General features: G+C 35.0%; 1 pseudogene; it reads left to right on the plus strand.

Annotated features, from left to right (window-relative positions):
* The first annotated feature begins 88,057 nt into the window (after positions 1 to 88,057).
* On the plus strand, positions 88,058 to 91,007 carry LOC117012342 (uncharacterized; annotated as a pseudogene).
* Positions 91,008 to 144,179: the final 53,172 nt, after the last annotated feature.

Genomic DNA, 144,179 nt, shown 5'->3' on the forward strand with positions numbered 1-144,179 from the left:
CTTTCGCTTTCCCTTGCACCTTCCTTTTTGACTGTCAACTGTGGGCAAAATGCTTCAGCCCATTTCAGTGGATTTCCCTCATGAGCATTACCTTCCTCTCTTGACTGCCTGTCCAATAGACTTTGTGCTTGCTTAGCCAGTCTCCATAATGGCATGTGATTTCCTGTAACAAATAAATATATATGTATATATAATATCCTGTTATTTCTGGTTCTCTGATTGAAACCTGATTGATACAGACATTGGATAACAGTAGATAGCTCATACAGATGTTGGTTTCTGCAGTGGGGTGCTGCTGTAACATGTACCTAAAAATGTGAGAATAGCTTTGAATAATACAATATGCTGAGGCTGGAAGATTTTTTAAGAGCCTCATACAAAAAGTCTAAATTACCTTATCCAACCCTAAAAAAAAAACAAAAAAGCCAAAATAAGAGTCAACAAGCATTTATTTAAGATCAAAGAATAGCTATCTAGGAAGCAGCAATTGAGGCGGAAACCCAAACAGTGTTCTGATTAAGAGCTGAAGGTCAGTTTTTTTATGAAAAAGGGAAGATAAATAATTACATGAATAGAAGGAAGAAATTTCTGTTGGTACTAATAAACCAAGGAAGTAATTTCTATAGGTGAAAATAAAGTGAGTTATTCTTTACCTATATGCGATGCTGCTAATCTTAAAGAATGTCTTCAATTTTTAGTCCTGTAGTCAGGATGTCTACTTTCCTGTTAGCTTTGCAAACAGTTGTTTAAAATACCATGTTGCTTTGGCCCAGTCCAAAGGTTATTTTATCCAGTTCAAACATTCCAAAGGTTAGAGGAGTAAGACATTAAAGGAAATTCTTCTGAAATGGCTGTACTGAAGCCATTTTAAAATGGCTCCACTTCTGCCAACTTTTCACTCCCTAGACAGACAGAAATCTAGACTTGTTGGATGCTGCTAGTGAGGGCTCAGAAAGAAAGGAGGGACATGTCATTGGGAAGTAGAAGAAAGGGAATTATTGTTCTATAGTAGCAGAGAGCATAGCAGAATTGTGACTTGCAGTTATATGGGAAGAACTTTTAAGTGATAAGCTTAAATAGTTAATTGAGATTTTCAAACAAATTGTTGAAGGTACAGCATGGTTCTTCTTATTGCTTGTAATAAAATGTAAGAGAAAAGAGATAAATTGAGGGAAGAACTGTTATCCCAAAAGGAGACAGGACTTGATGATTTTGAAAATGCTTAGCCTATAGAGATGGCAAAAGACACTAAATTAACAGATTGACTGTTAGGAAAGTGTGCTCCAGAGAAAAGGCTGAAGGTGACTCTACAACCATTTTCTGAAACCTCAGAAAGATCAAACATCAGAATATTTAGTCACACAAAAAGCTCTTTGAAGCGATAAAAGGTGTGCCTCACAGATCCTTCCAACTAAAATCAGAAGACCAGTTGGAAGTTTAAGGGTATTGTCCCTCATCCGTATCAGCAGGAGCCAGAATTAGAGAAGGGCTTATCTTGAAAAGATTTGTGGGTTTGTCTTTTGTCTGATGGAATGAATTCCTATGAAATACATGGAATACTCACATATTTCCTAAGAAATTTATTTTTTAGCAGAAACACTGCCAGCTTGAATTGAAAGAAACAGAATTGAAAACAGTGTCTCTTGGACCCCCAAAGTTCTACTGGCAGGAAGCAGGCTGAGCTGAAAACAAATGCTACATTATATAAAAAAGAAGGATGATTCAGAAGGCAGAAATGAAATAAAAACCCAGAGGGCAGAGCCAAGAGTCACAAACGATTATCCTTACTCTTTGAACCTGATAAAGAAACTTTGGCTGGAGTCTGCCTGTCTGGATTACATAACTGCCATGGAGAAGTGACAGTTTTCACCTTCTATTTCTTTCTCATTTGAATTGGGATGTCTATAGTTGTTATCCTATGCTTTCCCCACCATTGTATGTTGGGTGTATTAGTCTGGATTTTCTAGAAAAAAAGAACCAGTATATATGCCATATATATATATATATATATATATATATGCATATATGTAAAATCATATATACTTTATAGTAAATCAATATCTATCTACATAAATACAAATATAGATATATGCTCTATCTATATGTATAATATATCAATACATAGGGTATATATCCATATATGGTGTATATCTATATATAGTCTAGTATAAACTATACTTTAGATATACGATATATTATATATAGATATACTATAGATATACAAAAGATATAGATAGACTATATATTATATCTATACTAAAAGGAATTGACTTATGTGATTACAAAGGTGAGAAGTTCATGAACTGCAGTCAGCAAGCTGGAGACAATGCAAATTGATGGCATAGTTCTAATCAAAGTCTGAAGGCCTGAGAAACAAGAGAGTCAATGGTGTAAATTGCAATCCATGTTTGAAAGCAGAAGACTTACTTCCCAGCTTAAAAACAATCAGGCAGAGAAAAAGAATTATTTTTTATTCAGCTTTTTATTCTATTCAGACCTTAGTGATATGGAATAAGCCCCCGCCCCCCACCCCACACTGAGCAGAGCAATCTGGTTTACCTAGTTCTACCAGTTCAAATATTAATCTCATCCAGAAAAATCCTCACAGACACACATCCAGAACTAATATTTAACCAACTTTCTGGACACCTAATGGCCCATCAACGTGACACATAAAATTTACCATCACAGGTATATTAGGGGCAGATAATGTGTCTCTTTACTTTCACATGTCCATGAGATGGAGAGGAATTTTGCCTCAGCAGCAAAGTGGATTAAATCAATGAGTCTTAGCTGCTCCTGGTCTAGATTCAGATGATAAAATTTTGAGCTTTCACTTAAGGCTGCAATGGTATGAGACTTTTGGAGATCTTGGAATGGGAATATATTTTACATGTGAGAGAAACATAGATCATTGGGGACAAGAGGGTGGACTTTGGCGAGACATTCTAAGGTAACCCCCAACGATACACACCTTATATAATCCCCTTCCAACGAGTGTTGCAACACTTCTGACTTGCTTCTAGCCAATAAAATATGGCACAGTTGATCGGGCAGTCACTGACAGAATTATATTTTATAAGAGTCTTTGTTAGCTGAGTGGAAAGTGTGATTCTCTTTCTTGCTTTGAAGTATGGGAGTAGTTTGATACATAGCAACAGATTACTGATAGTTAGATAGACATAGATATAAAGATATAAATATAGATACTTTTTAAAAAGTCGTCTGCATTTATTCAGATATTTAATCTTTCTGTTTCTCTTCATTCCTTCCTGAAGATCTGGAATTCCATCTGTTTCCATATGGTATCTTCAGCCTGAAAAATTTGTTTTAACACATCTTATAGGGCAGATCTGCTGGAGACAAATTGTTTTATATTTTATCTGTCTCAAAAATGTCTTTAACTTCTCTTTTATTTTATAAAAATGAACTATTTAAGTATAATTTTATGCAATAAAATGCTTATATTTAATTTATAGTTCAACGATTTTGACATATGTATACAACCATGTAATGTATCACCATAAGCAAGGCATAATACTTTCCCATCACCCCAAAAGTGTACCATATATCCCTTCCCAGTAAATCTCTGCTCCCCATTCCAGGAAAAAGGCAACACTGATCAAGGTTGGTGAAAAGGTTATTGTGATTTTTGCAATTATTTTTAACGTTTTAAACCGCAATTACTTTTGCACCAGCCTAATACTTTCTATCACTGGATTAGAATCATCTTTCCTAGAGGTTTATATAAAAGCAATCTTACAGTGCATTCACTTTTTTGCTTGGTACATAATGATCCTGAGGGCTGTATATGTTGCTGTGTATATCAGAAATTTGTTCATTTTTATTGCTGGGTAGTGTTCCTTTTCGTGGATATACCACAATCTGTTTGTTTATTCTCTTGTTGATGGATATTTGGGTAGTTTCCAGTTTTCCCCTATTATAACTACAACTACTATTAACATTTATGGACAAGTCTATTTGTGGACTTATATTTTATACATCTGGGGTAAGTACCTAAGAATGGAGTTGCTGAGTAACAGGTAGGTGTATACTTAAACTAAAAGATAAGTAGATCATTCTCCAAAATAGTTGTACTATTTTCTATTCCAATCAACATTCTTATGAGAGACCCAGTTGTACCATATCCTTGCTAACACATGGTATTGTCTAGTATTTTTTTAATTTTAGCTTTTCTAGTGGGTGCATAGTGTCATGTCATTTTAGTTTTAATTTACATTTCCCTGGTGACTGATAATGTTGAACACTATAGTAGGCAGAATAATGGTATTCCAAAGATGCCCACATCCTAATCCCTGGAATCTACGAATATGTTATCTTACATGGCAAAAGGGACTGTACAGGTGTGATTAAGGTTTAAGGACTTTGAGATAAGATTATCTTGAATTATCTGAGTGGGTCCAATCTAAGCACATGAGTCCTTAAAAACGGAGAATGTTTTCCAGCTGGGGTCGTGATCAGTGGGAGATGTAACTATGGCAGGTTGGTCAAAGAGATGTAAGGCTGTTGATGTCAGGCTTTGAAGATGCAGGAAGGGGGCCATACATCAAGGAATGTGAGAGTCTTTAGAAGCTAAAAAAGGGGAAAAAGGAGTCTTTCCTGGAGCCTGTACAAAGGAATGCAGCCATGCATATACATATTAATTTTAGCCCATGCCAGATTTCTAACCTACAGTAATAAATTTATGCTTTACACAACTGAATGGTCATTTAGTATAGTAATAATAGGAAATTAATGCCAGTATATGTATTGTGCTTATGTGCCATTCATATATCTTCTATGGTCAAGTGTGTCTTTAAATATTTTATCCAAATATTGGATTGTATGAATTTTTATAATTGAGTTTTACAAATTGTTTATAATTACTGGACACAAGTCATTTGTCAAACATCACATTTATTTCTTATTGCTACATAAGTTACCACAAACTTGTCAACTTAAATCAACTCAAACTTATTATCTCACAATGTCCAGGGGCCAGGAATTTGTGAATGGCTTAACTGGGTCCACTTTTCAGGCTATAATCAAAGTGTTAGTTGGGGCTGTGATTTCTCCATGAGGCTCACTGTTATCTTCCATTTTCATCGGTTGTTGGAAGAATCTATTTCATTGGTTGTTGAAAGAATCTATTTCCTTCCAATCTATATGACTGAAGTCCCTGTTTTCTTGCTAGTTGTTTTCCAGGGATCACTCTCTGAGCCTTAAGACCATCCTTAGTTCCTTGCCATGTGGCTGCCATAGGCAGTTTAAAACACATGCGTTTGCTTTCTTACAGGTAGCATGAGCACATCTGTTGCAGCTTTTTGTTTGTTTTAAAAATTCACCCATTTTGTTAGGCCAGACCCACCCAGGATAAACTCCCTCTTGTTTAAGTCAAAGTCAGCTGGTTAGTAGCCTAACTATGGGAATGATACCCCATTATATCCACTTGTCTTTCCCACAGGTAAGGGAAGGCAATAATACAAGGTGTGTACACCAGAGTGTGAGGAGACACTGTCTTAGACTTTTGCCTATCACATGTAGGTACTGCAAAGATTTTCTCCCAAATTGTGGCTTCTCTTTCCATTTTAAAATGGTGTCTTTCAAAGAGCAAAGTTCCCTAATTTTTGTAGAGTCTATTTTTTTGTACATTTACAGTTTTACTTTTGTGTCTAATTTATAAAATCTTTACCTATGCAAGGTCAAAAATATTTTCTTATGTTTCTTGTAAGAATATTAGAATTTTAGCATTTTGCTTAGATATCTTAATTATTTCAGGTTGATTTTCTTTGTATGGTGTGAGTTAAAGGTTGAGGTAAAATTTTTAAAATATAGTGAACTAGTTGTTTAAGCACCATTTATTGAAAAGACCATCATTTCCACATTGAATTACCTTTATTCCTCTGTAAAAAATCATTTGATCTCATATGAATGCTAAGAAAAAGAAGCTAATCTGAAAAGGTTGCATCTTATATGATTCTAACTATATGAAATTCTGGAAAAGGCAAAGCTCAGGAGATAAATAAAAAATTCACTGGTTACCAGGGGCTTAGGAAGAGGGAGGGAAGGAGAAAAGAATAGATCTAGGTCAAAAACAAGGGAATTTTAGGGCATTGAAACCATTACTATTAATATAATGTTGAGTACATGTGTATTAACAATTTGTGTTTGATGATTTGACATCTGGGGCCTTACTGACACTGGAAAAAGATAGCCATCCCAGGGTTAGTCAATCCTCAGAAATAGAACATGATTCCCATGTGAGTACACCTTGCATATGCAAACCAATCATTCTAGAGCTCAAACCCCAACCCCATCTATCAGGCTCTCAAAAGTTGGGCCACTATCTATCTGCCTTTATCACCTCAGGGCCAGGTATCAGACAATTAGAGGCAACCTCTATGCCCCAGAGCTGGCTGAAATTACCCCAATTAGCCAATCCTAAACCCACTTACTTTTCTGTTTCTTCCCAGGGAAACTAATAAACGCTCTTACCTGTATTTGCTTCCACTCCTCTGCCTCCCGACTGACCCAGCCCCCTTTGTAGCCCTTGTGGGATGTTGTATCCCGTCAGTCTGGGAACAATGGGCAACAAACAATCTGGTCAGTGACAACTGTCTCATCTACTGGGCTCATCATACCTGAATAATAACAAAAACTGCATTAATAATAACGTTTTAAAACAAGATGTCATTGCACATTTGCCAAAACTTACATGTACACTTATAACATAGAGTAAACTCTAATGAAAAAATTTTAGTTGATAATATCTTGTCAACATTGGCTCATCAATTGTAACAAATGTACTACACTAACACAACATGTCAGTAACAGGAGAAACTGTATGTTGGGGAGGGGCTGAAAGAGCAAACGGGAATTCTGTACTTTCTGTTCAGTTTTTCTATAAACCTAAAATTGCTCTGAAAATAAAGTCTGTTAATGTTAAAAGATGAGTTTATTTCAAGATTCTTGCATTTGTTCCATTGAAATATGCCTATTTTAAAGCTAGTACCACACTGTATTGATTACTCTAGATTTATAGTCTTGCAGTTGGTTATTCTAAATCTTCCAAATTCATTTTTTTTCAAAATTGCTTTGGTTCTTCTTGCACCTTTAAATTCTCATATGAATTTTAGATTCATCTTGATAATTTAAAAAATGTTTTTGGGACTTTGGTTGGGATTATATCACAAATATAGTTCAACATGGAGAGAATTGATGTCATTAAAAATATTGCATCTTCCAAACCATAAATATGGTATACCTCTATATATATATAGATCCTGTTAAGACAGGGGATTGTAATGGTGGCACTAAATCTTCTATTTTGAGATTTGGATCTCTGGTATAATTTGATTTAACAAGTGTAATTTAGCTTGGGACTTTTTGAAAGCTTTCTTTTCTTTCTTTGCCTCTTAATGATTCTGCTTCTTATACATTTACTATGCATACCAGTTTGAATGTTTCTATTTACTTCAGCCCAGTGCTGGCCCTGTGACTTGGGAGAGTTTTTTGCATCTGTATAAGATTCACTTCTAGCTCCAATTTAAATCTACATAGCATATGCAAAGTTTGCCATAACCTACTTAACTGCACCTTCCCCCACCCCAGTGAACAAAGTGGAACTCAATAGAAAATTCCACTACAGGCCAAAGAAATTCGCATCCTGGTTAGAAAATATGACACTTGAGACCAAACAAAGGACACTGTAGGTTGCAGTAGTTTCCAGCAGACTCTGCCCAGTCGACCCTCCTCTTACTTTAATAAACCTTCCTTCTGTATTTCTACCTGACTCTTGAATGCCTTCACGACCCGCTAGAGAGCAACTAGAATAGGTCCTTCCATTTCCTGGATTTATTTAGATTTCTTTGTTTCTTCAGCAATCTGATGAGTCAAAAAAAAAAAAAAATAACACTTTTATTTTGTAACTTATCGGGATTTTTTTCATTGGGACCTATAGTGATTTAACTTTCTAAAAGTGACAGAAGTGAAAGAGCCCACTGAGTTTTAAATTTCAACAAATAAAAATGGGTGTATGTGTGTCTATATACACATTTCTAAAAATTTTATTTGAGTTTTTTCAAGTGTCAGATTATTTTAGATAGTCTTGCATTGTTTGTTCATTTTTTAGAGTCCATATCTTATTTTAACATTTAATAAATAATTTATAGCCTATTTATAATTCCAATTCACTTCTTAGATGTGTAAATAACTTGTGTTCTATATTTTCTGCTCTCACTTATGCCAATTTGATTTCTTCATTATTTAGTGATCTCTAGTAGTGAATTCATAGCTCTTTGATATTATTCTGTGGTCATATAAAAGCCTGTATAGGGCATGCATTGATTTGCAACTCTGATTAAGGTCAGGAGACACTAATGACCTGAAACCACTTTAAACTCCTTCTAATATCCTTGACAAAATACAGTGAACTCAGGTTGATCTCCCTCTTTGACACTTTCTCATGTCTTAATCTCTAGATTGTAGTGCTGATTTTGGTAGTTGCTTTTAGATAAATTGCTCTTTTATTTTCAATGGCTACTCAGGACTTCTTGTTCTGTTAATATTTCAAGCTTATTGTTTTGTTGGTGGTGGTTATGAGGAGCAGGGTTTGGAGATTCCCTTTTTTCTTTTATTAAACTAGAAATGCATTAACTGTATATTTTATAAAAATTTCTGTAAATTTATAGTGGAAGATCTTTTTGTATATCTGTTCTGTTTTACTCCTCAATAATATTCTTTTTACCAGTGCTCCAGAAGGCCTCAAAAACCTCATGCCAATAGGACCACAGGCATATATTGGAGATACTGAGTTTCAATTCCAATAAAGCAAGTCGCATGATATTATTTATTTCCCACTGCATATAAGAGTTATGTTTACACTACTGTAGTACATTAAGTGTGCAAAAGCATTAAGTCTAAAAATGCACATACCTTAATTAAAAATACTTTGTTGTTAAAAAATGTTAATCATCATTTGAGCTTTCAACAAATCATAATCTTTTTGCTGGGGGAGGGTCTTGCCTCAATGTTGACGGCTGATGACTGTTCAGGTGGGTGGTTGCTGTAGGTTGGAGTGGCTGTGGCAATTTCTTAAAATAAGACAACAATGAAATTTGCCACATTGATTCGCTCTTCCTTTCACAAATGATTTCTGTGTAGCATATGATGGTGTTTGATAGCATTTTACCACAGCAGAAATTCTTTATGAGCTAAATTGATAATGGAAATGTTCCTAGAGGAGAGGGCATTAGATTGAGGCTTTTAAAATGACTTGATATCTAAGAGATGTCTAAATGATTGACGAGAGATGAAAAGAAGACTGTGAACAAAAGCACAGATATAAAAAGTTAACTATTGTAACAGTAATGGTGTGTAACAAAGCACCTCAAAACCCAGTGGCTTAAAACAGCAATCACTTGTGCATTTGTGGGCCAACTAGAAGTTGGCTGTTCTCAGTTCTGCTTTGTTGGCCTTGGCCGTAAGCTGTGTCTTCCTTAGTCCAGCAGGAAAACTAAAGTAGCATGGTCAAAGTATAACCATAAGAGAAAGCCCAACTTTGCAAACACATTTCAAGCCTCTCTTCATGTGACATCTGCTTATGTCATGTCTTTTAACATCTCCTGGACAAAGCAAGTTATAAATAAGGCCAAGGTCAACTGGTAGGCAAGTACAAACTGAATGGAGTGCTGGGAACTGCGAAATTACAAGTGAAAGATTGTGGATTCAAGGTCGGTGGAGATAAGAGACAATTATTCAACCTACTACAGGTAAGAATGCACAAGGGATTTGGAGGTCTGTGATTTTCAGGCCACTTTAAATGATGCAAAAGATTCTTATAAGAAAGTAGTGGGGAAACCATTTGAATGATATGTTGGGGTCACACAGTGGAAATCAATGGATGACAGGCTAAGGAATTTGTATCTTATAAGCAATGGAGAACCAGTAAAGATTAATGAGCATTGTAAGGATTTTATAAAAGTGATACTTTATGAAGATTGCCCTAAAAGTGTTATTCAGATGTGATTAGATTGGAAGGAGACTATGGCATGGGAAATCAGATAGGGATCAGAAACCCTAAGAAAGTTGGAAAGGATATATTTGTATCTGAGAAAGTAGATTTCAGGGCAATGCATATTAAAATAAAGAGAAATATTTCACAGTGATAAAAAGGTCAATTCATCAATAAGACATCCTAAATGTATGTTTAACAAATAACGGAGTTTCAAAATACATGAAACAAAATATAATGGAAATAAAGGGAGAAATAGACAAATCTATAATTATGTTTGATGATTCCCACATTTCTCTCCCAGGAAGTGATAGAACAAATAGACAGAAAATCATAGGATATAGAAAACTTGACACCATCAATCATTTTAAACTAATATCCATTGATAGAATAATAAACCAACAAAAGAAAATAACACATTCTTTTCAAGTGCACACGAAATATTCACTAAAGTAGACTATATAATGTATATAATGTGCTATAAGCAAGTCTTGTTTTAAGAGGTTGAAATCATGCAGACTATATTTTCTCACCTAAATGAAACTAAATTAGGTATAACAAAAGGGTAAGTGGAAAATATGAATATTTTGAAGTTAAGCAACATAGTTTCAAAGAAACCATGTAACAAATATAAAATTACAAGAGAAGATAGAAAAATTTTGAGATAAATGCTATTAAAAACAATACATATCAAAATGTGTAGGATACAGCTGGAGGAATAGTTAGAGGGAAATGTATAGCTCTACATGCTTGCATTAGAAACAATATTTAAAAAAGTAAATTATCTGTAGACTTGTCCTGTGAAGATGCAGTAAAATGCACTATATTCACTCTCCCAACTGAAAGAACAATAAGAACAAAATTAGTCAAAAATACATGATTAGTGCCTCTTCCCATCTGTCAGATTAGAAAACCTCAGCATTTATAGGGAATTGGCTAGGGTCTTGTCTCAATAGTGGCAAATAACTAGCTCAAGACTAAGTACTGTTCTGGTCCTGCCTACCCGGATACTAATGGGAAATAAGTGCAGGAAAAGTACTGACTATCACTGATCACTAAGGGCAAGTAAATTAAAACCACAATAGTATTTAGAATACTTAAACTGCAAAACCAATGACAACATTAAATGTTGGCAAATACATAAAATAACTGGGACTGTCATACATTGATAGTGGGAGCGTAAATCACTAGTTACTTTGGAAAGTTAGCTGTCAGTTTTTCCTAATGTTGGACATATCCCTACTTTATGAACCAGCAATTCGTCTTCTAGATAGTTATACAAGAAAAATGAAAAATAATATGTGCACAAAAAGACTTGTAAAAGAATGTTTAAAGCAGCTTTATTCATAACGGCTCCAAACAAGAAATGATACAAACATTAATCAACAGAGGAATGGATTAAAAAATTGTGGTGTATCCATATAATGAAATTATATGAGAGAGAATAAACTACTGTTACATACAAAACACAGATTACCTCAGAAACATCAGGCTGAGTGAAAAAAGTTGGAAAAGAAAAGTACATTATATGTGATTTTATTTATGTAAACTTTTAGAACAGGAAAAATTTATCTCGGTCAATAAAAAATAAAAACAGTAATCTCCTAGAAGTGGTACTGGGGTTGAATGGGAAGGCGCAAAAAGGATCTTTCTTGGGTGATGGGAATATTCAATAACTTGATATGTATGATTATGCAATTATAAAAACTCATTATACTTGTTAGATCTCTCCTTTTCTCAGATTTGTAAATTATACACCAATTTTTAAAAATACTAAAAAAAAACGGTTTTAAAAAAATCTCTCTTAGAAAGGTAATATATTTTTTGTAATGACAGTGGGTCACAGAAATAAAGTCAGGAGCAAATATAACAAACTTGGAGAATCCAAGAGTGTCAAATTCCCAACCATCACCATCATCAAATTCATATACTACAATAGAAGGATAGCTTCATGAGGACAGAATTTATTTATTTATTTATTTATTTATTTATTTATTTATTTATTTATTTATTTTTAATTTATTGGGGTGACAATTGTTAGTAAAATTACATAGATTTCAGGTGTACAATTCTGTATTGTATCATCTATAAATTCCATCGTGTGTTCACCACCCAGAGTCAGTTCTCCTTCCATCACCATACATTTGATCCCCCTTACCCTCATCTCCCCTCCCCCACCCCCCTTACCCTCTGGTAACCACTAAACTATTGTCTGTGTCTATGAGTTCTTGTGTCTCATTTGTTTGTCTTGTTCTTTTGTTGTTTTTGGTTTATATACCACATATCAGTGAAATCATATGGTTCTCTGCTTTTTCAGTCTGAGTTATTTCACTTAGCATCATACTCTCAAGATCCATCCATGTTGTCACAAATGGTCCTATATCATCTTTTCTTACCGCCAAATAATATTCCATTGTGTATATATACCACAACTTCTTTATCCATTCATCTATAGAAGGATATTTTGGTTGTTTCCATGTCTTGGCCACCGTAAACAAAGTTGCAATGAACATTGGAGCACACGTGTCTTTATGTGTAGATGTTTTCAGATTTTTTGGGTAGATACCCAGGAGAGGGATTGCTGGGTCATATGGTAATTCTATTTGTAATTTTTTGAGGAACCTCCACACTGCCTTCCATAGCGGTTGCCCCAGTCTGCATTCCCACCAACAGTGTATGAGGGTTCCTTTTTCTCCACAGCCTCTCCAACACTTGTTACTATTTGTCTTGTTGATGATAACCATTCTGACTGGGGTGAGGTGATATCTCATTGTGGTTTTTATTTGCATTTCTCTGATGATTAGTGATGTTGAGCATTTTTTCATATGTCTTTTTGCGAGGACAGAATTTTTATCAGTTTTGTTCTTTTATCTAATCTTGGTACAGGGCTTGACGTATAGTCATTGCTCAGTACATATCTGCTGACTGAATGAATGTCATCAAAGTTGAGGCAGATAAAATATGATGAAAGGTCACTGGATTTTCAAGAGTGGTCTTCAATGAATTTTGAAACAATTTAAATAGAATAATGGGCTTGAAGTAAATGTATTATCTATTTAAAAAACTCTTAGATATTGAATCTACATTAAGAGAAAAGATGCAAATATAAATTTCAAATAACATTGAAGGAAATGTGCCATATTTTCCTAAGATGTTTAATTGGTAAAACAAATTAAACTCAAGTGTTGAATAAGAGGAGAATGATTTTTGTCTCCCATATGAAGTTCCAGAATGAATGAAGAAAATTATATGCTCATACTTATAATTACTGTAGTAGATTGTGAATGTAGTTTGGACTGCAATTATGACAGCAATAAACATATGGTCACTAAATTGGCCCCACTTAAGAGACCTTGTAGAAATCCTTTTGTTTAATGCTAAGCTAATTTTGAAATAAGGATGCGTAGTAACAAATTTAGGGACATTAGTAAGATAGGTGCTCTGTATCTTCCTTCTATCTGAACGAAGAGGCAGATGTGAGTTATTTTGATGTCCATTTTATAAGTATGGAGAGAACATTACTTTAACAAAACTATGTAATTGATAAGACTTTACAATTCCAACTGGCTACTTATATGTAAAGAAAGAAAAAAGATGAAAACATAAGTAACAAGTGAAGCAGTTAAACTACTCGGTGATTGCAGATAAAAAAAAAGGCTCATCAGGAAAGATGGTTAAAATCAGGGTTTTGAGTCAACTACAGATTTCAATTATCTATGATATCACTGGAATACAGTGAGTTATTATTAAATGTTTCTTTAGGTAAAGATTAAATGAATCAATCTGTACTCTATCACAGTGAGAAAAACTAAAAATTGGCTGTTGTGAAACAGAAAGAAATGTTCTCGTCACCATTGTTTTGCCATCAACATTTCTGACCCAACAAAGAAGTGGTGGCTTTAGGAAATTATCAATGGTTTAAAATTTGCCGTATCCAGAAAACTGATCACAACTATTAGACAGCTATCATTTGTCAAAGTCTGAGTTACGCTGAGAATGGTGAAAGGGATGGTGTTAGGAATTGAGCAAATTGTTTCTCCAGACTTAATTCAGTTCTGTGGGCCTGAATTGACAAATCATGACAAAAAGTGAATATTTACATATTATCGAAAATAAAGGGAAAATAGGAATATTATTACTATGCATCAAGCACACTAAAATTTATTTACATTTTAAAGTGATATTACAATAGTATTAAGATATAAATATATTGATTTCCCACAGGAATAAGATATAGATATAGTCTTAGTCTTCCAATATTTTTTAGTCCCCCCAAAATCTCTCTATCTGGAAAAGGAATTTTTATTGTTTTAAAAAACAATTTGTTCATTATCATTTGCATTTTATGAGCACTAGGCATAATTAGTAAGATAGATACTCTGCATGCAAAAAGCGCTTGACATATCTTTGTTGTATGCTGGGATAGTGTTTATTCATACACAACTGAAAATCTAGTATAAAGGTTATTTTAGATGAAATGGGATGAAACTTCAAATAACTGATTTAGTTTCCTTCAGAAATTGCTGGAAAATTCCGGTTTCATCTCACCATTTACTGTTGTAAAGCAGCGACAAGAAAAACAGTATGTTCCTGGAGAGAAATATGTCATCAGTGATAAACAACCCCAAACTCAGTCAAGCAAGTAATGCATTGCAGGTCAAAAACTACACCCCTGACAATACTGCACACGCAGGTAATACACCACATGTCATATTTGAAGGAGGGAAATTCTTTTTCTACTACTACATCCTCAACAAAGTGTAGTACTTGCTGACATAGAGATATGAAGGATTTGCATAGGTACAAGAATGCATTTACAAGTAATATGAAATGTAGCACAACAAAGAAGAAATGCAATTAGCAACCTAAACTCATCAGGAATATTAGCCAAACAATAAATCATGGTGGAATTTAATTATAAACGAGAGTTAATGTTCACTATAACTGAAGATAAGGTCCTATGAGCAGGAAGACTCCAAATTCAATGTCTATAAAATTTCACTTGATATTGGTTGAAAGGACAGGGAGAGGAGATTCCTCATTCTTGATTTAAGCTCATTCTATTTCCCCTCTATTTACTCAACGATAGATGAATTAATGATGAATGTAATAACATAGTCCTGCTCCCACCCAACTCAACTAATACAACTGCAAAAGCTATGGGGAAGATATTACCTTTAGTGTTCAACTAAGTATTTAAACAAATAGAGCTATAGTACTTGAATAAAAAATCTAGACATAGAAGCTATCTATAGCTATCCTCTTTCCAAGCAAAACTTCATGGCATTTCACTGAGTAGTTTGGTGGACAAGATGACTTTATTATTTTTCTATGCAAACTCCAGGAAATACCCATATGGAATAATTTCACAGGTTTGGGGCACACTAGATGTTTCTGCCTAGCCTGTTTTGGCAGAATCCCCTGGTAAATCATCAATCATATTGACACATTTTTAGAAGCCATACGATCGGTGTGTTTTATCATCCAAAATCTATTTAAAAATGGGAAAGATGGCTTGTGCACAATTTATGCATTTTTCCTCCAGAAAATTCCTAGAACCACCTGCAGGATTGAGAGTAGCTTAGAATTAAGTATTAAATTATGTTTGCCTATTTTGCTTTAAAAAGCAAAATGTAGAAGGAACAGGAGATCAGAATTTTTATAATAACTAATCCATATTCAGTTTTTACTCTACCGTAGACACTGTTTTAAATGTGCCACATAACTAATTTCATCCAAAACACAGGCTATGAAATAAATACTATGACAATCCTTAAGTTATAAATGAGGAATCTTAAACATAAAGAGGTTAAATATCTTGTTCAAGGTCAAAAGCCTAGCTAATGATGGAGCCATGACTAGAAGCCAGGAAGCCTGGTTCCAGAGTGTGTATTCTTAACCCTTTATGCTATAGTTGTAGAAGGTAAACTACTGAGAAATGACAGAAAACAGTAACAGAGAAAAATCAGGGATAACCAATTCACCACTCTAAGAGCAGTTAACTACACAATGCAAAAGACTCTGAGGGTTTCACTCTGTTACCTCACACACTTAATAAGAGGTAACAACACAGTCATTGTTGAGCACCCACTACACTACAGACTCTTTCACAATGCAATTTATTTCATTTAATTCTCACAACCCCACAAAGAGGGTTAACACCTTACTAGTAAATGAAAGAAATGAATTTGAATCTAGGACTGTCTTCTTTAAAAGACAGTATTACTTCTAATAGGTAATGCTGGCCAGTGAAATATTCCCCTGCCCCACTGACCATATATGGCCATAGTTTTCCAAAAGAAAATGAAATTGTTCTGCTCCGTTAATCAAGACAAGATGTGCATAAATGCACTTTCTATATTGTTCTTCCTAAAACACTTAAAACTTAATTTAACTTAATTTAATTCAACAATAATTTGCTGATGCTTCATATAATGAAGGTACCAGATTAGATTTTTCAGGGGAAACAAAACTGAGTAAGCCATGAGACAGCCTGTCTTCATGGAGTTTATTTTATCATGTACTGAAAGAGTTAAGATGGCTGTGCAAAAAAGAATGTTGCATAAGTGAAGAGCACAAATATTTTCAAAGAAATACAAAATGTTATGAGGATTTAAGAAGACAGAATGAAGTGATTTCTACATCTTTATCCTCTGATAATCACTTCCAAATTAAAAAAAAAAAAAAAGAGGGAGAAATGAAAGAATAAGCTCCATATTTGATGAAATCAGGAGATTGCTGTAACGTGAAACCCCAGTACATGAAGATGGCAAATAGATGATAGAATTGTTCTTGACTCAGTAGTACTAATAAAATCCACACACTTGTCTTCTGGATGGAAAACGGATCTAAAGGTGGGAAGAGAAAGGGGACATGATATGGGTTAGGAGCCTCCATTTGCACTTTTGCCTTTGTCCTCCAAATCCTAAGGGTAAACTTGAGCTTAAGTAAATGGAATATTATTTTATTTAGGACATGTTAAAAGGTGTAAAACGACACCAGACATACTAGAGTTATTGGTGAATTATATAAATGTCTAATCATTACGTTGTATGTTAATAAATTATATAAATGTCTAATCACTATGTTGTACACCTGAAACTAATATAATATTATATGTCAACTGTAATTGAAAAATAAAAGAATTATCTTAAAACAAGGTGTAGAATGATTTAAAAATAGGTATGAAGAAAACTAATCAAATGAAATACCATAATATACTATTTCAGTCAGCAATAAATAGTTACTTAATCATAAAAATATAAACATGACTTTTATATTGAACTTAACACGCTTTATAACTTTCTTCTGTTCCTGGGGATTAAGAAAAAGAAAAAAACAAAAAACAAATTGAGGATTAGCCAAAATGTAGTCTAAAATTGGGTAGGTTAAAGGAGTACATTTTAGCTATTGTGAACAATTTCATTCTTACCACTTTTTTACAATTTATATGCAACATATAAACTGAACGTAATTGATTTTTATTAACATACTCTTGTTATATTCCTTAACTTAATGTATTTTGAAGATTTCTCATATCGTTAAACATGATTCTTAGGTATTAAAGTATAAATTACATTAAAAATACACATATCTCACCATTTGTGACAACATGGATGGATCTTGAGAGAATAATGCTAAGCGAAGTAAGTCAGACAGAAAAAGCAGAGAACCATATGATTTCACTGATATGTGGTATATAAACCAAAAACAACAAACGAACAAGACAAACAAATGAGAAACAAAAACTCATAGACACAGACAATAGTTTAGTGGTTACCAGAGGGTAAGGGGGGTGGGGGGTGGGAGATGAGGATCAAATATATGGTGATGGAAGGAGAACTGACTCTGGGTGGTGAACACACAATGGGATTTATAGATGATGTAATACAGAATTGTACACTTGAAATCAATGTAATTTTACTAACATTTATCACCCCAATAAAATTTTAAAAAAATACACATATCTTAGATGTTATGAGTTTTGACAGTTGTCACACCTATGTAACTACCAAACACAAGAAGTTATAGAACAGCTTCATGGCCTCAGAAAGTTCCCTTTCCACTTCACCCAACAGAGCGATCATTTTCTAATTTTTTACGACCATAAGCTATGCCTGTTCTTGTATTTCATATCAATGGAATTATGAAATGTGTACTCTTGAGTCTGGCATCTTTTACTTAGCCTCAGGTTGTCAACAGTCACCCATATTGTTGTGTGTATCTGTAATTTTTTCCCGTTTTATTACTGGGAAGTATTCATCTGTATAAATATATACTATTTGTTCATCCACATATTTTCTTTTTCTTTTTTGGACATATATACACAATTGCTTTTCACACATTATTTTATTACCCTTCAAGAGCAGAGTCAGCATTATTTTGTATCCCAGCACCTAACCCCTCATGTCTGCTTTCTTATTAACCACTATTATGCTTTCTTTTCCTTTTCCTGGAGTATAAAACTGTGATCAATTAGGAAGTCTTCAATTTGTTGCTAAAACTATTAAAATAAAATCTGTGCTATGAATTCAGTTATATCAACAAATAACATATAGGGGTATCTGGATGACTCAGCTGGTTAGAGTGCGTGCTCTTAACTACAAGGTTGTCAGTTGGATTCCCACATGGGATGGTGGGCTGCGCTCCCTGCAACTAGATTGAAAGCGGTGATTGGACTTATTGCTGAGCACCCTCTACAACTAGAATGAAGGACAACAACTTAACTTGGAGCTGATGGGTCCTGGAAAAAAACACACTGTTACCCAATTAAAACAAAACAAAAACAACAACAATAAAACCCAAAATAACATATAGGCTCTGCTAGGAATATCTATAAACCTAAACATTCATTATAATCTCTTGTATTAAAATGAATTTTGCTTTGTTTGAAAACTAAATATGAAAATAAGTTCATGTATTTTTTTATACTTTTAAGATTTATTTTAAAGATTTTATTTAAGATTTACTTTAAAATTACCATATGGAAAAATTGATCTTTTTTCCCTTTGATGTACATTTCTATGAATTGTAATACATGTATAGATGTACATAATTGCCAACACACTCAGAACACAAAACACTTCTATTATTTCAAAAAGCTGCGTCATGCTATCCCTTTGTAGTCTCACTCTCCCTTCAAGCCCTGGAAAGCCGTAATTTGTTCTTCACCTCTCTAATTTCATCATTTCAAGTATGAGTCAATTATTTGTTATATGAGTGGAATCATGCAGTTTATAACCTTTGAAAACTGGCTTCTCTTACTTAGCATAATGCCTTTGAGATTCATCCTAGTTGTTCTGTGTATCAATGGTTTATTCCTTTGTATTAATGAGTAGTAGTCCATTGTATGAATATAACAAAGTTTATTCATTCACTGGTTGAAGGATATTTGGGGTGTTTCTAGCTTTTGGCGATTATGAATAAAGTTGCCATAAAATGTGCTAGAAACTTGGGACTGTTCTTTATCACCTCTGAATCTTAGTTTCCTCATATATAATATAGAGATAGTCACTTTACAAGGCTGTTAAGAGAATCAAATTATAATGTCTATAAAGCATACTATGAATTTTAAAAAACTAACTAATTACTAATATAAGAAACATTCTATGACAGTGCAAAATTGCACTGAAAATTAGGTGTCCCCATCTTCTACTTTTGCAGCTATTTTTTTTAATTCATTGGGGTGACATTGGGTAGTAAAATTATATATGTTTCAAGTGTACAATTTTATAATATATTACTTATATATTGCATTGTGTGTTCACAACCCAAAGTCAATTCTCCTTCCATCACCATATGTTTGACCCCCTTTATCCTTTCTACCTTCTATCCTTTCTAAACTGTTGCCTGTGTTGATGAGTTTTTATTTGTCTTGTTCATTTGTTTCTTTCAGTTTTATGAATGAAATAACATGGTTCCCTACTTTTTCTGTCTGACTTATTTCACTTAGCATGAGAATCTTAATATGTATCCATGTATACTATGGAATTTTACTCAGCCATAAGAAAAGATGAAATACTGCCATTTGCAACAACATGGATGGATCTTGAGATTATCATGCAGCTAGTTGTTTAAAATGACAATTGTAAAACATTACATTTATCTCTACCTTATATCATTATATTAATTTCTGCCTATTATTAGAGGAATTCCAGTTTTCTCATCCTGCAACATTAACTACCCATTCATGAGAGATGCTGTCTAAAAATTTGATAAAAATGCATTTTATACTTTCAAAAATATGTTACACAAGACACAACAGTAATAAGGACTGTGGAAATGAATGGATAAATTTGATAGAAATTGCAAAGGAGAATTAAAAGGACTTGGCAAGGTTTTGCATATAAGGGGTGACAGTCAAAAAGGAATGAGATGAGGCTTTGAATTTGAGTCCAATCAACTGGAAAAATAATTGCATCATTATAGATATAGGGAGATCAAAAATGGGGGGTATTCAAATTTAGAAAAAATTCTCAGTGATAAAGTAAATGTGAAATCTTTTAAAATATATAAATTAGAAAAATAACATTTCAATACCTTAGAAACAAGAAAAGGACAAAAGGACATGTTAGTACTTAATCACATAAAGAAGGAAATATCCTGGAGAATGACATCAGCATCCTGGTAGCAGTAAGATGTTCCTTCTTTTCATCTCCCCTTTTACAACTAAAATGTGTCATCCATCCATGAACAAAAAGTGCTTCTATGGGACTTGTGGTATCCAGAGCCATACTCCAAGAGACCCAGGAGGATTGTTGCCCACCTGTACATCAGGTAATAGGCAGAAAGACCGTGCTACATACTATGGAACCAGCAGTAGCCTGTAAATCAGTTTTAACCCCTCTTGGTAACACTATGGGAGCAACTGGAGAACACTGACGGGCAGACACCCACAGACAAGGAAGCCTTTGTTAAAGTTCAGGTTTAACAGAGGAGAAGTTCCAGCATTCTGTTGAAGCCAAAAAAGAAAAATACAAATTTGGACTTACTGCAGTCACTAAGAGGAATTTGCCAGTATCATTCCTTTTCTCAAGGCAGCACAGCTGAGAGCTGTAAGAGGCCAGGGATCTTTCCCATGGAAATGGAGAGTGGTGAGTGAGTTCCCCACTTCCCCAGCTGTGAGAGATGCTGCTAAAGACACCCATCTTCCAGAGTATTAAATCAAGACCTCTATGACTGTGGGCAGGAAGGAGATTGGAAAAGAGGCAGATAAGAATATCTGAGGGCATTAAAGGGATGGGGTTTCTGCTGACTGCCTCTGGACTCCAAAGGCCAGCCCACTCATGAGCCACTAGGAAAATCTCATGTGAGGATTATTTCATCTGGCCTGCAGGCACCCCCAGTCCTCCCAAGGGCCAAACTCACATCTCCCTCCACTCTGTGGCTGGCTCCTTGTGCATGCTGCTGGGGGTGGTGGCTAGAGTGAGCTTGAGTAATAGGGAATGTATGCAGAAAACAATCCACGGTCTGTGGGTAAGGGAGAAACCACAATCTTGAACTGTAGCTTCACCCTCAGAAAAATACAAGAGAGAGTTTCAGCAGCCAGCGTGGTGCATTGTAAGATTGAGAGAAAACATACAAGCTTAACAGTTCTGCCACAAGAGGGAGCAAAAAGCATGGAGCAAGAACATCCATACAAGGTGGGGGGGGGGGCGGTGGGAGGAGGGGAGCAGATATAAGCAGGACCAACAAAAAGTATCTCCTACCTGAAGGCAGCTATTAAATATTGAAGGAAGCAAATGCTACTTCAAATGCAAAAACAACAATGCAAAACTACAAAGACCATGAGGAATCAAGGAACCAGGATATCACCAAAAGATCACAGTCATCCTCCATTTACTGAATCCAATGATATGATTAGTGATTTAGCCAATAAAGAATTCAAAATAGCTGTTTTAAAGAAGCTCAATCAACCATAAGAAAACATAGAAAGACAATTTAACAAAATCAGGAAAATAAGACACACACACACACACACACACACACACACACGGACAAAAAAAAATGTAACAAAGAGATAGAATTCATTAAAAAGAACCAAACAGAAATTCTAGAGCTGAAGAAATTAATGAGAGAAATGAAAATACAATAGAGAACATCAACATCAAATAGACCAAATAGAAGATAGAATCAGTGAGTTCCAGGATAGAGGCTTTGAAATAACCCAGTTAGAGGAGAACCAAGTAAAAAGAATGAAAAAGAACAAAGAAAGCATACATGATCTATGGGATATCATCAGAAGAACGAATATCAGAGTGATTACACTTATGGAAGATGAAGAGAGGAAGAAGGAGGCAGAAAATTTAGTTAAATAATATCTGAAAATTTCCTAAACCCGGGGCTATCCAAGACTTGTATATCCAAGTCCATGAAGCTAAGAAATCACACTATTATTTCAATTCAAAATAATGTTCTCAAAAATACATATAATGAAACTGTAAAAAATCCAAAACAAAGGGAAAATTGTAAAATCAGAGAGAGAAAAAGATTATAACCAACAAAGGAACTTCAATAAGGCTATCAGTGGATGTCTCAGCAGATACCTTAGAGGCCAGGAGAGAGTGGAATAATATATTCAAAGTGCTGAAAGAAAAAAGAAGAAAAAGCCAGTCAAGAATACTCTATCAGACAGAGTTATCCTTCAGAAGTGAAGGAGAACCAAAGACTTTCCCAGATAACAAAAGTTGAGGGAATTCAACACAAATAGATCTGCCAAACGAAAAATGCTGAAAGGAGTTCTTTAAGTTGAAATGAAAAAAATACTACTTAGTAACATGAAAACGTGAAAATATACAATAAAGTTAAGGTAATACACAGTCAGATTTAGAAATTTCTAATTCTGTAATATGATGTATCAACCATTCAACTATGCTATAAAGGTTAAAAAAAGTATTAAAATAACAATAACTAATATAATTTGTTAATGAATACATGATATATAAAGAAGTAAATTGTCATATCAAAAAATAAAAGGGGGCAGTAAAAGGGTAATGTTTTTGTATGTAACTAAAGTTCAGTTGCTATCAGCATAATATGGAGCACTTTATGTATATTTTATGTAGGCCTTGTGATAACCACAAAGAAAAAACCTTAGTAGATTTATGAAAGATAAAGAACAGGGAATCAAAGGAGACAACCACAGAAAGTTACTAATGCAATAAGGTAGCCAGAAGAGAGGAAAAAGAAAAAATGGAAATAAAAAAATAGCCAGAAAGCAATTAATAAGATGGCATTAGTAAGTCCTTACATAGCAATAGTTACTCTAAATGTAAATGGATTGAATTTCCCTATCAAAAAGCAATGAGTGGCTAAACGGATTAAAAAAAAAACAACAACAAAAGAAAACCACAAACAAAACAAGACCAAACTATACACTGCTTATAGAAAATTAACTTTAGCTTTAAAGCCCCACATAGGCTCAAAGAAAAGGGATGAAAAACATGTTCCATGCAAGTAGAAACCAAAAGAAAGTGAGGGGAGCTATACTTCTATCAGATAAAATAGATTTTAATCCAAACATGGTAACAAGAGACAAAGAAGGACATGATGTAATGATAAAGCTGTCAACTCATCGAGAAGATATAATCATAAATATATATGCACCCAATATTGGAACACCTAAATATATTAAGCATATACCAACAGATCTGAAGGGAGACATAACTAACAATACAATAATAGTGGGAAACTTTAACATCCACTTTCAGCAATAGATAAATCATACAGACAGAAAATTGACAAGAAAATGTTAGATTTTAACCATAATTTAGACCAAATGGACCTAATATTTATATATGTATATATACATACATATATATACATATATACATATATGTGTATATATATATATATATATATATATATATATATATATATATATATATATATATATATATATATATATAGAGAGAGAGAGAGAGAGAGAGAGAGAGAGAGAATACTCCATCCAATAACAGCAGAATACACATTCTTCTCAAGTACACTATTGGTGGGAATTTAATTGTTGTAATTCCTAAGGAAAACAGTAGAGTTTCCTCAAAAAATTAAAAATACAAATGTCATGATTTAGCAAAATCCCATTTCTAGATATATATCCAAAGGAAATGAAAACAAGATAACAAAAAGTTACCTGCACTCCCATGTTCATAGCAGCATTATTCACAATAGCCAAGATATGGAAACAATCAAAGTCTCCGTCAATAAACCAATGAAGATGTAGTATACGAGGTCTAACAAGTAAGTTCGCGAACTCATCCTAGAAAAAGTGCTACATGCCTCATTGCGGAATATCAATATGGTCACCTTTGAAGTATTCCCCTTGGGAAGCTATGCACCGATGCCAGCACCTAGTCCACCCTTCAAAGCAATTTTGGAACTTTTTCTGGAATGGCCATCAGAGCTGTCGTCATATTATCCTTGGTGTCCTGAATGTCATCAAAATGTCTTCCTTTCGATATTTCCTTTTTCTTTGGGTAAAGAAAGAAGTCATGGGGGACGAGATCAGGTGAGTAGGGAGGGTGTTCCAGTACTTTTATTTGTTTACTGGCTAAAAACTCCCTCACAGACAGTGCCGTGTGAGCTGATGCAGTGTTGTGATGCAAGAGCCATGAATTGTTGGTGAAAAGTTCAGGTCATCTAACTTTTTCATACAGCCTTTTCAGCACTTCCAAATAGTAAACTTGGTTAACTGTCCAGTTGGTACAAATTCATAACGAATAATCCCTCTGACATCAAAAAATGTTAGCAACATTATTGTAACAAGTTCGTGAACTTAATTGTCAGATCTTCGTATGCATAGAATGGAATATTATTCAGGTATCAGAAATGGTATCCTGTCATTTGTGACAACATGGATGAACCTTGAGGAGGGCATTATGCTTAGATAAGTCAGACAGAGAAAAATAAATACTGTATGACCTCACTTATATGTGGAATCTAAAATAGCCAAATTCATAGAAACAGAGAGTAGAATGGTGGTTACCAGGGACTGGAGGTAGGGGAATTGGAGAGATGTGGGTTAAAGGGTACAAACTTGGGGTTAGAAGATGAATAAGTTCTGGAAATCTAATGCACAGCTTTGTGATTATAGTTACCAATATGGTATTAAGTTGCCAAAGAAACTAGGTCTCAAATGTTCTCACCACAAAACAGAAATGATCATTATGTGACATGATGGAGGTATTAGCCAATGTTATGATGATAATCATATTGCACCATGTAAATGTATCAAATCAAGTTGTACATCTTAATCTTATACATTATATATCAATTATATCTTAATTTTGAAACAGTAAATGTACTGATGGTCACATTTTCCTGATTCAGCAAATTAAAAAAAAAAACATAAAAAATATACGATATCCAATTAAATTAGAGATTCAGATAAAAATGAATTTTTTTTTTTTAGTTTGGGACCTACTTTTACTGTATGAGATATATTTATAGCAAATTTATTTATTGTTTATAAAACTCAAGTTGGCATCTTGTATTTAATCTGGAAACCCCTGGGTGTTAAGAAATTTGTTGAGCCCTGAGTGTCTCCAAAAGATCAAGCAATATCAGTGACAAGTCTAAGAAAAAGTAACGACCAGAAGAGAAACAGCAGAAAAAAAGATAAAGAATAAGCAATGCATTTGGAAAAATAAAAAAAAAAGGAAACATAGAGTCTGTGATAAAATGATATATATGGTGGAGAGGGATACAGCATCATGAACCTGGAAGAGGCCCTTATGGGATGGCATTCATTGAACAAATCTTGTTAATCAGCCAGAGGGTGGCTAGTACTTGGCAAGTTCTCAGGCAGACTTCATTAGGCTGATACATTAAGTCACAGAGGATTATTTACAATTTAGCGAATGCACATATCAAATTAACTGAATGAATATCTACTGTATTTGCCTCAGTTCACCTTTGGAATAAATGTCCTGGAGGGTGAATGTGGAAGATGAAGAAACTGAGTAGCTGAGGCATGCCCAAGCTCATGTAGTGTTTTAGAAAATAAACTAGAACTAAAGCCTAGGTTTCCGGATTGCCACTTTCATTTTTTTAGCCTAGACTTTGACATCTCAGTAGTTTATGCAGTAAAAAACAAAACAAAACAAAGAACATAAGAAAATAATTTGATACCTCCATCATGCAGACAAGGTACCCTCAGAGTTTAATTTTTAATGAGAGGATGTACATAGTCTGAGAAAAACAACTGAGCCAAGATAATGATAAATTGTTCAGTTCTGCTAAAGTATGAATCAGGTTTCAGTTCAATTTTTTACCCCCAGAACTGAGCACATCACTGTGCACATATTAGGTGCTCAGTACATACCCACTGAAAAAGAGAAGAAAGATTCATTCATTTATAGTAGATATTAAAGTTCCTATCAACTTTGTGAGAAATTTTACAATACTGACAACTAACTCAATAAAGACTACATAAAATCTCTGAAAGACAAATTAAAATTATATATATATATATATATATATATATATATATATATATATATCATAATAAATATAAATCAATGTGAAAGTATGTATAATATATCAGATATGAAAGATTCTTGTCCTTAGAACACGAGGCAGAACTTTGCCAATTAAATAGGACTCCTGAGGCTATGTTGAGTAAATGTGTCATTTTGAAAAGAAACATGTTTAAAACATTTTTTAAAAGTTTCAAATCCAAAATAAGGTGTACAATATTTTGTGTCATCAGCATATACATTCTTTTTCAACCATCATTCTTTGTTTCATCCATGAGATACGTACATAGGTTTTTATCTAGAATTAGGGGGATAAAGAATGCTTTGGTGAGAAAGGATGACAGGTGCATTTACAATAATGAACAGCTACTTGAAAATTTAAGTGTGTCCTTATTATGTCTGAAGACGAAGAAAAACCTGGAGGCATTCTGAAACCTCATTTGTCATACTCAGGAGGTAATTCTATTAATGACTTTAAGTCCAAGCTTTATGCATTGTGTTTAAGTGTGTTTTAAGGATAATTTGGTGAAACAATTTCCTAAGGACAACAGAAAAAAATGACTGAAATTGTGCAACTAAAATTGACATTCAAGACGTCATCAAAATGGCGGCGTGAGGTGAGCCTCTGTAAATCTCCCCTGGAATTTACACCTAATCGAACAACTATAACTCCACAAAGGACACCCTGCACAGCAGACAGGCAAGATGAAGAGGCCCACTACTGAATTCACCTAAAGGTGGGCGAATCACGCGAGCACGGGAGGGGGGAAGGGAGAAGCGCAGAGACGGAGCCGCGGGGGCACAGGACGCAGACCTAGCTCAGTGCTCCGAGCTCGCTGCATCCCGGAACTACCACAGCTGCGGGAGAGGGAAGAACTCGGACTTCTAGGGCTCTGCTTATGGCCCACAGGGCTGAGGGGGCAGCATATAACACGGCTGAACCCAACGCTCACGACAGAGACCTCGGATAAAAGACTGAGGGAAGAAGGCTGAAAACGGTGGATTAAGCCCTCAATGCCGAGCAGAGAACGGAAGCCTTAGACACTGAGACTAGCCGCCCCCTCCCCACCCTCCCAGAGCTCGCCCCTCCCCCACCTGCCTGGTGCTAGAAGCGGAACAGTAGCAGTGTCAGATCAAATGGACAGAATATTTGCTGTTCTGAGAACTGTTTACCACAAACACAGATTCACAGTCCAACTAGTTCCAGCAAAGGGGAGGAGGCCGTGGAGGCAGGACCAGCTGTGGTGGTGGTCGCCTCCATTGCTCTGGGCCACCTCTCACGACTCACCCTGCCCCTGGCCCCACCTATCTGGGCGGATCCCTGCAGGAGTAAACAGAACTGCTGAAACATACAGGCTCTGAATCTGGTGCAGGAAGAGCTTTGAAACTTCAAAAGCCCTCTGCATACCGACATGGACACTGCGTCCTGTAACCCAGGTGAACTATTAACAGAGGAGAAGCCCGTCTCCCAAGGAATGCCCCCATTGTATGAGAAGCTAGAATAGTGCAGAGAAAACATAGCACAACCTTCTCAGAGAGAAAAAAACGGCTGCAGTCGGAGAGAAAATAAAACATTCTACCAACAAGTAGTGGAAAACAAAAGAAACTCCTCTTCCTATCGACTTGTTGCAGAAGCCACTCCTGTAGATGTCTAGGAAGAGAAATACTAAATCAGCAATTGCCATGAATAACCAAGGCAACAAGACAGCTCAGAAAGAAAGTGAAAAGTCTCCAGAAAAGGAACTTAAAGATATGGAACTATGTGATTTAAATGACAGAGAATTCAAGATTGCAGTTCTGAAAAAATCAATAAGATGTAAGAAAACACAGAAAGGCAGTTGAGTGAACTCAGAAACACAATCAAAGAACAACATGAGCATTTTACGAAAGAGATTGAAATTTTAAGAAGGAACCAAATAGAATTTCTGGAGATTAAGAACTCAATAGAAGAAATTAAGAATGAAATAGCCAGCTTAGGTAGTAGAGTTGACCAGATAGAGGAAAGAATCAGTGACATCGAAGATAGAAAACTGGAAATGACACGGATGGAAGAAGAAAGACACTTGAGACTTACAAGAAATGAAAGAACTCTACAAGAACTTTCTGACTCCATCAGAAAGAGCAATATAAGAATAATGGGCATACCAGAAGGAGAAGAAAGAGAGAAGGGAACAGAGAATATATTCAAACAAATTGTCAAAGAGAACTTCCCAAACTTGGGGACAGAACTGGATCCTTGAATCCAAGAAGCAAATAGAACACCTAATTACCTCAATCCCAACAGGCCTTCTCCAAGGCAATTTGGATAATGTGGCCATGTTAACTATGTTGATTCTTCCAATCCATGAGCACGGAATAATGTCTTTCCATTTCTTTGTGTCTTCTTCAATTTCTTTCAAAAATGTCTTATAGTTTTCAGCATATAGGTCTTTCACATCCTTGGTTAAGTTTATTCCTAGGTATTTTATTCTTTTTGCTGCAGTTGCAAAAGGAATTGTTTTTCATATTTCTTTTTCTGAGATTTCATTGTTAGTATATAGGAATGCAATGGACTTTTGTACGTTGATTTTATAGCCGGAAACTTTACTGTATTCGTTGAATGTTTCTAATAGCTTTTTGGTGGAGTCTTTAGGGTTTTCTATATATAGCATCATGTCATCTGCAAAGTGACAATTTAACTTCTTCATTCACAATTTGGATGCCTTTTATTTCTTTCTCTTGACTGATTGCTCTGGCAAGGACTTCCAACACTATGTTGAAAAGCAGAGGGGATAGGGGACAGCCCTGTCGTGTTCCTGAATGGAGAGCAAAGGGCTTCAGTTTTTCACCATTAATTATGAGATTAGCTGAGGGCTTTTCATATATGGCCTTTATTATGCTAAGGTATTTTTCTTCTATACCTATTTTATTAAGCGTTTTAATCATAAATGGATGTTGTATCTTGTCAAATGCTTTTTCTGCATCAACTGATATAATCATATGATTTTTGTCCTTTATTTTTTTTACGTGATGTATCACATTGATGGATTTGTGGATGTTGAAACATCCTTGTGTCCCCGGGATGAACCCCTCTTTGTCTTGATGGATAATCTTTTTAATGCATTGCTGTATTCGATTTGCTAGAATTTTATTTAGGATTTTTGCATCTGTATTCATCAGAGATATTGGTCTGCAGTTTTCTTTTTTGTGTGTTGTCCTTACCAGGTTTTGGTATCAGGGTAATGCTGGCCTCATAAAATGAGTTAGGGAGTACTGTCTCTTCTTCAATTTTTTGGAAGAGTTTGAGCAGGATTGGTATTAGATCCTCTTTGAAGGTTTGGTAGAATTCACTAGTGAAGCCATCTGGTCCAGTACTTTTGCTTTTTGGAAGGTTTTAGATGACTGATTCATTTTCATTACTGGTGATCAGTCTGTTTAGATTTTCCAGTTGTTCATGGTTCAGCCTAAGAAGGCTATATGTTTCTAAGAACTTGTCCATTTCTTCTAGGTTGTTGAATTTGGTGGCATATAGTCCTTCATAGTTTTCTTGGATGATCCTTTGTATTTCTGTGGTGTCCGTGATGACTTCCCCTTTTTCATTTCTGATTTTGTTAATTAGTGTCTTCTCTCTTTTTATCTTAGTGAGTCTAGCCAAGGGTTTGTCAATTTTGTCAATCTTTTCAAAGAACCAGCTGTTTGTCACATTAATTTTTTCTATTGTCTTTTTGTTCTCTATTTCATTTAGTTCTGCTCTGATATTTAATATTTCCTTTCTTCTGCTGACCTTGGGTTTCATTTGTTCTTCTTTTTCTAGTTCTTTAAGGTGTAACATGAGGTTATTTATTTGGGATTTTCCTTGTTTCTTGAGATAGGCCTGTAATGATATAAATTTCCCTCTTAAAACTGTTTTCACTGTATCCCAAAAATTTTGGTAGGATGTATTTTCTTTGCCATTTGTTTCTATGTATCTTTTGATCTCTCCTCTAATTTCTTCTTTGACCTAGTCTTTCTTTAAAAGAATGTTGTTTCATCTCCATGTGTTTGAGTTTTCCCTGCTTTCTTTTTGCAGTTGATATCCAATTTCAAAGCCTTGTGAACAGAGAATATGCTTGGTATGATTTCAATCTTCTTAAATTTGCTGAGGCTGATTTTATGTCCCAATATATGGTCTATCATTGGGACTATTCCATGTACACTAGAAAAAAATGTATAGTCTGATGTTTTGGGATGAAGTGCTCTATATATGTCAATTATGTCCATTTCATCTAATGTGTCCTTTAAGGCTGTTATTTCGTTATTTATTTTCTGTTTGGATGATCTATCCATAGCTGTCAATGATGTATTTAAGTCCCCTAGTATAATTGTGTTTTAGTCAATTTCTCCCTTTAGTTCTGTTTGTAGTTGCTTGGTATATTTCGGTGCTCCCTGATTGGGGGCACAAATGTTGATGACTGTTATATCTTCTTGTTGTATAGTCCCCTTAACCATTATGAAATGTGCTTCTTTGTCTCTTGTTACCTTTTTCACACTGAAGTCTGTTTCATCTGATACCAGTATGACTACTCCTGATTTTCTCTGGATACCATTTGCTTAGAGTGTCAATTTCCACCCTTTCACTTTGAGTCTATGCTTGTAGCTGAGATGTGTAGCTGAGACGAGTAGCTCAGCTTGTAGCTGAGATGTGTCTCTTGGAGAAAGCATACGGTTGGGTTTAGTTTTTTGATCCAATCTGCTACTCTGTGGCTTTTTATTGGTGAGTTCAGTCCATTTACATTTAAGGTGATTATTGATATGTGAGGATTTCCTCTCATTCTATCTTTAGTTTTCTGGTAAGGCTGTGTCTCCATTGTTTCTTTGCCTTTTTGTTGTTGTCTATTATTTCTGTATGGTGGTATTCTATGATGTTTTTCTCTGTTTCTTTGTTTATTACAGTATATATTTCAGTTCTGGATTTTTTTTTTGAGTGGTTACCTTTAAGTTTATGTAAAAGAAAGTTTGATATTTACAGTATTCCATTTTCTTCAGCACACTTACTTTCTCCATTCCCATATTCTGGTTCAGGCCTTACTCTCCCCCTTTTTATGTTTTGGTTGTCACAAATTGTCCCTCTTGATGGTGGTCGAATAGCCTCCTTTAGTATTTCTTGTAGTGCAGGTCGTGTATTAGAAAATTCCCTCAGCTTCTATATGTCTAGAAAAGTCTTTATTCCTCCTTCATATCGAAAGGATATCTTTGCTGGATATATTATTCTTGGCTCACAATTTCTTTCTTTTAATAGTTTGAATATTTGGTTCCACTCCTTCCTGGTTTGTAGAGTTTCCGCTGAAAAATCTGATGGTAATCTAATGGGCTTTCCTTTATATGTGACCGTCTTCTTTTCCCTGGCTGCCTTGAGGATTCTTTCTTTGTTGTTGATTTTAGACAGCTTCCATACAACGAGCCTTGGAGAAGGCCTGTTGGGATTGAGGTAATTAGGTGTTCTATTTGCTTCTTGGATTCGAGGATCTAGTTTTGTCCACAAGTTTGGGAAGTTCTCTTTGACAATTTGTTTGAATATATTCTCTGTTCCCTTCTCTCTTTCTTCTCCTTCTGGTATGCCCATTATTCTTATATTGCTCTTTCTGATGGAGTCAGAAAGTTCTTGTAGAGTTCTTTCATTTCTTGTAAGTCTCAAGTGTCTTTCTTCTTCCATCCGTCATTTCCATATTTCTATCTTCGATGTCACTGATTCTTTCCTCTATCTGGTCAACTCTACTACCTAAGCTGGCTATTTCATTCTTAATTTCTTCTATTGAGTTCTTAATCTCCAGAAATTCTATTTGGTTCCTTCTTAAAATTTCAATCTCTTTCGTAAAATGCTCATGTTGTTCTTTGATTGTGTTTCTGAGTTCACTCAACTGCCTTTCTGTGTTTTCTTACATCTTATTGATTTTTTCAGAACTGCAATCTTGAATTCTCTGTCATTTAAATCACATAGTTCCATATCTTTAAGTTCCTTTTCTGGAGACTTTTCACTTTCTTTCTGAGCTGTCTTGTTGCCTTGGTTATTCATGGCAATTGCTGATTTATTATTTCTCTTCCTAGACATCTACAGGAGTGGCATCTGCAACAGGTTGATAGGAAGGGGTCTTTCTTTTGTTTTCCAGTACTTGTTGGTAGAATGTTTTATTTCCTCTCCGACTGCAGCCATTTTTTTCTCTCTGAGAAGGTTGTGCTATGTTTTCTCAGCACTATTCCAGCTTCTCATACAATGGGGGCATTTCCTGGGAGACGGGCTTCTCCTCTGTTAATAGTTCCCCTGGGTCACAGAGCACAGTGTCCGTGTTGGGTATGCAGAGGGCTTTTGAAGTTCCAAAACTCTTCCTGCACCAGATTCAGAGCCTGTATGTTTCAGCAGTTCTGTTGACTCCTGCAGGGATCCACCCAGATAGGTGGGCCAGGGTCGTGGTGAGTTGTGAGAGGTGGCCCAGAACAATGGCGCCGACCACCAACACAGCTGGTCCTGCTTCCATAGCTCCCTCCTCTTTGCCAGAACTAGTTGGGCTGTGAATCTGTGTCTGTAGTCTACAGTTCTCAGAACAGCAAATATTCTGTTCTTTTGATCTGACACTGCTAGTATTGTGCTTCTTGCACCGGGCAGGTGGGGGCGGGGTGAGCTCAGGGAGGGTAGGGAGGGGCAGTTAGTCTCAGTGTCTAAGGCTTCCGTTCTCTGCTCGGCATTGAGGGCTTAAACCACCGTTTTCAGCCTTCCTCCCTCAGTCATTTCTCCGAGGTCTCTGCTGTGAGCGTTGGTTTCAGCCATCTTATACGCTGTCCCCTCAGCTCTGTGGGCCATAAACGGAGCCCTAGCAGTCCTAGTTCTTCCCTCTCCCGCAGCTGTGGTAGTTCTGGGATGCAGCGAGCTTGGAGCACTGAGCTAGGTCTGCATCCTGCGCCCTTGTGGCTCCGTCTCCACACTTCTCCTTTCACTCCTCCCCTGCTCACGTGATTCACCCATCTTTAGGTGAATTCAGTAGTGGGCCTATTCGTCTTGCCTGTCTGCTGTGCAGGGAGTCCTTTGTGGAGTTATAGTTGTTTTCTTAGTTGTAAATTCCAGGGGAGATTTACAGAGGCTCACCTCACGCTGCCATTTTGATGATGTCTCTCCATCAAAAGCATTTTTTAAAGAAATAGAACAAAAACTCATCAGATTTGTTTGGAATCACAAAAGACCCCGAATAGCCAAAGCAATCTTAAGAAAAAGGAAAAATACTGGAGGTATCACACTCCCTGACTTTAGCTTGTACTACACGTTTACAGTCAAAACAGCATGGTATTGGCAGAAAAACAGACAAATAGACCAATGGAATAGAATTGAGAACCCAGAAATAAAACCACATAAATATGGACAGATGATTTTTGACAAAGAAGCAAAAAACATACAATGGAGAAGACAGCCTCTTCAATAAATGGTGCTGGAAGAATTGGATAGCCACGTGCAAAAGAATGAAACTGGACTGCTATCTGTCACCCTGTACCAAAATTAATTCAAAATGGAGCAAAGACTTATGTGTAAGACCTGACACAATAAACTGCATAGAAGAAAACATAGGTACTAAACTTATGGACCTTGGGTTCAAAAGCATTTTATGAATTTGACTCCAAAGGCAAGGGAAGTAAAAGTTAAAATAAACGAATGGGACTATATGAAACTTAAAAGCTTCTGCACAGCAAAAGAAACCATCGGCAAAATAATGAGGCAACCAACTGAATGAGAGAAGATTTTTGCAAACAATGCCTCCGATAAGGGGCTAATATCCAAAATATACAAGGAACTCATGAAACTCAACAACAAAAAAACAAACAACCTAATTGAAAAATGGGCAGAGGACCTGAAGAGACATTTCTCCAAAGAGGACATACAAATGGCAAATAGACATATGAAAAAATGCTCAACATCACTAATCATCAGAGAAATGCAAATAAAAACCACAATGAGATATCACCTCACCCCAGGTAGAATGGCTATCATCAAGAAGACAAAAAGTAACAAGCGTTGGAGAGGCTGTGGAGAAAAAGGAACCCTCATACACTGTTGGTGGGAATGCAGACTGGTGCAGCCTCTATGGAAGGCAATGTGGAGGTTCCTCAAAAAATTACAAATAGAATTACCATATGACCCAGCAATCCCTCTCCTGGGTATCTACCCAAAAACCTGAAAACATCTACACATAAAGACACGTGTGCTCCAATGTTCATTACAGCTTTGTTTACGGTGGCCAAGACATGGAAACAACCAAAATGTCCTTCGATAGATGAATGGATAAAGAAGTTGTGGTATATATACACAATGGAATACCATTCGGTGGTAAGAAAAGGTGATATAGGAACATTTGTGACAACATGGATGGATCTTGAGAGTATAATGCTAAGCAAAATAAGTCAGACAGAAAAAGCAGAGAACTATATGATTTCACTGATGAGTGGTATATAAACTAAAAACAACAAAGAACAAGACAAACAAATGAGAAAAAAAACTCATAGACACAGACAATAATTTAGTGGTTACCAGAGGGTAAGGGGGTGGGAGGTGGGTGATGAGGGTAAGGGGTATCAAATGTATGGTGATGGAAGGAGAACTGACTCTGGGTGGTGAACACACAATGGAATTTATAGATGATGTAATGCAGAATTGTACACCTGAAATCTGTATAATTTTACTAACAACTCCAATTTATTGTCACCCCAATAAATTAAAAAATAAATTGACATTCCGTTAACATCAACTCTCATCCACAGTGAATCTGGCAATATCTTTTTCCGGTGGACATTTGTTTTGTGAGAGTGGGCTGATAAATGGCTATCTCAAAAAAGCAGTCTTGCTTGGTGAGCACTGTAGTCTAGCTATAAGGGGGAAGAAGGGCTAAAAGTACCAACTGGAAGATGTCTTGCTCACTATTTTTGTAATATATTAGGTTGGTGCACAGGTAATTGCGGTTTAGAAGGTTAGAAATAATTGCAAAAACCTAATAATTTGCACCAACCTAATAACATTTGGTTTACTTCAGCCTCTTACCCAAAAATATTTAATTACACAGGAAACGTGAGAAAACTTAGATCATTTCTTATAGGTCTGTAGCTATGGCAGAAACCTAGAAGAATCTGAAGCAAGAATGATGTAGATGTTGCTTCTACAAATGCTATAACAATCCCATTTATATGAAAAACAATTATGGATGCAAAGATCAAATACTGAGTATTTACATCACAGATATATTATGTACATGGCATGGAAGATATAGTTACATCGAATTACTAAAATCTCGCCCACATTGCACATAGGAGAAGGAAATACACGTCTTTGGGAATTCTCTTTGTTATGGATATAGGACAGCTAGTCAACAAATGACCATCAAGAAACTCCACAGTTAGCAAGGAATTAACTAATAGAGTGATGTTTCAGTACTAGGCAATGCTACTTGTTAGAAACAGCTGTTCAGTATGACATTTCTCATGTAGAAATTAGGACTATACTACACTACTGACAAAGGATTCCACCAATTAGGGCTTCTTCACTGTCACGCAAGAAACATGAGGAACACATTTAGAAGGTAGTGTTCAAATGTGTGTATCTGAAGATTGCCGGTTTTCAAATCTCAGCTTTACTATTTAATAGCTACATAAGTTTGGGCCTCTCTTCTCAATTTCTTCATCTACAAATGGGCATAATGTTAGAATCTATTTCATAGATCCATAGTGAGATCTAAGTGAGATAATGTATGTCAGGGTCAATTCTTGTTAGCCATTATTATTATTATTATTATTATTATTATTATTATTATTATTATTAAGCACCTTTATGCCATACACCATGCTAAGCATTTTACGTTTCTTATCTTTCTTAACACTGATAAGCATCTTGCCAAGACAGTATTCATCATTTTGTTAAATAAGTCCTGTGCTTGCAAGACATAACATTGACTTTGGATAACACTTCTCATCTAAACACACACAACAAATATTGCACAGTTCTCAGAACTGAAAATAATACTGAATAGAACAGCTGAATAACTAGATACCAAATTGGTAGAAACCAGGATGATTCTAGTGATCCACATAGCAGGAATACTATGCTGCTTCTGCTGGCGTGAATCAAGCCTAGCCATTTTTTTTTCCATTCTTTTATCACTGATAAAGAGTCCAGTGGTTAAGCTTGGGTTTTTCACCACAATTTGCCTAAGGAAGGGATGGGCAGTCCCATAAAGACTAATGACAATGATAGTCCTAAGAAAGGAAGCCACGGTGATGTTACTTGAAGAAAAAGATGATGGATAGCCACAGACAAAAAGTTTCTATACATTTTATTCTAGAATTCAATAGATTTATTTGTGTTTTCACCTTTAAGGAGTGGGAAAAGGTGTCAAAGAAAGGAACATGACCCAATAGATGGTGTGGAAGTTCAGGCTACTCAGTAGTGCTGGTGATGTGTGAGAAACCATTGTAAGAGATTTCTCTAGTCAATTTATTTTCTGAAATTCCTGATTAATTTCTTTAACATTTCTTCTGGAGGATTAAGCAGTATCATCGCTAGCAGAGATTTTATACATTCATCTTTATGTTGCCTCCATAGAGATATGTTGCTCTGGGCTCCTCACACTATTTTAGAGCCTGTGCAAATAGAAATCTTGATAGGACCCATTTTTTATAGAGATTATAGATGAGGTTTCTTACCCTTTAAAACATTAATTCCCCTACTGCTCTCAAATGGAATTTAACTGCTCCGGTAACTAATCATGAACCTAACATTAAAAGCTATCAAATTAATGTCAGTTTCCTTAAATACCTTCCTAAATCACTAATGATAGTGATATCAATAGTAAAGAAATTGTCCAAATATGCAAACATCTAATACTATGTTTCTAAGCCTTATTGGAGGTATACATTGGTAAATATTAAAAATATTATGTATAAAATGACATGGGAAAGTGGGATGTAAAATTCCTTTGGGGAAATTATTTTGGTGCTTATTTTTTTCTCAAGCAAGTAAAAATCACCTTATTAAACATTCGTTTACAGTTTTAATCAATTTGCTTTAAATACTACTCTTTGACAGGAGAAGAAAACTAGGCAACTGAGCTGTAAAACAGTCACAAAATAACCAGAACTTCAGTATGAACTGGTTTCAAACATATTTTCCTTTTACTTGTTTTCCCTTTTGGTAAGATAATTGAAGCCAGTTTCCTTCCTAAGCCATGCTCTTTGGATGTTGAAATACTCTGAAGTATCAATTTTGATTGTTGGATTTGCTTATTATTTGGCATTTCATTCCAGCCTTTTAAAATGTGTTGGGACACTTATTTTAAGTTTATGTTACATCTAGTGTAATATGAAGTCTTACTACAAAATTTAGTTCCCTCAAACTCAAGGACTACTAGTATAAGTGTATGTTTTGCACCTGCTTGGAGAGAAATTGAAGGTATCCTTATTCAGCTCTGAGGAAGGGAGAGGTTCTTCTACAGTACAGTTTTATCTATTTCAATTGTACTTACTCTAAATAATCATAAAGGATTGAATGATTTCACAGTTACATAATACAGTATCTCTTTAAGCCAGACACAGATGTTTCAAATTAAAGTGGTCCATTTATAGAAGCACAAAACCAAAGAAAAATTTTAAATGATAGGATAACAGACGGCCTACTTATCAATGAGCCTGCTTCAGAAGCCCTAGGTGCTCTCCCATTATAAAAGACAAAACCTTTTAAAATGTATACACATCATAACATGTCTAAAAATGAGGGTTTCAAAACTGCTAGCGCTTATGACCACTTGCTTCCAGAAATAAAGCTTTCATTGCGCAAAAGACTTCTTTGAGCACTACCTTTTAGCTCTGCACATAATTAAGATTTAAAACATTAAAATGGCAAAAATCATGAAGTAGTATCATTACCAGTATACTAAAATTGCCCAAGAATAAAAGATACATTTACGCTTGTATTAACTGAGGTCAGGCAACCTCCATAGGCAATAATATTTATCAAACTAGCCCGGCCAGAAATTTCCACCATTATTCAAATTTTTGTGTTAAAGCATTATTAATCCTCCTCCATTAGACTGCATATATTACCTCAGTCAGCCATTAAATGTTAACTTCAGATTGGATAAATTTAAGGAAATGAGACACAGCTCAGTTAGTTTTTTCTTTTAATTGAGGTGACATTACCAAAAATAAAACTGACCATTTAAAAGTGAATAATTTAGTGTCATTTATTACATTTACAATGCTGTACAATCACCACCTCTCTCTTAAGTTGGTGCAAAAGTAATTGCGGTTTTTGCAATTATTTTTAACCCTGTTAAACCACAATTACTTTTGCACCAATGTAATAGTTCCAAACATTTTCATCAACCCAGAATAAAATCCAAATGCATTAAGAAGTTATTCCTAATTCTCCCTTCCTCTAGCCCCTGGAAACCACCAACTTGCTTTTTATCTCTATGGATTAACTTATGTAGGATGTTTCATATAAATGGAATTGTACTGTAGGTGTCTGACTTATTTCACGTAGCATAAATGTTTTCAATGTGTGTATCAGTATTTCATACCTTTATAAGGCTGAATATTTTCCATTTTATGTGTTTATCACAATTTCTTTTTCCATTCAACTATTTATCAATATCTGGGTTGCTTCAAACTTTTGTCTATTGTGAATAATGATACTATGATCATCTGTATGCAAGTATTTTTTTAGACCTGTTTTTAATTCTTTTGAGTAAATATCTAGGAGTAGAATGGCTAGGTCATATGGTAATTCTGTTTAATTTTTTTGAGGAACCTCCAAACTTTCCACAGATATTGAACAATTTACATTCCAATCAGCAATGTATGAGGGTTGAAATCTCTTCACATCATCGACAGCATTAGTTACTTTTGGCATTTAAAAAATGATAATAGTCAACCTACTGAGATTGAAGTGTTATCTCATTGTGGTTTTGATTTGAATTTACCTAAGACTAATAACATTGGGCATCTTTTCATGTGCATGTTGGCCATTTGAATATTGTTAGCGAAATATCTATTTAATTCCTTGGATAGAAAGATAACCATATCTTTGGGTTGTTTGGGTTTTTTATTGTTGAATTATAAGAGTTTGAATTGGGTTGTTTGACTTTTGTAATTGAGTCATTGGAGTTCTTTACATATTCTAGAAACTAAACCATTATCACATATGAGATTTGCAAATAGTTTCTGTCTTTTCATAAGCTATCTTTCACTTTCCTGATAATGTTCATTAATACACACAAGGTTTTTAATTTTGATTAAGTCCAAATTATTTATTTTTTTCTTTTGTCGCTTGTGTTTTTAGTATTAGTTTGGTGCAAAAGTAATTGTGGTTTAAAGGTTAAAAATAATTGCAAAAACCGCAAATACTTTTGCACCAACCTAATATCATATCTAAGAATCTATTTCCAAAGCCAAGGTCGTGAAGAGCATGAAAACTTCTAATTTTCTTCTAAAGGTTTAGAGTTTTAGCTTATATTTAGGTCTTTGATCAATTTTGAGTGAATTTTTGTATATGATGAGAGATACCATGCCAATTTCATTCTTTTGCATGTAAATATCAAGTTGAGCACAATTTGTTGAAGAGACTATTCTCTCTCCTTTGAACGGTCTTGGCATCCTTGATGAAAATTAATTTACCAAAGATATATGTGATCATTTCTGGCCTCTCAATTTTATTCTATTGGTATCTGTGTCTATCCGTTTGCCAGTATCACACTGTTTTAATTACTGTAGCTTTGTAGTAATTTTTGAAATCAGGAAGTGTGGGTCCTCCAACCTTGTTCTTCTTTTTCACGATACTTTTTGGTATTCAAGATCTTTTCTAATTCCATATGAATTTGAGGATTGGCTTTTCTATTGCTGCAAAAAGGCTGTTAGAGTTTTGATAAGGATTGCATTGAATATGTAGCTCACGTTGGGTAGCATCACCATCTAAACAACATTAAGTCTTCTAATCCATGAACCCACAATATATTTTTCTTTTTATTCATGTCATTTTAATGTCTTAAAGCAATGTTTTGTAGCTTTCAATGTACAAGTCTTTTCTTTGCTTGAATTTATTCCCAGTTTTTAATATTTTTGATAGCATTGTAAATGGAATTATTTTCTAAATTTTCTTTTAGGATTGTTTATTGCTTGCTGGTATATAAAAACACAACTGATTTTTATATGTTTATCGTTTACCTAGCATCTTTGCTGAATTCATTATTAGCTCTAGTAATTTTTTGTGGATCTTATGGGATTTTCAATATAGGATCATATTATCTGTGAATCTTTTACTTTTTGATAGGAGGCTTAAGAAACAGAGCAGAGAAAAACTATCCACAAAATAGGAGTGCAGAAGATGTTAGTCTTGTGTAGGAAGCCACAGGAAGAATAGAAAAATGGAAGCAAAGCAGCAATAAAATATTCAATGCCCTAGAAGTGCACAGAAAGCAAGGAGTCATGAAAACAAACCAAAGAAATTAGAAGAGTTAGATTTTCATACTTCACACTTTATTCAGTAACCAAATTAATTCACAGCAGAAAGGAAACACCACATTTAATCAAACTTATTATTAGAAGGATGATGCTTAGAGACATGTTCTTTTTTTTTCAGTTTCATGTATACAAAATAATGTAATAGTTAGACATTTACACCCCCTCACAAAATAAGAACCCCCTTTCCCCAATCTACTACCCCTCTGACATCACATATAGCTATTACAATTCCATTGACTCTATTCCGCATGCTGTACTCCACATCCCGTGACTACATACTGTGTTTCCCCGAAAATGAAACCTAACCGGAAAATAAGCCCTAGCATGATTTTTCAGGATGACATCCCCTGAACATAAGCCCTAATGTGTCTTTCGGAGCAAAAATTAATATAAGACCCGGTCTTATTTGGGGGGAAACATGATATATGTATGTGTATATGTATATATATATATATATATACACACTTATATATATATATATATATATATATATTTATAAATATATATATATATTTATAAATATATATATATATATTTATATATATATAAAATTATAGTTGATATTCGATATTATTCAGCTTCAGCTTCAGGTGTACAGCACAGAGGTCAGGCATCTACACAGTCCATAGAGTGGTCTCCCTAATAGGACAAGTGCCTATCTGATACCTTACAAAACTTTTACAACATTTTTGATTATATTCCCCAAACTGTCTTTCATATCCCTGTGACAATACTGTGGCTACTAATTTGTACTTTCTAATCCCTTTACCTTCTCCCCCATTCCCACCCCCCCCCTCACCTAGCAACAATCGACTTTTTCTCTGTATCTCTGAGACTCTTTCTGTTTAGTTTGTTCATTTATTCCGTTCTTTAGACTCCACATATAAGTGAGATTATATGTGTTTGTCTTTCTCAGTCTGACTTATTTCACTTATAATGATATTCTCTAGGTCCATCCATATTGTTACAAATGGTAGGATTTCATTCTTCTTTATGGTCGAGAAATACTCCATTGTATAAATGTACCACAGTTTCTTAATCCAGTCATCTACCGATGGGCATTTCGGTTGTTTCCATGTCTTGGCTATTGCGAATAGCATGGCAATAAAAATACGGATGCATATTTTTTTTGAAGTAGTGTTTGATTTCTTTGGATAAATACACAGGAGTAGAATTGCTGAGTCATAAGGTAGTTCTATTTTTAATTTTTTGAGGAGCTTCCATGCTGTTTTCCAGGATGACCGCACCAATCTGCAATCCCACGAACAGTGCATGAGGATTCCCTTTTCTCCACATCCTCCCCAGCACTTGTTTGTTGATTTATTTATGATAGCCATTCTGACCGGAGTGAGGTGACATCTCATTGTGGTTTTTATTTGCATTTTTCTAATGATTAGTGATGTTGAACATTTTTTCATATGTCTGTTAGCCATCTGTATGTCCTCTTTAGAGAAATGACTCTTCATGTCCTCTGTCCATTTTTTAATTGGGTTGTTTGATTTTTTGGTGTTGAGTTTTTTGGTTTTTTTTAATATATACAGAAATTTTGGATATTAACCCCTTGTCAGATGTATCATTAGCAAATGTCTTCTCCCATTCAGCAGGATGTCTTTTTGTTTTGTTGATGGTTTCCTTTTCTGTGAAAAAACTTTTTAGTTTGATGTAATCCCATGTTTATTTTTTTCTCTTACTCCCCTTGGCTGAGGGGATATATCAGTAAAAATATTACTAAGAGTAACGTCTGCAAATTTACTACCTATATTTTTTTCTAGGAGTATTATGGTTTTGGATTTTACATTTAAGTCTTTAATCCATTATGAATTTATTCTCATATATGGTGTAAGGAGGAGGTCCAGCTTCATTTTTATGCACGTGTCTGTCCAGTTTTCCCAGAACCATTTATTGAATAGACTGTTAGAGACATGTTCTTATTGTAACAAAGACTTCAACTTCCAGGGGTTGACAGGTTAAATCCTTAAATTTTGTGTGCATATGTGTTTTTATAGCCTTTGATGCACAGATTAATGTTTTATTTTAGTTAATACTTCAATTTTTCCAAGCTGTCTCATGGAAAGCAATATGGATTTTGAAGGTAGCTACTAAAATAGTTACATTTTGAAGAATTGTGTAGTAGGGAGTATTTTTAAATCTTCCTACCTAGTTCAACACAATTGAGTATAAACTGTTTCCATTTTGATTTATAAGGACAGAAATCAAAGGCCAGAATGCCCAATTTCACAGGTTGTTTTATTTTTTAGTCACGTCTGAATAATGATGAGCAGACAATGATCCAAACACAGGTCATTCTAATTCACCACTCAATTTCTACCTCACCATAAAACAATGACTGTAGATGAAACAGATTGCTATTTTGATCATTTGATTCTTACCTACTAGATTGATTAAATTGGTTTTCCTTTTTAACACTATTCTTTAATGTACTTATTTGGGACATCAAGTGACTGACTGAACTAGAAATCCAGTTTCTTTCTGGACACGTTTTTCTCAGTCTTCAGCCACATTTAATTTATCAGCAAGTTCTGCAGTTTCCACTTCCAAAATACATCCCACACGGCCATTTTTCTCCTTTCCCACTGCCATCAGTCTAGGAAAGACCACTCTCGTCTCTTGGTGGAATTTTGAAATATCCTTGTATTTGGTGTCACTACATCTAATCCCCCTTGACACTCAACTCCATTTCCCACACAGCAGTTGGAGTAATCTTTTAAAAATGTAAATCAGATAATTTTCCTGTCCTGTTTAATTCTCCAATGCCCTCCCCCTTCACATTTAAAATTTAACATCCAAACTCCTTACCATGACCTATAAAGCTCTGCATGAACTGAACATTCACTCACTTTCTCATACCTTCTCCTACTACTTTCTCCATCACCCAATATGCTCTAGCCTGACTGGTCCTCTTTCTTCTTCTCAATAATTGATCCCAAACTTGTTCCCTTTCCGGAGACTTTCCCCTTCCTATTATTTCTGCTTGAAATTCTTTCCCACCAGTTCAGTACCTTGTTCAATACACCCATTAATGGCTCAACTCTAATGAAACTTCCTAAAGCAGACCTTTCTTGACAACCTAATCTAAATTGGTCCCCTAATCCATCTGCCCCCCACCACCACTTGTTAACTTTTCATAGTATCCTATTCTTTTCCACAGAAGTCTTGTCACAGTATGTATCTGTTTGTTTGTTTGTTTGTTTCTCCCCTACAAGATAGTATGTTCCATGAAGGCAAAACCCTGTGTTTATCGAACACCACTCTATAATGCAAATAGATGTATTAAAAATTATCCACTGTATAATTTTTATCTTGTTAATGAAGTTGAAAGTGTCATCTTAACTTTATCTCCTCCCACTTATCTTATTACTTCCTTCCCTACATTTTATTATTTCTCTTAAATATTTAATATCATCTACTAAAATATTTCTTTCCTCTTTGTCATGTACAGGCTCAGGTTACCTTTAACAAACCAAAATTAAAAACTTACCTACTATGTCAAAACACACCTTTATTTCTCAGACTCTGCCTTTCCTGCTGTTCTCAGCTAGATACCTCTGGTCTGCAAGCTTGATCCTTAGCCAATTCCCATTGAAATAGTCATCATATCAATGGTCTTAGCTCTCCTTCTGGTGATATTAGCAGTAATAGCTATGTATCATTGTATTGCTTCCCCCTCTACAACTCTTGTTGCCAAATGACCTATAACCTGTCTTACTGATGGATAATCCTCAGATTTATGGATTGCCCTGAATTCACAGTTATAATGTCCATCCACAAGTTAGACATTCAATAGGGCTGGGTTTCTGTCTTGGCTTATATCTGTTAATTCTTACAGATTATTATTATTATTACTATTATTATTTTGGTCAAATTCTTATTCTAGTACTGGAGTCCTGCCGTATCTTCTGTTCACTGATTAGTCTCCCTGCTGTTTTGACTTACTTGTACCGTATCTTTGCTAAAATTGGGGATTTATTTATTTGCTCAGTCTAGGGTCTAGGAATGAAGATTTAATCCTTTTCTTTTCATGGAAAAAATGTCCTGCGTAAAGGCTGGCAATTCCTTAAATGCCCTACAGTCGAGATATTTCTGTCTGAATGATCTTCTCAGGATCAATTGTTTCAAAAATTGTTACTGAGACTTCAGTGGGTGGCACAACTTCACCACCAGACCATTAATCTTGTTCTCATGAAGCATCCTTAAACCAACTCCTGCCTATCTCTGGCTTCTTGTGTGCCCAAACTTTAAAATAGTATGCAATCATCCCCCTCTATTTTGGAAACATCAATCCACTCTTTAATTCTTTGTAATAAAATTCTTTTCTCTACCTCAATACTAAAACTATTTTCTAGAATGACCTCCAAGCAATAAAATCAATTTCTTAGCTCTCACTAAATTGATTTCCCTGTAGTAGTTGATTAACCAACCTCTTTTTATCGAAATATTCTTAAACTTTATTTGTGACCTTCTCACCTTTTCAATTGAGCTTTTTGTTGCTTTTCTAATAACTCTTCCCCACCCCCCGCTCCTTAAATATAAGATGCTCTTTTGATTTCATTTTGCTTTGTTTCTTAGAGAATTAATTTACCTCAATATCTCAATTATCATTTCTCTGTGAAGTTTATGTACTCAATTCAAACCTCTCTGGAACATTCTTCTCAAGTTTCTCTTTGATAGCTGGCTATTTATGTTTGATGTTCCACCAAGACCTCACTCTCAACGTGTCACAAAGCTGAACCCATAATCTAATGACCAAAACATCATTTCTGCTAATGGTTACTACTCTTTTTCTCAGTTTTTAGTCTTGAAACATCAGAATTATTTTTACATCTTTCTACATCACTCCCTACATCCAATTACTCAGTCAGTTTCTCCATTACATTGTTTTTCACATAACACTATATCTAAAGTATATTCCAGAAACTTAGTTCAATCTTTCACAACACATGCATGAACTATACAAATATCTCCCTAATTGTTTCCTCCAATTTCATTGATATTTGCTCTAAGGAAGTCATTTCCAAATTGATGTGAATTAACCCAAAAGTACTCAGAATGGTCCATTAGAATTCAGGAGAGAAAATTAGAGATTTTTAAAAATATTTATTTAATGTCTTAAAAATTAGAGAAAAATCATGTTTACCAATACGTAAGGTATATATTGACACTGGCTTCCAACTCTATTCGTATGCATATGTTTATTTGACAATGCTGTGAGGCATGTTATCTTGACAAAAGAGTGGGAGTACCACAGTGTGGAGCGTTGTCCCTTCACTCTGAATTTGTCTTCAGTTTTTATTAGATATTGTGGTTTACTTGTTCTAGCTCAGTGGATTTAAATATTACATTATCTATTTTTAATGAAATGAATAATCAAACAATGGCCAAGGGGCCTGAAAATATTTCTGGGATGATATTGAAGTGGAAAATTATATTAATATTGCAAATACAGATGAGTAATATGAAAATACAGCACTGAAACTACTAGAAGAAGCACTGCTTCAGCCTTTTTACAAGGTGAAAATGAGAATAATTGGATCCGATATAGGAAGTCATCCAAATTTTGCTAATGTTAACAAAAATATATAAAATATATATTTATACCCTGTACTGTTAAAGGTTGAACCTTTCCCTAAATGTGTATGTGCTCTGAGGTATTGACTAGTGATAGTGTAAAATATCACGGTTACAAATACATTGTAAAGTATGTATTTTATATATATTTTGGGGGTGCCAAAAAATGTATACACATTTTAAGAGATGTTATCTATGCTCAAGCAGTAGTTTGCTGTAATCAGAAGTGTCTGTGGGTGGCTGGTTAGCTCAGTTGGTTAGAGCGCGGTGCTGGTAGCACCAAGGTTGCTGGTTTGATCCCCACATGGGCTACTGTGAGCTGCACCTTCCTTAAAAAAGAAAAAAAAAGAAAAAATCAAAAGCAATCGGCACTGAGGATCTGAAGCCGCCCTTGATGTAGAGCCTACTTAAAAAAAAAAACAAAAAGCAAAAAAGAAGTGTCTAGATGCTTATGGTAATCACTTTGAGCACCTCATGTAATTGCAGAAGTCAAACGTGACTTGTATTCATCTTTTGTTATTGGTATATATTAAGTATTATAATTCTAATACAGTTTTTCTTAAAATGTGTATACTTTCTTTGGCACCCTCTGTGTGTGTGTGTGTGTGTGTGTGTGTGTGTAGCTTAAATCTCATCCTTCCTAAATTTGTATTTTTGAATATAATTTATAATGTGCATATATTGTACAACAGAAAAAAAAATATATATATATATATATACTTTATAACCAAATAACTATCTGTATATCAAAAAGTACATAATCAAATAGTTTTTGTTGATAATAATGCGTGATAAAAAATTAGAGATTACTGTTCTAGTATATCTTTCGCATCACAAGTTAATTATTTCTCATGAAGAACTATGTAAGTCTTGCCACTTCCATGTTAAAAGTGTCCAAAATTTTCCCATTGTTTGTTGAATAAACTATAACACTTTAGCAAGGCTTCTAATGTCTGGTAACAGCTAATATTTTCAACTTTTTTTTTTTACTGTTTTCCATCATTACACATTTTGATATATATCAGAAGTCACCAACTTTAGGCCAAATCTGCCACCATAGACCTTGATAATTTGAGGCTCACAATATCAAATTGCACAGTATTATTTTTAAATTATTTATCTCATTGCAAAAGTAATATTCTTATAACCATCTGGAATTTCAGCTTGTCTTAAATAGCAAAAGATGTGCTAACACTGGGGTTTTTACTCTTGAATGGCAACGGGAGTCTGGACTGAGTAGCAAATGTTCCCTTTGTTCGAAACTTGTATGCTCCAGGTCATAAAATTCGCAACCTCTCTTTTTTGTCTCTGTTACTCTAATGCCAAGTGTCAATTGATATTTCTCACCATGTTTTTGCTGTAGTAAGACAAACACACATGAAGATTTTAATGTGTTTCAAGAGAAATGGAAGTGAGCACATGTGTATGTGGAAGAGAAGTATTTCCTGAGTCCTCTAAGTATTTGTAGCTCTTGACACCTACTTCAGACAAACTGAGACAACTCAGCATTACGTGAAATAGGTTTAGATTTCTCATTCTTGTATTTTTAATTATGGTGTTTCTTTTGCCTAGAGAACTTTCTTCTCTATCCTTAATAATTAAGACATCTATGCAACACTTCTGTATTTTCATTATAGATAATTAGATACTCCAAATGACTCTTCAGCTCTATAAAGCTTAGCAGGATATTATTTGTGAGACTTTTGAAGGTCTCACAAAAGGTAGAGAAGGGTCCCAAGTATTTCTCACCCTTAAAAAAAAAAAAAAGAAAAAAAAAAAAGAAGACCTTCAGCTGGGAAAGGAACAATAAAAAACTGTGATCCAACCAGAGCCAGAATCAAAGAAGCAGGTGGAAGGGTCAAAGATGCCTGAGGCAGAGTTGCTATCTGAAAACTGATCCTTAGGCTGCCAGGTAAAAGGTAAACTTGGACTTAAGTTCTGAGCTGATACCCTATTAGGAAGTCTAATTGATTCCAGTTCAGTGGTCTAGATAACTGCAAGAAATAGAAAAATAAGCAAATCATTTCTGCAAGAATGATTCCCCATCTACATTTAGGACTCCACAACATTAACAGGTAGTAAAGCCCTTATAATCAAAGATTGTAACATGTAAGAGAAAACTAATAGATTTAGCACGTGAAGGACTTCAGGTATTGGATTATTCATATACAGAATGTAGAACAGATATGCATATTATAGTTAAAAAATAAAGGACACAATCACAAAAGTCACCAGAATGTTAGAAATTGACATACAACTTCAAATCACAAAAGGAATTTCTAAATATGAAAAACAATATAATTACTCAAATTGAAAACTTATCTGACAGGAGAAAGAGCAGAATAGACAACTATAGACAGAATTAATAAAATGGAAGGTGCATCAGTAGAAATTACTCAAATAAGAGCTCAAAAAAATAAGGATATGGCAAATTAAAAAATAATAGTAATAAGGGGCAGTCGGATGGCTCAGTTGGTTAGAGAGCAAGCTCTGAACAACAGGGTTGCCGGTTCAATTCCCACATGGGCCAGTGAGCTGCGCCCTCCACAACTAGATTGAAGACAATGAGCTGCCGCTGAACTTCCAGAGGGGCGGCCTGACGGCTCAGTTGGTTAGAGCATGAGCTCTCAATAACAAGATTGCCAGTTCAATTCCACCTGGGATGGTGGGATGCACCCCCTGCAGTTAAAGAGTGAAAACGGCAACTGGACTTGGAGCTGAGCTGCGCCCTCCACAGGTAGATTGAAGGACAATTACTTGGAACTGATGGGCCCTGGAGAAACACACTGTTCCCCAATAAAATTTATATATATATATATTTAATTGTAAATAAGATGTTAAAAATAAAGAGACAAATTAAAATGTCTTGCATATGTCTAATGAAAATTACAAAAGTAGAGAATAGAGATAATTGAAGGAGAGACAATACTTAAAGAGATAATAGCTGTAAACTTTTCTAAAACTGATAAAAACAAGAAATATATAGGTGCAAAAATCATGGCATACTCAAGCATCCAAAAAGGACAGATCATTATAAAAGAACAACAATTATAATTACAACATCTTAAAATATTGAAGCTAGAATAGAATGGAACCATACATTTAAAGTTCTGAGAGAAAATAATACAACCTAGATTACCATGCCATGTTAGATTTTCAGTATAAATAAAATTTTCCTTCCTATAACCATGTCCTTGTATAGTCCTCTCACTTTAGGGTTGGTCCTGTGAATTGTTTTGGCCAAGAGGACACTCAAATCTGAGGCTTAAAAAGCACTTGGGCATTGGGGATTGGCAATTGCTTCTGGAAACTCAACTTCTATCCTATGAAGAAGACTGAGATAACTTGCAGGAAGATGAAAGCATGTGGAGCAGAGATAACTCATCCCAAGTGAAGTCCTCCCAGACCAATTGTGGTAGATAAAATCATTCCACCCCATGACATCTACATCCTAGTGTCTGGAATGTGTGAATATGTTACCTTACAAGGCAAAAATGGACTTTCCATATAAATGTAATTAAGTTAAGGGCTTTGAGATGGAGATGTTGTCCTGGATAATCTATATGAACCTAAAGTCATCACAGGGATCCTTAATAGAATCAAAGAAAGACATGTAACAATAAAAACAGAGAGGGAGTGGAGAAAAAAGGAGGAGGAAGAAGAGGTTACACTGCTACTGCTCCATTGTTGGCTTGAAGACAGAGGAAAGGGACACAAGACAAGGAAGGCAGGTGGCCTCTGGATTTACAAAAGGAAATAGGTTCTTCCCCAGAGTCTCCAGAAGTAATGCACCACAACCAACACATTGACTTTAGCCCAGTAAAATTCATTTTTGGAGTTCTGAGCTCCAGACCTATGAGATAATAAATTTGAGCTATTTTAAATTACCAAGATTTTATTAATTTGGTATGGCAACAGTTGGAAACTAATGCATAAGTGTTTCTCAACCAGTGATAATTTTGCCTCCCAAGGGACATTTGTCAATATTTGGAGACATTCTTGTTAGTCACAACTTTGGAACTTCTATCATCATCTAATAGATAGAGATTGTGGAAACTGCTAAACATCCTAAAATGTACAGGAAAGCTCCACAAAACAGAACTATCCAATTCAAAAATGTCAAACTGTAGAAGTTGTTTTATCCTATTTTAGACCAACAAGCCAATGCTAATCAATAAGCCGAATGTAACCACATGAATGAGCACTGACAGGGTTAGCAGAAGAATCATCCAGTTGAGCACAACCAAAGTCATGACTCATAGAATTACCATCAGATAATGTTTTATATAACAAATGATGTTAATGATGTTTTATATAACATCATTATATAACAAATGATGTTTTATATAACAAATGATGTTAATGATGTTATAAAACAGATAATGTTTTATAAAACAAATGATGTTTTATATGGCAATAGGTAACCGACACACACACACACACACACACACACACACACACACACACAGCAAATCATTAAATGAAAAAGTAAGGGTGGAATAAAGACACTTTCAGATGAAGAGAAATGTGACATTACCAGTAAGAGATGTACTAAATTAACTTCTAAGCATGAAAAATGATGTCAGAAAAATAGTCTGAGATGCATAATATGAACAAATAAATAAAATGATAAACAAATATGCAAATCCAACATTTCCTTTGTAAATTACTGCAAATAATTTATAGTGTATGGTATTAGAAAACAACACAAATGAAGCAATAGACAAAAGTGACATGTAAATAAAGATGAAAGTATTTGAGGTTAAGGTATCTAAATTCTTTGTACTATTCAGAAAGTGAAGTAAGATAAATGTACCTTTTTGTATCTATTTTGTTTTGCAGTGCTAAAAGGAAAATTTATGGTTCTAAATGCTTACACTAAAAAGGAAGAAAGGTCTCAAATCAACAACCTACCTTTATATTTTAAAAAACTAGAAAAGGGGCAGCTGGATGGCTCAGTTGGTTAGAGCACGAGCTCTGAGCAACACGGTTGCTGGTTCGATTCTCACATGGGCCAGTGAGCTGCGCTCTCCACAACTAGATCGAGGACAACGAGCTGCCGCTGAGATGACGGAGGGGTGGCCGGACGGCTCAGTTAATTAGAGTACAAGCTCTCAACAACAAGGTTGTCGGTTCAATTCCTGCATGAGATGGTGGGCTGCACACCTTGCAACTAAAGATTGAAAATGGGACTGGACTTGGAGCTGAGCTGCACCCTCCACAACTAGATTTAAGGACAATGACTTGGAGCTGATGGGCCTTGGAGAAACACACAGTTCCCCAATATTCCCCAATAAAAAAATTTAAAAAAAAAGTAAACTAGAAAAGAACAGACTTAACTCAAAGCCAACAGAGGAAAAAATACAAGAACGGTAAGGGCAGGTATACACAAAATAGACAACAGAAACACAATAGAGAAGCAAAGAGTTGGTTCATTTAAAAGATCAAAAACTTTGGAAAAAAATCTTTAGCAAGATTGAATAAAAAAGAGAGACAAGATTCATATAATTAAAATAAAAATGAACGTGAGGGAAATTATTATCATACCTACAGAAATAAAATTAAAAAAATTATAAGAGAGTACTCTGAACAACTGTATGCCAAACACTGAATAATCTACATAAAATGGACGAATTATTAGAAAAACAAAATGTGAAGACTGAATCATTTATTTTATTTGAAGGAATAGAAAATCTGAACAACCTCTATCTAGTCAGGATATTGAATCAGTAATCAAAAACTTCCTAACAAAGAAAATCCCAGGACCACTTGGTTTTACTGGTGAATTCTAACACACATTTATAAAGTTAACACCAATCCTCCTTAAACTCTTCCAAAAAATGAAGAAAAGGGAACACTTCCAAATTCATTCTATTAGTTCAGCATTATCCTGATGTCAAGCAAAAGACACTGCAAGAAAATGAAAATACAGACCAATATCCCTGATGAATATTGGTAGAAAATTTCTCAAAAAAATACTAGTAAACAGAATTCAAGAGCATGCTAAAAGGGTTATCTACCAGGATCAAGTGAGATTTTATCTAAGAATGCAAAGATGGTTCAATATAAGTAAATCAATCAAAGCAATGCATTACATTAACAGACTAAAGGGAATAAACCACACAATCCTCTCATTTGATGCAGAAAAGACATTTGACAAATTCAAAACACATGGGTGATAATAAAACAATCAACAAACAAGGAATAGAAAGGAAATTACCTAAACATAATAAGGCCATATATAAAAAGTCCACCATTAACATATTCAAAGGCGTAAGACTGAAAACTTTCCTCTAAGATCAAGAACAAGACAAAAATTGTTGCTTTGCCACTACTCTTAAACATGCTCCAGGTAGTATTTGTGAAAACGATTAGTAAAGGAAAAAAATAAAAAATAAAAGGCACCCAAATTAGAAAGGAAGAAGTAAAATTATCTATTTGCAGATGATATGATCTTATATGTAGGAAATCCTAAAGATTCCACACAAAAACTATTACAAGTAATAAATTTGACAAAGTTGAACAATACAAAATCAACACACAAAAATCATTTGCATTTCACGAACTAATAATGAACAATAAGAAAGGGAAATTAAGAAAGCAATTCCATTTATTGTAGCATTAAAAACATCAGAAATCATGTATTGGCATAAAATCAGATATTTAGATCAATGGAATAGAAGAGGAAGCCCAGAAATAAAATCTCACATATAAGGTCAAATTGTGCAATGCTAAGAGGGAAATGTATGGTTGTAAATGTTCATATGAAATTTTCAGAAAGAATGCCAAGACTATTCAATGGGAGAAAGCATAGTGTTTTCTACAAATAGATACCCCATGCAAAAGAATGAAGTTAAACTGGTACCTTACACCATATCGAAAAATTAAAACAAATAAATTGAAGATGTAAAGATAAGAGCTAAATCTATAAAATTCTTAGAAGACAACTGTATTACTTTGCTAGGGCTACCATAACAAAATATGACAGAATGAGTGGCCTAAGAACAGAAATATATTTTCTCACAGTTTTGGAGGCCAGAAGTCCAAAATCAAGGTGTTGGCAGATTTGGTTTCTCCTGAGGTCTCTCTTCTATGTTTAAAGATACCTACTTTTTCACTGCGTCCTCCATATGGTCATCCCTCTGTCTGGTTTGTCCTTTCCTCTATGTGAGCACATCCCTCATGTTTCTCTCTGTATGTCCTAATTCTTTCTTATAAGAACACCAATTGGATTGGATTAGGGCTAACCCTTAATGTCTCATTTTAACTTAATTACCTTTTTAAGGCCCTCTCTCCAAATACAGACACATTCTAAGGTACTGGAGCTTAGGGTTTCAACATACGAATTTCAGGGGTAAAACATTCAGTCCATTACAAAATCATAGGGGAAAAGATTCATAACATTGAATTGGGCTATGATTTCATGGATAAGACACCAAAAGCATATGCAACAAAAGAAAAAATAGTTAAATAAGACTACATAAAAATTAAAAAATTTTATGGATCAAAAGTCAAAATGAACAGAGTGAAAAGGCAACCAACAGAATAAGAGATATTTCTAAATAATATGATGTCTGACAATTAAGTTGATGAACTCATTCTAGAAAAAGTGCTACATACCTCATTGCTGAATATCACTACAGTCACCTTCGAAGTACTCCCCTTGGGAAGCTATGCACCGAGCCAGCGCCTAGTCCACCCTTCAAAGCAATGTCGTAACTCTTTTTCTGGAATGGCCATCAGAGCTGTCATCATGTTACCCTTGATACCCTGAATGTCATCAAAATGCCTTCCTTTCAGTATTCCCTTTATCTTCACGTAAAGAAAGATGTCATTGGGGGCCAGATCAGATGAGTAGGGAGGGTGTTCCAATACAGTTATTTGTTTACTAGCTAAAAACTCCCTCACAGACAGTGCCATGTGAGCTGGTGCATTGTTGTGATGCAAGAGCCATGAATTGTTGGTGGAAAGTTCAGGTCGTCTAACTTTTTCAAGCAGCCTTTTCAGCACTTCCAAATAGTAAACCTGGTTAACTGTTTGTCCATTTGGTACAAATACATAACGAAGAATCTCTCTGATACCAAAAAGCTTAGCAACATCGTTTTTACTCTTGATTTGGACTGACAGAACTTTATTGGTCATGGAGAACTGGCTGACTTCCAGTGAGCACTTTGATGCTTTGTTTCAGGGTTGTATTGGTACACCCGTGTTTTATCAGCAGTGAAAATATGGCCAAAAACATTGTCTTGCCTCTCCAAAAGGTCTTGGCAAACTTTGACTATCCTTTGCTTTTGTTCATCCGTGAGCTCCTTCAGGACCATTTTTGCAACACACCTTTCTCATGCAAAAATTTTCAGTTAAAATTTTCCTAACTGTTTCTCTATTGATGTTTACTTGGTCTGCTATGCTTCTCACAGTCAGCTGATGATTTTGACGAACAATTCAATGAATTTTTGCAATGTTTTCATCAATTCTGCTTGTTACTGACTGCCCTGACATCTCTTCATCAGTGACTGATCCTCTCCCCTCAGAAAAACATTTAATCCATTTGTACACTGCTGTTTTCTTCGTGGCATTATCCCCATAAATTTGACATAACATGTTCCTGATTTCACTTCCACTCTTGCCAAATTTAACAAGAAATTTAATGTTTGTTTGTTGCTCTAATTCAAGCTCAGGCATTCTCGTGATGACACAGAAAAACACTCAACAACAGTAATGAATGCCACTCAGCAAGACACTGCCATACATCGTCATGAATACAGCTGTGAGACACTGATATACCAAGGTTATGAAACCACACCAAATTATTTGTACAGTGCTGCCAATGAAAGCACATGGTGTGAACTTCACAAACATAATTGTCAGACCTCATACCACTTAAAACTATAAGATGTATTGAAAGAAATATCTTCCCACAAAGAAATGGGAAGACATTCCATATTTATGGATTGGAAGAATCAATAAATTTAAAATAGTCATATTACATAAAGCAATATACTGATTTTATGCACTTCCCATCAAAATACCAATGGCATTTTTCAAATGAATAGAAAAATACCATCAAATTTTTATGGAACCACAAAAGACCCTGAATAGACAAAGCGATCCTGAGGAAAAAAAACAAAGCTGGAAGTATCACACTCTCTTACTTCAAATTACACTACAAAGCTTCAATAATCAAAAAGTATGTTATTGGCAGAAAATACACACACACACACGCACACACACCAATGGAACAGAATTTAGAGTCCCAAAATAAAACCATCTGTGTATGGGCAAGTAATTTTTGACAAAGGAGCCAAAAATATACAACGGAGAAAAAGAAAACTTCTTCAATAATTGGTGCTTGGAAAATTTTAAAGCCACATGCAAAATGAAACTAAACTGCTCTTTCACACCATACACAACAATTAACTCAAAATTGATCAAAGACCTAAAAATAAGACTAGAAAGAATAAAATACATAGAAGAAAACATAGTTTCTAAACTTATGAATTTGATCCTAAAGGCAAGGGAAGTAAAAACAAAATAAATGAATGGGACTACATCAAACTAAAAAGCTTCTGCACTGCAAAAGAAACCATCAACAAAACAAAATGTCAAACAAGGGAATGGAAGAAGATATTTGCAAACAAATACCTCTGATAAGAGAATAATATACAAAATATATAAAGAACATATACAACTTAAAAAAAAAATTACAAAAAGGGCAGAGGATCTGAACAGACACTTCTCCCAAGAAGACAAACAAATGGCCAAAAGATATATGAATGGATTCTCAACTTCACTAGCGATTAGGGAAATGCAAATCAAAACCGCAATGAGATAACACCTCAGACCTGTTAGATAAGCTATTATCAATAAGAAATAACAAATGTTGGAGAGGTTGTGGAGATAAAGGAACCCTCATACACTGCTAGTGGGAATGTGAATTTGTACAGCCACTATGGAAAACAGTACGGCATTTCCTCAAAAAAATTAAGAGTAGAGTTACCATGTCATCCAGCAATCCCCCTTCTGGATATCTACCCCCAAAAATCTGAAAACATTTATCCATGAAGATATACATATTCCTATGTTCATTGCAGAATATTTTATGATATTCAAGACATGGAAACAATCTAAGTGTCCTTCAATTAATGATTGGATAAAGATGTGGTACATAAATACAATGGAATACTACTCAGCCATAAGAAAAGATGACATACTGTCATTTGCAATAACATGGATGGATCTTGAGAGTATCATGCTAAGTGAAATAAGTCAGATGGAAAAGGAGAAGAACAGTATGATTTCACTAATATGTAGGATATAAAACAGAAAGCACCATACAAGTGAACAAAACAAACAATAAAGTCATAGACACAGACAACAGAATGGTGGTTTCCAGAGGGGAAGAGTTGTGGGGTGAGAATGAAGAGGGTAGAGGGGATCAAATTTGTGGTGACAAAGTGAGACTAGACTTTGGGTTGTGAGCACACAATGCAACATGCTGATAATTTATTATAGAATTGTACACTTGAAATTTATATAATCTTATTAATGAATGTTACCCCAATAAATTTAATAAAAAAGAAAATATATTAATTACTTAAAAATAAAAGACCTATTGGATTTCACGTAAGGAACCTCAATAAACTGCAGAAGACATTTACCCTTAAAGGTGCCTGATGGTAAATCCTTCCTCTGCTCTTGTTCTCTTGATCCTCAAATGTGCACTAAGGTTTCTAAGGAAACCATTATTCCTCCTAAGTTGGAAACAACATACCAGCATTGAGCCTTTCTATTGACAAGGGATTGGCAATGACATGAAATACTGCAAATGAGTCTTCCCGGTGACTGAGGAACAACAATGCTTTTAATAGCTGACAAGTTTTGCTTTTCAATAGTTGTTCAGTGATGCTTTCAAAGAAAGATACTGATCAAAAGGGAGGAAATGTGAAAAATGATATATAAGCAGAGCCATTTAAAATTAAGTTGGAACTACCATTCCAGACAAACTGCCATTTGGACAGAGGCAGACCTTTGGACTAGGCTAAAACCAACGTTGTTTTACAAACAATTATTTCTAAATCCAGCAGGAAAGTGGATATCCTGATCATAGGACTGATGATTATGGACTCTCTATCTGAACATAGAATCATTACCAATCATGTATAGCCAATAGTAGCTCAGCTTGTCAGCACCCATAGGATTTATTTGTTTCTTTCCATGTCATTTTTACTTTCCTTTTATCATAAAAACCCTTTGTCTTCACCCTGTGATTGGAACACTATTTGGGTGTGTGCCTTAATCTGTATTTCTCAAATTTCAATTCTTTGATCTCAAGTAAAGGCTTGTTGCCCCTCATTTTGGCTTTTTAATTTTAAGATAACATTGCCAAAATTTGGAAGCTACCAGGATGCCCTTCAGCAGGTAAATGGATAAATAAATTGTACTACATCTAGGCAATGGAGTATTATTCAGTTCTAGAAGGAAATGATCTATCAAGCCGTTACAAGATATGGAGAGGAGCGGCCGGTTAACTCAGTTCTTTAGAGCGTGGTGCTCTTAGCAACAAGGTTGCCAGTTCTATCCCTGTGTGGGCCACTGTGAGCTGCACCCTCCACAACTAGATTGAAACAACTACTTGATTGGAGTTGATGGGTCCTGGAAAAATACACTTAAAAAAAAAAGATATGGAGGAAAATTAAATGCATATTACTAAGTGAAAGAAACTAAAAAGCTGCATGGTTCCAACATTCTGGAAAAGTCAAAACTATAGGACAATCAAAAGATCAGTGGTTTCCAGGGATAGTAGAAAGGGAACAATTAATAGGCAGAGCAGAGAAATATTTTGAGGCAGTGACAATATTTTGTTTGATACTATAATGGTGGATACTTATTATTATACATTTCTTCAAAGTCATGGAATGTACAACAGCAAGAGTGAATCCTCTAAGTGAAATAAGTCAGAGAAAGACAAATACCATATGATCTCACTTATATGTGGAATCTAAAGAAAAGAATAAATGAATGAATGAATCAGAAACAGTCTCAGAGACACAGAAGAAAAACTGAGGGTTGCTAGATGGGGGAGCAGAAGATAAGGGGGAAGGGGAGGGTATTAGAAAGCACAATCGGTAACCAAAAGATTCCATGGGGATATGAAAGTCAATTTGGGGAATGTAATCAATAATGTTGTAAAGACCACTTCAGGGATGATGTAGATGCCTGATCACTGCACTGTACACCTGAAGCTGAAGCTGAAGAATAATGAATGCCAACTACAATTTTATATATATAGAATATATAGATTCTATATATATTTTTATATATATTCTCTATATAGTATATATATATATTCTATAAAACATATATATATATATATAGTTGCAAGAAGTGGAGCACAGCATTAGGAATAGAGACAATGGAAATGTAATGGCTGTGTGTGATGTCAGACGGGTAGTAGATGCGGGGAGGGGGATTATCACTGTGAAGGATATAAATGATAAATGTCTAACTATTACATTGTTTTGTACACCTGAAACTAATAAAAAAACAAGTAAATAAAAATTAAAAAAAAAAAGAGTGAATCCTAATGAAACTATGGACTTTGGGTGATAATGACATGTCAATGTAGTTCTGTTAATTGTGACTCTGGTGTAATATATTGATAGTAGAGGAGACTACATGTGTGAGGGGCAGGAAGGATATGGGAACTCTACATACTTTCTTAGTATTTCTATAGACTTAAAACTAATCTAAAAATAATAAAGTGTATTAAAGTGAAACAAACAATAAAGTAACTATGTGCCGTTTAGAAATGTGTTGTTTAATCTCCAAATATTTGAGAGTTTTCCAGCTCTGTTTATGTTATGGATTTTTAATTTCATCTCTTGTGGTATGAGAATACACTTTGTATGATTTTTGTTTTTTTAAACTTACTAGGTGTGAATTTAGGCCAATAATGTTTTCTATCTTGGTGAATGTTTTATATGAGCTTGAGAAGAATATATATTCTGTTATTGTTGGATAATGTGTTCTATGTGTCAACTTTATCAAGTTGATTGATAGTAGTATTCAAGTCACTATATTCTTACTGATTTTCTGTCTGCTTGATATATCAATTACAAAAAGGAGGTGCTGAAGTCTACAACTATAGTAGTGGATTTGTCTATGTCTCCTCTCAGTTGTATCAGATTTTGACTTACATCTTTTGACACTGTGTTTTAGCTGCATGTACATTTCAGATTGTCATGCCTTTTTGTATATTTGACCCACTTATTATTATATAATATTTCTCTTCATCCCTGATCATTTTTATTGTTCTTAAGTCTGCTTTGTTTGAAATTACCATAACTATTCCAGCTTTCTTTTGCTTAGAATTACCATGGTATGTCTTTTCACAATACTTTCCTTTTAACCTATCTGATTCTTTAAATTTAATAAATCTTTTTGGTATACAACATAGAGTTGTGTACTGTTTTCTTTTTATTTTGCACTTTTTTCTGTATTTTAATAGGTACATTTAGACCATTCACATTTAGAGTGATTATTGAATTAATATTTAGCATGTTTATAACTAGTTTCAATTCATTTTATTTGTTTTTGTTTCTTTTTTCCCCTCTTTTTATGCCTTCCCTGGTTTTAATTGACAATTTTACATAATTCTATTCTAACTCATATCTTAGTATTTCTATTATGCTTCATTAAAAAAATAGTGGTTGCCCTAGAGTTTCCAATATACATTTTAAAATAATATAAGTCCATCTTGAAGTAATACTAAATCACTTCATGTGTAGTGCATATACCTTATAACAGAGTATTCCCAATTCCTCTCTCATGTCCATTATAATATTGTTATCACTTATTTAACCTATGCATACGCTGTAATCATAAAATGATTTGTTAATATTATTTTAAGCAGTTATCATTCAAATCTGTTAAGAATAAAAAATAAAATTTTATTTTATATTCATTTTTTTTCCTTCCTTAATACACTTCCCTTCTTTGGGTTGATATAAATTTATGACCTATATTATTTTCCTTCTGCCTGAAGAACTTATTTTTAACATTTCTTGAACATTTTTTTGGATATGGAGTCCCTCAGTTTCTGTTTTTCTTGATAAATCTATTTCTCCTTCACTTTTGGAAAATTTCATTGAATATGGAAATTGGAAATTTTTTCCAACATTTTAAATACTTCACTCCTCTCCATTCTTGCTTTCATAGTTTCTGGTGAGAAATTCACTGAAATTATTATCCTTGTTCTTCTATATGTATGGTGTCCCTCCATTCTCCAGTTTTTTCAAGATTTTATCTTCTCCAATTCTCTGCACTTTGAATATGATATGCCTAGGTATAGATTTTTAAATATTTAATCTGCATGATGTCCTCTGAGATTTCTGAATCTTTGGGTTAGTGTCTATCATTACTTTTGAAAAGCTCCAAGCCATTATTATTTAAAATAATTCTTCTGTTCTTTTCTCTCTTCTTTCTTCTGATATATCAATTACATGTAAGTTACAACATTCAAAATTGCCTTCGCAGTTCTTTTTTTTTTTTTTTTCATTATTTTTGCTCTTTGTGTTTTAGTTTAAGTTTCCATTGAGATACTCGTGCAAGTATATTCACACTCATGATTCTTTCCTTGGCTGTGTCCAGTCTACTGATGAGCACAACAAAAGCATTTTTTGTTTCTGTAGCAGTGATTTTCATTTCTAGCGTTGATTTTCGATTCTTTCTTAGGGTTTCCATCTTTCTGCTTATATTACTCAGCTGCTCTTACATGTTACCTACTTTTCCCAATAGAGTCCTTACCCTATTTATCAGTTATTTTTAAATCCCTTGCCTGATAATCCTCAAATCTGGGTTATATCTGAGTCTTTTTCTGATGTTGCTTTCTCCTTTCAGTCCAAGGATTTTCTTTCCTTTTAGTAGGCTTTGTAAGTTTTTGTTGAAAGCCATATGTGATGTATGGTGTAATAGGATCTGAGTTAAATAGGTCTTTAGTGTGAGAATTAATATTTATATGGCTAGGACTTGGGCTATGTTTGATGATAACAGTAGCTGTATTTGTTAGTACTTGTTTTTGTTTCCTCTTTTAACTTTGGCCGTCACTAAGCACTCCTCCTCAGAGAGTATCTGTATCTTGCAACTCTTAGAGCTTTAATCCTCTGCTGTTTTACTGAAGCCCTGTGGCTGTGGGTGTTAATGTGTGGGAAAAGGGAAGCATTCTATAATCTTACGATTAAATCTCAATCTTTTAGTGGGTCTCTGGTTTTTACTGCTCCCCTGGTTTTGACCTTCACAAGTGTGTCTTAGTTCGCCCCCAACTCCCACGGGGAGACAGGAAGATTAGAAGGGCTCTAGTGGAAGAAATCGTCCTGCTGGGATAATGCTCCTAGACAGCATTTTCCCTGGACAGTAGGCCTTTGTTATTGAGAACTGTGGGTGTATTTCAAAATAATTACCCTTCCCTCCCATTTTCTGAGCCATAAAGGATCTTCTTTTCATCTTCACCATGAAAATATGTTGGTGTTTCTGGAGGTAAAATTCATGAAAGAGTGAGGCCCCCCTAAGAGTGTGGCCTCCAGGAATTTCTCAGTCTCATGCTAGTCCACCGTCATCCTCAAATGATTCTTAGAATGGCCATTTCAGTGTTCCTTCGAGTTTATAGCTCTAGTGGCTTTTGCTCCAGGTAAGCACATCTCAGCTATGACTTTCTGTATTCCCTCTTCTCTCTAGATGTTGCGGGAGCAGTTTGCCCACAACCTCAATTCTCTGATGTGCCTAATAAGCATTGTTGATTTTCATTTGTATCAAAATTTTCTTTTTGTAAGCATGGGTGTGACAATGTCTAAACATGTTGGTGCTGAAACTGGAATTCCTCGTTGAGGCTTTAATTTTTTTTAATTATACTAAAATATACATAAGTGTATCATATTAACTGTGATTTTTAAGAGTACAGTTCACTGGCATCAGATGAGTTTATATTGTTGTGTAATTAATTATTACCACCGTCAATCTCCAGAATTTTTTTTTTTAATCTTGCACAACTAAAACTCTATAACCATTAATCAACAATTCCTCATTCCTTCCTAACTCCAAACCCTGGCAACCACCATTCTACTTTTTGTCTATGTAAATTTGACTACTTAAATACTTCATATAAATGGAATCATACAATAATTATCCTTTTGTTACTGGCTTATTTTACTTATCATAATGTCTTCAAGGCTTGTATGTCGTAATATGTCAGAATTTCCTTCTTTTTAATGCTGAATAACATTCCAGTGTATGTATATGTGACATTTTGTTTATTCATTTGTTTGCTTCCATGTTTTGGCCATTGTGAATAATTCTGCTATGACCATGGGTGTATAAATATTTCTTCAAGACCTTGCTTTCAATTTTGGGGGTTATATCCTAACTGGCATTGCTGGATTATATTCTATTTTATTTTATTTTATTGAGGAACTGCCATACTGTTTTGCATAGCAGCCATACCACTTTACATTTTCACTAACAATGCCAAGTTCTCCACATCTTCATCAACACATTATTTTCTATTATTTTGATAACAACCATCTTAATAAGTGTGATGTGCTGTCTTGTTGTGGTTTTGATTTGCATTTTCCTAATGATTAATAATGTTGAACATCTTTACATGTGCTCATTAGGCATTTGTATGTCTTCTTTGGAGAAATGTCTATTCAAATATTTTGCACTCATTTGAATATGGCTGTTTGTTTAATTTTATGAGTTCTTTTTATATATATTCAGATATTAATCCTTTACCAGGTATGTGATTTGCATATATTTCCTTTCACTCTATGGGTTGCATTTTTATCATTTGTTTTTGGTTGGGGAGCTCACTGCATAAATTGTAGAAATGTCTAACCACTATGCTGTATACCTGAAACTTATATAAAATAATATTGAATGTCAACTGTAACTGAAAAAAAAAACAATTAAAAGAAAAAGGTGTTCGGTAAGTGTCCACTCAAAAGTCCAACTGCTCACTTTATAGAAAAAGAAACTGAAGGTCAGATAGGACGAGTAAGTTGCCCAGTGTTCCTGACTTGATGCTTCTTACAAGTCAGGATCATTCCTGAGGACCCTGGCCAGAAAAGGCAGTCACATGATGGGAGCTGTCAATCAAGAACAATACTGAAATTAAAGGGAAAACACTGTTCTATCTGTCACACAGGGGCAACAGAGGAGCAGCTGTAGTATCCCAAGCCCTCATCCAACTCTGGTCTAGGATCCCTTGCAAGAGTTATACTAATTCCTCCCTATCCCAACTGTGAGCCCCTCGAGGGCAGGGATGTTCTCTCTTCTTTCTTTGCATCTTCAGTGCCTACTTATATGCTGTGCACACAGAAGGTGCTTAATTCACCTTTGCTGACCTCGCTGATGATGATGGGTGAGAAACTTGACAAGGAATGAGGTCCCAGCAAGAAGGCGTGAACTGAAGACAAATTTGCCTGCACATTTGCCTGGGGACAGCTTCCTCAGTCTTCATTCTCCCATTTAACTCTTTCAGTATGTATTACAAAGTATTAAACTGCTTCAGCAAATCTTGGACTTTTCCAAACTTTTTTTTCAATTAAAGTTTATTGGGGTGACAATGGTTAGTAAAGTTACATAGATTTCAGGTGTACAATTCTGTAATACATTATCTATATCTCATATTGTGTGTTCACCACCCAGGCTCAGTTCTCTTTCCATCACCCTACTGCATTTTTATTCTGTTGATAGTGTCCTTTGATGAACAAAAGTTTTTCATTTTGATGATTCCAATTTATCTTTTTTTTCTTTTGTTGCCAGTGCCTTTGGTATTAGATGCAAGATATCATCACCACTTCTAATATCATGAAGTTTTTCTCCTATGCTTTCTTCTAAGAGTTTTCTAATTTTAGCTCTAACATTTGGATGGATTATTTCTCTATCTGCAAAAAAAAAAAAAAAATCATTGGCATTTTGAAAGCGACTGCACTGAATCTGTAGATCACTTTGGGCAGAGGGACATCTTAAATATTGTCTTCTAATCCATGAGCACAGGCTCTCTTCCCTTTTATTAGTGTCTTCTTTAAAATTTTCAGGAATATTTTGTAGTTTTCATTGTGTCTTTTATCTCCTTGATTATGTTTATTCCTGAGTATTTCATTCTATTTGATAATGTTATAAAAGGAATTGTTTTCTTAATATCCATTTCTTGTTTATTGTTAGTGTATAGATAAGCAGCTGATTTTTACATGTTGATTTTGGATCCTGATACTTTGCTAAATTTGTTTAATATAACTTTCTGTGGAATCTTTAGAGTTTTCTACAAATGAGATCATATCATCTGTGAACAGAGATAATTTTACCTTTTCCTTTCCAATTTGGAGGCCTTTTATTTTATTGTTTTTCTTGCCTAACTACTCTGGCTAGAAATTCCAGTACTATGTTGAATGAATATCGTGAAAGTAGACATCCTTTTCTTGTTCCTAATCTTAGAGGTAAAGCTTTCAGTCTTTAACCATTGAATATGATGGTAATTGTAGGTTTCTCATATATGTTTTCTATTGTGTTGAGGTCATATCTTTCTGTTTGTAGCTGTTGAGTGTTTTATCATGAAAGGGTATTGCATTTTGTCAGATGCTTTTTCTGCATCAATTATGATCATGTTGTTTTCTTTCTTCATTCTGTTATGTTGTGTAATCTGTTGATCAGTTTTTGTATATTGAAGCATTCCTTGCATAACCAGAATAAATCTCACTAAGTCATGGTGTATACTCCTTTTAGTGTGCTGCTGAATTTTGTTTGCTAGTATTTTGATGGAATTTTTGAATTAATATTTATGAGAGATATTGGGCAAAAGTTTTCTTGTAGTGTCCTTGGTTTGGGTATTAGGACAATGCTGACCTCATAGAATGTGTTAGGAAGACTTCTCTCATCTTCAGTTTTTGGAATAATTTGGGAATGATTGGTGTTAATTCTTCATTAAATATTTAGTATGATTCCTCAGTGAAGCTATCAAGTTGAAGGTTTATCATTGTAAGGAGTTTTTTGATTAATGATTCAATCTCCTTACTAGTTGAGTCTCTTCAGATACTCTTGTTTCTTTGTGATTCAGTCTTGGCATGTTTTCTGTCTCTAGTTTCTCCACTTCATGTAAGTTATCCAATTAGTTGCCATACAATTACTTATAGTACTCTTATAATTCTTTATAACTCTGTAGGTACATTAGTAATGTAACCATTTCCTTTCTGATTTTAGTAATTTGAGTCTTCTCTCTCTTTTTCTTTTTCAATATTGCTAAAGTTTTATCTATTTTATTAACCTTTTTCATAAATCAACTTTTGGTTTTGTTGAATTTTTCTATTGCTTTTCTATTGTCTATTTTATTTATCTCAACTCTAATCTGTATTATTTCCTATCTTCTTTTAGGTTTGGGTTTATTTTGTTCTTTTTCTAGTTTAATAAATTGTAAAGTTAGGCTTTGTTGAGATCTTCTTTTCAAATGTAATCTGACACCTATTAATTTCCCCTTAGGACTGCTTTCTCGCATTTTACAAGTTTTCGTATGTTACTTTTTTCCTTTGTATTTATATGTTTGTATTCTCTAATTTTCCATGTTTTTGTCTTTGACTTAGTAGTTGTTTAAAGGAGTGTTGTTTAATTTCAACAACTTTTTAATTTTTTTAACTTCCTTTTGTTATTGATTTCTAACTTTATCCTGTTTTGATCAAAGAGGACACTTTGTAGGATATCTGTTTTTAAAAATCTATTGAGACTTATTTTATACCCAACATATGGTTTATTCTGCAGAATGTCCCACGTACACTTGAGAAGAATAGGTGTGCTGTTGTTGTGTAGCTTGGTAGTATAAGTCTCTTAGATCTAGTTGGTTTATTGTGTTGTTCAAGTCCTCTTCCTTAAGTATCTTCTGTCTGGTTGTTCCATTCATTATTTAGAGTGGGGTATCAATGCTTCTGTTATTGTAGAACTGTCTAGTATTTCTCTCAGCATTCTATTAATGTTTACTTCATATATTTTGATGGTTTTTTATGATATACCTAAATGTTTTTAATTGTTATATCTTCTTGTTTTATTGAAGCATTTATCAATGTATAATGTCCTTCTTTTTCTCCTCTAACACTTTCGACTTTATTGAGGTACTATTGACAAATAAAATTTTAAGATATTTAAAGTGTACCACATAATGATTTGATACATATATAAATTGTGTAAGGATTTCACCCAGAGTCAACTAACATATCCATCATCCTACATATTTACCATTTTTTGTGAGAAAATTAAGTTCTACTCTCTTAGCAAATTTCAATTATATAATACGGTGTTACCAACTACAGTCATCATGTTATACATTAGAGACTCAGACCTTACTCATCCTATAATTGAAATTGTATACCCCTTTACCAACCTCTCCCTACTTACCCAAATCCCCAGCCCCTGGCAACTACTTTTCTACTCTATGTTTCAATAAATTCAGCTTCTTTTTTTTTTTTTCCCCCAGATTCCACATATAAGTGATACCATGCAATATTTGTCTTTTTCTGTCTGGCTTATTTTGCTTAGCATAATGCCGTCCAAGTTCATTCACATGGTCTCAAAAGGCAAGATTTTCTTTCTTTGTAAAATTCCAGTTACATTCCCACCCATAGTTCACAAGAGTTTCTTTTTCTCCATATCCTGGTCAACACTTATTTCTTGTCTTTTTGATGATAGGCATTCTAACAGATGTAGTTTTGATTCATAGCTCCCTGATGATTTATGATCTTGAGCACTTTTTGTGTACCCATTGGCCATTTGTATGACTTCTTTGGAAAATGTCTACTCAGGTTCCTTGCCCATTTTTCAATTGGGTTATTTCATTTATTTATTTTTGCTATTGAATTGTATGAGTTCCTTATGTATTTTAATATTAACCCATTATATGGTTTGCAAATATTTTCTCCTGTTCCATAGGTTACCTTTTCATTTTGTTGATGGTTTCCATTGCTGATAAATTTTTTTAGTGTGGTGAAGTCACCCTGGTTTTTTGTTTTGTTGTTTTTGATTTTGGTATCAAAGAAAAAAAAAATTCATTACCAAAATTGATGTCAAGGAATCCTAAAATGATTTAAGTTTTTACATTTATAGCTTTATTACATTTTGAGTTAATTTTTGTGTATGGTGCAAGATAAGGGACCAGTTTCATGCTTTTGCACGTGGCAATCAAAAACTTGCATGTGGCAAGTTTTCCCAACACCATATACTGAAGAAACTATTCTTTCCCTATTGTATATTCTTGGTTCTTTTGTCAAAGATGAGTTTATTTCTGGGTTCTCTATTGCATTTCATTGATCTATATTTCTCTTTTTATGCCATTACAATACAGTCTTTATTACTATATATCTTTGTAGTATAGTCGTAAATCAGAAAATGTGATGCCTCCAGCTTTGTTCTTTCTCAAGAGTGTTTTGGCTATTTGTGGTCTTTTGTGGTTCCATACAAATTTTAGGATTGTTTTTCTATTTCTGTGAAAAATGAATTTGAAATTTTGATAGGGATTGTATCGATCTATAGATCACTTTTGGTAGTATGGACATTTTAACAATATTAATTCTTTTAATTCACAAACACATGGTATTTTATCATTTATTTGCACCTTCTTCCATTATTTTCCCAGTGTCTTATAGTTTTCATTATTGTAGGTCTTTCACATCTTTGGTTAAATTTACTCTTAGGTATTTTATTCTTTTTGATGCTATTGTAAATAGAATTGTTTTCTTATTTCTCCTCTGATAGTTCTTTGTTAATATACAGAAGTGCAACAGATTTCTATATATTGATTTTGTTTCCTGCAACTGTACTAAATTTGTTCATTAGTTTTAACATTTTGATGGATTACTTAGGGTTTTTTATATATAAAATTATATCATCTGAAAACAGAGACAATTTACTTCTTTCTTTCCAATTTGATGCCCCCCTCCCTTTTTTTTTCTCTTATCTGATTGCTCTAGCTGGAACATCTAATACTCTACTGAATAAAAGTGGTGAGAGTCGGCATCTTTGTACAGTTCCTGATTTTAGAAAAAAAGCTATGGGCTTCTCATATATGGCCTTTATTATGTTGAGGTACATTTCCTCTATATCAAGATTGCTAAGAGTTTTTATTATGAAAGTTAAATTTTGTCAAAGGCTTTTCTGCATCTATTGAAATGATCAAATCATTTTTATTCTTTATTTTGCCAATGTGGTGTGTCACATGGATTGATTATTTGCAGATGTTGAACCATCCTTGCATCCCTGGAATAAATGCCACTTAATCATGGTGTATAAAACTTTTTGTGTATTGTGTAGTTTGGTTTGCCAATATTTTGTTGAGGAATTTTGTGTCTATGCTCATCAACAATACTGGCCTCTAATTTTCTTTCCTTTGGTGTCCTTGTTTGGCTTTGGTATCAGTAGTGCTGAACTCATAACTTGAATTTGGAAGTTTATCCTTCTGTTCTATTTTTGGAAGAGTTTGATAAGGATTGGTATTAACATTTAAATGTTTGTTAGAATTCACCAGTGAAACCAGCAGGACATGGACTTTTCTTTGTTGGAAGGTTTTTGATTACTGATTTAATTTCCTTATTAGTAATTGGGCTGTTCAGATTTTCTATTTCTTCATGATACAGGCATTGTGGGTTTTATGTTTCTAGGCATGTATCCATTTCTTCTACATTGTACAATTTCTTGACATATAATTGTTCATAGTAGTCTTTTATGATCGTTTGCATTGTGTGGTATCAGCTGTAATGCTTCCTCTTTCATTTATAATTTTATTTATTTGAGTCCTCTCTCTTCATAGAAAGCTAGCTAACAGTTTTTCTATTTTGTTTATCTTTTCAAAAACTAGCTCTTAGTTTCATTGATTTTTTCATCTCTAATTTATTTTTACTCCGATCTTTGTTACATCTTTCTTTCTGCTAACTTTGGACATAGTTTTTTCTTCTTTTTCTAATTCCTTGATGTGTAAAATTAGGTTGTTTATTTGAACTCTTTCTTTATTCCTAACGTTAAGCATTTATCACTGCGAACTTCCCTCTTATAACTGCTCTTGCTGCATTCCATAAGTTTTGTTATATTGTCTTTCATTTTCTCTCAGGATAAGTTTTTATTTCTCTTTTGATTTTTTCTTTGATACATTTGTTGTTCAGGAACATGTTGTTTAATATTCCCATGTGTGAATTTTCCAGTTCTTCTTCGATCTGGATATCTCTTTCTTACTCCAGAATAAGAAAGTTTTTAGCCATTCCTTCTTTGATTAAACTTTCTGCCCCTTTTTCTTTCTATTCTCATTCTGGGACCCTTAAAATGCATATACTAATATTTGTTCCTTCGATGAGCCCTATAAGTCCCTTAAGCTCGCGTCACTCTTTTATTCTCATTTGCTTATGGCTTCATTCTTTTTTCTCATTTGTTCTTCTGTTTGAATGAAGTCCACTGCCCTGACTTTGATTTCATTGATCCTTTACTCCACTTGATGTAGTCTGCTCTTTAATCCCTCCATTTAAATTTTCAGTTCATTTGCTATATTCTGCAGTTCTGTGATTTCGGTGTGATAGTTTTTAATATTTTCTATCTCATTGCTGAAATTTATGCATTGTTCTCCTGATCTTTTTGGGCATCTTTATGACCATTATTTTGAACTTTCTATCAGATCAATCACTTATCTCTGTTTTATTAAGATCTGTTTCTGGAGTTTTATCTTGTTCTTTTATTGGCAACATATTCCTTTCTTTCTCCATGTTTCCCCCCTCTCTGTGTTGGTTTTGTCACATTAGATAAAACGGTGACCTCCCCCAGTTTTGATGGAGTGATCTTGTGTAGGAGACAAGCCATGGCAATTAGCCCACCCAAACTCCTGGTTATCTCTCAATCTTTTTCATCGTTCAAGCCACATTCTTTTCCTTAGTGCCACCCAATAGTTGAGGGTAGGCCAGGATCCATTAGTGTCCCAAAGGGGAGGATTACATTCAGCATTTAGATGTATGCTGATTGGAAACTACATCCTCAGGCAGCAGCTGGGAAATATGTAGTTAAGACCCTTCCAGAAAGAAAGTAGGAGATGGGCATTTTTGTCTGCTCCTTCTGTGCTACGCCTATTAAGAAATGCCACTTCTTCTTCTTCTTCTTCTTCTTTTCTCTTCTAGGAGGGCGCTTCGGATTCTGCGTCTCTTCGGTGTACGCTTTTCTTGGGGTCTGTGCATGCTTATGTCTTCTTCGTTGATGCTCGGTCTTGAGGCTTGGGCTTGATCTGCTTCTGTCTGGTTTCTTTCTTCTTCTTCTTCTTCTTCTTCTTCTTCTTCTTCTTCTTCTTCTTCTTCTTCTTCTTCTTCTTCTTCTTCTTCTTCTTCTTCTTCTTCTTCTTCCTCTTCCTCTTCCTCTTCCTCTTCCTCTCCTCCTCCTCCTCCTCCTCCTCCTCCTCCTCCTCCTCCCTCTCTTCCTCCTCCTCCTCCTACTCCTCTTCCTCCTTTTTTGCTACCATGGGACTCATGAATTCAAGCCCCACTGGCTATCAAAGCCAGGTGATTTGGGGGCCAGTCTTTCAGGCAGCAGCCACAAAAACTGGACACCAGACATGTGTAGAAGTATCTTCCAGGGAGATACTGGAAACTTGGAGAGGGCTAGAGGGAAAAGGCAAAGGAAGTATCCACAGTGGCCCCTGTCTCTTGGGAAAATCATATCTACCTCTTAGGTGCATGCTAAATATTTAAAGTATGGAAATGGACTCTTTTCAGGGGAAAACTGGGAGATGGGCATTTTGACTGCTATCTTTGTCCTGTACCCTAAGAGAATAGTCCCAGCAAGTGCTTGCACTTTTTAAGATTGGCTTCTTTGTTTGCTACTGTTTTGTGGGACTCATGAATGGAAGCTACATTGGAGCCAGACAATCTGGGGACCTCTTCCTTTGGCAGAAGCCACACAATCTGGGGCACAGATGTATGTATAAGCTTCTTTCAGGGAGATACTGGCTATTTGGAGTGGGCCAGAGGGAGAAGGTGAAGAAGGTGTCTGCCAATGTCCCCAGTGCTGGGGAGCATCAAAGCCAGCCTCGAGGTGTGTACTAAATTAGAAGCCTGACCCCTCTGCAGCAGCTTTCGAGTATGCAGATGGAACCCTTTCAGGGAAAGACTGGGAGGTGGTTGTTTTAGCCTTCTCCCTCTGTGCTGAGCCTTGGCAGTGATAGCTAGTTAAGAACCCCTTCTTTGTTTACTACAGTCCTGTGGGACTAATGAATACAAGCCCTGTTGGCTATCAGAGCCAGGCAATCCAGGGACCTCTCCCTCAGGCAGCTGTGCAAAAGTGGGGTGCAGACCTGTATACAAGCTCCTTTCAGGGAGATACTGGTGACTTGGAGTAGGTTACAGGGAGATGGCAGGCCTGGTGTCTGCCAGTTCCCAGGGTATCTGGTAGGAGAGAGGGGTTACAGCAAGTCCCAAGATGTGTGCAGAATTAGAAGCCTGATTCTCAGGCAACAGTTTTCAGAGTATGCGGATGGACTCCTTTCATTGAAAGAGGAGTGAGTTTCTACCTGTTCCCTCTGCACTGAGCCCTGGGGAGACAGACATTGTGAGCCACTCATTAACAATGCTCCTTTGTTTGCTATAGTCTTGTGAATCTCCTGAACACAATCTTAATTGGCTTTCAGAGCTAGGTGTTTTGGGGACCCATCCCTCACTTGGGAGTCTTAAAAGTTGAGCACTAAATGTGTGGTCCAAACTCTGCTTCTCAGGGAGAAGCTGAGAATTACAAGTCCCTTCCCAATTGTATGGCACTGTGCCAGGGATGGGGTTTATGGAGAGAGTGTACCTCAGTCTTTCTTACCCATTTTAATTTGGGCATTTTCTTGTTTGCCTGATGTGTAGTAGTTGCTCAGCTCTGATTCAGGATTACTTCCAGAAGTAATTGTTCTGTGTGTAGCTGAACATTCACTGTGTCCACAGGAGGAGGGGAGTTCAGGAGCCACCTATGTCACCATCTTGGTCAACCCCTCTCTTGTAATCTTTTTTGATTTAACTCCATTTTGTCAGATATTTGTTTAGCCCCTGACCCCTTTCTATTTTGGGTACAATATGCATGGATTTTTTTCCCCATTTTACTTTCAACCTATCTTTAGATCTAAAGTGAGTCTCTTGTACACAGCATAGAGCTGGATTTTTTTTTTTTTTATCTACTCTGTCAATCTCTATCTTTTGAATGGAAAGTTTAACCCATTTAAATTTAAAGTTATTACTGATAATGAGGGACTTCTGTAATTTTATTGTTTGTTTTGTATGTGCCTTATAGCTTTTTTCCCTCATTTTCTGCATAATTGTCTTATTTTGTGTTTAGTTGATTTTTTTTTGTAGTGAAACATTTAAATTTCCTTCTCATTCCCTTTATTTATATTCTATAGCTGTTTTCTTTTTGGTTAGTATAGGGATAACATTTAACATCTCAAAGTAATAAAACTAAATTTATAGCAGCTTAACTTCAATAACATACAAAAAAATTCTCCTACATATACAACTTCATCTCCACCCCTTTCTAGTTATTAATGACACAAAATTGTGTCTTTATACATTGTGTTCAAAGCATAGACTAATAATTATTTTTATGCATTGTATCTTAAATCATGTAGAAAACAAAAGTGAAGCTACAAACCAAAGTAAAATAATGTTAGCTTGTATAATTTTTGGTGTATTTACCTTTACCATATTTCTTCATATGATTTCAAGTTACTGTCTAGTGTCCTGTCATTTTAACCTAAAAGACTCCTTTTAGCATTTCTTGCAGGATATATCTAGCGGTAACGGACTTCCTCAGCTTTTGTTTACCTGAAATGTCTTAATTTTTCTCTCATTTTTAAGGACAATTTTGCCTGATAAAAGATTCTACCATCATCATATATTTGATATCTTTTACCCTCATCTACCACCCCCTCCTCCCTAAACTATTGTTTTTGTTTTTTCATTTGTTCGTCTTGTTCCTTTGTTGTTTTTAGTTTTATATACCACATATCAGTGAAATCATATGGTTCTCTGCTTTTTCTGTCTGACTTATTTCACTTTGGGTGGTGAACACACAATGTGATATATAGATGATGTATTACAGAATTGTACACCTGAAACCTATGTAACTTTACCAACAATTGTCATCTCAAACTTTAATGTAAAAAAAAAAGATTCTTGGGGCGGACCCGGTGGCTCAGGCGGTTGGAGCTCCATGCTCCTAACTCCGAAGGCTGCCGGTTCAATTCCCACATGGGCCAGTGGGCTCTCAACCACAAGGTTGCTGGTTCAACTCCTCGAGTCCCACAAGGGATGGTGGGCATGCCCCCTGCAACTATCAACAGCAACTGGACCTGGGGCTGGGCTGCGCCCTCCACAACTAAGACTGAAAGGACAACAACTTGAAGCTGAATGGCACCCTCCACAACTAAGATTGAAAGGACAACAACTTGACTTGGAAAAAAGTCCTGGAAGTACACACTGTTCCCCAATAAAGTCCTGTTCCACTTCCCCAATAAAATCTTTAAAAAAAAAAAAAAAAGATTCTTTGTTGACAGCATCCCCCACCCCACCCTGCTTCAGTTAGTATATGTTCCAGTTCTAAAATTACCATTTAGTTCTTCTTTATAACTTTATTTCTTTTTTGAGACTTTCAACGTTTTGTTTAGTTTGAGGATGTTTGTTATTGCTTACTGATGCATTTTTTGATGGTGCTTTAAAATATTTGTCAGATAATTCTAACACATCTTTCATTATAGTGTTTACATGTTTTGATTCTTTTTACATTTAAGTTGAGATTTTACTGGTTCTTGTCATGTTGTGTGATTTTCAATTAAAGGCTGACTATTTTGGGCATTATGTTATGAGATTCTGGAACTTATTTTCACTTTCTGTTTTAGCTAAGTTTTTCTGCACTACTCCGACAGAAGAATAGCAGGGAGCCAGCTATTAAAAGTAGAAGTGCAGTTTCCTTATCTGGTTTTCCTTATCATTTGGCAAGTGTTGGTGTTCTGGCTACTCATTAGGCTCCACTGATACATCTCTTCCTATGAAAGGTAGGAGGTGCCTTGTTACTGATTCCCAGGTCGCTTCTATGGACACCATGGGTGAAGGGGGTGGCTTTGTTATTTTGGACCATGGTAAATGTCCCGACTCTCTACTAGGACTCCTCTGACACCACTCCAGTAGGGAGGAGGAGGAGAATCGTTCCCCCCTCCTTTTTTTTCCTGTTGGCATTTCTGGGTTTCAGCCTTCTTAAACTCCAAATCTTGGATATATGAGATAAAAAGAAATTCAGGAAACAGGCCACTATGTTTTTCTTTGGGCTCTGAGATCCCTAGACAGTCTGCCTTTTTCTCTTCATATTTTAAAGTTTTGTGGTATTTGTTTTATATACAATGTCTGGAGTATACCGGGGGTACCAAAAAATGTATACATGACTGTGTTCCTCTTCTGTTATTGGTATATATTGAGTGTTACAATTTTACTACAGTTTTTTGGCACCATCTGTATTTGTGCTTACTAAAAGAACAAAGGAAAAGTATGTCTATTCTATCTCACTAGAAGCATCTTTTAAAATCTATTTAGTTTTTAATGTGACATATGTCTTCTTTTCTATTAATCAGGCAAATGGCCTCGATTGATTTTTTAAACATGTTAACCTATCTGGCATACTTTGAATAAACCCTATGTAGTTTTTGTTTTTAAGATTTTTATTTAAAAATATAGCTAACATATAACATTATATCAGTTTTAGGTGTACCCCATAATTATTCAACATTTATATACCTAAGGAAGTGATCACCATGATAAATCCAGCAAGCACCTGACACTGTACCATGCTGTCACAATGTTATTGACTATACTCCCTATGTTGTATATTACATCCCCATGACTTATTAGTTTTATGTTATCATTTTTACATATTTTGTATTCAATGTTCTAATATTTTGTTACAGATATTTCCATTTAATTCCTTGGCAGAGATTGACATACACTTTTCCTATTTTGAAAATGTTGGCATGTTTTGGCATTTGGGGTATTTTGACCTCATAAAAATTTGTAAGAAAATAGAAACAGATTAATAGATGCAGAGAACAAACTGATAGTTACAAAACGGGAGGGAGGCTGAGGGACTAGGTGAAACAAGTGAAGGGATTAAGAAGTACATATTGGTAGTTATGAAATAGTCATGGGGATTTAAAGTGGAGTACGGAGAATATAGTCAATAATATTGTAAAACTATGTATAATGTCAGGTTGGCACTAGACTTATCAGGAGGATCACTTCATAAATTATATAAATGTCTAACCACTACTCTGTACCCCTGAAACTAATATAAAATAATATTGAATGTCAACTATAATTGGAAAAAATAGTCACAGGGATGTAAGGTACAGCATAGGGAATATAGTCAATAATATTGTAATAACTATGTAGTGTCAGATGAGTAATAGACTTACGGGGTGATCACTTTGTGAAGTATATAATTGTTTAAGCCCTATGTTGTTTTGTACACCTGAAACTAATATAATATTGTATGTCAATGATAATTGGAAAAAGATAATTTTTTTAAATGTTAAAAATTAAAATGCTCCCTCTTTTGTTATAATTTTGTGGAACAATTTGTGAATGAATACTGTAATTTCTGTATTAAAAATTTAATACAATTCTACAATGCAACAGTCTGGACTTGGAATTAACTGTGTGGGAAAGTTTTTAATAAGGAAAATAATTACTCTTAATAAAGTCAGGGCTTTGGAAATTCTCTGTATTTCTATCAGCTTTAGTAAGTTTCATTTTTCACAGTTGCTCATAATATCTTATTGAAATGTGTAGGGTCTCTGGTTATGTCTCATTTCCAGATTTGTAATTTGTAATTTGTAACTCATTTGTAATTTGTAACTCATTTGTAATTTGTAACTCATTTAGAAATTTTTATGAGCTTTAATCTTGTATGCATTGCATTGCATTAATGTTCTTTGGCTATCTGTTATACACTGAATGTTTGTATTCTCCAAAATTCATCTGTTGAAGCATTAATCCCCAGTGTGATTGAATTTGAATATGGGGTTTCTAAGAAAATAATTAAGGTTAAATAAGATCATAAGGGTGGGACCCTGATCCAATAGGATTAGTGTCCTTGTAAGAAAAGGCACCAGAGTTTGTTCTCTCTCTCTACTCACGTGCACAAGGAGGTAATGTAAGCACATAGTGAGAAGGCAGCTGTCTTCAAGCCAGGAAGAGATCCCTCATAAAAAAATCAAACCCTGCTGGACCTTAATCTTGGAGTTCCCGCCTGTAGAATTGTGAGAAAATAAATTTCTGTTGTTTAGTCCATGCAGTATGTAATATTTTGTTATGGTAGCCTGAACAGACTAAGACATTGTCATAAAAATTACTACAAATTAAGCACCTTTAAATAGCACACATTTATTATTTCACACTTCTTTAGATCAGAAGTCTGGGTAGACTTTACTGTTTGTTTGTTTTTTTATTTATTTATTCCTGGTGTCATAAGGCTAAAATTAGAGATAGAGCATCCTTGTCATGTACCAGTAGCAATACAAGATCTAATATATATCTTAGTGTCAAGAGGGGGATTACACTGCAACAAATATATAAAAAAGGGAGAACAGCTTTGTATCTAGGGTTTGAGCAGAAGCTGGATAATTTTTGAGGAGTATATTAGAAAATGTCTAAATTTCTTTGAGCAGATTGTCAAACTGTTTTCCAAATTAATTTTATTTATTATTAGATATTCCTACCAGAAAAAGCTGAGGACTCTTGTCGGTCCTCTATAATTGTTATGATGTATTTAAAATATGGTTTCACACTTTCTGAAACTTGCTGGATCTCATTGGATACTTCACTTTGGTGCTATGTCTTCAAAGGAAGATTTTGTTTGTTAGTTTTGCCAGTTCGTATGGTCTTCCTGCTCAATCACCTAAGTCCAGTGTCTTTGCACTCACCTGTGAATTGCTCATGTAATGACATTTCAGAGCACACTAAAAAGTGTAAAAAAAAACTGCTTGTAGACACTAATCATTCATTAATACTATGTAGGGAACTAAGTTACTTACAGTGAAATTAGTTACAATATAATATTAGGGTTTCTGATATGTAACATTTGGATATATACATATATATGTATATATATTGTATATATACATTTTTTTCTATATATATATATATATATATATATATATATATATATATATATATATATTTGCTTAAACGTCTTTGGAACAATTTTTATTTGATATTAACCATAGAAAAAAATGTAAAACATGTGACACTGGCACTTTAAAGTCACACATTTAAGAGGAAAAGAAAATGTTCAGTAAGATTTCAGAGCACTTGCCCTCAAGTTGTTAAAATATTAATAAATGTGTAATGAGATCTGTAACAGTGTGGTAGAGAGTATGTCTTTCTTGCAGTTGGAAAGTTTTATTTAGAAGGATTTAAAGTCATACAATATTAATGTTTGTGGTTGTGGAATCAGTTAAGGATTTTATCATAGAGATTACTTTTCATAATCAGCTACATACATAATCCAAATAATCAGAAACTATCCTTTTTCATCAGATCAGTCAAAATGAGAAGACAATTCTGACCAAGTCATAAATAATAAATCCTGTGAGTTATTCCAAATCCATTGTTTAAACATAAAAAATATTTGGCTACCATTAATGTTATTTACCAGAAAACGATTGTTATTAGCACTCTCAATTCCTGGAGATAAGAAAAAAAAACACTAATGGTTGGATTTATTTTTATTTTCCAAAACTTTCAATGCGTTTCAAAAGTCTGTCATTCCAGTAGCCAAAAATCATCTAGAAAAATGGAAATTCTCTTCCAAATAAGTCTATCCTTATGTTATATTGAAAAATGTTGTATCAAAGATTTGGAACACTGTCTTAATTTGATAGTTAACATTTACTATATATGCATCATATTTCTGTTCCAATATTAAAACTCCTTGAGAGCAAAAAATGTATTTTTCACTTGTTTTCCTTTAGTTAGCACTGGAAAAAACATGAAGTTTATTATTTACTCTAAAAATAGCACTGGATTTGCTATATACTAAAAGAAAAAAATCACTCCATACTCGTAAAAGTGTATTCTGCTAGGAAACCATAATCACAGGTAAAGATGTAGTACAACTGTTGAAATTATTAAAAACTTATCTTGATATTATATAGATCTGATGGCAATTTAAATCTGTTGAATCTAAGAAGAGATGCCTCTTACACACGAATAGTAATGGCTAATTAACACATGCTAGTGCCAGGCAAAATGTTAAGCACATTTCAGGTATATTTTACTTAATCCCCTTAAATATTTATAAGGCAGATATAACTGTTATCCCGTTTTACAAATTTAAACACTGCAGCAGAGGATATGTAACTTTTACAACTCTTTTGGCCAGTAAATGGCAGAAACCTATTTCAAATCTAGATGACTTTTCTGACTTCGCAGTGCTGCATTTTTAATCTCTATACTGTACAGCCTCCTCAGTTGTATAATACACTAAATAAGAAGAACTCAGATCATACACGTGGACTAATTAGAAAGAATTTAGGTATTATACACTAGCACAATAACCCAATTCCTCAAGTGCAAAGTCTACTCAACATTTTGTCGCAGATCTGAAGCAGAAGAAACTTATTATTTAGTCCTCCATTAAATATTGACTATAATTTAGTATGCTATTAAGATAATATCCAATATTAATTTACTATCCTATTAAAATAATACCTTTTTTAATAGAAAAAGGAATGCAGTTTCTTTGAGATTCTATAGTCCAAGGATCAGCTTTAACTCTGAGAAAACATAACTCAATAACATGCTTTGCAAGTTTCAACTGCCTGTGTGCAACTTGGAGATATTCATCCCATTCTACTTGAGATTCCAACTGCAAACTCTTGACATCTGTTTCCCTGTAACCACAAAGAAAATGTACCCACGTATTCATATAAACAATTTGAAGCACAGCATAAATTATCACAGAGAGCATAAGCTGCAACTGAAGCAGTGACATCTGTAAGAGTATGATATACAAAAATTAATTCTGATTTCCCAAGAGAATTTTACTATTTTATTACTATCATTTATTTTCAAAGTATTTCACATGGATTAATTTAAAACAGTTTTCACAAACTGTCACTGAAGCTGACAAGACAACTCCAAAGAACATGAGAATCATTCCAAATTTAAGGCATTAAAATATAGTTATCAACCCTAAAGACTCCACCAAAAAGCTATTAGAAACAATCAACGTATACAGTAAAATTGCCAGCTACAAAAATGAACGTACAAAAGTCCATTGCATTCCTATATACTAACAATGAAATCTCAGGAAAAAAAAGTTCCTTTTGCAATTGCAGCAAAAAAAATAAAATACCTAGGAATAAACTTAACCAAGGATGTGAAAGACATATATGCTAAAAGCTACAAGATATTTTTAAAATAAATTGAAGAAGACACAAAGAAATGGAAAGACATACCATGCTCATGGATTGGAAGAATCAACACAGTTAAAATGGCCATATTACCCAAAGCAATATACAGATTTAATGCAATCCCCATCAAAATCCCAATGGCATTTTTTAAAGAAATAGAACAAAACATCATCAGATTTGTAGGGAACCACAAAAGACCCCAAATAGCCAGAGCAATCTTAAGAAAAAAGAACAATGCTGGAGGTATCACACTCCCTGACTTTAGCTTGTACTACAGGGCAACGATAATCAAAACAGCATGGTATTGGCAGAAAAACAGACATGTAGACCAATGGAATAGAATTAAGAACTCAGAAATAAACCCACATAAATATGTACAGATAATTTTGGACAAAGAATCTAAAAACATACAATGGAGAAAAGACAGCGTCTTCAATAAATGGTGCTGGGAGAATTGGATAGCCACGTGCAAAAGAATGAAACTGGACGGCTATCTGTCACCATGTACCAAAATTAATTCAAAATGGAGCAAAGACTTAAGCATAAGACCTGAAACAATAAACTGCATAGAAGAAAACATAGGTACTAATCTTATGGACCTTGGGTGCAAAGAGCGTTTTATGAATTTGACTCCAAAGGCAAGGGAAGTAAAAGCTAAAATAAATGAATGGGATTACATCAAATTTAAAAGCTTCTGCACAGCAAAAGAAACCATCAAAAAAATAAAGAGGCAACCAACTGAATAGGAGATTATTTTTGCAAACAGTGCCTCTGGTAAGGGGTTAAAATAAAAAAATATACAAGGAACTCATGCAACTCAACAAAAACAAAACAAAACAAACAAACAAACAAAAAAACAATTGAAAAATGGGCAGAGGACCTGAAGAGACATTTCTCCAAAGAAGACATACAAATGGCAAATAGACATATGAAAAAATGCTCAACATCACTAATCATCAGAGAAATGCAAATAAAAACCACAATGAGAGATCATCTCACCCCAGTCAGAATGGCTATCATCAGCAAGACAAACGGTAACAAGTGTTGAAGAGGCTGCGGAGGAAAAGGAACCCTCATACACTGTTGGTGGGAATGCAGACTGGTGCAGCCGCCATGGCAGGCAGTGTGGAGGTGCCTCAAAAAATAACGAAGAGAATTACCGTATGACCCAGCCATCCCTCTCCTGGGTATCTACCAAAAAAAATCTCAAAACATTTATCCATAAAGACACGTGTGCTCCAATTTTCATTGCAGCTTTATTTACGGTGGCCAAGACATGGAAACAACCAAAATGTCCTTCGATAGATGAATGGATAAAGAAGTTGTGGTATATATACACAATGGAATACTATTTGGCGGTAAGAAAAGATGAAATAGGACCATTTGTGACAACATTGATGGATCTTGAGAGTATAATGCTAAGTGAAATAAGTCAGACAGAAAAAGCAGAGAACCATATGATTTCACTGATATGTGGTATATAAACCAAAAACAACAAAAGAACAAGACAAACAAATGAAGAAACAAAAACTCAGAGACACAGAAAATAGTTTAGTGGTTACCAGAGGGTAAGGGGGTACGAGGGTGGTAGATGAGGGTAAAGGGGATCAAATATATGGTGATGGAAGGAGAACTGACTCTGGGTGGTGAACACGCAATGGGATTTATAGATGATGTAATACAGAATTGTACACCTGAAATCTATGTAACTTTACTAACAATTGTCACCCTAATAAACTTTAATTAAATATATATATATATATATATATATATATATATATATATATATATATATATACAGTTTTCACACTTAAGTGAGGCCTAATTAAATTGAAATAAAATATGTCGTGGAAAGAGTTAACTAATATTATCCTTCGATTTAGCTAATGTTTCAACTGTATGCTTGTCTTACATATCTATATTAAGTCTAAAAAGTCTTTCATTTGGTAAAAAGAAGCAACTGTGGGATTCACAAATGACAACACTAGCGATAGCAGAATTTTTAAATTCAGCTAACACAAGAAGTAATTAAAAATAAAGTTATAAAACTTAAGAAAGACAATCTGAGTTCCCTTAAATATGGCTAGGTAGATTCTATATGACATGTATCACTGGGAAGTAAAATTATTCACCAGAAGGTTCAGGATTAACTGTACATTGAAGCTCATTTGAAGAAAAAGCCTGTGTTAGGGAGGGGTTGAGGCTGGGAGTGGCATATGATCCAGAGAAAACACATGAAGAATTCTGATACCATCTTTTAACATTGTGATTTAGATCCATTATGGGAATAAGCATAAGTTCACTTATGTCAAAAACAATTAGACAAGGCTTGAAAGAAATCACATTCTTGGATAGATTTCTCAAATATCAGGACTCCCAGCAGTGGTGCTATAGTTCTTTAAGTTCTGATTCCACACTCTCAGATGTGCCATTATCACAACATTGACATAGTTATAATACTGGTATACTGGATAGAGTAAGAAAAGCTCATTAAAATTATAAAAACTGGTTGACATTTCCTCAAATTTAAAATGCAGTGTACTGTTATTGGTTTTATACAAATGCAAGACCACTTTATTGGACAGGTGAGATAACAAGGATTTGAGGCTATTAACCCTACAGTCTTACAAATTATCTTAAGTGTCATAATCTAGATTGTTTTAATTACAGAAATAATGCCCATTGCCGTGGAAACAACAGATTCTCCAACTCTATTAGAATGCTCAGTGTGAACTGGTGTGCAGAGGGAAATCTCCTACGGGCACCACAAGCTGAGCAGTGGTGAGGCTGAAATGATACAGAGCAGGAAAAGAAGGTCAATATAGAGAAGACGATAGAGAGAGCCATGTGAATGATAGAGATTATAAGAGATATGGGGTATTATCTTTATAGTCAAAATTTGAATAGAAGGAACAATACATAGAGGAAAAGGTCAGTAACAGGTGTTATAAAACTCCTTTAAGAAATTTTAAAGATCAACATATTTTTCTAAGGTTTCTGGCAGAGGCATTTGTAAGTTCTTTCATAAGGTAGAGCAAGCTCGGAAGTTTGGCCAAGCAGATGAACAAAGCCTGCTCCTTTGGTACGTAGGAGAGAGGACACGTTAAAAAACACGCCACTCATTGACTAATTGTCCCATACACATCATGTCCGGTTTTAAAATTGCTTGATTTAATGGCTTTTCAGAAAAATCTTAGCAGTCATTTCGCATATTTAAGGTTCTTGAAAATTCTGGACTGTTTACTCAGCGGGAGTGATTATGTCCCTATTCCTTCCAGCTGCACATATGCTGCCATTGTTCTGGAAGTTCCAGCCATTCACAAGGCCCAGATTGTCTTATTAGATAATTAAACCAGGCTTACAGGACATATGGAACTTAGATGGATTTAGAACTTGCAGCTAGAACTCTAGAATTCTATGTCAGCTCAACACTTATCCAAGTAATTTATTTAACTTTGCATGAATGTATCCCCACAAAAGGAAACTAAATATTTTAGATCCCACATAAAATCTGTAGAAGGTTTTTACTCAAGTATTATATCCTCAAACTACCACACATGTGCATGTGTGTGTGTGCACGCACACATACGAGGTCAGACAAGTAAGTTCTCAAACTCATCCTAGAAAAAGTGCTACATCCCTCATTGCTGAATATCACTACGGTCACCTTCGAAGTACTCCCCTTGGGAAGCTATGAACCGTGCCAGCTCCTAGTCCACCCTTCAAAGCAATTTTGGAACTCTTTTTCTTGAATGGCCATCAGAGCTGTCATCGTATTACCCTTGATGTTTTTCCTTTCAATATTTCCTTTATCTTTGAGTAAAGAAAGAAGTCATTGGAGGCCAGATCAGGTGAGTAGGGAGGGTGTTCCAATACAGTTATCTGTTTACTGGCTAAAAACTCCCTCCCAGACAGTGCCGTGGAAGCTGGTGCATTGTCGTGATGCAAGAGCCATGAATTGTTGGCAAAAAGTTCAGGTCATCTAACTTTTTCACACAGCCTTTTCAGCACTTCCAAATTGTAAACTTGGTTAACTGTTTGTCCAGTTGGTACAAATTCATAATGAATAATCCCTCTGATATCAAAAAAAGGTTAGCAACATTGTTGCAACAAGTTTGCAAGCATAAAATTGTCACACACGCACACACACACACACACACACACACACACACACACAATGGGTACTGTGACAAGAGATTCTCAACCTCCTGGGATTTTTGGAATAATCTTAAATATTTTTTTTCAACAATTGTTATTTGATTACCTCAGATTGTGCTTTTTACATCTCAAGAAATCTTTCTGAACAATAATTATAGTCAACAATTCCACTAATCAGCTTCAATTTAGATTTAACTTTAAACTGTTCTGGTTTACGTTGTCTTTTTCTATCTTGAGACCTTTCTCCTGATTTAATTTTAAGTACAGTATTCTGTAATTTCCTCCAAGTGAGTTATTGAGTGAGTTCATATTTAAGCCTTATGGAAACTGTAATGGTTTATTTTATATGTCAAGTTGATCGGGACACAGGATAACCAAAGGTTTTGTCAAATATTGTTCTAGGTGTGTCTGTGAGAGTGCTTCTGTATGAGAATAATATTTCAATTGGTACACTAATAAAGCAGATTACCTTCCCTAATGTGGATAGGCCTCATGCAGTCAATTGAAAGCCTGAATAGAACAAAACACTAACCTTTCTGTGAGTAAGAGGGCACTCCTTTTGCTTTACTGCCTTAAAGCTGGGACATTGGTTTCTTCCAGTGTTCAGACTATGAGTGAAATATTGCTTCTTTCTAGATACTAAGAATGTCCACGTTTAGACTGGAACCATACCATCAGCTCTCCTGATTCTCAAGCCTTCAGACTCAGACTGGAACTATGCCATTGGCTTGCTTGAATAATATACATACATATACATATATATGTATACACACACACACATAATTAGATATTAAACATAAATATATAATTATATACAATTTAGTTATGTACAGATATATACATACACACATGTTATTATTAGGGTGGTGCAAAGGTAATTACGGTTTTTACAATTATCTTTAACATTTTTAAAATGCAATTACTTTTGCACCAACCTAATAGTTATGTTTACCTGGAGAAATCTGACTAATACAGATTTTGGTACCAAGAGTGGTTTTAGAGGAACAGAATTTTAAGGATGAGTTTTCTAAATTGGTTCTGAGGTTTCTGGAGTTGGCTTTCTAATCTAATTAGATTCAATGATGCTAATGACTCTATTTGCAGTAGTCAAGAGAGCACTGATAGTCCATGGCATGATCTGGCAATACGGACACGTGAAATATCACCATTGGATACTCCAATTGACCATTTGTAGGGAGCGAGGAACTAGGTAACTGGACATACAGTACTTTTTCTCGCCATAAAGGTTTTGTTTTATGTTTGCTTTAACAAGTTTAATTGAGGTAAAGTGTATTTATATACTGGACTGCATTTATTTATTTGTTTATTTATTTATTTTTCAGACAGAAAAAAATTGAGAACCACATGATTTCACTGATACGTGGTATATAAAACTGAAAACAACAAAGGAACAAGACAAACCAATGAAGAAACAAAAACTTGCAGACACAGACAATAGTTTAGTGGTTACCAGAGGGTAAGGAGGGAGGGAGGTGGTAGATGAGGATAAAAGGGATCAAATATACGATGATGGAAGGAGAACTGGTGGTGAACACAGAATGTGATATATTTATTTATTTTTTTAACCATAACTATAATAATTGTTCATTGGATACACATTGCCCTACTTTGCTTTGCTTCTCTTTCCCCATGCCAGGCAAACATTTTATTTTGTGTGTTTTTTTTAACTTTTAAAAATTATTTTTTTTTCAGTTACAGTTGACATTCAATATTATTTTATATTAGTTTCAGGTGTACAGCATAGTGGTTAGACATTTAGATAATTTATGCTGTGATCTCTCCAGCTAGTCTAGTACCAGGTGAAGGTATTAAGAAATACAATCGGTAGTTACAAAGTAGTCACTGGACTGCACTCTTATTTATTTTTTTATTGAAGTATAGTTGACTTACAGTATTATGTTAATTTCAGTTGTACAACACTTATATATCTTATGGTGTGATCACCACAATATCTACTAACCATCGTTCACTGTACAAAGTTATGATATTATTAACTATATTCATTTTGCTGTACTTTAAAAACTTCTCAAACTAGTGAATATAATGAGATGAGCTGGTTGGTTCCCATGTCACTAGACAAAGTGGGGAAAGAAAATGATGAGCTCAGGGATTCAAATTCCCAGCTCAAACTGCATAAATAACCGGAAAGCTTCATGTGTGCCCAGAAGGAGATCCTTGGATCCGATAGCCATTGGGCAGAATGGCATGTTTTAACAGGATGAATTACAACACAATTTTAACTCCTAGCTTTGTAGGATGTCTACTGTTAAAGCGAAGAACTTAACTAGGAAGGAATCAGATTCTGAAAGTAGGAATGGGAATGTGTGTGAAGACCTTGATGAAGCTGGGAACACTGAACCCCTAAATTCTGAGTTTCCTTTGCCAATAGAAGTGCCCTCTCCATTCCCAACAGAAAAAAAGCTTCTCCACTTGCAGTGGAAGCAATCTCTATCCCCACTGAAAGCAGCCTCCCCACCATCTCGAAGGGGATTAACCATGCATTGTCTGGGGAAATTTTAATGGCCTCCCCTGAGGCAGTTGCCATCCAAGATCATGCTGATTCTTCTTAGTACCCACACCCAGCACTGCTCTTCACTTCTAAGCCTATATCTGAACTCAAGTTCCAGCAGACTCATAAAGGTGAGGTACAAAGTATGACCCATGAGGAGGTACACCATATTCCAAAAGAACTACTTGTGTTTTTTAATTTGTACAGACACAAATCGAGGGAATATATATAGAAATGGTAATTAAAGGTGTGAGATAACGGTGGAAGGAACATAATGTTATATTAGGTTGAATTTATTGATATGGGTAAACTAAGCAGAGGTACTGCATTTAATGTTGCAGCTTGGGGAGTTAAAATGAGCTCTAATACTTTGGTTGTTTGCCAGAAATATGGACCAAAAAGTGGCCCATAATGAGTTAGAAATACCATACTTCCCTTGGTTTCATGTAGAGAAAGGGGCTCAAAGGCTTTAGGAGATTGTAATGTTAGAGTGGATTTGCCATTTAAAATCTACTCACTGCCCTGGAAGGGTATGGAAAACATACAATTCACTAAAACTGTGACAAACAATTTTGTGTGGATCCTCTGGCATCCTTGAAGATCTCCATAATTATTCTTCTCTGTAGGCCAGAACTTATAGTGGGAACTGTTGTCAATGAATTGGGAAACATAAATGCAACAAGAGGAATTCAATCCTGGGGTGGCAGAGGCCAAGTGGAAGCACTCAACTGCCAGAGGCAAAGTGGGCATGGTTACCATAATGGACAGCAGAGTCAGAGCAGAAATCAGAACAGTCCTACTCGTGTAGACATATGGCATTGGCAAATTGGTAAGGTGTCCTACAATTAAATTAGATAGGAAGTCTATTCAATTCTTACTTGATCTGTATAAACAGAAAACTTCTAGATCAAGAGAACAAAAGTGTAACCTGAATCATAGGAAGCGAGTCATGACGTATCAATTAATTCTCAGACTTCAGCTTCTTTACAGACCTATAACCCCTTGAATGAAGGAGAGACTGTGTCCCCTTGAAGACGGACCTAGGTACACTGCCAAAAATTTACAGTGTAATCTATATCCCAGCCTTCCTCAAAAGGACCTCCAGGCTTTTACCAAGGTCACTATGCACTGGGGAAAAAGAAACAATCAGAAATTTCAGGGACTACTAGACACTGACTGAACTGACACGAATTTCAAGAATTCCACATCCCTGTGGCCCACCAGTCAGAATAGGGGCTTATGAAGGTCGGGATAGCAGTGTAGTTTTAGCTCTGTTCTGTCTCATGGTGGACCCAGCATGTCTCTGAACCAATCCTGTAGTGATTTCCCCAGTTTCAGAACGTATAATTGGAATAGGTATGCTCAACACTTAGCAAAATCCCCACATTAGTTACCTGACCTGTGGAGTGAGAGTTATTATGGTGTGAAAGGCCAGTTGGGAGCCACTAGAACTGCTTCCACCTAAACAAACAAACAAACAAACAAAATAGTAAACCAAAAGCAAAACTGCTTAGTGCCATCATTAAGAAGTTGAAGGACACAGGGCTGGTTATTCACATCATAGTCCCATCCACCTTACCTATTTGGCCTGTAGAGAAGAAAGATGGACCCTGGGGAATGACAGTGGATTATCACAAGCTTGACCAGGTAATAACTCTAATTTCAGCTGCTGTACCAAATGTTGTCTTATTGCTTGAGCAGATTAGCACATCCCCTCATACTGATATGCAGCTATGGATCTTTCAAAGGCTTTTTCTCCATACTTGCTGATGAAGATGACCAGAAGCAGTTTTCTTTCGGCTCGCAAGGCCAAAAATATACCTTTACTGTCCTACCTCAGGGGTATATCAACTCTCTGTTACTATGCCATTATTTAGTTCACACAGTGATTATTTAGTTAATCACCTTTCCCTTCTGATAAAATTATGCTGATTGGACCTAGTAAACAAAAAATAGCAACTTACTTATTGACAAGACATTTGCTTGTCAGAGGGTTGACAATAAATCTAGCAAAAATTTAGAGGCCTTCTATCTCAGTGAAATTTATAAGGGTTCCGTGTTTTGGGGCTTGTTGAAATATCCCTTCTAAGGGGAAGTTTAAGTTGTTGCATCTGGCTCCTCCAGGAACCGAAAAAGAGTCACAAGGCTGAGTGGACCTCTTTGGATTTTAGAGGCAACGTATTTCACATTTGAGTACTGTGTTTCCCCGAAAATAAGACCTACCCGGACAATCAGCTCTAATGCGTCATTTGGAGCAAAAATTAATATAAGACCCAGTCTTATTTTACTATAATGTAAGACTGGGTCTTTAAAATAAAATAAAATAAAATAAAATAAAATAAAATAAAATAAAATAAAATAAAATAAAATAAAATAAAATAAAATAAAAAATAAAATAAAATTGGGTCTTATATTAATTTTTGCTCCAAAAGACACATTAGAGCTGATTGCCCGGCTAGGTATTATTTTTGGGGAAACATAGTATGTTATTCTTGTCCATGTACCAGGCAACCCAAAACACTTCTAGTTTTGAATGGGGTCCAGAAGAAGGGAAGGCTTTGCAACAGGTCCAGGGTGCTGTGCAAGCTACTCCATTACTTGGCCCATATAATCTAGCAGATCCAATGGTGCTTGAAATGTCAGTGGCAGACAGGGATGCTGTTTGAAGCCTTTGGCAGGCCCCTAGAGGTGAAGCTCAGCGCAGGCCCTTAACGGATCTTGCAGCAAAGCTGTGCCATCCTCTGTAGGTAGCTACTCTTCTTTTGCAGAAACTACTCTTTACCTGCAACTGGGTCTTAATAGAGACTAAACACTTAACCGTGAGTCACTAAGATACCAGATGACCTGAGCTTCCCCTCATGAACTGGGTGTAATCTGATCCACCGAGTCATACAATTGGGCACGCACAGCCGTATTCCATCATCAAATGGAGGTGGTATATAGGTGACTGGGCCAGAGCAGTCTCTCAAGACACTAATTACATGAAAAAGTGGACCAAATGCCCATGGTCCTCACTCCTGCTACACTCTATTTTCTCTCACCCAGCCTGCACCTATGGCCTCATGGGGAGTTAGCCCCCTACCATCAGTTGACAGAGGAACAGGAAACTCAGGCCTGGTTTACAGATTGTTCTGCATGAAATGAAAGCACCACCCAAAAGTGGACAGCTACAGCACTACAAACCCTTCCTGGAATATCCTTGAAGGACAGTGGTGAAGGGAAATCATTCCAGTGGATAGAATTTTGAGTAGTGTGCTTCATTGTTCACTTTTCTTGGAAGCAGAAATGACCAGATGTGTAATTATATACTGATTCATGGGCTATGGCCAATGGTTGGGCTGGATGGTCAGGGACTGGAAAGGAACCTGATTGGAAAATTGGTGACAAAGAATTTTGAGGAGAGATATGTGGATCAATGTCTCTGAATGGGAAAACAATGTGAAGATAATTGTGTCCCTGTGAATGCTCATCAAAAGGTTACCTCATTAGAGGAGAATTTTAATAATCAAGTGGATAGGATGAACCATTGTGTGGGTACCAGTCAGCCTCTTTCCCAGTCACCCCTGTCATCACCCAATGGGCTCATGGACAAAGTGGCCATGGTGGCAGAAATGGAGATTATGCATGAGTTCAGCACGTGGACTTCCACTCACCAAGGTCGACCTGGCTACAGCCACTGCTGAGGGCACAATCTGCCAGCTGCTTAAACCAACACTGAGTCCCCTGTGTGATACCAATCCCCCAGCTGATCAGCCTGCTACCTGTGCCACGTTGATTGCATTGGACTACTTCCATCATGGAAAGGGTAGTGTCTTGTTCTTATCAGAACAGACGCTTTCTCTGAATATGGATTTGCCTTCCCTGCATACAGTGCTTCTGCCAAATGATCTGTGGATTTATTTACAGAATGCTGTGTCCACCATCAAGGCATTCTACTCAGGATTGTATTTGATTAAGGAACTCACTTTACAGCAAATGAAGTGTGGCAATGGGCCCGTGCTCATAGAATTCACTGCTCTTACCATGTTTTCCACCAATTTGAAGGAGCTGGCTTGAGAGAACAGTGGAATGGCCTTTAGAAGACTAACACTACCATCTAAGTGGAAATACTTTTCAGGGCTGGGGCAAGATTGTCCAGAAGGTTATACATGCTATGAATCACATCTAATATATGGTGCTGTTTCTCTCATAGCCATGATTCATGGGTCCAGGAATCAAGGGGTGGAAATAGCACCACTCACTGTTATCCCTTTGTAACCTACTAGCAAATTTTTTTGCTTTCTTTGCCCGAGAGCTTATGCTCCTCTGGACTAGTGGTTTTAGTTCCAAAAGGGAAAATGCTTGAGACGCATCTTGAGATGCAATAATGATGTCATTGAACTAGAAGTTAAGACTACTTCCCATCCATTTTGGGGCCTGTTTTCCTCTAAATCAACAGGTAAAGTAGGGAGTTACACTGTTGGCTGGAGTGACTGATCCAATCTATCAGGAGGAAATTGGAATACCACTCCACGTGGAGGTCAGAGAGACTGTGTTTAGAACACAGGAGACCCCTTAGCACATCTCTTAATATTACCGTGCCCTGTGATTTAAGATTAAATCAAAATGACAACAGCCCATTCTAAGCAGGACTACAAATGGCCCAGACCCTTCAGGAATGAAGGTTTGGCTCACTCCACCAGGTAAGAGCCACGACTAGCTGAGGTGTTTGCTGAAGGCAAAGGGAATACTAAATAGGTATGGAAGAAGGTAGTTATAAATACCAGCTATTATTACATGACCAGTTACAGAAATGAAGACTGTGATTCTCATGAATATTGTTCATTGTTTTGTTATGATACTTTTGTGTGTAAAAAAAAGACAAAAATAAAACAGTATTTCTTCCCTCTTATTTCCTTAGCATGTATCATAAGATATAGAGAATATTCATAGTATTAAATGCTAATTTTACATCATAGCATTTAAGTTACAGATACCAACGAGAAGAGTAAACTTTACTCAAAGGCTCTACCTTCTTTTCTGGGGAAGGGGTTAGTGAGATTTTGGTCATACACAGGATGGTTGTATCATGTTATGTAGAACTATGACTTCATTATTGTCCTGTTTTGGACATTAACTATAGTTTAGGGAGATGTGTATTGGTGCCAAGTTGACAAGAGTTGGACTTATGATGATTAATTTTATGTCACCTTTACTTGGCCACAGGCTTGCCAGATATTTGGTAAAACATTTTGGGTGTATCTGTGGGGATGTTTCTGAATAAGGTTAACATTTGAATTGGTACACTGAGCAAAGATTATGCTCCTTTATGTGGTGGATCTCTTCCAATCAGTTGACGCCTGAATAAAACAAAAAGCCTGAGTTTCCCATGAGTATGGGGGAACTCCTTTTGCCTCACTGCCTTCAAACTGGGACATTGTTTTTTTCCTGCCTTTAGATTAGAATTGAAACACCAGATCTTCCAAGGTCTTAAGACGTCTGGCTTTTCGACAGAAACTATGCCATTGGTTCTCCTGGTTTTCTGGCCTTTGGACTCCCACTAGAACTATGCCATTGGCTCCCTTAGGTCTCCAGATTTCCCACTGAAGATCTTGGGACATTGCCACCTCCATAACTGTGTGAGACAATTATATATATATACACATAATCTCTATTCTATTTGTTCTGTTTCTCTCGAGAACCCTATTACAGGGACCATTTTTGTTTTGTAACTAGCCATTATCCATTTCCTTTTATTTTGTTAATGGAATTTAGATTTTCCTTGCAGTGATAACCCCTCCTTCTCTTATTTATGTGGTTGTGGTCAACACAACCTCATCTCCCACTGACGAACTGGGCACCAACCCATAATCAAATAATCAAAAACTCACAGTAATTGGTTCAGTAATGTGAACATGACTCAGTTTGGACTGGTTATAGTCATGCTTGGGACTTTTTGTTAGAAGGAGTGAGAAAAAGTGGCTTTCTTTCCACTGAGGTTCTAATTTCTAGTTCCTGAGGTTATCTTGCAACTATAAAAGTCTTTTTGATGCAAACACAGAACCACAATATAGAGATAATAAATAAAATGCTTAATGAAAAATTGTGAGCTCCTCAATCTAGCTATTCTTTAAGTTTATCTTTGAATTTTATAGTTCTATAAACTATTTTGAATGGGTTTCTGTCACTTTTAAGCAAGAAAGTTCTGTTTAGTACAACTTGCACAGCTGAAAACACTACTCTTTACTTTCCATATGAACGCTATCTTGCTTGAGCATAGGTATCTTGCCTTAGTCATTTTCTTTTCATTCTTTAGATATACGCTCATGTTATAACTTACACTTATACAAATGAGAAATTCAATGACAGTATGATTCCTTTTCTTTCATAGTTATTGTACTTTTTCTCTTTGTGGGAGATTAGCAGAGTTTCATTTTTTCCTTTTAGTTTAAATATTTTGTCATCACATGTGTAAGTGTACATCTCTCTTTACACTACTTTCTGGTATTGTATGTGTTCATTTGATATGCAAATGCAATTTTCTAAATGATTTTGGTCGAATATGTGGTGATGGAAGGAGAACTGACTCCAGATGGTGAAAACACAATGAAATATATAGACGACGTATTGTAGAATTGTACACTTGAAACCTATATAATTTTACTAATGAATGCCACCCCAGTAAATTTAATAAAAATTTAAAAAAACAATTATGGTACAAAACTCAGTGATGTTTAGTTTTTGTTGTTTTTTTTTTAATTTATTGCGGTGACAATTGTTACTGAAATTACATAGATTTCAGGTGTACAATTCTGTATTACATCATCTATAAATCCCATTGTGTGTTCACCACCCAGAGTCAGTTCTCCTTCCATCACCATATATTTGATCCCCTTTACCCTCGTCTCCCACCCCCCAACCCCCTTACCCTCTGGTAACCACTAAACTATTGTCTGTGTCTATCAGTTTTTGTTTCTCATTTGTTTGTCTTGTTCTTTTGTTGTTTTTGGTTTATATACCACATATCAGTGAAATCATATGGTTCTCTGCTTTTTCTGTCTGATTTATTTCACTTAGCATTATAATCTCAAAATCCATCCATGTTGTCACAAATGTTCCTATATCATCTTTTCTTACTGCCGAATAGTATTCCATTGTGTATATATACCACAACTTCTTTATCCATTCATCTCTCCAAGGACATTTTGGTTGTTTCCATGTCTTGGCCACAGTAAACAAAGCTGCAATGAACATTGGAGCACATGTGTCTTTATGTATAAATGTTTTCAGAATTTTTGGGTATATACCCAGCAAAGGGATTGCTGGGTCATATGGTAATTCTATTCGTTATTTTTTGAGGAACCTCCACACTGCCTTCCATAACGGCTGCACCAGTCTGTATTCCCACCAACATTGTATAAGGGTTCCTTTTTCTCCACAGCTTCTCCAACACTTGTTACTATTTGTCTTGTTGATGATAGCCATTCTGATTGGGGTGAGGTGATATCTCATTGTGATTTTTATTTGCATTTCTCTGATGATTAGTGATGTTGAGCATTTTTTCATATGTCTATTGGCCATTTGTATGTCCTCTTTGGAGAAATGTCTTTTCAGGTCCTCTGCCCATTTTTCAATTGGGTTGTTTGTTTTTTCGTTGTTGAGTTTCATGAGTTCCTTGTACAATTTTGATATTAGCCCCTTAGCGGAGGCACTGTTTGCAAAAACCTTCTCCCATTCAGTTGGTTGCCTCTTTATTTTGTCGAAGGTTTTTTTTGGCTGTGCAGAAGCTCTTAAGTTTCACATAGTCCCATTCGTTTATTTTAGCTTTTACTTCTGTTGCCTTTGGAGTCAAATTCATAAAATGCTCTTTGAACCCAAGGTCCATAAGTTTAGAACCTATGTTTTCTTCTATGCAGTTTATTGTTTCAGGTCTTATGCTTAAGTCTTTGCTCCATTTTGAATTAATTTTGGTACATGGTGACATATAGCAGTCCAGTTTCATTCTTTTCCACGTGGCTATCCAATTCTCCCAGCACCATTTATTGAAGACACTGTCTTTTCTCCATTGTATGTTTTTAGATTCTTTGTCAAAAATTATCTGTCCATATTTATGTGGGTTTATTTCTGGGTTCTCAGTTCTATTCCATTGGTCTATGTGTCTGTTTTTCTGCCAATACCATGCTGTTTCGATTATTGTAGACCTGTAGTACAAGCTAAAGTCAGGGAGTGTGATACCTCCAGCATTGTTCTTTTTTCTTAAGATTGTTTTGGCTATTCGGGGTCTTTTGTGGTTCCAAACAAATCTGATGATTTTTTGTTCTATTTCTTTAAAAAATGCCATTGCAATTTTGATGGGGATTACATTAAATCTGTATATTGCTTTGGGTAATATGGCCATTTTAACTATGTTGATTCTTCCAATCCATGAGCACGGAATGTCTTTCCATTTCTTTGTGTCTTCTTCAATTTCTTTCAAAAATGTCTTATAGTTTTCAGCATATAGGTCCTTCACATCCTTGGTTAAGTTTATTCCTAGGTATTTTATTCTTTTTGCTGCAATTGCAAAAGGAATTGTTTTTTGTATTTCTTTTTCTGAGATTTCATTGTTAGTATATAGGAATGCAATGGACTTTTGGACGTTGATTTTGTAGCCAGCAACTTTACTGTATACGTTGATTGTTTCTAATAGCTTTTTGGTGGAGTCTTTAGGGTTTTCTATACATAGTTTCATGTCATCTGCAAAGAGTGATAATTTAACTTCTTCATTTCCAATTTGGATGCCTTTTATTTCTTTGTCTTGCCTGATTGCTCTGGAAAGGACTTCCAACACTATGTTGAAAAGCAGAGGTGATAGGAGACAGCCCTGTCGTGTTCCTGAATGTAGAGTAAAGGGCTTCAGTTTTTCACCATTAATTATGAGATTAGCTGAGGGTTTGTCATATATGGCCTTTATTATGTTAAGGTATTTTCCTTCTATACTTATTTTATTAAGTATTTTAATCATGAATGGATATTGTATCTTGTCAAATGCTTTTTCTGCATCAATTGATATAATCATATGCTTTTTGTCCTTTATTTTGTTTATGTGATGTATCACATTGATGGATTTGCGGATGTTGAACCATCTTGTGCCCCAGGGATGAACCCCACTTGGTCGTGATGAATAATCTTTTTAATGCATTGTTGTATTCCATTTACTAGAATTTTGTTTAGGATTTTTGCATCTCTATTCATCAGAGATATTGGTCTGTAGTTTTCTTTTTTGTGTTGTCCTTACCATGTTTTGGTATCAGGGTAATGTTGGCCTCATAAAATGAGTTAGGGAGTACTGTCTCCTCTTCAGTTTTTTTGGAAGAGTTTGAGCAGGATTGGTATTAGATCCTCTTTGAAGGTTTGCTAGAATTCATTAGTGAAGCCATCTGATCCCGGACTTTTGCTTTTGTGAAGGTTTTGGATGACTGATTCAATTTCATTACTGGTGATCGGTCTGTTTAGATTTTCCAGTTCTTCATGGTTCAGCCTTGGAATGCTTTATGTTTGTAAGAACTTGTCCATTTCTTCTAGGTTATTGAATTTGTTGGCATATAGTCCTTCATAGTATTCTTGGATGATCCTTTGTATTTCTGTGGTGTCTGTAATAACTTCCGTAAAGGGAGTACAAGGAAGGAGATAATAAAGATCAGAGTGGAAATAAATGAAATAGAAACCAGAAAAACAATACAAAAGATCAATGAATCCAAGAGTTGCCTTTTAGAGAAGATAAACAAAATCGACAAACCTTTAGCCAGACTCATTAAAAAAAAAAGAGATTGAGGATGCAAATTAATAAAAATCAGAAATGAAAGAGGAGAAGTGACAACAGATACCACAGAAATACGCAAAATTTTAAGAAATTTCTATGAGCAACTATATGCCAACAAATTTGACAATCTGGAAGAAATGGACAAGTTTCTAGAAGCATACAACCTTCCAAGGCTAACTCAAGTAGAAACAGAAAACCTGAATAGACTGATTACCACCAGCGAAATTGAATCAGTAATCAACAATCTCCCTACAAACAAAAGCCCTGGACCAGATGGCTTTACAAGTGAATTTTACAAAACATTCAAAAAAGAATTATCACCTATTCTCCTCAAACTGTTCCAAGAAACCAGAAGGAGGGAAGGCTCCCCAACACTTTTTACGAGGCCACTATCACCCTGATCCCAAAATCAGACAAAGACACCACAAAAAACGTAAACTACAAGCCGATATCTCTAATGAACATAGATGAAAAAATACACAACAAAATATTAGTGAACAGAATTCAGCAATACATTAAAAAGATCATACACCATGATCAAAAAATGATCCCTGGTATGCAAGGGTGGCTCAACATCCACAAATCAATTAATGTGATACACCACATTAACAAAATGAAAAATAAAAATCACATGATCATATCAATAGATGCAGAAAAAGCATTTGATAAAATCCAACAGCCATCTATGATAAAAACTCTTAAGAAAGTGGGAATAGAGGGATCATATCTCAACATAGTAAAGGCCATACATGATAAACCCACAGCTAACATCATACTTAATGGGGAAAAGCTAAAACCATTCCCCTTAAGATCAGGAACAAGGCAAGGTTGCCCACTTTCTCCACTTCTATTCAACATAGTGCTGGAAGATCTAGCCACAGCAATCAGACACGAAAAAGAAATAAAAGGCATCCAAATCGGTAAGGAGGAAGTAAAATTGTCATTATATGCAGATGACATGATACTATATATAAAGAACCCTAAAGACTCCACCAAGAAACTATTAGAGATGATAGATGAATTTAGTAAAGTAGCAGGATACAAAATTACTATTCAGAAATCAATTGCATTTGTATATACCAATAATAAAAGATCAGAAGGAGAAATTTAAAAAAAAATCCCATTTACAATTACTTCAAAGACTATAAGATAGCTGGGAATAAATTTAACCAAAGAAGTAAAAGATCTGTACTCAGAAAATTATAAGACACTGAAGAAAGGAATGAAAGAAGATACAAATAGATGGAAACACATCCCATGTTCATGGATATGAAGAATTAATATAGTTAAAATGTCCATACACCTAAGGCAATATACATATTCAACACAATTCCTATCAAACTGCCAACGATGTTTTTCACAGAAATAGAACATATAATCCTAAAATTTATATGGAATCATGAAAGACCCCGGATAGCCTCAGCAACCTTGAGAAATAAGAACAAAGTGGGAGGTATAATGATACCTGACATCAAATTATACTACAAGGCTACAGTAGTCAAAACAGCATGGTAGTGGCATAAAAACAGACACACAAATCAATGGAACAGAATAGAGAGCCCAGAAATAAATCCATGCCTATATGGGCATTTAATCTACAACAATGGAAGCAAGAATTTACGGTGGGGTAAAGACAGTCTATTCAATAAATGGTGCTGGGAAACCTGGACAGACAGATGCTAAAAAATGAAGCAGGACTACCTCCTTACACCATATAAAAAAATAAATTCAAAATGGCTTAAAGACTTAAATGTAAGTGCTGAAACCATAAAATTCCTAGAAGAAAATATAGGAAGAATCTTCAGACATTATCTGGAGTAAGATTTTTACTGATATATCCCCTCAGGCAAGGGAAGTAAGAGAAAAAATAAACATGTGGGATTACATCAAAGTAAAGAGTTTTTTACACAGCAAAGGAAACCATCAATAAAACAAAAAGGGATCCTACTGAATGGCAAAAGATACTTGCCAATGACATATCCGATAAGGGGTTAATATCACAAATTTATAAAAAACTCAACTCAACTCTAAAAAAACAAACAACCCAATTAAAAAATGGGCAGAGGACATGAAGAGACATTTTTCTAAAATGGACATACAGACAGCAAACAGACATATGAAAAAGTGCTCAACCTCACTAACCATCAGAGAAATGCAAATAAAAACCACAATGAGATACAACCTCACCCCAATCAAAATGGCTATCATCAATAAATCAACAAACAACAAGTGCTGGTGAGGATGTGGAGAAAAGGGAACCCTTGTGCACTGTTGGTGAGTTTGCAGATTGGTGCAGCCACTATGGAAAACAGTATGGACGTATCTCAAAAACCTGAAAATGGAACTACCTTATGATCCAGCAATTCCACTGCTAGGTATCTATCCGGAGAAATCCAAAACTCTAATTCAAAAAAATATATGCACTCCTATGTTTATTGCAGCACTATACACAATAGCCAAGACATGGAAACAACTTAAATGCCCATTGGTAGACGACTGGATTAAGAAACTGTGGTACATTTATTCAATGGAGTATTACGCAGCCATAAAGAAAAAAGAAATCTTACCATTTGCAACAACATGGATGGACCTAGAGAACATTATGTTAAGTGAAATAAGTCAGACAGAGAAAGATAAGTACCATATGATCTCACTTATATGTGGAATCTAAAGAAAAGAATAAGCGAATGAACTAATCAGAAACAGTTTCGGAGACATAGAGGAAAAACTGAGGGTTGCTAGATAGGAGGTGGGGTGGGTAAAGGGGGAAGGTGAGGGGATTAGAAAGCAGTCAGTAACCACAAGATTGCCACGGGGTTACACAAGTTAATTTGGGGAATGTAATCAATAATGTTGTAAAGATTTTGTAGGGTATCCGATGGGCACTTGTCTCATTAGGGAGACCACCTCAGGGATGATGTAGATGCCTGATCACTGCACTGTACACCTGAAGCTGAAGCTGAACAATAATGAATGTCAACTACAAATATATATGTATATATATATACACTTACAAGAAGCGGAGTACAGCATTAGGAATAGAGACAGTGGAAATGTAATGGCTGTGTGCGATGTCAGAGGGATAGTGGATGGGACTAGGGGGTTTGACACAGTGTGAGGGATATAAATGATAAACGTCTAAATATTACTTTGTTTTGTGCACCTGAAACTAATAAAAAAAAGAAAAAAAAGGAAACCCCATAACACTATCAGCTAATTTCTTAGCAGCAAATTTACAGGTAAAAAAAGGAGTGGCAGGAATCATTAAAGTGCTGAAAGACAGTAACCTACAATCTAGAGTAATTTACCCTGCAAGGTTATCATTCAGAATTGAAGAGGAGATGAAGAGTCTGCCATATAAGCAAAAACTAAAAGAATTAGTCACCATTAAACAAGATTTACAAGAAATGTTAAGGGGTCTTCTTTAAACAGAAAAGGAAAAGCCATAACCAGGAATAAGAAAATATGAGAAAGAAAAAAGTCTCACAGGTGAAGCCAAATATTTAATAAATACAGCAAATCAGACATTTAAATAGCTATTTCAAAAGTCAACATACAAATATACCAAACACAACTCAAACATAATTAGGAGATACAAAAAGATTAAAATGTGACGTCAAAAACATAAAGCATGGAGGGGTAAGTAAAAATGTAGTCCTTTTAAAACATATTTGAACTTAAATGCCTAACAACTTAAGACAGACTTCTAAAGATGAAGGATGATGTACATAATCCTCATGGTAACCACATACCAGAAACCTACAAGTGATACACAAAGAATAAAGAGAAAGGAACTTATATAAAATACTAAAGAAAATCAGCAAACTACAAGGGAAAAGATCAAGAGAAGAAGAAAGGAACAGGGGAGAACTACAAAACCAATCAAAAAAATTTAACAAAATTGCAATAAGTACATACTTATTAACAATTACTTTAAGTGGAAATGGGATTTTTTTTTTATTTTTTTTTGACTGGAGCTATCCGTTAGCAGCCTTTTCCTTTCTGGCCACTAGGACTTAAGGATATAAATCTAGAGTTGTTGGTAGCCATCACCTTCATTTTCTAGAGAAAACCGGTCTTATAAAATAAAGCACAGTAAAGAAAAAAGAAATGTGCTATGGAAAAGACAATAAAATGAACTGAATATACAAAAATCCTTGCCTTCAATGAAGCTTACATTTAATTTTTGTGAGAATCCCATTACAGAGCAAGAAACTGAGATACAGAGGGGTAAAGTAACTTCCCCAACGTCACACAGCCAGTAAGTGGTGGAGCCTGGATTCAATCCTAAATGGTCTAACTATAAAGTGTTTGCTGTTAACAACTAGGTCATAGTGCCTCTCTGATAGATAATGATAAGTGCTATAAACAAAAACAAAGTAAGGAACTGGTAACAGGGAGTGCTGGGCAGGTGAGAAGGGTATTTTAAATAGAATGGGAGAGGAATCACTGAGAAGGTGACATTAAAATCTTGGAAGAAGTGATTCTACCATCCCATGCAGATATCTGGAGAAATAACATTTCAGGTGAAGAACAAAGCAAGTGCAAAGATTCAAGACTCTATGTGTTTGACAGGAGTTGAGGGAGCTATAGAAGCTGGGCAGGAGCGAGTGAGGAGTATTAGGATTTATATCAGAGAGGTAACCTGGGTCACAACTGGTTGGGCTCTATAGGCTAAGGCACGGAATTTGGCATTTACTCTGGGAAGACACTGGGAGGTTTTGACAAAGAAGTGACATGATATGTCTTATGTTCCACCGAAATGCTAAAGACCTTAGCTCTGTGAAGATTTCTAGGTTGAATGCACACTGTTTGAAAATAGGACAGTGGAAAATCAATCACTTAAAATTATATTAAATATGATGTAGTATCATAGTACATGCTACAAAATTTCAATCTCATTTTGACATCACTTCTGACTTATTTTATAGCAAAAAACAAAGTATAGAAATACTACTGTAGAGTCAAAAATATCAAAGAACTACTGAGTTGCATTGAGAGGAAAGATGTGCAGCATTTTTCACAAATATCTTGTAAAAAAAACTTTTCACAAATTACAAACTTTCACTTATAAGAAATAAATACTGGACACGTAATAGGCTGACAAGTTAGCGAACTTGCCACTGTGCGCTTACATTGGCAGCACTGCACATACAGCTCGGTAAGGTTTCATAACCTTGGTATATCAGTGTCTCACAGCTGTGTTCATGACAACATGTGAAGGTGTCTTGCTGAGTGGTGTTCATTATTGTTGTTGTGTGTTTTTGTGTGCTGTAAGGAAAATGTTTGAGCTTGAATTAGAGCAACGAACAAACATTAAATTTCTTGCTAAACTTGGCAAGAGTGGAAGTAAAATGTGGCACGTATTAGCCCAAGTTTATGGGGATAATGCTATGAAGAAAACGGTAGAGTACAAATGAATTAAACATTTTTGTTTTTGTTTTTGTTTTTTTTCTGAGGGTAGACAATGCGTCACTGATGAAGACAGGTCAGGGCAGCCAGTAAGGAGCAGAACTGATGAAAACATTACAAAAATTTGTTAAACTGTGCATCAAAATTGTTGCCTGACTGTGAGAAGCATAGCAGACCAAGTAAACATCAATAGAGAAACAGTTAGGAAAATCTTAACTGAAAATCTTGGCATGAGAAAGGTGTTTGCAAAAATGGTCCTGAAGGAGCTCTCCAATGAACAAAAGCAAAGGAGAGTCAAAATTTGCCAAGACCTTTTGGAGAGACAAGGTGATATTTTGGGCCATGTTACCACTGGTTTGAAAGTTGTGAAACATGGGTGTACCAACACAACCCTGAAACAAAGTGTCAAAATGCACAATGGAAGTTAGCCAATTCTCCATGACCAAAAATGTTCCGTCAGTCCAAATCAAGAGTCAAAACGATGTTGCTAACCTTTTTTGATATCAGAGGGATTGTTCGTTATGAATATGTATCAACTAGACAAATAGTTAACCATTTGGAAGTACTGAAAAGGCTGTGTGAAAAGATTAGTCAAAAACGACCTGAACTTTTCATCAACAATTCATGGCTCTTGCAACGCCACAATGTACCAGCTCCTATGGCACTGTCTGTGAGGGAGTTTTTAGCCAGTAAACAAATAACTGTATTGGAACACCCTCCCTACTCACCTGATCTGGCACCCAATGACTTCTGTCCTGACCCAAAGATAAAAGAAATATTGAAGGGAAGACATTTTGATGACATTCAGGACATCGAAAGTAATACGACAACAGCTCTGTTGGCCATTCCAGAAAAAGAGTCCCAACATTGCTTGGAAGGCTGAACTAGGTGCTGGAGTAGGTGTATAGTTTCCCAAGGGGAGTACTTTAAAGGTGATCATAGCGATATTCAGTAATGAGGTATGTAGCACATTTACTAGAATGAGTTTGCAAATTTACTTGTCAGACCTCATATACAACGTAATGATTATAGTTAACACTGCTGTATGGCATGTTTGAAAGTTGTTAAGAAAGTAAATTTAAGAGTTCTCATCACAAGGGGAAAATATCCTTCCTTCCTTCCTTCCTTCCTTCCTTCCTTCCTTCCTTCCTTCCTTCCTTCCTTCCTTCCTTCCTTGAGTAGCAGTTGAGGGAGCTATGGAAACTGAGTAGGAGTGAGTGGGGAGTATTAGGATTTGGATCAGAGCGGTAACTGGGGTCACAACTGGTAGGGCTCTATAGGCCATTCCTTCCTTCCCTTCCTTCCTTCCTTCCTTCTTTTCTTCTCCTCTTCCTCCTCCTCCTCCTCCTCCTCCTCCTCCTCCTCCTCCTCCTCCTCCTCCTCCTTCTTCTTCTTCTTCTTCTTCATTTTTTTGCTTAAGCTATTGGCTTTTCTCCTATTACTTGCAAACTAAATAACTTACCGAACTAATATATAAGGTCCTGCTTCTTCACATATATGAAATTATTCCTAGTAAGAGAAAATCTGAACAATATTTCTTAATTCAGCTCCTTCTGAGGGAATATACCCTTGCTCTACACCAGCCTTTTATGAGGTTTGCAGTGGTTTATAAATGTGTCTTACATGGAAAGCTCTATCAAAACAGAGGTGATGAACTAAGCAATTAAACTACTAAATAGAGGGAAATATATTATTTGATAGCACCACGAGACGCTGCAAGTGACTCACAGAGAGGTTAAATTATAAGTAAGCAGAATCAAAAAATAAAAAAGAAATCATGAAAATTATATAAATAAAAAGATGCACAAAGTAGAGACTGAGGTAGTTTTTTGGTAGTAAGTGTAAGAGAAGTAAAAACAAGAGGAATGGAAATGCCACAATGGAGAAGGTTTAATTAATCCATGATATTGAGGGACTAATATAATCTGGACACAAGAGGATTGAGCACTTTCAATTCCTAAACTGCATTTCATCTCCAATTGTATAGTTATACAATTATTTCTACAAGACTACAAAATTGCTGTTTAATTCACTGCCATATATGACATTCATTATTTATCCCTTAAGGTAATCTGAGTGACTACTTCATTTGACTGAAATAAACTAAATTTTACATTTCCATACTTCTTTATATTTATACCATTGTTAATTTCATATATATATGTATGTGTATATATATATGTGTGTATATATATGTGTGTATATATGTGTGTACATATATATATATGTACATATATATATATATGGTTTAATAATATTTTCTAAGCAAATAACAAGAAATCAGATAATCATAAGCAACACACACATGCACCAGTTAAAGCATTATTTCTATCAGACTGAAAAATTAGTATGGTAAATAAAGAATTAGTTGCTTTTAAAAAAATATAATTTTCCTTCTAAACTCCATAAATATTGACTTCAGGGTTTTCTATCTAGTTTCCATTTCTTAAGACATTTTTTTAAATGCTGCATGCCTCATTAGACTATTGAGAATATGAGTCCCTGCCCACCTTGGCAAAATATATAAGAAAGACTATACATCCATGGAGACTTCCTTATCATTTTTAATTTTTAATACATATTTTAATTAAAATTTTAGTATAATAAATGATGTTACTAATGAGATAAAGTATATATACACATGCATTATAAGTATACATATGACATTGTAACAAAAACAAATCTAAATGGACATTAAATTTACCATTTAGACTAAAATTAAATTTAGGAAGGCAATTACTAAAAACGAAAAAACATGCATGACTAAAGTGATTGTTTACTTACAACATATGGTAAATTTAATATATTTTTTAAAAAGCAAGATACAATTTTATTCCTGCTTTGATAGAATAACTAGTAGTGGACTTACCCCGTTCCAGAAACAATTAGAAAACTAGAAAAAAAGATAAAATACTATTTTCAGACATTGGCCAACATGCAGCATAGAACTGTGATGAGTAGAGAAATATAACAAGGGAAGTACTACAATATCCCACACATAGGAAATGGAAAGGTGAACCCAGGGTAAAACCAGTGGTCTCCCCAACTTTAGGCTATAGGAAATGGAATTCAAGGTTGTTTTAGATGGCTTGAATTTGTAGGGTAGAGTACCAGAAATGAAAGAAATGCACAGAGGAACAGCCCCAGAAATCCACAGAGGAAACCCTTTGATATTTTTGCTCAATTAAAGCTGTACATCCATAGGAGGAAACTCCATGAGGCAGGACAGAGAACAATAGCTGGAAAACTCTGGCCTGAATGATTCCCAGGATCACGCAGGGTTGAGAGACATTTAAATTATGACCAACTAGTTTAGAGAAAGATCATTATACCAATGAGTACTCAGTAGAGACCCCAGAATGTTCACATAGTAGAAATAAATTAGCTCTAGGAAAAAGGATACTCCAAGCCTACCCTAACAAAGCTTAAAAAGAAGCCTCAAATAGATAATCTGATCTGTAACTTAACTGCTTGTTTAAATATAATTCAAAACACTTTAAAGTAAGGCAAAAAAATACAGACAAAGCAAAATAATATTTACAGATCTCCACTATGCAATCAAAAATTATTAGACATGCCAAGAAGCAGAACATTATGACCCATAATGAGAAGAAAATTAGTTTATAGAAAATGAAACATAAATGACAGAGATGTTTGAATTAGCAGAAACTAACTTAAAACAGCTGCTATAAATATGTGCAAGTGTTTAAGCAAAATAATTAACTTACTGAGAAGAGAAAGTAAAACATATAAAAGGAACAAATGAAACTTACCGCACTAAAATATATAATATGTGAAATAAAAAAAAAGTTACTGGATGGGATAAATAGCAGATTGAATATTTCAAAATAAAAAGCAGTGAATTTGAACATATAACAATAGAGATTGTCTTAATAAAGTACATAGAGAAAATAGAGCCTCAGTGACCTGTATGACAATATTAAGAAGTCAAATATACATATGTAATTGAAGTACAAGGGGAGAGGACAAACTATTTTTTAAAACTGCTGAAAGTTTTTCATTTTCAAAATATACTTCACTCAAAGGAGGGCATCAGTATATCGTGATAAGTGATACATGTCATGTACTTCATAGTGCATAGAGCAACCACTAAAAAAATCATACAAAGCAATATACTCAAAAGCCACTTTGAATAAATATGTTTAAATGACCACAGGAAGTTAAAAAAAAGAGCAATAGAAGAACTAAAAACAGATAAAACAAACAGAAAACAAAAAATAAAATGGTAGCACTAAGCCCTCACATATCAAAGATTAGCATAATGCAAATGGTCTAATATACCAATTAAAATCAGGGATTGGCAGAGTAAATAAAATTTACTAAAAATATAATCCAACAATTTTCTGTCTACAAGAAACACACTGCAATGAAATAATTGGGGCATAAACATAAGTACATACTATATATTTATATAAATAAAATTTGTTATAAAAGGCACATATACAATTTGTGCTTTTTTTTATTAAAAAGTGTCAAATTTTGGCCAAAAGAGGAGCAAAGCTAAGAGGATGTGCAAGAGAGGAAAGAAAAGGTAAAGCCACTTTGCAACACATTTTCTTAGAATAGAAGGGAAAAAACAAGATAATATAGAGGATATTGTGTTTTGTGTTTTTGTTTTTTTTTAAGTTTATTGGGGTGACAATGGTTAGTACAGTTACATAGATTTCAGGTGTGCAATTCTGTATCACATCATCTATAAATCCCATTGTGTGTTCACCACCCGGAGTCAGTTCTCCTTCCATCGCCATATATTTGATCCCCTTTACCCTTATCTACCACCCCTCTCCCCCTTTACCCTCTGGTAACCACTAAACTATTGTCTGTGTCTATGAGTTTTTGTTTCTTCATTTGTTTGTCTTGTTCTTTTGTTGTTTTCAGTTTTATATACCATATATTAATGAAATCATATGGGTCTCTACTTTTTCTGTCTGACTTATTTTGCTTAGCATTATAATCTTAAGATCCATCCATGTTGTCACAAACGTTACTATTTCATCTTTTCTTATGGCCGAATAGTATTCCATTGTGTATATATACTACAACTTCTTTATCTATATCTATATATCTGTATCTATATCTATATATCTATATCTATGTCTATATCTATCTATCTATCTATCTATCTATCTATCTATCTATCTATCTATCTGTATATATACAGATGACAGCATTTAAGAAAGTTTCTCTCATGTCCCTGACCAGTGAAATAATAGAATAGAGACATCAGTGACCACCATGATGGAATACAGACTTTCCAAAAAAAGTTAGGGAAAGTCACTAAACAAATGGATGATTACAACCTTCAACAAGTAACAACAGCAGAACCTTGAAAGGGGGAGAATCTGATTTCCAGACTTACCACATTATAATATTTAATATGTCTAGTTTTCAAATAAAAATTACAAGGCATTCAAATAAAGCATGAAAACAAACATTCACAGGAAAACAAACATTCACAGGAAAACAAACAGAAATTAACAGATACTGTCCCTGAAGAAACCCAATCATTGGACATACTAGACAAATTATTTACATCAACTTAAATATACAGAAGAAGCTAAGGGAAACCAGGATAAAAGAACTAAAGGAAATGAGAACAGTGTCTCACCAAATAAAGAATATCAATAAAGAAGTAGAGATTACTTTTGAAAAATCAAATATAAATTCTGAAGCAAAAAACTACAACAGCTGAAATGAAATGAAAAAAAAAAAAAACAAAAACAAAAATTAGTAGAGCACTTCAAAAGAAAATCTGATCTGGCAAAAGATAAAATCACCAAACTTGAAGATAGGAAAATTGAAATTATTCAGTCTGAGGAGCAGGAAAAAAAGAAAGAAAAGAGAATGAAGAAAAATGAACAGACTCAGAGATCTGTGAGACATTATAAATTAAACCAATATAAATAACAGGAGAAAGAGAAGAGAGAAGAACAAATATTTCAAGATTAAAAACTTTTCAAATTTTATGACATTAATAAATCTGCATATCTAAGAAGTTCAACTAACTCCAAGTAGAATAAAATCAAAGAAATCCACACTGAGACACATTTTAACAAATTGTCAAAAGCCAAAGAGAGAGAATATTGAAAAAATCAAGAGTGAACTGATTTTTCACATATGCTTTGTCCTCTACAAAATTCACACCTAATTTCTCCTCAGAAAACATGAAGTCCAGAATGCAGTGACATGACATATTTAAAGTGCTAAAAGGAAAAAAAAAAAAACAAAAACAAAAAACCTGTTAAATAAGAATTCAATATCTGGAAAAACTATCTTTCAAAAATGAAATTGTTACCAGGTAAACTAATTGAGGGATCTCACAGCTAGAAAATCTGCCCTACAAAAATGCTAATGATTAAGTAATATTCCATTGTATGTAAATACCACATTTTCTTTATTCATTCATCTATCAATAGACACCTAGCTTGTTTTCATATCTTGGCTGTTGTGAATGATGCTGCAATGAACAAGGGAATGCAAATATCTCTTTGAGACAGTGAGTTCACTTCCTTCAGATATATATCCAGAAGTGGAATTGTTGGATCATGTAGTAGTTCTACTTTGAATTTTTGAGGAACCTCTATACTGTTGGTCATAGTGGTTGTACCAATTTACATTCCCAAGAATAGTACACAAGAGTTCCCTTTTCTCCACAGCCTAGCTAACACTTCTCACTTGTCTTTTTGATAACAACCATTCTAACAGGTGTGAGGTGATATCTCATTGTGGTTTTGATTTGCATTTCCACTACGATTAGTGATCTTTTCATGTACCTGAAGGCCATTTCAATGTCTTCTTTAGAAAAAGGGCTATTCAAGTCCTCTTCCCATTTTTAAATCAGAGTGTTTTTTGGTTATTTCAGTTGTATGTATTTCTTATATATTTTGGATGTTAACCTCTTATCAGATAAATGGTTTGCAAATATTTTCTCCCATTCCATAGGTTACCTTTTCATTTTGCTGATTGTTTCTTTTGCTGTACAGAAACATTTTATTTTGATATAGTCTCACTTGTTTATTTTTGCTTTTTTCACCTGAACTTTTAGTGTCATAACCAAAAATCATTGCCAAAACCAATGTCAAGGAGCTTATTCTCTCTATTTTCCTCTAGTAGTTTTATAGTTTTGGGTTTACATATATGTCTTGGATCCATTTTAAGTTAATTGTTGTGAGTAGTGTAAGATATGAGTCTAACTCCATTCTCTTGTATATGAATATCCAGTTTTGTCAGCAGGATTTATTGAAGAGACTATCATTCACCTTTGAGTATTCCTGATTCCTTATTAAATATTAATTGACCACGTATGTGTGGGTTTTTTCTGGGCTCTCAGTTCTGTTCTGTTGGTCTGTGTGTCTGTGTGTTATGAGTGTATCATACTGCTTGGTTACAATAGTTTATAATAAAGTCAGAAATCAGGAATTGTGATGTCTCCAGCTTTGTTCTTTCTCAGAATTATTTTGGCTATTTGGGGTCTTTTGTGGTTTCATACTAATTTTAAGGTTGTCTTTTTTTTATTTCTGTGAAAACAAATGACATTGGAATTTTGATAGAGATTGCATTGAATCTGTAGAAGCGTTTGGTAGAATGGACATTTTAACGATATTAATTCTTCTAATCCATGATCACAGGATATCTTTCTATTTATTTGTGTCTTCTTCATTTTCTTTCAAAAGTCTTGCAATTTTCTGTGAAAGATCTTTTACCTTCTCAGTTAAATTTATTCTTAAGTATTTCATTAGTTTTGATTTTATAGCAAATGGGATATTGTTCAGCCATTTAAAAAAAAATTAGTTATTCTGCCATTTGCAACAACATGCATGAAACTTGAGGGCATTATGCTAAGTGAAATAAGTCAGACAGAGAAAGACAAATACCGTATGTTTTGATTTATATGTGGAATCTAAAAAACTGAAGTTGTAGAAATAGAGAGTAGAATAATAATTGCCAGAAATGAGGGGTTGGGGAAAATAGGAGAATATTGGTCAAAGGGTACGAAGTTCTAGTTATAAGATGAATAAGTTCAGATCTAATGTACAGCATGATGAATATAATTAACAATGCTGTATTATATAACAACGCTGACAGTTGTTTAAAACGTAGATCTTAAATGTTCACCACCAAAAAAAAATGGTAATTAAGTAAGGGGATAATGTTAACTAACCTTATTATGATAGTCATCTTGCAATATATACATGTATCAAATCATCATGTTGTACACCTTAAACTTACATATGTTATATGTCAATAACATCTACATAAATTTAGAAACGTGCTAATAGAATTCATTCAGGTTCAAAAGTACGGACAGTGGACTATAAAGCATAGCCATATGAAGAAATAAAGAATATCAATGATTGTTACTACATAGGTAAACACAAAAGCTAATATCATTTCACTTTTTGTTTGTAATTCCTTTTTTGTTTCCTATATGATTTAAAAGACAAGTATATAAGACAATTATAAATCCAGGTTAGTGTGCACAGAATGTATAAAAGATGTATTTGTGACAGTACCAGCATAATGGGGGTGTATTAGTCTGCTTGAGATTCTATAACAAGAAAACATAGACTGGGTAGCTTAAATAACAAAGATATATTTCCCACAGTTATAAGGCTGGAAGTCCAAGATTAAGGTCAGGCAGGTTCAGCTTATGGTGAGAGCTCACTGTCTTCTTTTTAGATAGCCACCTTCTCACTGCAGTCTTACCATGACCTTTCCTCTGAACACAATCAGAGAGAAGGAAGGAAGGAAGGAAGGAAGGAAGGAAGGAAGGAAGGAAGGAAGGAAGGAAGGAAGGAAGGAAGAGACAGAGAAAGAGAAAGAAACACATATGGGGAGAGAGAGAGAGAGAGATTGAGAGAGAGAGAGAGAGAGAGAGAGAGAGAGAGAGAGAGAGAGAGAGAGAGAGAGAGAGAGAGAGAGCTTCCTCATCATATATTTTTATAAGGTTATCAAGCCTATGGGACCCCACCCATATGACTTTATTTAACCTTTATTACTTCCTAAAGCCCTATTTCAATATATAGTCAAATTGAGAGGTTAAGGTTTCAACATATGAAGTTAGGGGTAACACAATTCAGTATATAGCAGAGGGGTATGAAGGTCTATAAGGCCAGAGTTTTTGTATGTTAAATTGGTATCAATTCAAAATAGATTTTTATGAATTTAGGGTGTTACTTATAATCCCCAGGGTAAAACAGATCCTCAAAATATATAAAGCAAACATTGACAGAGTTAAGGAAAAAAATAGACAGTTCTACAATAATAGAGACTTCAATACCATACTTTAAATAATGGACAGATCAATACAAAAATAGAGGCTTTGAACAAAACTATACACCAGGTGTATCTCATACACATTTATAAAACATTCCATGCAATGAGAGTAGAACACACATTCATCTTAAGTGTACATGAAACATTGTCCAGGTAGACTATAAATTAAATAAAAAACAAATATTAATAAATTTTGTAAGATTTCAATAATACAAAGTTGTTTTTTCTTTGACCACAATAAAATGAAGCTAGAAATCAATAAAAGAAGGAAAACTGGAGCATTCAAATATGAAGAATGAGAAAGAGGGTCAAAGAAATAATTACAAGGCAAATTAGAAAATTATTTGAGATGAAGGAAAACAAAAACACAATATACTGAGGGTTTCTAGTTTGTAGTCGAACACATAAAGAGCTTGTCACTCAGAAAGTTGTCATTCCAGTCCTCATGACAAGAAACAAGGTGAAAAACTGAAAATCAACAACTCTTCTTAGATTAATATAATATTTGAAGTCACAGGGCAAACTATAGTCACCCAAAATTGAATGAATGCAAACACAGGGAACCACAGCCTATTAAGATCAGAAGCCACTGCTGAAGACTTTTTAGGAACATTTAGGAACATGAGGAACAAAGGTGTCCTTCAAAACTGCAGGAGAAATAAAGATTTTCTCAGACAAGTAAAAATTCAGGGATTGTCACTAGTAGACATCGTTTGCAAAAACGTTGAAATTTCTGCAGAGGAAAGAAAAGTAATATAGGTTAGGAACTCTGACCTACATACAGAAAGGAAGAGCATTAGAAAAGAAATAAAATATTTTATTTTACTTGCACTTAATTGATCTAACAGTTAATAGCTTCTGCAAAACAAAAATAGCAAAAATATATCGGGTAATTATAGGTTATGGAAAAGTGAAATGAATTAAAACAATGTAATAAGAGATGGGAGGGAAGAATTGAGAATAATTTGTTATGTTACCTGAACTACACATGAAGCAGTGTAGTGTTATGTGAAAGTGGATTTTGATTAGTCGTATATTGAAAATTCCAGGGCAACCACTAAAAATTACTTTAAAGCAGTGTAATTTATATGGTAAGCAAAAAAGAGAAAAAAGAGAATCACATAAAATGATCCATTAAAAATAGAGAAGACAGAAGAAGAATGGAATACAGAACAAGGTCAATGAATGGAAAAACCTTAATATTGTGGCTATTAATTCAATTATATCAATAATAATTTTAATGTGAATGGTCTAAATACAACATTTAAAAGAAGGATATTGTCAGAATGCATTTTTTTTAAAAAAAAGGAACCTAATCATATATTGCCTAGAAGAACCTGCCATTAAGTATGAAAATACAGATAGATTAAAAATAAAAGGATGGAGAAAGATATATCATGCTAACAACACTAATGAAAAAAAAGCTGCAATAGTGACATTAATTTTAGACAAAGTAGATTTCAAAGCAAGGGATAAAGATCGGGGATAAAAAGGGGCACCTCATATCAATAAAGGAGTCAATTCTCCAAGAAAACATAGCAATCTTTTATGTGTATATGCTTAACAGGGTACATAAAATATGTGAGGTAAGAACTAACAGAACTGCGAGAAGAAATAGAAAAATCCTCTATTACAGTGGGAGATTTCTACTATCATTAATTGACAAATCCAGCAGGCAGATAAGGATATAGTTAAACTGAACTGTACCATCAATTAATCAGACCTAATTGACATTTATAGACTACTTCATTCAATAACAGCACAATAAATATTTTTCTCAAAATTACACAGAACACTTACCAAGATACACAACAGTCTGTGCCATAAAATACACCTGAACCAATTTAAAAGACTAGAAATCTTGGGAGGGAGAGAGATAGAAGAGGGTAAAGGAAGTCAAATATATGGTAATGGAAGGAGATTTGACTTTGAATGGTGAGCACACAATACAACATAGAGGTGATGTATTATAGAATGTACACTTGAAACATACAAAATTTTATCAAACAGTGTCTCCCCAATAAATTTAATATTTAAGAAAAGCATACGAAGTTTGCCCTCTGACCACATAGGAACTAAAGCAGTAATGCATAATAAAAGATAGATGGAAGACTCCAACAAAATATTTGAAGATGAAATAACACACTGATAAATAACATAGGGTGAATGAAGAGTCTGAAGAGGAATTTTAAAAATATTTTGAAATAAATAAATATGAAAATGGAACTAATCAAAAATTTGGGGATGAAGTAAAAACAGTGCTAAGATAAAAATTTATAGCATTGAATGCATATATTAGAAAAGAAGGAAGATCTAAAATCAATAATCAAACTTACAAATTAGACAACTAGAAAAAGAGCAAGTTAAATCCAAAGTAAACAGAAAAGAAATAATAAGAATTATAGTAGAAATCAATAAAATTGAAATAGGAAATCCATAAAGAAAATCATTGAATCTAAAAACTAGTTCTTTGAAAAAGATTAATAAAACTGATGAAATTATGTTCCCTCAGTGATGATATGATAGTCTACGTAGAAAAGTCCAAAGAATAAACAAAAAATCCTGAAACTAACAGCAATAATAGTAAGATTTTAAGATACAAGGTTAGCATACAACAGTCAATTGCATATCTATACAATAGCAATGAATATTGGAATTAGACATTAAAAACACTATACCATTTACTTTAGCAGCAAAAAAAAAAATACTTAGGTATACATCTATCAAATTTTGTGCAAGATTTATATTAGGAAAACTTCAAAATGCTAAAGAAAACAATCAAAGAATATGTAAATAAATACATATTCCATGTTCATGTATAGGAAAACTCAATACTGCTCAGATATCAGTTCTTCCTAACTTTATCTATATATTCAAAACAATCCCAGTCAAAATCCCAGCCAGTTATTCTGTGGATATCAATATACTGATTCTAAAGTTTATATGAGAGGCAAAATACCCAAAATAGCCAACATAGTATTGAAGTAGAGAATAAAATCAGCGGACTGACACACCTGTCTTCAAGACAATATAAAACTACAAAAATCAAGACAACATGGTATTTTCAAAAGATAGATATGGGATGGCCGGATGGCTCAGTTGGTTAGAGCGTGAGCTCTGAACAACAGGGTTGCCAGTTCGATTCCCATATGGGCCAGTGAGCTGTGCCCTCCACAACTAGATTGAAGACAACACACCGGTGCTGAGCTTCCGGAGGGGTGGCCAGATTGCACAGTTGGTTAGAGTGTGAGCTGTCAACAACAAGGTTGCCGGTTCAATTCCCACATGGGATGGTGGGCTGCACCCCCTGCAACTAAAGATGGAAAATGGCAACTGCACTTGGAGCTGAGCTGCGCCTTCCACAACTAGAGTGAAGGACAATGACTGATGGGCCCTGGAGAAACACACTGTTCCCCAATATTTCCCAATAAAATTTATATTACAAAAAAATGGATAGATCAGTGCAACAGAAGAGAAAGCCCAGAAATAAACCCACACAAATACAGCTTTCACAAGGTGGAAATGCAATTCAATGGAGAAAGGATAGGCTTTTCAGTAAATATTATTGGAACAACTGGGCATCCATATGCAAAAATTTTTTAAAAATTACTCTGATTTTACTCTTTCACAAAAATTAATTCAAAAGAGATCTTAAACCTAAATGTAAACGCCAAACTATGAAATTTCTAAGAGATAACATAGGAGAAAATCCAGGTGAACTTGGATTTAGTGATAACTGTTAAGAGAATACCAATAGTATAAACTATGAAAGAAATAATTGATAAGGAGAAGGTCCAAGATGGCAGATTAGATAGATGCGATGCCTGCTGCTTCCCAGGATCACATCAAAATAACAACTAAATTATAGAGTATCAACCTCAATAATCATCTGAAGACTAGCTGAACAGAATACATATAACTAAGGATATAAAGAAGAAGCAACATCGAGACTGGTAGAAGGGGCAGAAATGCAAAAAAAAAAAAAAGCTGACTTCAAATTCACAGGTAGTGATTGAACACTGGGAGGGATACCTCAGTGGTGAAAGTCACCATGAAGAGTGAGGGGTCCCAGCTCCACACTGGGAGCCCCAAACCAGGGTCCAGTGCAAGGAAGAGGAGTCCCAACAACATCTTGCAGGGAAAATCAGCGAGGACTTTGTCCATCAGTCCTGCTGAGGTGGAAAGAGGCTGGAAACCCAGACATCTTCCTAAACGGCCCACACAGAGTCTCACTCACTTGTAAACATTCACCTGGGCTCTACTGGAGGGGCAGCAACCAGAAAGGCACCAGATGCATACAGGGAAAGACTGAGTTGTGTAGCCTCATGGTGAGAGAGACAACCACTATTATAGTTGTGTGGAGCCTGTCTCAAGTGTAGCCTACAGGAGGGCACCATCTTTTCTAAATTGAACCCTCCCCCAAAGGGCCAGTTCTAAAATCATATTGGTATGGTAAAGTCCACATGTGTACACCACCTTGATGACACCCTGGGTCCCCACCCTGCCCAGCTAGTGCTGCATTGTGGGGGAAACTCTCAACTCCTGGGCTGCTGGCCCTGCCACGCAAGTTGTGGAAGCCTTTCACAAGAGCAGATGGCCTGTGGTGGGCTGGAGAACTTTCAGTGATAGACAGTCAGCCACAACTTGTGCTGCAGCCTCTCTTGGGTGGCTCTCAGGAATCTGCAGGCCAGAGCTGAGTGTTGGCTGACTGCAGTGTTCTGAGGGCATTTTTTCACGGCCTGAGTGATCACAGGCCCAGCATTTGTGCAAGAACCGAATCTGCATTAACTTTTTAAAAATGACAGCCCACACCCCATGACTCCCTGGACTTCTGGCCACCCAGCTAGGGCTACATTGTGAGGGACACTCTCAGCACTGGGTTAACTGGCCCAGTCCACGCAACTATGGAGGCTCTTCCAATGGCTGAGCCTTACTGGCAACTGGCAAGTGGCAACAGGCCTAGGGGAGCCTTAGGCCTTTTGCTAAGCTGCCCAAGGCTGGTGGCAGTCAGCTTAGGTTCACAACAAGAATATGTCCACACACCTCCAGTTCGTGCACAGGCAGGAACCAACCATATACAGCTTCATAGCTCCTACAAGGCAGCTCTGGGCTGGTCATAGACAAGACTGATATTGGCCTGCACAAGTGATACTCTCAAGAGACACCAGAAACTACACACCCAGAAGCTGGTTCAGACCACACCAGAATATCACCCAATTAACCCTACAAGTGGCATACCTAAAGGGTGGTCTCAATAAGCCCAAGACCCCACTGTGGCAAATCCCCCTCTGAGGGGTCAACCCCCTCAGAGCAGTTCGTACTCTGTAGGCATAGCCAATCCTCACAGCCAGTTAACCTGAGAGTCAATCCTACTCACTGATACACAAAAACAATCTAGGCTCAATTAAAACAGAAGAATTTAAAAAAAACTATCAGGGACACTCCTGGAACACACACACAGGTGATCCAGGAGACTGTGCCACTGGACCAAATAGGACACTGAAGTTTGATCACAAAATATGGTGAATGCTGCTGCTGAGTGCCATCCAATGGAAAAACAGGGATCTTCAAGAGGGGAAGCAGTGTATTGAACATTAGTAACAGTGTATAACGAGTTTCAACTTGCTTGGTGTAGTTAGTAAGGTGTGAACTATGGTTGAGAGAAGGTGTGTTTTAAAGTGTGCCATAAATCATGGATCATGAACAACGCATAAACATGAAATTTTGTTTCAAACTGCAAAAAAGTGCTAAAGAAACACATCAAATGTTAAGATGAATCTACGGTGATGGTGCAGTGACCATGAAGATGGTTTACAAGTGGTTCACTCAATTTCATAATGGTTATGAATCAACTGAAGATGAGAGATCAGGACATCTTTCAACATCAAAAACCCAAGAGAATGTTGAAAGAGTAAGTGAAATGATTTGATCAAACAGGTGACTGTTTATTAGGGAAATTTCTGAGGATCTGAATATCTCGTATGGCTCCATTCAAAACATTTTAACAACAAATTTGGACATGAAGCAGGTGAGTGGGACGTTTATTCCACGTGTTTTGACTGTCAAACAAAAGCAACAGTGCTTGTCCATTTCATTGGAGTTGCACGATCATGCTGCTTCAGATTCCACCTTTTTAAGACATGACACCATTGGAGGTTAAACTTAGCTCTATGGTTCTGATCCTGAGACCAAGGTTCAGAGTTCTCAGTGGAAGTCACCCAGTTGTCCTCATGAGAAAAATAAAAAAAGCACTTCAATCAAGATCTCTGGATAACATCGAGGTGATGTTAATTGTGTTTTTTTACCTTTATGGAATTTGTGAGCTGAGTTTGTACCCAAGAATACTGCAGTGAACTCTGAATATTATAAGGGCTTATTAGAGCATTTAAGAAATGATGTGCCTAGAAAACAGCCTGAGAAATGGGCAAAAGGTTCATCCTACATGACAAGCTCCATGTCACACATCACTTCTGGTATAGCAATTTCTGTCAAATAAAAACATCATGGTGTGTCCTCATTCACCTTATTCACTGGATCTGGCACAGTGTGACTTCTGGCTTTTCCACAAAGTCAAAATGACTATGAAAAGTCAAGGTTTTTAATTCAATGAGGACATTGAGGCAGCCATGACAGCATAACTAAAGACACTCATGAAAGAGGACTTCCAGAACTGCTCAGAAAGTGGCAAGAAAGAACAATGGAATAAGTGTATTTGAAGTGAGGGGGAGTATTTTGAGGGGGGTTCATGGCACTGTGTCTTTTACTGTAATATATATTTTTTAAATTTAAACATTCACCATATTTTTGTTTGTTTGTTTGTTTGTTTATCAGACCTTGCACTGTATAAGGCCACACAGGAAAGACTAAGACACATAAGAAATCTAACTAATACATAGAAGAAAACACAAAGAGACAGCCAGAATGAGGAAACAAAGGAACATATCCACCCCCCCAAAAAAAAGAAAAAAACGAAGAGACCTCCAGAAAAGGAACTAAATGAAATAGAGGCAACCAACCTACCAGACACAGAGTTTAAAAGACTGGTTATAAAAACGCTTAAGGAACTTAGTGAAAATTTTGCCAAAGAGATAGGAAACATAAAGAAGGACATAGAGACCACGATAAAGAGCCAGTGAGAAGAAAAGAATACAATAACTAAAATAATAATACACTGAAAGGAATCAAAGGCAGATTAGATGAAACTGCAGATCAGTGATTAGAAGACAAGGTAGCAGAAAACACCTAACCAGAAGAGCAAAAAGAAAAAGAGAATTAAAAAAAAACATAGGAAGTTTAAGAAACCTTTTTGAGAACATAAAGCATAATAACATTTACATCATAACGGTGTCAGATGGAGAAGAGAGGGAATGAGGGATCAAGAACATACTTGAAGAAAAAAATGATTGAAAACTTCCCTAACCTGGTGAAAGTAATAGACATGCAAGCCCAGGAAGTACAGAGTCCCAAATGAAATGAACCCAAACAGGCCCACACCAAGACACATTATAATTAAAATGGCAAAGGTTAAAGACAGAGAGAGAATCTTTAAAGCAGTAAGAAAAAAACAACTAGCTACCTACAAGGGAGCTCCTACAGACTGTCAGCTGATTTCTCAACAGAAACTTTACAGGCCAGAAGAGAGTAGCAGGAAATATTCAGTGATGAAAAACAAAGACCTACAACCAAGACTACTCCAACCAGCAAAGTTATCATTTAAAATTGAAGTAGAGATAAACAGCTTCCCAGACAAGAAAAACTAAAGAAATGCATTATCATCAAGCCAGTATTACAAGACAACTTAAAAAAATGTCTTTAAGAAGAAGAGGGGGTAAAACAAACAAACCAAAGATCAAAAATATAAATAATAAAATGACAATAACTATGTACCTATCAATAATCACTTTAAATTTAAATGGATTAAGTGCACCAATCAAAAGATATAGGGTAGCTAAATGGATAAATATACAAGATCCATGCATATGCTGTTTACAAGAGACCCACTTCTGATTGAAAGACACACACAGACTGAAAGTAAAGGGATGGCAAAAGACATTTCATGCAAATGGAAACAAGAGTAAATCTGGGATAGCAGTACTTATATCAGACAAAATATACTTTAAAACGAAGACTATGTATATAACAAGAGATAAAGAAGGACATTACATAAAGATAAAGGCATAAACCCAAAAAGGGGACGTAACCCTAGTAAACATCTATGTACCCAACATAGGAGCACCTAAATATATAAAACAAATATTCTCTGACATAAAGGCAGACATAGAAAATAACCCAATTAGAGTAGGAGACTTTAGCACCCCATTGATACCAATGGACAGATCTTCCAGACAGAAAATCAACATGGAAAGTGGTCTTAAATGACACAGTAGACCAGATGGATTTAATTGTTATTTTTAGAGCATTTCACTCCAAAGCAGCAGAATATACATTCTTTTCAAGTGCACATGGAACATTTTCCAAGATAGACCACACTAGGACACTAAACAAGTCTCAATAAATTTAAGAAGATTGAAATCATATCAAGAGTCTTTGGTGACCACAATGGTATGAAACTAGAAATCAATTCCAATAAAAAAGTTTTAGAAAAACTGAAAAACAAACAAATGCATGGAAGCTAAATAACATGCTATTAAACAATGAATGAGTCACCAATGAGATCAAGGAAGAAATCTAAAGATACCTTGAGACAAATGAAAATGAAAACAAACAACCCAAAATCTATGGGACATAGCCAAAGCAGTCATAAGAGGGAAATTCATAGCAATGCAGGCCTACCTCAGTAAATAAGAAAAACTTCACATAAACAACCTAAATTTACACCTAAGGGAGTGGGAAAAAGAACAGAAAACACAGCCTAATGTGAGTACAAGGAAGGAGATAATAAACATCAGAGTGGAAATACATGAAATAGAGGATAAAATAATACAAAAGATCAATGACATCAAGAACTAGTTTTTGGAAAAGATAAAAAACAACTGACAATCCTTTAACCACACTCATCAAAACAGAAAAGGAGACAGGACTCAAATAAATAAAATCAGAAATGAAGGAGGAGAAGTGACAACAAACACCTTAGAAATACAAATAATTTTTTAAAAATGCAATGAGCAACTATACAGCAACAAATTGGACAATCTGGGAAAAAATGGCTAAATTCCTAGAAGCATATATTCTTTCAAGCCTGAATCAAGAAAAAGAGAAAATCTGAAGCAACCAATTAGTACTAATGAGATCGAACCAGCAATCAACAACCACGCACGAAGCAAAAGTCCTGGACCAGATGGCTTCACGGGTGAATTTTACCAATCATTCAAAAAGAGTTAACACCTATTCTTCTCAAACTATTCCAAAAAATTCAAGAAGGAAGCCTCCCAAGCTTATTCTATGAGTCCACCATTACCCTGATTCCAAAACTAGACAAAGACATTACAAAAAAAAAGCTATAGGCCAATATCCTTAATGAACATAGAGGCAAAAATCCTCAACAAAATATTAACAAACCCAATTCAGCCATACATTAAAAATACCATACACCATGATAAAGTGGGATTCATTTTGGTATGCAAGATTGATTCATTATCCACAAATCAATTAACCTGATACACCATGTAAACAAAATGAAAAATAAAAATCATATGGTCATATAAACAGATGCAGAAAAAGCATTTGACAAAATCCAGCATCCATTTATGACAAAAACTTTCAGCAAACCGGGATAGAGGGAATATAACTCAACATAATAAAGGCCATATACAACAAACTCACAGCTAATATTGTACTCAATGGGGAAAAGGTAAAAACATTCTCCTTAATATGAGGAATTAATCAAGGATGTCCACTTTTACCACTTTAACATAATACTTGTAGTCCTCACCACATTGATTAAGCAAGAAAAAGAAATAAAAGACATACAAATGTGAAAGGAAAAACTAAAACTGTCATCTTTTGCAGATAACTTTATACTATACATAGAAAATACCAAGGATTCAACCAAAAAATATTAGAACTGATAATTGAATTTACTAAAGTAGCCAGATATAAAATTAATATTCAGAAATCAATTGCATTTTATATGCCAATAATATAGTTTATACACAAACTATCAGAAAGAGAAGATAAGAAAATAATCCCATTAAAATTGCATTAAAAAAGTAAAATAAAATGTCTAGGAATAAGTTTAACCAACGCAGTAAAAATACTCAGAAAATTATAAGACAGTGAAGAGATAAGTTAAAGTAGATGCAAATAAATGGAAACATATACCATGCTCATGCATAGGAATAATTAACATAGTTAAAACGTCCATACTACCCAAACCAATATACAGATTCAATGCAATCCCAATAAAAATACCAATGGCACTTTTTACAGAACTAGAACAAATAGTCCTAAAATTTATATGCAACCATAGAAGACCCCGAATAGCCATAGCAATCCTGAGGAAGAAGAATTAAGTTGAATGTGTCGTGCTACCTAATATCAATTCATACTACAAGGCCTTAGTAATCAAAACAGCATGATATTTGCATAAAAAACAGATGTAGAGATCAATGGAATGCAATAGAGAGCCCAAAAATAAATCCATGTCTACATGGTCATTTAATCTATGACAAAGGAAGCAAGAATATACATTGGGGGTAAAGACAGTCTATTCAATAAATGGTGTTGGGAAAACTAGAGAGATAGATGCAAAAAAAAAAAAAAAGAAAGAAACTGGACTAGCTTCTTACTCGATATACAAGAATAAACTCAAAATAGATTAAAAACTTAAATGTGTGACCCTAAACCACAAAACTCTTAGATGAAAATATAGGAAGTAAACTCAGACATTGGCCTTAGTAATATTTTTACTGATGTATCTCCTTGAGCAAGAGATACAAAAGAAAAAAATAAATAGGACTACATCAAACTAAAGTGATTTTGCACAGCATAGGAAACCATCAAAAAATGAAAGACATCTTACTGAATGGGAGAAGATCTTTACCAATGATACAACTGATAAGGGTTCACTATCCAAAGTTTATAAAAATTCATATAATTCAACACCAAAAATAAATAAATAAACAATCCAATTAACAAATGGGCAGAGGACCTGAATAGACATTTCTCGAAAGAGGACATACAGATAGCCAATAGACATATGAAAAGATGTTCAACATCACTAATTACCAGAGAAACACAAATAAAAACCACAATGAGATAACCCCTCACACCAGTCAGAGTGACTTTCATCAATTAATCAATCAATAAACAACAAGTGTTGACAAGGATGTGGAGAAAAAGGAACCCTGTGTACTGTTAGTGTGATTGCAAATTGGTGAAGTCACTATGGAAAACAGTATGGATGTTCTTCAAAAAGTGCAAAATAGAGCTATGTTATGACCCAGCAATTCCACTCCTGAGTATTTAGCCAAAGAAATCTAAAACACTAATTCTAAAAGATATATACACCCTTATGTTTACTGCAGTGCTATTCACAATAGCCAAGATGTGGAAACAACTGAACTATCCATCAACAGACTATTGGATAAAGAAAATATGGTACATATATAAAGTAGAATATTACTCTGCCATGAAAATGAATGAAACCTTCGTTTGCGACAACATGGATAGACCTAGAGTTTATTATGCTAAGTGAAATAAGTCAGACTGAGAAAGACAAATACCATATGATCTCACTATATGTAGAATCTAAAGAACAATATAAATGAATAAACAAAACCAGAAATAGACTTATAGATACAGAGAACAAACTGATGGGTACTAGAAGGGAGGGGTGGTGGGGAATAGGTGAAAAAGTTGAAGCGTTTAGGAAGTACAAATTGGTAGTTACAAAATAGTTACAGGGATTGAAATACAGTATGGGGAATATAGTCAAGAATATTTTTAAAACTGTGTATTGTGTCAGATGGGCACCAGACTTATTAGGGGGATCACTTCATAAATTATACAAATGCCTACCCACTCTGCTGTACACCTGAAACTAAATATGAAATAATATTGAATGTCACCTATAATTTAAAAATTCATAGTTATGGGATGTAAAGTACAGCATAGGAATATAATTTATGGTATTGTAATAGCTATGTAAGGTGTCAGATGGGTAGTAGACTTCTTGGGGTTATCACTTTGTGAGGTTTGTAAATGTCTAATTACTGTGTTGTTTTGCACACCTGAAACTAATAATTAAAAAATAGCTTAAAAAGTTGATATGTTGGACTTATTTAAAATTAAAAAGTTTTTCTTTGTGAAAGACTGTTTTTGAAAAAGCTAAAAAAAGAAGTCACATACTGTGATAAAATATTTGCAAAACACTTATCATAAAGGACTTTTTCCAGAATATACTAAAACACTTAAAACTCAAAAACTAAAATGAAATCAAATGACCCAATTAAAAAGTAAGCAAAATATCTGAATAGACACCTCACCAATAGAGATTGCAAACATGTACATGAAAGATAATCAGCATCATATGTCATTAGGGATTTTCCAATTAAAACAACAATAAAACACTGCAACATGCCTACTAGAATGGTGAAAATCCAAAACACTGACATTGCTAAATGTTGGTGAGGATGTCAAGTTATAGGATGTCTCATTCATTGTTGATAAGAATCAAAACTGCTCCTTACATGTTGGAAGACAGTTTGGCAGTTTCTTACAAATCTAAATATAGTATTACCGTACAATCCAGTAATCGTGCATCTTAGATATTTACCCAAATGATTTGAAAACTTACATCCACACAAATATATGAATATGAAGTTTTATACCATATTTATTCATAATTGCTAAAACTTAGAAGCAACCAAGAGGTCCTTGTACAATTAAATGGATAAACATATTTGCTACATCTATAAAATGAAAATTTAGGGCCTTAAAATTATTACATATAATACTGTCCATAAAATCATGCAATTGTCAAAACCCATAGAATTGTACAACACAAAGAGTGAATCCTAATGTAAATTATGGACTTTAGTTAATAATAATGTATTAATATTGGTCCTTTAATTGTAACAAATTCACCACACTCATGGAAGATAATAATAATAGGGGTAACTATATGAGAAGGAGAGGGAGTATATGGGAACACATACTTTCTGCTCAATTTCTCTATAAACATAGAACTGATCTAAAAAGTAAATTTAATCATTTTTAAAAGCACATACAACAAATTTATGATATGCAATGAAAGCAGTGCTCAGAGGGAAATTTTATAGATGTAAATGCTTATATTAAAAAAGAAGAAAGATCACAAATCAGTTATGTAGCTATATACTTTAGGAAGAAGAAAGAAGAGAGCAAACTAATTCCAAAGCTTGCCGAAGCAAGAAAATAATAAAAATCAGAGTGGAGATAAATAAAGAATAGAAAACAATAAAAAGAATCAATGAAACCAAAAGTTGGTACTTTGAAAAGATCAACAAAACTGATCATCCTTTAACTATACTCAATAAAAAAAAAAGAAGACACATACAACAAATCAGAAATAAAAGTGTGACCATTATTATTGAGCTTTACAGAAATAAAAGGGATGATAAAAGAACTCTATGAACAATAGTACAACAACATATTAGATAAACTAGATAAACTGGAAACATTTCTAGAAATGCAAAAATTACCAAAATTTGCACAAGAAGAAATTGAAAATCTGAACAGACCTTCAACAAGAGATTGCATCAATAATTTTTTTTTTTAATTCTAAAAAACTCCAGGACCAGATGACTTTACTGGTAAATTCTGCCAAACATTTAGAAAGTAATTAATAGCAATACTTAAAACATTCTTCCAAAAACTAGATGAGGGAGCAATTTCTAACTTATTGTATGAGGTCAGCATTATCCTGGTAACAAAGCCAGAAAAAGACACCACAAGGAAAAAATTACAGACCGATATCTTTTATGATTACAGATGAACAAATCATCATAGTATTTGCATACCAAATTCACCATCGTATTAGAAATATGTACACTATTAACTGGTGGATTTTATCCAGGGAATGCAAGGGCGATTCAACATAAGAAAAGCAATTTCTGTAATATAAGACTTTAACAGAATGGAAAGAAAAATCATCTAGAATGATGAATAAAAAGTATTTGACAACATTTAATTCTGATTGAAAAATTAAAATTTTAAAAATAGAAGGGAATTTCTTCATTATGATAAAGGGCATTTGTGAAAAACACACAGCTGACATCATACTTTATAGTGAATACTAAAAACATTCCCACAAGATCAGGAGCAAGACAAGAAAGGCTGATTTGGCCACGTATTTCAACATTGTATAGGAGAGTCCAACTAGAGAAATTTTCTTAGGCAAGGAAAAGAAATAAATCACATTCAAATTAGAAAGGTAAAATTATAACTATCTTATTTGTAGATGACATGATCCTATGTGTAGAAAATCATGAAGACTCCATTAAAAACTACTAGAACTAATAAATGAATGTAGTAAATTTGCAGAATTACATGATCAACCCACAAAAGTCAGTTGTGTCTATGCCAATTCTAAATAACATGAAGGGGAATTTAAAAATTGCATTTGCAATAGCATCCAAAAAAATAAATCTCTAAGCATAAACATAAACAGGGAGGTGAAATTGAAAGACTTGTATACAGAGAACAATATATAGCTGAAAGAAATTAAAGAAGTCCTAACTAGATATAAATACCTCCTGTGTTCATTGGTTAGAAAACTTGATATTGTTAAAATGGCAATACTACAAAATGGGATCTACTTATGTTCCCAATCAAAATCCAAAAGTCATTTTGCAGATATGGAAAAGTCTATCTTGAAATTCATGCGGCACTGCAAATAACTATGAATAGCCAAAACAACATCGAAAAAGAACAAATTTAGATGACTCTCACTTCCCAATTTCAAAACTTTCTACTACAAAGCTTCCATAATCAAAACAGTGTGGTACTCTCATAAGAACACACATATAAATAAATGGAATAGAATTGAGAGTTCAAAAATAAATCCAAACATCTATGGTAAATTGATTTTCAAAAAAGGTCCAAGATCATTCAAGAGGAAAGAATAGACACTTCAACAAAAGGTGCTGGAACAGGTGGCTATCTAACTATATGCCAAAGAATGAAATTGATGTTCTGCCACACATCATATACAAATATTATCTCAAAATGAATTAAAGATCGAAATGTAAGAGGTAAAACCATAAAACTCTTAGAAGAGTTTTAATGGTAAGTATTTATAACCATGGTTTTGGCAATAGTTTCTTAGATATGATACTAAATGCACAAACAAAAAATTTAAAAAATAGATAAATTGAACTTCATCAAAATTAAAAATGTTTCTGCATCAAAGTATTCTTTCAAGACAGTGGAAAGACAACCCACAAAATTGGAGAAAATGTTTGCAAGTTATATATCTGATATTCTGATATTCAGACTATGTAAAGAACTTACAACTCAATAGCAAAAAGACAAACAACCAAATTGAAAAATAAGAAAAGAAGTTCCTAGAAATTTACCCAAGCGAATTATGAAATTATGGCAATACGAAACTCTAACCATGAATATTTAGACTATTTTTTTGATTGCCCAATTAGACACAACCAAAGTTTCTTTTAATGTATGAATGAATAACCATCTCTGGTAAACCATACCACGAAAATACATGAATGGGTTTAAATGTATATTACAGTTACATACAGTATAAAACGGCTACATACTGTATGATTCCAACTATATGACATTCTGGATATGGCAAATCTATAGAGAGAGCAGAAAGATCAGTGATTGTCAAGGTTTGAGGAAGGAAGGGAGATATGAATTGGTGAAGCACAAGAGATTTTTAGAACAGGGAAATTATTCTGTATACTTTAATAGTGGATAAATGACATTATGAATTTAACAAAACCCATAGAACAATATGACACAGAGAATGAACCACGATATAAAGTGTGGACTTTAGTTAATAAAAATGTACCAATATTGGTTCATGAGTTTTAACAAATGTACTATACCAATGCAAGGTGTCAATAATAAAAGAAACTGTGGGTGTGGGAGAGAGTATATCAGAATTCTCTGTATTTTCTGTTCAGTTTTTCTATGAAACTAAAAGTATTCTAGGACATAGACTGTCAATTTTTAAAAATAGGAAAAAGCCTTGAATAGACATTTCTCTGAAGAAGAAATACAAATGGCCAACAAGCACATGAAAAGATGTTCATCCTGAATCATGAGGCAAATGCAAATCAAAATCACAATGAGATACCATTCAACACTCACTAGGATGGCTATAAAGAACAAAAGAAAACAACAAGTGTTAGTGAAGAAATGGAGAAATTGCAACCATCATACATCACTGGCAAGAATACAAAATGGGAGAGATCCAAAATAGCAGAGTAGATAAACACTGTGTGTGCTTCCTTCTGTGAACACATTAAAATTATAATTATAGAAAAATCAACACGAGAATTATCTGAAGTCTGGCTGAACAGTAGTTTTATAAATAAGGATATAAAGAAGACACGTTGAGACTGGTAGGAGGGCAGAGTTGCAAAACAGGCCCCAAAACACTGTGTGACCGTTGAGAAATGGGAGTGATAACTCAGCCATGGAGGTTCCCCCCAGAGGAATGAAAGACCCCCAGCCCCACACTGACCTCCCCAGACTGGAATACTGTGCTTGGAAGAGAAGTCCTCACAACATCTGGCTATGAAAAATATTGATGATTCCAACAATCCAGGTGGGATGGAAGGCTGTGGGAAACACAGGTTCCTCTTAAAATGCCTGTGCACAGACTCACTCATTCACAGGCACTCACCTTGGGCTCCAGCAGAGGGCCAATGACTCAGGGTACATTGGAGGCACGTAGAGAACAGACTGAGGTGTGTAGCTTAAAGGCAAGGGCTGGAGGACAGTCAGCATTTTCCCTGTGTGGGGTCCTACTCCCATGCAGCTGGCAGGTGGGCACCATCTTTCCTGTGTTGAGCCTGCCCTCTCCGGCCAAATCTGAATCTGATTAGCCTGGTGAGCTCCACTGCTCCACCCCACTGACTCACTGAGACCCTGCCCTACCCAACTCTCCCAACCCCAGAGGCACTTTCTCACTCAGCAACCAGCACCACCGGCATTGCACTCTTTCTTGAAAAATTGTCAGAGTCCACGGGCCTCAGGCAGACAGCAATGAGCCTCAGTGTGCTCTGAGACTTTTCTGAGTAGCTCTAATTTCAGCATTGGCACAAAACCAGAATCTACATTAACTTGGTGACCACAACTCTTCCCACTATACTGGCTCCCTGAGTCCCTGCCTTACATAATTCATATACCTCATGAGGCTTTATCAGGGGCTGAATATAAAGCGAGCTGGCAGGTGACAGCAGTCCTCTGGGTGTCTTGGCTTTTTGAGGAGGTACCTCACGCTCAGTACTGGTGGTAGTCATGCTGGGCTTGCAGCATGGCTTCTCCCCGGAGGAGTCCAGGGTTAGCACAAGCAGCGATCAACTGTGGATAACTCTATACCTTCTACAAGGTAGTCACCAGCTGGACACAGCAAATGGGTGACCTGGGCCTGTACCAGAGCCCCTCCCAAGAAGTCCCAGAATGAACACACTTGGAGGTTGTCTTCAGACCACATCAGAGCACCACCCAATTAGCCCTGCAAGCAGCACACCAAAGGGTGGTCTCAACAGGTACAAGAGCCCACTGGGACAAATTACACTCAGTGGGGTAAGTCCCTGCATAGCATCCTGTAAGATGTGGATGTGGCCAAATCCCACAGCCAGTCAGCCTGAAGGTCAATCCCACCAACTCATGTGCCAGTACCAATCAAGACTCAACAACAGGGCACACACAACCCACACAAGGGACATTTCTGAAGCACCTGGCTCAGGTGACAAGGTAGACTGTGCCACTTGGCCCCACAGCACTCCTACTACATAAGGCCACCTGACCAAGACTGGAAGACACAGCAGATCTACCTAATGCATAGAGACAAACACAGAGACACAGCCAAAATGAGAAAATAAAAAAAATATGCCCCAAATGAAAGAACAGGAGAAAACTCCAGAAATAGAACTAAACAAAATGGACACTAGCGACCTACCAGATACAGAGTTCAAAACAAGGTTATAAGGATATTCAAGGAACTTAGTGAGAACTTCAACAAAGAGATAGCAAGCATAAGAAAGGACATAGAAAGTATGAAAAAGAACCAGTCAGAAATGAAAAATACAATAACGGAAATGAAGAAAGCACTGGAAGGAATCACCAGCAGACTACATGAAGCACAGGATTAAGTCAGTGATTTGGAACACAAGGTAGCAGAAAACACCCAACAGAAAAGCAAAAAGAAAAAAAGAATCCAAAAAAAAATAAATAAATGAGGATAGTTTAAGAGACCTGTGGGACAACATCAAGTGTAACAACATTTGCATCATAGAAGTAACAGAAGGAGAAGAGAGGAAACAAGGGATTGATAACCCATTTGAAGAAATAATGACTGAAAACTTTCTTAATCTGGCAAAGGAAATACACATACAAGCCTAGGAAGTGCAGAGTCCCAAATACAATGAACCCAAAGAGGCCCACACCAAGACACATCATAATTAAAATGCCAAAGCTTAAAGACAAAGAGAAAATCTTAACAGCATCAAGACAAAATCAGCTAGTTACCTACAAGGGAGCTCCCATTAGACTTTCAGCTGATTTCTGAACAGCAACTTTGGAGGCCAAGAAGGGATTGACATGAAATATTCAAAGTGATGTGAAGCAAGGATCTGCAACCAAAATTACTCTATCCAGCAAAGCTATCATTCAGAATTGAAGGACAGATAAAGAGCTTCCCAGACAAGAAAAAGCTAAAGGGGTTCATCACCACCAAGCCAGTATTAAAGGGAATGTTAGAGGAACTTCTTTAAGGGGGAAAAAAATCAAAATTATTAATAATAAAATGGCAACAGCTGCATGTCTATCAGTAATTACTTCCAATGTAAATTGATTCAATGCTCCACTGCAAAGACATACAAGGGCTGAATGGATAAGAAAACAAGACCCTTACATATGCCGCCTACATGAGAATCACTTCAGACTGAAAGACTCACCCAGACTGAAAGTAAAGGGATAGAAAAAGTTATTTCATGAAAATGGGGGGGGGGGGGGAACTGGGATAACAATATTTATATCAGACAAAATAGACTTTAAAACAAAGGTTATAACAAGAGACAAAGGAGGAACCAATAATCCCACTTCTGAGTATTTATCTGAAGAAATTAATATGCTACTTCGAGGGGACATATGCATCCATATGTTCATTGCAGCATTGTTTACAATGGCCAAGATGTGGAGGCAGCCTGGGTGTCTGTTGGTGGATTAATGGATAAAGAGGAGGTGGTACATCTATACAATGGAATATTGCTCAGCCAGGGAAGGGAATGGGTTCTTGCCATCTACGGCAGCATGGATGGACCTGGAGGGTACTGTGTGACTAGAGTGTCAGACAGCGAAAGACAGATGCAATGTGGAATCTAAAGAACAAAATAAACAAACAAAACAGAAACAAACTCATAGATACAGAGAACACATTGATGGTTGACAGATGAGAGGTGGGTTGGGGGTGAATGAAAAGGGGAAGGGATTAAGAAGTATAAATTGATTGTTACACAATAATCTTGGGGATGTAGGGCATAGCATAAGGAATATAGTCAATAATATTGTAATAACTATGTATGGTGTCCGATGGATATTTGATTTGCTGGGGTAGTAGATGGAAGGGATTTGGGGGCACAGTGAAAAAGGTAAAAGGATTAAGAAGTACAAACTCATAGTTACAAAACAGTCATGGGGATGTAAAATAAAGCACAGGATTATATTAGATAATATGGTAATAAATATATGTAGTGCCAAGTGAGTACTAGGTTAGTCAGGGGGATCATTTCTTAAATTATATAAATATCTAACCACTATGCTGTACACCTGAAATTAATATAAAATAATATTGAATGTCAACTGTAATTGTAAAATTTAAAAATGAGGAGAGGGTGAAGGGGAATAAGAGATCAAAATTTCCAGGTATAAAACAAATAAGTCATGGGGATGTAATGTACAGTATAGGGAATATAATCAATAATATTGTGATAGTGTGGTACCATGTCAGATGGTTGCTGGACTTATCATGGTGATCATTTCTTTAGGTATATAAATATTGAATAACAATAGTGCATACTTGAAACTAATATAATATTGTATGTTAGCTATATTTTAATAAAAATCTTAAAATAAATTTTAAAAATCAATGTCAAATGGTGTGGCCACTTTAAAAAGAGTTTGACAATTACTAAGAAAGTGAAATACTGAATTACAATATGATCCAGTAATTTCTCCTGGGATTGAACAGGTGTCCAATCAAAAACTTGTTTAAAAATGTTCACGGGAGCTCTGTTTAGAAGAGCCAGATGGTGAAAACAACTCAAATGTCCATCAACTGACAAATAGGTAAACCAACTGTCGTATATCCATATAGTAGAATATTATTCAGCTATATAAAGGAATGACATTCTGATATATGCTATAACATGAATGAACCCTGAAAACATTATGCTGAGTGAAAGAACTCAGACACAAAAGACCACATATTGTATGCTTCTATTTACATGAAATATCCAAAGTCATCAAATTCTTAGAGATGGAAAGTAGATTTGTGGGTGCCAAGGACTGAGGAGAGAGTATATGTGATGTGACTCCTTAATGAATACAAAGTTTTCTTTTGTAATGATGAAAATGTTCTCAAACTAGACAATGGTGGTTTCAAAACATTGCAAATATATAAATATTGCTACTTATAAATTATATGTTATGTGTTTTGTTCCACATTAAAAAAATCATGTGAGCATATTCAATTATTTCCAATATTTTTAAACATGAAAATTTAATGTAAATCCAGTCTAAAACTTTTGCATATATGGAATACCTTATAAACTGTACATATGAGTGCTTCTAAGACGATAGATGCAACATTTGCTTACAGTAAGTGATAGATTCAGCAAATGAGCACTGTAGGTTCTATAAGAAGGGCTGTGGCTATTTTGTTTGATGTTATATTCTCAAATGCTTTACACAATAGATGTTCATTAAATATCTGTTGACTAGAAACTGATTTATTAGTGCAGGGATAGTCAAAGTTATTTTGAAAGTAATACATGGCTCCAGGATATAAGACTTGGAAATTTAAATTGATATTAGCATATCTGTAAAATGAATTGGAAAAAAAAGGTGCTATATCTTGCGTCTTACCAATATTGTGAGGTTAACAATATCTGGCCTGTTAGTTCCCATACCAAATTCCAACATAGAATCAGGGGGAAGGTTAATTGGATTTATAAAATTAACTCGTCAATCATTAGAAATCCTTGAAAAGGCAGAAGGTGGCTTGATGCTATGGAAGGATGATAGATTCAAGGACAACTTTTCATTTACATTGTTTCCTCAAAACATTGTCCTGAATCATTCTTACAAATACCATCAACACTGCAGAACAGAAAAACAACAGTTCAGCCAATCAATTGCTAGTGACAATAATCTACTGTCATGGCAGTGCTAAATCCCACCCTGGGTGGGGAGCAAACAGCAACAAATTGAGCTGGACCACATCTCATCCATCAACTCTATCTTTCTGTCCACCCTCTTTCCTCCATACACTTTCAACTTAAGGGATAAGGTATTGTAACCTAACAAGAAAGTTTTGTAAAAGACAATTTACCCACCTGAAATCTATGTAACTTTACTAACAATTGTCACCCCAATAAACTTTAACTTAAAAAAAAGACAATTTACTTACTTTATAGGTAGTGAGAGATTCTCTGAGGACTAGTCACCAAATGAGTTGGTCAAAAGTCGAGCACAGATTTTAATACGAGAAATTTCTCATCCTAACCTGCATTACCCACCCATCCCCTAAACACACACACACACACACACACACACACACACACACACACACACACACACACACACTGAAACTCATTAGGAGCATCACTACTTAGGGCCAGTGCTTTTATATCTCTTCCCAGGTAAAAGTAGATGATCAACTGAAGTAGCTGAGGAATTAAAGTTCTGTAAAAATTTTAAAAATTGAAGAACACACAACCAAGTAACAGAATTAATAGACCGATCCAAGCAAGAATTTGAAATAGCTGCTGTAAGTATCCTCAAAGGAATAAAGGATGATAATGGAAACTTTAAGCTGCAATAAGCCTCAATAAAGAACCAAGCAGAAAAACTGGACATGAAAACATAACAGCTGGGAAAAAAAAGTCAATGGTTGAGTTGAAGAGCAGAGTAGATACAGATACAAGAAAAATTATTGAGCTAGATCAGTTTGAAGTACTGACCCAGAAGGCATTGTGAAAATTTTCTAGAGGAAATAACAAGAAAAGCCTTTACAAAAGTAGTGAGGCCAGATAGACATAAGACTTCTAAAGAGCAACACAGGATGCAAGAAGACAATGCAGAAATGTTTTTTAAAAATTAAAAGAAGGTAAATTCAATCACATAATTCTCTTTAAATTACCCTTAAAATGAGAAGGTAAAAGAAAGACATTTTATGAATTTCATAAATGCCTGCCCTGAATTTACTTACCATAATAGATGACTCAGGTAGTGCTAACGTTACAGTGGTTTAAGTTTTAATGCATCCCTGACCACCATGAGGAAGTGTATATAATATGGGAGGGCTTAAATAAGGTGTACTGTTCATGAAACTGCATGCCCTTGGTCCATGAAATAAATCAAAAGGAATCTCTGTTTCATGTGAATTCATAATCTATAGGTTGTTGATGATTCCTCACACATTTATACACAATCCTGAACCTGCATATCAGAATATGCAAATATTAAAAGCTTTTAAAAAGTTAAAAAAAAGAAAGACATTTTAAGGCATACAGAACCTCAGGCATTCAACTACATAAAACTCCTCTTTGGAAACACTCTTACAGAAAATTCTCCAGAAAGAAAATAAATCGATCCAGTAGGACACTAAGAGAGATGAAGAAAGAAAAAAAAAAAAAGAAAAAAGCTAACTTGGTAAACTTTAATATTGTTTAACATTAATACAGGAGTAAACCAAAAAAATAAATTGTTCATTCATAATGATCCAAAAACAAAACCCAAGAAAATAATATGGCAGAGAAAACATGACAGGATGATAACATGTCAAGATGACATACAATGCAATATATAGATGATGCATTATAGAAATGTACACTTCAAACCTACATAATTTTGCTATCTAATGTCACACCAATAAATTTAATAAAAAATAAAATAAATAAATAAACCAACTCAATGAGTTCCAAGGTTTAAAAAAAGATGATAACTGACAAAGGAGGTCCGATTAAACTGAGAAATACTTGATCTTTCCTTTTGTGGGGAGAAGTTGGTACTTGTCTTGCCTAGGAAGTAGATAGAAACATAGATAACTTAAAAAAAAAAAACTGTTAAGGAAAACATAAACATAAATAAGAGCTCATCAACAACAAACATGAAATTAATGCATTTACATTTCAATTGAAACAAAAAACTAATGTCTATAATGGAAAGTTAGAAAGGAGGATAAAGGAACAAAAGGAAAGATGTGTAGCAATATTAAATATGGCCTCAAAACTACCTGTCATACCTCATATCAAGAGGTGGTTTTGTCTCCTCCCCTTGAATCCGGACAGGCTTTGTAACTGTTTTGACAAATAGAGTACATTGTAAGCTTGTTTGTACATAGCTTACAAACAAGAAGAAAATACTTTTAGACTAACAAAAATATGCTTGTTCATGCAACACTGTAAGTAAAATATTAGAATTATGACAAATTTAGTTAATGTACTTCCTGAGAAATAAATCTGCTCTTAGAGTGTTGACAACTTATGTACGTTATAAGGGTCAGATATTGTGTCAGACACCAATCTATAATAAAATCTCCAAGGATTACATAGTCACATGTGACAAATGAAGCTATAAAAAGTAGAAGAAAATATTCATGGATATTAAAGTGATTCCAGGATGAGCTATGAGAGTATGTGTAGTCTAATTATTGAAGAATTATCATATTACTCATTATAGAGAGACACAACTTAGAAAATTGAAAAGTGAAAGTTTATAAGTTTACACGTACACACTATCACCATCAGTTATGCTAAAATGTCTGTTAAGTAAACTAATTGAATCATTTGATAGCTTTTTACGTAGAACAGTTTCTTTGCATATGTATTTAATAATGCCCATGCACATGGTCACACATATATATACACAATGTATATGACTAATATAATAACCCACGGTAGATAATCTCCAAAGATGGTGGTCATCCCTATACACACAGGCTAATACCTGAATAAGAATTCTGTAAGTTATTTTCACTTCCGCTGAATCTTGGCTGGCCCTGTGACTGCTTTTATCAAGAGAATGCAGCAGAAATAATAAGATGAAACTACTAAGCCTAGACTTAAACACGATTGGCAGTTTCCGTTTCCTTCCTTTTGCAATGCTTGTGTTGGAGCCCTTCTGGGAATCCAACCACATTGCTTTGAGAAGCCCAAGTTTAGTGGAGAGTTCATACAAAGTAGAACAAAGCTGGTAATCAGTCATAACTACCAATTCAACATCTAGCCCCAACTACCAATCAGATGAGTGAAAAATCTTTGATTTTTCAAGCACAGTAGAGCCCCCAAATATCTGCAACCACATCCAATATCCAATGGAGTCGAGGAAACCCCATCCAAGCGCAATTAACTGATGTACTTATGAGATATAATAAAATGTTGCTTTAAGTCACTAGACCATGAGGTGATACTACCCAAAAATAGATAAATTAAACAGCTGGCTGCAGAGTGCAAGTATCTGAAGGCTCATTCACTAACATGTCTGGAAGTCCATACTGTCTCACTACTGAGATCTTGCTGCGGCTGTTGTACAGAACGACTGCACATGACCCCTCCATGTGGTAACTGAGTTCCAAAAAGCAACTCTCCTGGGAGAAAGAGAGAGAGAGATGGAGTCAAGTGAAAGCTGTAACTTTTCAATGACCTAGCCTCTGAAGTCAAATAGCATCCCTTCTGCCATACTTTATTGGTTGTAACAGTCAAATGCCCTCCAGGTTCACAGTGGACAGGAAAATAGAATCCACCACTTTATGGGGAATGTCAAGATTCTAAAAATAATGCAAGACAGAAAACATTCATATGGCTATTTTTGTAAAATAAAATTGATCACAAATATTTCTTTTTTTATATAACATTTTTTTATTAGTTTCAGGTGCATAAAACAATGTAATAGTTAGACATTTATCATTTATGTCCCTCACACAGTAACAATCCCCCTCCCCCCATCCACTACCCCTCTGACATCGCACACAGCCATTACATTTCCACTGTCTTTATTCCTAATGCTGTACTCCACTTCTTGTAACTATATATATATATATATATATGATCACAAATATTTCTTAAAAGGATATATGCACTCACAAACTTAGTGAAACACATCAAAACTTTTTTTTAATTGTGCTTCTCTATTTTAAAGAAAATACAACTGAAATACCATGCCTTATCATAAGTTGCAGGTTAACATTTTGAATATAAGGAATATAGTACAAATTTACTAAGAAAATACATAAAGGAAATATTTTCAGTGCCTGGATACACACAATACAGAAGCTAATAGAAATATTTTGCTTCAAAACATAGAAATCATATTTTCTCTTTTAAAATTATGGTTTCACTTAGAAATAAACTTATACCATGAAAAACATGAATAATTGCAATTAACAGAATATCTAGTAAACAGCTTCCTGTTGGCTCTGCTGTATCACTCTAGAATAATAGACTAAAATAAGTTAACAAATTCAATTTTAGAATTATTTCACAATAATGATATTCTCCAGGATATTAGAAAACCCATTTTAAGAACTCAAAAATAAATTTTATTAGCTTCAAAGTATAATTTTAATGTTTCCAAAATACATTCTTCTTAATCTCTACTTTTTAAAGAAACAAAACAGAACCATTTTGTGCGTAGAAACTTGTTTGTTCGAAATCCACTGCTTAAGAGAAAAACACATTTTAATATTCTGTGAAAATGCATTTGCTACTCCACATTGTTACTATATTTACCATTTAATCTTCTCAGAAGTCCAGTTGGCACTATCATGTTTCTTTCTTCTGGTGATAGACAGAAAGGATATCATATTTCTGATACTGTATCTTGTTGTTCTTCAGATCACTATTAAAGCCATCAGAAGAGCAAAGGCTTTCATGACAGCAATAGTATATTAAGAAAAAAGCAGAAATAAGCTGAAGAAGTTCAGAAAGGTCAGAGACCCTCTCTGTTTGAGGCTTTGTACCAGATTTATTTCTAGAAAGTATGTTCAGTTGTCATTGATTTCTCACCGATTTTTTTACCAGTTTTTCTGTTATTAATTTTACATCCTCCATTTTTGTCCCCATAATATTTTCATTATATGAAAGTTCTTTGAATTATTAAAGTTTGAGTTATTGCATCTTCTAAACACTTTCTATATGAAAATTTAGAGCATTTTCCAGGCATAAACAGTAAAATGTTTTTGTAGCTCTTATAGTTATATTTTAGCTTTTATAGCTTTACCATAATAAAAGGAATCCAAGGTTTAACTGATATGTATATTTTTTGTTTTTACAGAAGCCTTGTGGTAGTTTAGAATTGCATATACAGTGTTCTCTCTGTCATATACACTTGAATTCTCCTCCACCCACATCAAATCCAAAATGTTACAAGTGAACTTGGATGTAACCCAATCAAATACCCAGCAAGTTATTTTGTGGATATCGACAAACTGATATTAAATTTTACATGGAGAGGCAAAATGATATTAAAGTTTATACAGAATAGTCAATATAATAATGAAGAAGAGCAAAGTTGGAGGACTGACACTACCTAACTTCAAGATTTACTATAAAACTACATTAATAAAGGCAATTTGGTATTGGCTTAAGAGGAGACGAATAGGTCAAGGGAATATAATAGAAAGCCCAGAAATAGACCCACATAAATAGAATCAACTGATTATTGACAAAGGATCAAAGGTAACATAATGGAGCAAAGATAGTCTTTTTAACAAATGGTGCTGGAACAATTACACATCCACATGCAAAAAAAAAAAAAATGAATCTAGACAAACACCTTACACGTGTCAGAAAATTAACTCAAAATGGATCACAGACCTAAATGTACGAGTTCTGACAATTAAGTTTGCAAACTTGTTGCACCGATGTTGCTAACGTTTTTTTGATATCAGAGGGAATAGTCATTGTGAATTTGTACCAACTGGACAAGAAGTTAACCAAGTTGACTACTTGAAAGTGCTGAAAAGGCTACGTGAAAAAGTTAGACGACCTGAACTATTTGCCAACAATTCATGGCTCTCGCATCACGACAATGCACTAGCTCACATGGCACTGTCTGTGAGGGAGTTTTTAGCCAGTAGACAAATAACTGTATTGGAACACCGTCCCTATTCATCTTATCTGGCCCCCAATTACTTCTTTCTTTACCTGAAGATAAAGGAAATATTGAAGGGAAGACATTTTGATGACATTCAGGACAATGAATGTAATACGATGACAGCTCTGATGGCCATTCCAGAAAAAGAGTTCCAAAATTGCTTTGAAGGGTGGACTAGGTGCTGGCATTGGTGCATAGCTTCCCAAGAGGAGTACTTTGACCGTGACCATAGTGATATTCAGCAATGAGGTATGTAGCACTTTTTCTAGGATGAGTTCACAAGCTTAATTGTGCGAACTCATAAAAAGCAAAACTGCAAAACTTTTAAAAGATAACATAGAAGAAAATCTAGATGACCTTGGATATGGCTATTAGTTTTTAGATGCAACACCAAAGGCATGGTACATGAAGGTAAGAATTGATAAGCTGCACTTAATTAAAAATACAAATTTGCACTCTGCAAAAGACACTATCAAGAGAATGAAAAGACAAGCCACAGACAGGGAGAAAATATTTGCAAAAAAACATATGTGATAATGGACGTGCCTCCAAAACATTCAAATAAACCCTTAAATCTCAACAAAACAAAAAACCTGATTAAGAAATGGGCTAAAGATCTCAATAGATATCTCATCAAAGAAGATATTCAGTTGGCAAATAAACATGAAAAAATGTTCCACATCATATGTCATCAGGAAAATGCAAATTAAAACAACAATGAGATATCACTACACACTAATAGATGTCACTATTAGAATGGTCACAATCCAGACCACTAACACTACCAAATGCCGGTGAGGTTGTGGAACAACAGATACTCTCATTCATTGCTGCAAAGTGGTGCAGCCACTTTGGAAAGCATTTTATTGTAAGATTAAAAATACTCTTCCCATATGATGCAGCCATCATACTACTTGGTATTTACCCAATGGATATGAACAATTATGTCCACACAAAAACCTGCACACAAATATTTATAGCAGTTTGATTCATAATTGCCAAAACTTGGAAGCTACCAAGATATACTTCAGTAAGCAAATGGATAAACTCTGGTACATCTAGACAATGGAATATTATTCAGCTCTAAAATGAAATGAGGTATCGAGCCATGAAAAGACATGGATAAAACTTCAACGCATATTACTAAGAGAAAGAAGCCAATCTACAAAAGCTACATACTGTATGATTCGAACTATATGACATTCTGTAAAAAGCTAAACAATGGAGAAAGTAAAAACAAAAAGTGGTTGCTACAGTTTAGGACAAGGGAGGGAAGTATAGGCAGAGCACAGAGGATTTTTAGGGCAGTGAAACTACTCTGTATAATGCTATAATGGTAGACACATGTCATCATACATTTGTCCAAACCCATAGAATGCAAAACACCAAGAGTAAACCCTAATGTAATCTATGGACTTTGGGTGATAATGGTGTGTGTCAGTGTAGGTTCATCCTTTGTAACAAACGTACCACTCCGAGGGGGCATGTTATTAGTGGGGAACGGTAAACATGTGTGGAGGCAGGGGGTATATGGGAGATTTCAGTACATTCTATTCCATTATTTTATGAATCTAAAACTGATCTAAAAAATGAAACCTAATTTTAAAAAAGAAAAAATTTCAAGTTGTTAAAAATAGTGAACTTCACATTCCTATCACCTTAGTTCGTTTATTTCCTTCCATACCAATGGTGACACAGTTCACTTATTTTTCCCCAAACTGGAACTTTGTGATTCATCTTAGACTCTTCTATTTTCCTCGTCACCTGCATCCATTCAGTCATGAAATCCTGGGAAACGTAATTCTTAAAAATTCCTCAGACCTCATTTTTGCCATTTTTATTGTTACTACCATAAATCAATGCCCACCACTTGTTTCATGAATTGATTATTTTCTTATAGTTCTACTTCTAGTCCTATCCCTTGTCTGTTATTAGTGTGCTCTTTTTGAAAAATCACAAATTAGCTTTTGTCATCTCTTACTTTATATCCTCCAGCAGTTAACGCTATTCCTTAGGGTTAAAGTTAAAGAAAGCATATGAGGTACAGCTGGGAAACTCCTTTTTATTTCACTACTCTCATCTCTGGCTACATACCCATAACATTTGAATTTTTGTATATATGCCATAATATTTCTTGCCTATCTGTCTTTGCCAGTGATATTCCTTTTGTCTAAAATTCTTCCCCCTGCCCAATTTCTTCTTGGGTTATTCCTATCTGTCCCTGAAGTGGGACATTCTCTCAGAAGAATTTCCTGATTTCTTCACACTCACATTCCCACCCCAAACAATTCATGGTTATATGTTCCTTCTCTATTTTCCTTATAATATTGTATTCATCACTGTGATAGCACCTGCCACCTTGCATTTCAATGTTCTACTTAGTTGTCTTCTACCCTAGACTCTGATCTCAAGGCCATAAACCCTATCTTACTCATTGCTGTGTCCTCAGAACTTAGGCCTGTGCTGGCATAAAATAGGTATTTAATAAGTATGTAGTGATGACTGACTGAGTACATTAAGAACAGTAAAATTGAACAGGCACTGGACTAATCGCCAAAAATCTCAGCATCCAATCCTATTATTTTACTGAATAATTTGTAACCAGGGACAAGTAACCTAACCTCTCTAAGCCTCAGTTGTCTCATCTTTAAAATAAAAATTTAAAAAATATTACACATTTTACAAAAAATTTTCCAAAATACCCTACAACATAAATATACTATCCTTTTTTGATAATTTCATTTAGTAACTAACACATTGAAATCAGACAAAGGTTGAAACTTCATTTGTATCACACAGAAGCAAGGCTTCTGCGTCAGTTAGGATGATTTTAGCTACAACTAACAGAAACTTCCAAATCAAACAGCTTTATAGAATGAATAATATTATTTCCTGTATCTGAAAGTCTGCAGTTAGGCTGGGCTTCAGGATTCATTGATTCAGAGACTCGATGACAATTCTACCACTCAGGTTCTTTCCATTTCTTTACATTATAATCCTCACTGTGCCAAGCCTTGTTCTCAGACTAGATCCCTTTATGGATGCTAGATGACAGCCAAATACAACTGCCATAAGAAACTTTCTCATTCATATCAAGCAGGGAAGAGAAAACTCCACCTACCATTTACAATTGCAGAGAAACAACAGGGTAATTAGCTTAAACTAATCAAGAGCTCTGGAGTTAGCTTCTCCTGAATCGTGTAGAAGTAAAAACCAGGAAGTAAAAACCAGGATCTTGATTTAAAAGGGTAAATGGATGCTATGTAGGCAACCAACAGCATTGCAAACACATACCAGAAAAAAAAAAAAGAAAGAAAACTATTCTTTGACCATCAGTGTTGAGAGAGACAGAAAGAGACAGAGGGAAACAGAGAGATAGAGGAAGAGAGAGGGAGAGAGACAGCCAGAGAGAGACAAGGAGAGAGGGAGAGGGAGAGGGAGAGGGAGAGAGAGAGAGAGAGAGAGAGAGAGAGAGAGAGAGAGAGAGAGAGAGAGAGAGAGAAAGAGAGATTAGCAATGTGCAAGGTAAAGTACTTCCACACAGTGACAATGTCTTCTAATGTATGTAAAAGGAACATATCTTTTCACAATTTTTATAACTCATCCAATCCCGGTTCCCGGCAAATGCCATAGTTAAATTTAAATAGTTATTAAATTGACAAAGACAGATAGAGTCATCATCATTTATGTTTGCTTGCTCTTATTTAAAATACAGTTGACCATTGAACAACATGAAGGTTAGGGGCACCAAAACCCATGCAATCGAAAATCTATGTATAACTTTTGTTTCCCCAAGAACTTAGTTGTCCCAATTGTAGATGGTAGGAGGAGTTTTCTCTTCCCTGCTTGATATCCATGGGAGATTCGTTCCAGGACCTCTCACAGATACCAAAATCTACTGATGCTTAATTCCCCTATATAAAATGGCATAGATCAATAAACACAGTTGGCCCTCCACATCCAAGGAATCCCAACCATAGATTAAAAATAGTACAAGTATAAACTGAAAAATATCCACAACTGTAAGTGGACCCATAAAGTTCAAACTCATGTTGTTCAAGGGTCAACTATATATATATATATATAAATATATATATACACACACATACATATATATATATACACAAATTTACATAAATAAGAGTAATTGTGCTGAAAATCTGTTGCCAAAAATACAAACATACAAGGTCTGACGATTAAGTTCACGAACTCATCCTAGAAAAAGTGCTACATACCTCATTGCTGAATATCACTGTGGTTACTTTCGAAGTACTCCCCTTGGGAAGCTATGCACTGATGCCAGCGCCCAGTTCACCCTTCAAAGCAATTTTGGAACTCTTTTTCTGGAATGGCCATCAGAGCTATAATCGTATTACCCTTGATGTACTGAATGTCATCAAAATGTCTTCCTTTCAATATTCCCTTTATCTTCGGGTAACGAAAGAATTCATTGGGGCCAGATCAGGTGACTCAGGAGGGTGTTCCAATACAGTTATTTGTTTACTGGCTAAAAACTCCCTCACAGACAGTGCCATGTGAGCTGGTGCATTGTCGTGATGCAAGAGCCATGAATTGTTGGCAAAAAGTTCAGGTTGTCTAACTTTTTCATGCAGATTTTTAACACTTCCAAATAGTAAACTTGGTTAACTGTTTGTCCAGTTGGTACAAATTCACAATGAATAATCCTTCTGATATCAAAAAAGGTTAGCAACATTGTTTTGACTCTTGATTTGGACTGACAGAACTTTTTTGGTTATGGAGAATTGGCTGACTTACATCGTGCACTTTGATGCTTTGTTTTAGGGTCATATTGGTACACCCATGTTTCATCAGCAGTGAAAACATGGCCGAAAACATCGTCTTGCCTCTCTGAAAGGTCTTGGCAAACTTCAACTCTACTTTGCTTTTGTTCATCAGTGATGTACTTTGGAACCATTTTTGCACACACCTTTCTCATTCCAAGATTTTCAGTTAAGGTTTTCCTGTTTATCAATGTTTACTTGGTCTGCTATGCTTCTCACTGTCAGCTGATGATTGTGATGCACAGTTCCACCAATTTTTGCAATGCTTTCATTAGTCCTGCTCGTTACTGGCCGCCCTGGCCTCTATTCATCAGTGATATGTTCTCTCCCCTCAGAAAAACATTTAATCCATTTATACACTGCTGTTTTCTTCATGACACTATCCCCATAAACTTGGATCAACATGTCTCTGATTTCACTTTCACTCTTGCTAAGTTTAACAAGAAATTTAATGTTTTTTCATAGCCTTATTCAAGCTCAGACATTCTCACGATGACACACAAAAACACGCAACAATAATGAATGCTACTCAGCAAGACACCACCACACGTTGACACGAGCACAGCTATGAGGCCCTGATATACCAAGGTTATGAAATCTTATCAAGCTGTTTGTACAGTGTTG

Source organism: Rhinolophus ferrumequinum, chromosome X (assembly GCF_004115265.2).
Source record: "Rhinolophus ferrumequinum isolate MPI-CBG mRhiFer1 chromosome X, mRhiFer1_v1.p, whole genome shotgun sequence".
Lineage (NCBI taxonomy): Eukaryota > Metazoa > Chordata > Mammalia > Chiroptera > Rhinolophidae > Rhinolophus > Rhinolophus ferrumequinum.